Raw genomic sequence first — 121,896 nt, forward strand, 5'->3', positions numbered from 1 at the left:
ACAGACTTACTGGGTTGTCAGGAGGCCTCACAATAGTTATGTTAAGCTCCTAGCTCATAAAGCCAAGCTAAAAATTGCCCTTCAGTAGAGCCTTTGGGGGAAACATGACCTGTGTTTCTGTCCCTTTAAGGTTTCTCCAAACACAAGTCCATCTTTTTCACCTGCCTGAGGGAACAGCTGCACCTAAGGCTGAGATCTAGGCCAGAGGGACACCTTTTCCTGTGACCTCCAACTAATCATTCCCTTTGCCACCACCATCCTACACCCATCCTCACTCAGACCTTATTCACTGGCGGGCCCAGAATTTTCCGTCACCCTGGAGGCCCGAGCCCAAGGCCCCACTCTGTGTGATCCTGGGCCAGCCACTTCATCCCGCAGAGCCTGTGGGGCCTACGTAGAACTGCTTGGAGAGGGCAGTTGCGTGGGCCTTGGCATTGTCATTTGCACTCCATGTTGCCAATGACATATCCTTTCTCGAAAGTAAATTTGGAGAGAAGCTGAAGAACAGCTCTAGGGATCTAGTGTGAGGAAGAGGAGGAAGTTGGGAGACAGCCCTGGAGCACCGCCCCCACCTCCAAGCCTGGCTTCCTGTTCTTTCCCTCGCAGCGCAGGCCAGTGCTACTCTGCGCAGGTGATTCTCCAGGAGACTGTGGGTCCCCTCCCGCCACTCCTGTGGAGGCCCCTAAGGGCGCCCTTTTCAGGCTGGGTTGGTGGGTGTGTTGCAGGAAAAAAGATGTGGGGCATGAGAAAGGCTGTGTACCAGGTCACCCTGGGATGTGCCCCACCAAGTGTGGGTCCTTGGCTTCACGCAGGAAAGAATTCAAGAGCGAGCCACAGTTGAGTAAAGGTAGATTTATTCAGAGAGATACATTGAAAGGCAAGAGAAAGGCCACAAGGTGTGGGGGTTGTGTGCTCAGAGTAAAAGTAGGTACACACTCCATAGACAGAGTGTGGGCCTTCTCCGAAGAGAGAGAGGGCAGCAGCCACAAGGCACCCTGTTGCCAGTTTTAATGGGCTTGGTGGCTTCATATGCTAATAAGTGGAAGGACCAGTCTAACTACCCTGAGGAAGGGGCTGGGATTCCCAAGAAGTTGGCCATTTCCCACTCTTTGACCTTTTATGGCCAGCCTTGGGACTGTCGTGGCACCTGTGGGCATGTTATTCACCATGTTAATATACTACAATGGATGTATAATGAAGCTCAAGGTCTACTAGAAGCCAAATCTCCCACCATCTTGAGCCTCAAGGCCTACTGGGGTTGAATCTTCCACCATTTTGTTGTTAATTTCTGTATCATTCCTTGAATGACTGTGCCCTGCCCCCTTCCTGTTTCACTAGAACAGTGCTGAGATTTATGTCTGATAATGTTTTGCCTATGTTTTCTTCTAAAAGGTTTATAGTGTCTTGTCTAATGCCTTTAAGCCATTTTGAGTTAATTTTTGTATATGGTGTGAGGGAGACTGCTATTTTAGATGGAAGAATAAGGAAGGGTTATCTGATAAGATAGGCTTTGAGGAAGTTAAGGAGTGAGCCTGGCAGTATCTGGGAGACAGCATTCTGTGGAAAGAAAATAAGAGGGACAAAGGTCCTGGCCTTGCTAACCAAGGGAAGGGCTTGAATTTTATGGCCAGGGCTGCCTGTCGCATCTCCAGCCCTTGGGCTAGGGCTGAAGAGAATTTGAAGGAGTATCTCAGCCATGCTTTCCTACAGTGTGCCCCTTGGAATACAATCCCAGAAAATGTTCTGAGAGAAAAGGACCACATCCATACTACTCTGCCCTGGGAAAGATTTACAGTGAACAGCGGCTTAGTCTAGGCGCTGAAAGATCATGCAGTAAAAAGTATTCATCCAACTTCATTGCAGCAATTCCAAACATTTCACCACGAACCTCCTTTTTGCTGTAAAAGCTAGTCACATCTGGCAAAATCCATGTACTTCATGAGATGCCCACCCATATATCCATTCTTGGAAAAAGCAAAATAGAGTCTGGAGACCTAAACTGATTTTGCCAAGTCCCCCTGGGACCCCACTTTAAGCTGGTGGCTGAGAGAGGTCTGGGCCCTGCTGTCTGGACTTGCAGCCAAGCCACATTCCTAGAAGCTTCTTATCTACATTTGGTAGCCTGAGGGGCTAGTTTGGCCTTCTCCAAAGCCAGAAGGAGAGCCCCTGTACACTGTCTGGGGAAGATGGTTACCCTCTCACCATACTGTGTTTTTGTTTAGCCATCTTTAGGTAAAGACTATAATTTAAATAGGAACTTCATCTCCGTGGGTGCTAACAATGTATGTGTCTTTTCTGAGCCTGGTCCCCCAGTGGACCATGCAGGGCTGGTGCATTTCAAACACACTCATGGAAAACCAAATATACTTTAACCAGTCAGTAGCCTCCATCTGAACACCTCACTTCTCATGGAAGGCTGAGAATCCATAGACTGGATATTTTTTTTCTTCCCTGCTGAGGACCAGTGTGGCACTGTGGCCTGGGGGCTCATTTATGAATTGTCAAGCTCCTGAGCTTTTTGTTTTCCAAAAGAGAAGAGGTGTCTTTGGCTCTCAGAGGGCGCCCTGTGTAATGTGGTGATTTGAGGCCGGGCCAGGGTCAGGCAGGCACGAGAACCCAGCACTGCCATTAGTTGGATACATGACTTGGGCAAGGGGCCTCCGCTGAATTTAGAGCCTGTGTTGCTCCATCAGCTGAATGAGGGCAGCCATTCCCATGTATGTTGGTGGGGGGCCCTCCCCCAGCTGTGCAGTGACTACAGAATGGGGGCAGGGGAGAGCACACGGGGGCGTTGAAGCAGAGCTGTCCTCCTTTCCTTGACTCTGGAGCTATTTCTGTCTAAAAAACTAGGACCTGTCACTGTAATCAGGGTACCCCAACCCCCAGCCATGCTGGAGACTGGGTCAAATTTAATTCAGCTTTTTCCCCAAATGCAACTTCAGTTCCATATAACTACCTCCAGGACTTTGTCCCTGTTATTCCCCTGCCTGGAATGCCCTCCTCTATCCTCTGTACCTTTGAGGAACAGTGGGGCCACTGCCCCAGACCTCCATGTATGCCCTCTCCCCAATAGCCCAGTGGTCTCAGTGGCACTGAGTGGCTAGCTGCCTGCTCCACCCGATGCTGGACCCCCTGGGCAGCAAAGGAAGCAATAGCTTAGGATGCCAGTGAAGCAGGAGCACCAACAATAGCAAAAAAATGTTTTAAATGTTTTAACAAGTAGTAACCTGCTGGGCAAGTTTCTTTCCCAGCACAGCTGGGCTCGGCCCCTGCTCATGGATCGCTGGCTGGGATGGACCAGGAACCAACCTACACGTGGCCACAAGGGGGCGTAAGTACACTGTGGGAAGCGACTGAATGACTGGCTTCCTAGAGCTGGTGGAGGGAGAGTGTGTGTGTGTGTGCGCGCTTCTCTCCACAGTGCTTAGCACGAGGAACTGTCAGTGATGGGAAGGCTGAATGCATTTTAAGGGGCCTAGAGAGCAGTGTCTTTGCCTTGGCTGTGGATTTAGGCCAATCCTGGTCCCAGCAACTCCCGCTATGTGACCTGGAGCAAGTATCTTAATCAATTCAGTAACTCAATTGCCAGATGAGAATAAGAATGGTGCTCACCTTAAAAGGTCTTGGGTCTAATTAAATGAGTCAGTCCATGGGTCATGTTCACTGGTGGGTCACACCACAGACATGGAGCACGTTCTCAGTGGCACCAGAGGAAGGTGCTTTAAAATAATTTGTTACTTAATAGTTCATTAAAGTTAAAGCCTAATGAGAGAAATCAGAATTATATTTACCTTCTTTATAGTTACCTGTCAGTTTAGTGTTGTTTTTATATCTAATTACACATGTGAGGGCCCTATAATACTTTCAGTGTGTGGCTTAGATAGGTTTTTGGCCCATGGAGTTTCCTGTAGGGGCTGCAGCTGAAGGGACCCCTTATGTCTGTTGGGGGGTGAAGTTCCTGAGAGGCCTAGAGCAACTGAGCAGATGTACATGCAGGGCCCAGGAAAATGTAGGTCCTGGTGGTGTCCTCTGAGGGAGGAGTTTTGGGGTGGTCCACATAAGGTCCCCCAACCTCCGTCCCCAGAGACCAGCCTGCTACCTCAGGAGCTGGTGGGAGACCCCACCTTAGAGTCCTCCACCGATGCTGTCACCCGTGCCCTCACCTCCTTCAGGCCATGTCCAACCCTCTACCCTGTTCCCTCCTCAGATGTGCCTCCCTGTGGTTCTCTGACCCCCAGATGGCCTCACCTCTCATCCCCTAGACTTGTGGTACCACCCTGAGAACATTTGGAGAATCTGGGAGTGGTTGTCACATGGTTAAGGAGACCCCTGGCATTTGGGGTGGTTGGGGTGCTAGGTGCCCTTAGGACAGATTGATACAACAAAGTCCTGCCCCACCTTCACCCTTATGTTTAGACAGGTGAAGAATCTGTTTGTCTTCATTTGAGCCTACAACTTTGTTCCATTTTATTTGGAAACACAATGTAATACTTGCTCAGCTTTAATATGTAGCAAATTATCATAATTTGTGTTGTTTGAAATGTTACCAGGAGTTGTTCACCATCTAGGAAAATCACACCATAAAGGCAACAATACTCAGATCCCTCTGCCTGAAATGCATTCAGAGCTGCCATGTTATGGGGCTTCTGAATGTGGGTACAAACATGCGAAGCCTTCTCACATCCTTATGCCCCAGTATTTACATGCTGACACATTTAATTTTATTAAAAATTATATTATTTGTATATACAATATATCTTAATATGTATTATAAACAAATGTCCTTTTATTACAACTAAAGTGTTACAGTGATTTTTTGAAAGTATGTGTGTAGATAAGATACATTTTCTTCAATTTTCATTGAAGGCTCATAATGGAAAGCTTTGCATTTATTATAATAAAAAGTAGGCTCTGAGGATCTCACAAACACAATATGAACAACAACAACAAAAAAAAACCAGACACCAAGAATGTTTCTGAAATGAATGATTTCATTTTGAAACCAGACAAGTGAAATTTATGTTATTAGAATTCAGGATGGTAGTGACTGTGGGGAGGTAGGAACTTGATGAGGACACGGGGGTTTTGGATGTTGGAAACGTGTTTTTGCTGATCTAGGTGCTGGTTCTATGTGTGTGTTCAGATTGTGAAAGTTTATTGGGTGTATATACTTCTCTGTATGTAAGTTATGCTTCCATTTGAAAACAACAATAAAAACCGAAGTTAACATCACCAGTAATCGGACCACTCAACATCATGTGCTGAAAACAATATGGGATCATTTTTGTGATATTCCCACGAAAAGTGCGTAACCTGAGTCTCTTCATGAGGAAACAACTGACACCCAACTGAGGGACATCCTGCTATGTCACTAGCCTGTGCTCTCCAACCATATCAAGGTCGTGAAGGACAAAGACACACTGAGGGACTGTCCAGAGAAAAGGAGACTCTAGGGACTGGACAACTGAATGCAATGCATTATCTGGGAATTTTGGGGAGGTTACAAAAACATCCTGAGGACAACGAGCAAAGTCGGAATAAGGTACATTGATTAGATAATAGTAAGGTAACAATGTTCATTTCCTGATTTTGATGGTTGTACTGTGGTTACATAAGAGAATGTCCTTGTTTTTAGGAAAAATCACTAAAGTATGTAGGGGTAAAAAGACATGATGGCTGAAACTTATTCTCAAATGGTTAAAAATATTTTTTGAAGAAATAGAATGAGAGAGACCAAATGTGATGAAATGGAGAGTCTGGGTGGCCAGTCTATGGGTATTCATTATAATTTTTTTTCAACTTTTCCATAAGTTTTTAAAAAATGTATTGTAGTATAGTCAGTTTACAATGTTGTGCATAAGTCTTAAATTGTGCTAAAATGAGAAGTTTTGGGGGTTAGGAGCTCTGGATCTGATACTGGAACCCTAAACATTGGCCATTCCTCAGTTCCTACGGCCGCAGCCCCACTTCTCCCTGGTGTCAGTGTGAAGAGGCCCAGGAGGAGAAGGAACTGGAGCCTGACATTTCCAGGCGTGGCGGTCAGATCTTGTGTGCCACAGGTGTTGAGGTCCATCTCTCAGGGCCCCAATTTACGACGAGGGCTTAGTGAAGTTAGCTGAGTTTGGTTAACTGTTTGTTGTTGTTGTTGTTCTTTTATAGTTTGTTTGTTTGTTTGTGAGTCTATTTATTTATTTACTAGTTTCTTTTTTTAATGGTAGTATGAAGGATTGAACCCAGGACTTCGTGCAGGCTAAGCACATGCTCTACCACTGAGCTATACCCTCCCCTTGAATTTGGTCAACTCTTGCCAGATGCCTGACACCTGACTTTCTTTCCTCAGAATGACCTCTGACCTCAGCAATTAAGGCAGGTGCCCCAACGACTGTAGAGCTGGCTGCTGTGCCCAGACCCAGCCCCAGACCCCTGCAGTTGCTGGAGCCCCAACTGGCACTGGCTAAAACAGCCAGGTTGCTGCTCAGCTCCACACCCGGCCCAGGATAGAAGGACCCATGTGAGCAGCTCTGTATCTGACCCTGAGCTGCACAGGAAGAGGGGTGCCCCTCTGGGTTGCCTCTGCTGCTCCCGGAAATCACAGGCTTCAGGATTTAGTGCTGGGGCCAGGGCTTCAAAAGCTTGGCTGCTCCCCAAAATATATTTTCAGCTCACCTGCCCCTGCCTGAAATTACACCATTAGAGCTCTGCTCTCCTAAGAGAGACATCATTTCCAAGCACTGACTTCTCCTACAGTACAGACCTTGTGTTGTAGGGGGTCATAGTTCATGGACTTGGGTAACACATTGAATGCCTTTATTTTCTGTAAATCAGTGAAATCTAGCTCTGATCCCCCATTGCATTGGGCTGGGAGGAAATTCAGCCCAAGTATTCTCCTGTCACATTGATAGGCAAAGGCCTGCGGGTCTTGGGAGGCTCTTCCAGTCATCTGTCCCACTGGTTTTGGCCCAGCACTATGTCCTCTTTCAGTTTAGGGGGCCCATTGGATGACCCATATCCTGAGATCCAGAGCTGTCTGGCCCCCAACTCAGTCACTGCCTGATTCTGCTTCTGGGAAATCTTTCTCTCCTTCATCACGTCCAACCTTAGGCTCCTCGGGCCTCCCACTGACACATTTTACAGATGAGAAGACTGAGACTGAGAGGTCACACAGCAAACCAGAAAGAAGATGATAAAGTCATTCTCCCATAAGGTGTAGGGCACTTGCCTTTCAGCAGAGGATCATGTCTTAACTGTGAACACTGTAGTTCAAATGACAGGATTCCGGGTTCCATGACAGGCAAAAGGGAGTTATTCAGGGTAGGGGTCTTTCTGCTGCATAAGGCTCTCCTGATGGGTGAAGAGCACTGGACAGGGAGTCATAAATCCTTGCTCTCCCACTAACTCAGACGAAACAGACTCTGTTGTCCGTGGGACTCAGTTGTTCTTATCTATAGAGTGGGGTCAGACCAGGAATTCTTTCAGCTTGGATGCTCTGGGATTCCCTGGGTACTTTAATAATCCCTGCCATGGCTTCCCCCCAGACTCTGCTCCTGAACACTCAGGAGCAGCAGCAGCAGCAGCAGCAAGGACCCACCCCACCCACACCAGGTCCCCCAGAGGCTGGGTACCTGGAGAGACAGGGCAGTGAGCCCTCTGGAGACACCCGTACCCAGAGCAACCAATGACGGATTACTCAGAGCAAGAACTGAGAGAGGAGGAGAAGAAAGAGCCCTTTTCTGAAGACCTGAAGGACCCCTGGGAGCCCAGTGGACTCTGGGGCCTTGTGTCCCCATGATTTTCCTGCAATGCCTGTCCCAAGAGGGCAGCTTGATAGGAATAAAGGGCCATCTGCTCACCCTCACATGCCTCTGAAGACAAAAACATTTGGGTTGCAGCTGGAGGGATTTAGATCAGACTTACAGCCTGCAGGCCAGGAACTGCCAGGGCACAGGCTTAAGTCCATCCTGCAGGACCAAGAAGGTGCAGCAGGAGGAACTGATAAATTGTACCTGCCAAAATATGCCCTTGAGCCTGTGTTGGAAGGTGAATTTGGGCCAAGATGCCTGGCACTTTCCAAGCCTCAGAGAGAGTCCTCTTCCTCCAACCTGGAAGGTCTTTAGCCCCTGCTCTAGACCTCCAGTGGCTCCTCTTGGCTCCTGCATGTCAGGGTAAGCTTCTGCCTAGCATTTGAGGCCACCAGAACCTGGGGACCCCTGTCCTGTGTCCCTGTGTCCCCAGTCACACATCTCCTCTTTGTTGATACATGCTGGGTAACAGCCAGGCCTCCCTCTCTGTCTGCTGAATGTTCCCTGCTGCTGAGGCTTCTGTGCCTTCTCTGGGATGCCAATGACTTTGCTCTGGGCCTCTCTTCCAGGAAGCCCTCCCAGACTAATCAAGTCAGGACCCTTCCCAGGGACACTACTACCTTACCACAGTCTCAACAGTCTCTTGTGGTCAGTTTCTTCCTGGGGGTCTTGGCCTTTCTCCCAGTGGAAGAGCAAAGGTCCTGCAAGGTGGCCTGGGACAGGGCCAGCCAGGCTGGAGTGAGGTGGGGAGTTAGGGAGGTTTCCTGGAGGAGGGAGGCCCTGAGAAAGAGAGCCAAGTTGGCATCAAATGTTCTGAGACTGCCCTTGTGGAGGACAGAGGCTTGGAGCAGATCTGACTCATTCCTGCCATTGTCTTGCCTGGCTCCTGGCCCGGCCAGAGGGCCTGCTTGGACACCTTGCTAGCAGATGGTCCTGCAAAGAGTGACATCTGTTTCAGGCTGTGCTATCCAGTGTGATAGCCACCAGCCACATGTGCTCTTGTGTACTTGAAATGTGGCTAGTCTGAGTTGAGATGTGCTATAAGTGAAAAATACACAATGGATTTCAAAAAATTAGCACAAAAAATGTAAAACATTGTGTCAATTTTTTATGTTGATGATATGTTGAAATGGTAAAATATTTTGGTTATAATTGAGCCCAATAAAATATATTATTCAATTTAAATATACTTGCTTCTTTTTCTCTTTTACATAAAAATTTTATTATTTTAAAATTTTATTTTATTTAAGTTTTCCTCCCAGTCTTATTGAAATATAATTGGCATACAGCACAGTATAAGTTTAAGATGTGCAGCATAATGATTTGACTTATATATATCATGAAATGATTATCACAATAATCATTTAGTAAACATCTATCATCTCATATAGATACAAAATTAAAGAAATAGAAAAAATTTTTCCTTGTGATAAGAACTCAGGATTTACTCTCTTAACAACTTTCATGTATAACATACAGCAGTGTTAAACTATAGTTATCATATTGTACATTACATCACTAGTACTGATTTATCTTATAACTGGAAGTGTGTACCTTTTAACTACCTTCATTCAATTACCTGACTCCTCTCTAGTAACCTCAAATCTGATTTCTTTTTCTATGAGTTGGTTGGTTGGTTGGTTGGTTGGTTGGTTGGTTTTTGATTATTATTGACCTACAGTACTGTGTTAGTTCCTGGTACACAATATAGTGATTTGATATTTCTATACATTTCAAAATGATTACCACGATGAGTCTAGTTATGATTGTCACCATACAAAGGTATTACATAATAATTGTCTATGTTCCTCACATTATACATCTCACACCTATGACATTTATTTTGCAACTGGAAGTTTGTAACTCTCAATCTCCCTCCCCTATTACTTTTCTCCCCCAACTCCTTCCCCTGTGTAAACCACCTATTTGTTCCCTGTATCTATAACTATTCTTTGTTTTGTTATGTTTGTTCATTTGTTTTGTTTTTTAGATTCTACATATAAGTGAAATCATACAGTATCTGTCTTTCTCTGTCTGACTTCACTTAGTACAGTGCCCTCTAGATCCATCCATGTTGTCGCAAATGGTAAGATTTCATTCTTTTTTGGCTGAGTAATATTCCAGTGTGTGTGTGTGTGTGTGTGTGTGTGTGTGTGTGTGTGTTACATATTCTTTTTACTAGAACAGTGTTAAAGAGGGTGCTGCCTATGGTTTCTTGTAGAAGTTTTATGGCTTCAGGTCTTACCTTTAAGTCTTTAACCCATTTTGAATTTATTTTTGTGCATGATGTGAGAGAGTTTCCAGTTTGAGTCTTCTGTATGTAACTGTCCAGTTTTACCAACACTATTTATTGAAGAGGCTCTTTTTTTCCCATTGCATATTCTTGCCTCTTTTGTAAAAGATTCATTGCCCAAATAAGTGTGGGTTCATTTCTGGGCGCTTTATTCTGTTCCATTGAACTATGTGTCTGTTTTTGTGCTAGTACCATGCTGTTTTGCTTACTGTAGCTTTGTAGTATAGTTGAAATCAGGGAGCATGATTCCTCCAGCTTGTTCTTTATCAAGATTGTTTTGACTCCTCAAGGTCTTTTGTGTTGCCACACGAATTTTAGAATTATTTGTTCTAGTTCTATGAAAAATGTCAAAGGTATTTTGATAAGGATTGCATTGAATCTGTACATTGTCTTGGGTTGTATGGTCATTTTAACAATTAATTCTTCCAGTCCACGAGCATGGTATATCTTTCCAACTATTTGTGTCTTCTTCAATTTCTTTCATCAGTGTCTTATAATTTTCTGAATATAGATATTTTACCTCCTTAGTTAGATTTATACCTAGGTATTTTATTCTTTTTGATGTGATTGTAAATGGAAATGCTTTCTTAATTTCTCTTTCTGATAAATCATTGTTAGTATATAGAAATGCAACCTATTTCTATATCTTAAATTTGTATACTGCAACTTTACCGAATTCATTGATGATTTCTAGTAGTTTTTTGATGGTGTCTTTAGAATTTTGTATGTAGAATATCATGTCAGCTGCAAACAGTGATAGTTGTACCTCTTCCTTTCCAATTTGGATTCCTTTTACTTCCTTTTTTTGTCTGATTGCTGTGGCTAGGACATTTTACTTTTTAAAATAGAGCTTCTAGAAAATTTTAAATTACATATGTGGCTCACATTAGATAATTTCCATTTTACAAAGGAAGACACAAGCTTCAGAAGGCTTGATTTACATGTGTTGCAAAGCCCAGGTGTGGAGGCCAGGGAATCTGCTCTAGAATTTTTGAGTAGAGAAGACTCCAAAAGGTATGCACTGCCCAGGCCCTTTGGCTGCGGGACAAATACTAGAAACTTCCATGCTCAAAGAGTCACATTCCCCTCTCTCATTGGAGTCTTGATCAACCAGCAGTACATCTTGCCTTTGAGTTGATGCTGTGACCCATGGACATAAGAGGCTCCCCAGAATGTCCAGACTGAACAGATACCACTATCTGATCTCCCCTCAATTCCAGGCCAGCTCCAAAGCAGTCCCCTCCCCTTCACCTCTCTCCTGGGCTCAGGCCCCAACACCCCACCACTTTCTAGCACACACTATGTGTCCACCCTGGTCAGCTCCTCCCTAGGTTTCCCAGTCCACAGGGAAGCCCCTCTCTCCAACCAGGGACACACCTTAGACTCCTCTCACCCTCACAAATTGCCAGATGCTATCTTTGGGCTCCACCTCCTATATCTCTCTCATCCAGCCCCCTCCCCCAACCCCTCCCCCCTGTTCTGTTTCTCCTAGCCACTGGCCACCACCTCCTTCCTGCTGCCACTCCTGCCTGCCCACCTGCACTCCAGGGATCCAACCCCTTTGCACATCTGGCCCTGCCCCTCCTCTCCGCCAGATCCTTTCTGACTATTAGCCTTGGGATTGAGTCCCAGGCCCTCCTCCAGGGCTCCAGCCCCACGGGTCCTTCTTCAGCCCATCAATGCTCTGGGCTCTCTCTCACCTGGGAGCTTGCACGCCTGCCCTTCCCTCAGCTTCAATATGCGGTTCCCTTCTCTCTGTTGTGGAATACTGGTGGGAATTTAATTTTTTACCAGATGAGGACATCACAGTGTGAGCTCGGGGTGGGGGTAGCTTTCCCCTTTTCTCCACCCCTGGGTCCCTGCCTTGCCCTCTGTATAACCCTCACCCATTCCTGCTCATGGCCGTCTCAACATACTGTGTTTGACTCACTGCCGTCGCCTCCCTGATGCCTAGAACAGTACTTGACATCACACAAGCACTCAGTGGGTATTTGTTGCATGAAGGAATGAATTTATTAATCATTGCATGGATGAATTGTCATGTCGGTGGCTTTGGTAGCTGGGTGGGGACAAAGGGAGATACTACATAAGCTGTAGCCAGTGCCTGCCTATGGCAGCAGGTGGCTGGAGGGAGAAGGCCATGTCACCTCCAGCAGGCTGGGTCCTGATTTTAATGGCCTGGCAGTGAGGTGCGTGCATGGCAGAGGCCTGCAGAAGAGGTAATGCTGAGAGGGCAGCTCTGCCCGCTTCTAATTATTGCTTGAGTCTTTTTGGCAATGCCAGCCGCCTGCCCCAGAGAGTTTGGTCTCATCGTCACAGTGTGAGCTCAGGGTGTGGCCGCTGCCACTGCCAATGGGGAAGACAAGAGGAGGTTCCCAGGGGCCTTTGGATCTTGGAGAGCAGAGGCAGCCCCAGGCTCGGACCATGCTCAGCTCCTGTCCTTCCTGTCCCCAGAGCAGCTGAAAAGTGTCCCTTGACTTGAGGGTCCCATCAAGAAGCCTCCAGGGTGGCCAAGGGGCAAGCCAGCTGAGGAGGGGGTGTCCACAGCCTCCTGAGGAGGTAGCCTCTGATGGTTTGGTGTCTGCTGACATGGAAGCCCTTGGGAAGATGATGCCCCGGTGGCTGGCTGAGCAAGTAGGCAGCTTAGGCTCGGAAGGAGGCCTTGACCACACGACCCTTCAGTGGCTGTGGCGGCCGGAAGTTGTTCACCATGTGGATTCTTTCATCATCCTCTGAGGTGAAAAGTAGGCTCCGGAACTTCTCCATCTTGAGAAGGCAGAAAAGATATTCAGGGTGTAATGGGGGTGCCATGGTCCTCTCTGATCCTAGACTCATCATCTGGCATACAGTGTCCAGCCAGCTCTGCCTCTCACTCCTCTTGCCCTTAGGATTTGTCCCCACTTCTCCCCATTCATTTTCTCTTTGGGACCCCAACCTTAGTTACTTACTAAAGAGTAAGTAACTGTTCCACCAAGTTTCAGTTCCAATTCTTTTTAGCTAAGAATTATCAGCAAATGCAGCTTTTAGATTCTAATACAGTAGGGGTGGTCCCAGGATCCAGGGATCTCCTCTTCCAGCCTGTGTTCAGGTCCTAATGAATAACAATCAAGCTGATTCCTACCCAAAACTATAAACATTTATTAGCAAAAGATGGAGCCTTGATGGTGGACACAGGGCTGTGCTGGAGTGCCGCCCTCCCTCCACCTGATGCTCTGGGAGGACTCACCTGCCTCTCAGAGATGCTGATGGGCTCCCGGAGCACAATCCACGTGACACTCTCGCTCAGTGGGGGCGTTGTCAAGGAGCCGGGGTAGGTCCAGTAGTGCCAGCTAGCAGGCAGGAGGCACTTGGGATTGAAGCAGCTGAACTGGGCCTTGGTGCCCTGCGACAGGGTGGGGAACCCAGGAATCAACATAGATCTCCCACCAGGATCAGACCAGCAGCCTCCACACTCATTTCTGTCAACAGGATTTAGGCTTATCCTTGGCCCATTGATGCAAATTGTGGGCAAATGTCTGTGATCCCAGACGACATCTCCCAGCCTGGGCCGGGCCCTCTCTACCCATCCCCTTGTATGTAAAAGCTGTGGCTTCTGAAGCCCTTTGGGCACCATTGTCTCTCCCTTCCTTCAACAGCCCTTAGGGGTGCTGCCTGTTGGGGGACCATTAATGTGACAAGCATCCTATCAATCCTATACCTAGTGCATGCTGGGCACTCAGTGGGGCCACTGACCCTGATGACAAGAACTGAGTTGCAGGGCATTGCAGGTGCTGACCTGCGTCCTTCACCTTTGCTGCCAGAATGGAGGAGTGGATGGGCCCACTCTATGATCTAGCCTCTTCCTCCCCCGCCACCAGGCTGCTCTGGGTCAAGGGCACAGTCCCCTGGTCTCACCTTAAACCGAACCATGTAGAGTGCATCTGTCAGACGGTTCATGCTGGGGTGCTCGTCCCCCGTCTGTCAGGGAGAGGGTAATGTGAGCCCAGCACCCACTGTGTTCTGGAACTAGGGGTGGTTCCAGGCCTCCCGTGCTCCTCTTGACCCCAAGTAAACCAACTCCCTCACCTCTAAGAAGACACCAACCACAGCCAGGCCATCAGGTGCTGAGGCCGCCTCCCCAAAGGTGCTGTATTTCTTGGCGTTCCAATGAACCAGGTGCAGCTATAGGGGCAACAACAGGTGCTTAGTGCCTCCCAGGGGTCATGGGAGCTCAGAGCCAGACTTCCCTCACTCCCACCAGACTCCTGGTTCCTTGGGCTACACATAGCATTTACCCTGTTCTGGGCCTGGAGGTACAAAAAAGAGCCAAGTGTGGGCAAGGGTTCATCACCTGCAGGTCAGCATCGGAAGAGGTCGGGGAAGATATGGCCGGGCGATGGCAGTGCATTCAGGGCCTTCAATGCCAGGCTTCAACCTTGAAGCATTGCCAGCAAGGCCATGGTGGGACTAGATTTGCCCTTCAGAAAATTCCTTCTGGACACACGGCCTGGGACAACAGTGGGTAGGGCTCAGGTGGAAGACCCTGTGCTAGGGGTGGGTGGAGGGTGTCTCTCCCAAAGGCCCCTGGGTGACCTCACTCCATCCAGAGCTCCAGACCAGGCACCTGTCAAGCCTCTGATTTGCCAGGCCCCTACTCCTTCCCCAAGTAGTAAAGGGATTCAGGTAGCGGAGGGTCTTACCTCGCTGGGGAATGACTTGCCATCCACCGTGTGCTCTGAGCCCACGCTGTGCTTCTTGCCCCAGTGGAAGTGGAACTGCTTGAGCCGGTAGGGCCCATCCAGGGGGCCCCCAGTCACCACTGCGGGTAGAAGAGGGCTGTGTAGTGATTGGTGTAGAGAGAGCGGCAGCACCATGTCAAGGTAGTACGCAGGAGGGGGATAAACTTTTTGTCTGGAAAACTCCTTGGGCTAAGTCAACTTGGATCCTCCCCACCCAGTTCCCCATGCCCTTCACTGGGCCAGGGCAGAAATCCTGGAAGCCTGTAGGTGGCAGAGGAGTCTTGTACCCACAGCATATATGTCTCCACCTGACCATCATCCCCACTCCTGCCCAGTTTCACATGGAAGCTGGTACCTTGCCTCACAGGTCCCCATTGTCACTAACAATAGATCTCCCATGTCTGGAGCCCTGACCCAGCCAGGTCAGAAGATTTCTTTTCTGAGTCCTCATAGTAGCTCATAAAGGACAGAACCTATTATTATTCCTATTTTATAAAAGAGGAACCAAGGCACAGAGAGGGCAAGCCATTTGCCCACAGCAAGGCACTGAGCTAGGATATAAGCCCGCATCTACTTGACGAGTCCAGAGCCCAAGGCTCTAACCACCAAACTGTGCTGTCTCCCCAGAACCTTGAGCATTCCTAGGACCTAATGTTGTCCTGAGGCCAGTTCCTGAGGGTCCCCACTCTAATGGTCAGGCCCAGGTACCACCAATGTCTCTCCTGCAAGGCCTCTTTGGCAGGCCCCACTTATGCTGGTTTTGTGACTTTCCCACTCTGATATGCAGTGAGCTGGGGCCATGCACAAGGCCTCCTGGGACTGATTGAATTTCAGCTGAAAGGGATCTGGCAGTGGAGGGAGCCCCAGCCAGGCCTGAATGTGAGCCCCTGGATCAGGTGACGGCCCTGGGCTCAGAGTTCCACTAGACCCCTCCAGGACGGCTGACCTGGGCAGGGCTTTGCCCACTGTGGGCCCCTTGAAGAGTAATACAGCCTAGAGGCCCCTTCTTGCTGCCCTGCCTTATCTGAGAAGCTGAGCTGTCCATGGCAACGCTGGCGGTTGACAAAGGGAGTCTGGGGATGGTGGCTGTGGGCAGGGGCCCAATCAGGCTGCCCCATTCTAGGGAGGCAGCAGCAGCTAGGCCTGATGTGGCCTGTGCGGGCCCACTCTTCTGAGCATGCCCCTGCCCAGGGCTCCGCAGTGCAGAATCTTAGAGTGTGAACTCCCTCTCTAACCCTTGAGCTTAGCTCCCTTAGCCTTCTCCCTCTTTCCTGACCATAGAACACACTGCCGTTCACTGTGTACTTACCATGTGTTCAGCACTTTGCAGACACTAACCCCCACAGTGATCTTGAGGGGGACACATTGTTAACCCTTTGACCGGATGTGGGACTGAGGCTCAGAAAGGTAGGTATCCTGCCCCAGGTCAAAGAGCTACTGAGTGGCAGAGCCCCAACTGTCTCACTCCTAAGCCCACTTTCCTCTCTCTGGTCCCCGGCCCCCTTAGGTCTGGGCATTCTGGTAGGGAAGGAACCCCAGCCAGGCCTAGAAGTGAGCCCCTGATCCAGAGGTGGGCTTTCCCCCACCAAGAGTGAGCTACTCATATCTGAATTGAGTCCTCAGTGCCCTCTGAAAGCTATTTAGAAGATCCAGCCATTTGAAATTACTCCGTCATAAACAGTGATCTAAGGTCATCAAGAGCCCCATGTCCCTCCCCAAAACTCTGGGTGAGAGGCTTTTCTTAAAATTCAGTACCAGGGAATGCTGTGTCTCTCTTCTGAGGCTCTGTTAGGTTTTCTCCCTTTTGGAACAAGAACTAAAACTGATCCTCTTTCCCTTTTTTCCTAGCCTACCAGGGAACTCAGGGCTAAGCAAAATGATCACTCCTATCTGGCTTTCCTCCTCTTCTCTGCCCTTTGATTTTCTATTTGAAACTTAAGTTCTCTTGAGTGCTTTAATTGTGTGTGGAGGAGGTGGGATAAGGGGAAATGGGGGCAGAGTTATCAGTCGCTTCCTTACATAAGAGACTCTAACAGTTTCCCTCCTTGCCCTACTCCACCCTCACAGGCCTGGTCATAAGGACAGAATCCCTTTACTAAGGAGGACTCCTGAGGCCTCTGTCCAGGAATTTCTCATGAAAGAATACAGACTCTAATCCCAGAGCAAAGAGACCTTGGAAAGAGTTGCCACAAGTTCCCACTGGCCTCCCTTTGGCCCAAGATGGTCAGAATCTTGAGGTTGTGGGTGGGTTAGAGAGAAGACCTTTGGAGCTGGACCAGGTTGGTTCTGGCCTTCCCCAGCTCACTATGTCTCTGCTTGCCCATCTTAGAGGCAGGTTCTTGAGGGGAATAAAAGAGCTACCTGTGAACTTAGCAAGGGGCCTAGCACACAGAATGTTTCAGCTCCCTTCTCTCTCTGCTGGACTTGGCCAGATCACACAGAGAGGAGGGTTTGGCCTTAGCCACACAGCAGGTCAGTGATGGGTCAGGGAGTGAAAACAAACCCAACCTAAAGCACTAAATGAAAGAGAAGGAAGAATATTAGCATTTCTTGAGCATCTGCTGTATGCCAGCACCACAAATGTCACTTCAGTTCTTTATTTTTCCTCTCCATGATCCTAGGAAGGAAAATAAGTCATAATGCTCCCATTTTACACACCAGGAGACTGAGGCTCAGCCCAAGGCTTCACAACTGGTAAGAAGTGGAGCCTTCCTTCCCTACCACAGCGTGCTGCCCCTCCTGAGCCTACCCAAAAGAGGGTTAGGACCCCAGGGGGAAGGGTGCCAGGGTCTGGCAGGGGCCACTTACCAGTTCGATCATCGCTGTCATTGAAGTCCACCTGGACAGAGTGGCCATTGTTGGTGATGCTGAGGGACGTGCAGGACTCATAGGAAAGCTCTAGTGGCTTAAGGCTGGGCGAGTACACAGCCTGGCTGGACACGATATTGATTGGTGACTGGCGGTCTCCCTGGGCAATGGGATACAGCTTGTGCCAGTGTGAGGGGCCTGCACGCAGGGAGAAGGCAAGGATTCAGGGAAGCCTGGATCTCTGGGCTCCAGGCTGAGGCCACCTGTAGGGGATAGTCTCTGTGGTGTCCTTTCAGAGCTTAGCCCCTGCTTTGGCGCCACGCAGTCTGGAACTCCAGTCCCACCTCTGCCACTTCCCCTCTCAGCCTCCATTTCCTTGTCAGTGAAATGACCTTACTAAAACTCACCATGCAGAGATGATAAGAGGCCCAGAGTGGTAACTCATGGAAGGGAGCATGATACAGCTACAGGCTGAGGGGCCGTTCTGGGCAGTGGATCCTCCCCAAAACTCAACACATGATCAGAGAAGCCCAGAGGCACCCAATGTCCCTGACCTGACCCTACCAGGTATCTGGCCTCTTCTTGCACCCTGGCCATGTTCCTGTTGGTGTCTGTGATAATAATAACTAAAGCTCACATCAGCCTCACTTTGGCTCTGTGACATGCATTTGCTCCTTGTGAAGCAGAAACAAGCGTGATCCCCATTTCACAGATGAGGAAACTGAGGGCCACTCACGCATGTGCACACGCACACTTGGGCACTGGTATAAACACACTGTGTGTACATACACCACCCCCAACTGCCCTCCCCAGGCACATTGCAGGTCTTTCATGTGTGCACACATATGTGCACAGTGACCTGAGCTCACTGCACCCACAGCAGCCAGACCCAGCAACACACATTTGTACAAACACACATGCAGCCCCACCAACTACATGTGACACACACATACACACCCTCACACACAGATAGCCCCTATTGCAAACCCAGGTCTTCACTAGGATACTACAGCAAAACATGCTCGTGCACACACACACACACCTGTCTGCACACCCACGGGCACCCACCACCTGCCTCCCAGAGGCTCCATCTGCAGCCGAGAGGCTCAGCATCTCCCTGGGGAACATCCTGAGATGCAGCCTATTTTTAGAGCTACTGCCGGCTGGTGCTTCTCTTCATTTTTTGGCTTCTTAAGTTTTCCTGAGAAAACAGCAGCAGGTGCCGACAGAGCTGTGTCCCCAATGGATGACTCAGAATCGTGGCCCAGACCCACTGGTTTATTTTTGAAGTCCTGTGAGCATGTCACATGCTGGCACCTCCATCATCTGTCTTCCCTCCCTCAGTGTCCCTGAGTGGATGACCCAAGTCTGGAAGAGAGGCAGAGGCTTGAGGGTGGCTGGCCATGAGACAGGCCCTATGGGATGCCAATGCTCGGAGCTGGTGGGTAGAACTGGAAAGAAGGCTGGAGTCAGAGGACTGACTCTGAGGGAAGCGCCCAGAACCTGCCTTGTAACAGATGCTGGGGGAAAAATGGTTTTCCATAGATTCTGTCAATCCGTCCCTTCTCTGCCTCTCTCCATCTCTGCTGGTCTCTGTTGTATTTTTCCAAACGTCTCTTTCTAGCTTTTGCATGGTCAGATCTAGTGTTCTCTTGTGTGCTTGTGTTGCCAGAGGGGGACAGAGACACCACAGCACTTCCCTAACTCCTTCTGGCCAGTTGCAACCTCCTGATCTCCAGACTGTAGCCCAGGACCCCTACCCACCCTCACAGAATACCTGCCTCTTCCCAGAGAAGTGGGGATGGGGGTTATTCCTTCCACCAGCACTTTCCCTTCTCCCTGCCACCACTTGCCTTGCCTCTGTTTTCTCCTGGTGGCCAGGAGCTTGGGTCCTCATTGTTTACCTTGATGAAGGCAATAAGGGTATCCCACACCTGCATCCCAGCTTGCTAAGAAATAGCCCAAAAGGAACTGACCTGCCCCAGACCCACATTCAAGCCATCTGGCTCTCACCTCCTGCCTCTTCTCCTTTCCTCTGCATCCTAAGGAAACTGAGGTAGGATCAAGGAGCTATTCTCCTGGTCAGAACAGCAGGCTGGCGTGGCCCACGGGCTCCCATGCCTCACACCAGGATGTGTTCATTCTGACCGATGCAGACACATCCGTGCTCCCCCAAATGCCCCCTTACTTCACTTCACATACCTGCCCACACACGAAAGCTCGGACACTTAGGCGGGGACACTGTGCCGGGGACACAGCGCCCTTGCCCACGCAGAGCCCGGCTCCCTGGAGGTCCCAGCACACACGCGGTGCGCGCTCCCCGCACAGACACCGCTCACAGCGCTCCGCCCAGACCGCCCCCCGCTGCCCCAGGCCACCTCCATCCGCTGCGCACGCCAAGGGGCGGGGGTAGTGTGGGTTGAATGAGTAAGTCTCGGGTTAGGTCCGAGTGCGCGCGGCAGTCAGGGGCTGCGCGGAGGAGGCGGCAGGACGTGCTCAGCCATCGGGTGGCTCGCGGGCGGCGGGGCTGATTGGGGCACAGAGTGGACTTTGCGCCAGATGCAGGGGAGCCAGGGCTCGGGCCCAGGCAGGAGGGCCGGGTTCTGGGGCTGGATGGGAGAGGGTTCCCGGTCCGGCCTGGAGGATGGGGTACTTGCGGGTCCCGCAAACCCATTTGAGCACGAGGGTTGGGGCGAGTCTCAGCGAGTCGAGGCGGGCCAGGGTCTGTGCCTACCGTCGTTCTGGCCGTAGCCCCAGCCGTGGTGGCCGGTCATGCCGCTGCTGTCCACGCAGCCGTGCACCTGCCGGCTCGGCTCAGTTCTGCTCGCCCGGGCTGCGGCTCCGGCCCCGCTCACTGCCGCGGAGCAGCCTCTTAAAGCGGCGGCAGGCGGGAGGAGCAGTTCCCAGGGGATCCGCCCCCCCAGCCCCCAGCTGAGCGAGAGAAGCCGGCCCTGCCCCACCCTCGCCCACCCGCCCGCAGGCCAATGGAGCCCTGAGTTGAGATGCAGGGTCAAGGGGACCTAAACCTCCCTCTCAAACCCCTCACTGCCTCCAGCCCTAGTCGGACCACTCTCCTTCCTTTCCTCCAGCATGTGTACAGTCCCTGGGACAACCATGAAACTGCCTAGGCTGAGGGCCGCACCTGTTTCCCCATATCCCATCCTTTGTCCCTCAGTGGTAAATCCCACCACTGGGGACCTGGGCTCTGGGACCTGAGTCCTCATGGATTGGGGTCTCCTTTAAACTGCAAATTGCACTGACCATCAAGTGTTCAGAAGTGAAGCTTCCCCTGTTTGCCAGACACTGTGGCAGATGCTGGGCCAAGTCATCCAGCCTAGGGTCCTTGCTACCATCTAACCCTCTCAGCCTCCCCCCCAACAACGGGTGGTACTTCCACCAGCCCTGTTTCACTGAGTAGAGGACTGAGGCCTAGAGAGGTGAAGTGACTTGCCTGAGGTCATCTAGCTAGAGAGTCAGGGATTTACTCCCAGTCTGTCTCACTCCTGGGCTCTTGTGCTCTTGATCACTTCTCATTGGTGCTAGGGGCAAAGGGGTCCTGTGGGTGTGGGGATCTGGGAGCCCTGGGGTAGGGGGAGGGCTCAGGCAGGATCAGCGCTTCAAAGGGGGAGTCGGGGGATTTGGCTTTAGCCAGCAGGCATTAAGACGGACAGACCCACAGACACCAGCTGGCTTCCCCATGGAACCAAGTATGAAGCCCTGCCTCCCACCCTCTCATTCTCTCCTTTGCTTCCTCCTTCTGTCCAGGGCTCTTTGCCTATCCCTCTACAGCCCACTATCTGTCCCTCCTTTCCTTGCCTCCACATGACCTTAAGCACACCTGCTGGGAGCTCAGGCCCTCTACCCTGCACTCAATCTCAGTGTCTGCCTAGGCCCAACATTTTCCCACCCACAAGCCCCAGTCCTTGCTGTGCCCTCCACCTGGGACGTCCTCTGTCTTCCACCCACTGGCTCCACAGGCCCAGTCTGATTCATCTTAGGGTGTGGCCTTATGCCAAGGATAGGGCTTGTCTCTGACTAGGCCTCAGCAGGTGGTTTGGGGAAGATAAACAGATGGGTGGGTGGAAGGACAGACAAATGACCCCACCCAGGAGCCTGTACGCAACTGGAGTTGAAGGGCTGTTTGTAGAATGTCTGCTGCTCCGATCTCCACCAGAGGAGACTATTTCAGGCCCTGCTGTTGGCTGACCTTGTGAAGGAATCTGCCATCTTAGCTGCTGGGCTCCCCTATATACATGTGGCTGTCTCGATTTCCCTATCCTAGGCCCTGAACCCCCAGTTCCCCAAGTAAAGATGTGGAGATTAAGTGACAACTGGTTGGCTGGGCCAAGGTCAATCAGTGACTTCCCAGCAATGCCGAGCTGCCCTTCTCTGACACAGGGGCCCTGAATGTAAATCTAACCATAGGGTGAGGTCAAGGGACTCATAATAGACATGTAGGGGGTGGCCACCAAGACCAGCATGTGATAGAGGTTGCAGTCTTGTCAAGGCCCCAGGTTTCCAAACCAGAAATGTTATCTTTAGACCAAGAAGACAAAGGCTTGCTTTGGAATGAGATCTGTGTTCACCTCTTAGAAGAGTCAGCCACCCTTCTCCTGCAGAAACTGCAACATTCTCAGGGCCTGGGGATGGGCCCAAATGTGTCTGCTTCATTGACCTACTTCTCTCTCACGGGGACCCAGATCTTTTCTGTATTTATTTATAGTATTCAAAACATTGGCATTAATTCTATAGTTTTGAATCCAGCTTCATTCGCACAGCAACCCCATTTTAAGGATGAGGAAAGCAAGGCTCAGAGAAGTTGAGCTAGGGTGCACAGTGAGTGACAGAGCGAGGATGAAAACCCCGGGCTGCTGAGTCCTGTTCTCAACATGTCTAAAATCCCCGGGAGGGGAAGGAAGTGGATTTTAAATTTGATTGTCATTTGTGTGTATATATGCAAGACTTTCTCCACAATTAGTTAAGAGAAACTAGGGAGAGTGTCTCCAGGCAGGAGACTGGGAACCCAGAAGGGTGGGGAAGAGTGTGGAGTGGGGGTGGGAGGGGCACTCTTTACTGCCTACTCCTTGTGAAAGAATTAAAGTATTGCCTCTTTAACAACCAAATAAAACTTGATCCAGTTCTTTCCTTCCTGCATCCTGTCTTAAGCAGTTTTCTCTGGGTGCTAGACTGCTGGGAACTCAGATAGGTGAGAAGAGCCAATGGAGTCTGCCTATGTCCAGTGAAGCCCCAGTTGTGCCCGTAGCCCACTCAGGTCAACGTGGGAAAGACTGTGACCCTATTCAGGCACCTCCTGTCTCAATTAATGCTGTCTCTAAAACTGAATTGATTGCACTGCTCTTGAGTTTACTCTTTGGTCTCACTGGCATCAGTGACTCCTGCATTTCCCTGTTTCTGAGGAGGGGGAGCTTAGGGATGACATCTGTGATGAAGGGCTTGGGGAGGAGGGCAGGAGCAGATTGCACAGCCACACCTCATTCATCGTGACCTTGACCAGATCTTACTTCCCTCTCAAATGTACAAGTGTTTTTGCTCTACGGTGAGGTGATGAGGGGATCATCCCTGCCCTGCCCAACTCATGGGGATTCCTGCGAGCATTGGTTGCCAACAGGCAGAATCATGCCAGCTTGTCACTGTGTGTATGCACAGGACCAATAAGCCAGATCAGAAGCTCTGTGAACTAGAGACTCTAAGACCAAAATTACAGTTCCTTGTATTTAAAAAAACAAAACAAAACATTTCCACTCCAAGTATGTGTGTATATGTGTGCACACAGTGGGATGGAATGAGCCTGGGCTGTGAACTCAGACAGACCTCGAATTGGCTCCTAGGATCACTGGTTGTGTGACCTTGGGCAAGTTGCTTCACCTCTCTGAGCCTGTTTTCTGATCTGTCAGATGAGAATAGAGAGTCAAGAGGGCTAAGAGGATGGTCAGGTGAGGTGTTGTCTATGAGTCTCCTAGAACCAAGGACGCACTCCTCAGACCCTGGGAACTCTTTTCTTTTCCCTTTTTCTTAGCTTGTCTGGGCACGTTTAAAACCCCAAACATTTCTTTTCCAATTACAGTTGTGGCACCTATTAATCAAAGAAAATTGGGGAGAATCAGAAAAGCATAATTAAAAAAATTAAAATCACTGGCCATATCACTACCCAAGAATCACTACTGTTAACATTATAGTGACCATCCCCTTTTTTTTTGTATATATATATTTTTATGAAGTATAGTCAGTTTACAATGTTGTGTCAATTTCTGGTGTACAGCATAATGCTTCAGACGTACATGAACATACATATATTTGTTTTCATAATCTTTTTCACCATAAGTTACTACAAAATATTGAATATAGTTCCCCATGTTGTACAGTATGAACTTGTTTATCTGTTTTATATATGTGTTATTTAGTATCCACAAATTTTGAACTCCCAATTTATTCCTTCCCACCCCCTTCCCCCACTGGTAACCACAAGTTTATTTTCTATGTTTGTGAGTCTGTTTCTATTTTATAAATAAGTTCATTTGTCTTTTTTTTTTTTAGATTCCACGTATAAGTTATATCATATGGTATTTTTCTTTCTCTTTCTGACTTACTTCACTTAGAATGACATTCTCCAAGTCCATCCATGTTGCTGCAAATGGCATTATTTTATTCTTTTTTATGGCTAAGTAGTATTCCATTGTATACATATACCACAACTTCTTTATCCAGTGATCTGTCGATGGACATTTAGGTTGTTTCCATGTCTTGGCTATTGTAAATAGTGTTGCTATGAACATTGGGGTGCATGTATCTTTTTGAATTAACAGGCTTTTTCGATATGTATGAGTAGTACTTAAAAAGCAATCAGAATTTTACATAGAGCTTTGTGACCAGTTTTTTTTCACTTAACGCCTTATGGTAAGAATTTCCCTGCTTCATCAGTCTTGGAGAACTTGACACAATAATCACACAATGATCTAGTGTATGGATTATTTTCAGTTTTCACTGTTGTAAAGGCACTCCAGTGGGTATCTTTATACATCTTTGTCTGATGATTTCTCTGGAAAAGTGTAATTAGCAAATCAGATGATACACACATTGCTGGCAAGGCATTTTTAAAATGTAGAAAGTATGGTGGAAGTAGTTTCAGAAATTTATTCTTTTATTCAAAGCATTTATTTTATTTTATTAATTTTAATTTTAATCTAATTTACTTACTTATGTGAAGGTACAAAGGATTGAACCCAGGACCTTGTGCATGCTAACCATGCTTTCTACCTCTGAGCTATCCCCAGCTCCCCCATTCAAAGTATTTACTGAAGACTTATTAGATGCCAGGGACTGAGCTGGGCATGGGTGATATAACTGTGAACGTTACAGACCCACAGTTTCCTCAGGGGAGGGGTAGGGGAGAGAGGCAAGAGATCAGCCAGTGAGCACCAGGATGAGAAGTGCTGGGAAAGGTAAGGTCAGGTAGGGAGCACTAGTGGCTGAGGCCTGGGAGTGTGTCCTAGGTTGTGGTTCATTCTTCCTGGCTGATTTCTCACAGATTATAAGATCTTCTGGGGCAGAGCTAGCTCCAAAATTCCTGGCAGCCCAAGGACCCCGTCTTCTCCAGCTGAGATCAACCAGGATGGGTAGAATAATGAGCTGGAGTCTGGCCAGATCTGTAGGGGTGTTTGTTTCTAATCTCTGTACCACTTTTTTTTTTTTTTCCTGTACCACATTTTAACACCTGTGAGGATTTGGAATTTCACTCGCCTGTCCAAGTATCTGCTCTCTTGTGTATAAAATGAGGTGAACAAAAGTATTCATTGCACTGAGTGAACACAATGAGCACAAAATGGTGATGCATGTCAAGGGCCTGCCTGGTATATGAGTACTAAGTAAATGGGGGTAGTATTGGGGTTATACGGCTCAGTTTTCCCACCTGTTCAGTGGGAGATTAGCCCAGGTCAGTGGTTTTCAAACTTGAGCATGCATCAGAATTCCCAGGAGGGCTTGTTAAAAGTTTCCTAGGCCTCACCCCAGAGTTTCTGGTTCAGCTGGTCTGGAAAGGGGCCTGAGAATTGTGCATTTCTCACAAGTTCCCAGGTGATGTTGATGCTGTTGGTCCAGGACCACAGTTAGAAAACCAATGGTCTAAATGAATGCAGCCATGGTTTCCTTTTTGATACCTTTGATTCCCTGTCCTCTACAATAGGAAAAAGCATCAGGAGCCTTGAGTTCCCAGATGGCAGGGTTTGTGTCTGATTAACCTCCATGGCTTCAGCACAGGCCCCGTTACACACTGTTATGGGTTGAATTAGATTCCCCCCAAAAGTTGTTGAAGTCCTAACCCCCAGGACTTTTGCATGAAATCTTATTTGGAAATACGGTTTTTGCAGATTTAATCAAGTTAAGATGAGGTCATTAGGGTGGGTCCTAATCCAACGCCACTACGAGAAGAAATACAGAGGAGACATGAGGGGAGAATGCCATGTGATGATGCAGGCAGTGATTGAGGTGCTCCAGCTGTAAGCCAAGGACTGCTGGTGAACCATCAGAAGCTAGGAAGGCCAGGAAGGACTCTTTCCTTCAGGCTTCAGAGGGAGCATACTGCACACACTTTCATTTTGGACTTCCAGCTTTCAGAAGCATGAGGCAATAGATCTCTATAGTTTGTACCAGTTTGTGGTACTTTGTTATAGCAGTTCTAGGACACGAATACACCGAAGTATCTTTTTATGGGACACCACCAACACAAACCTTTTTCAAAATCATACATTTATTCGTAGGCAGTATGATTCCCCTTTGCCAAACTCGAGGACGTTTCCATTCACATAGTCTGTGATTGCACTGAGCACAAGAGGCTAAGTGCTGAACTCTCACCTGTCACCTTTGACCTTCCCATATTCTCTGGGTGTATTTTATTATCCCTTATATTTCACCTGTCCAATTGGAGGACATGGGACAGCATAAGCACATGACAAGCTGGGAGAGTCTCATGCCTCTGTTTCCCATCAGTTGCGTTCCATGGCTGGGTAGGGGCCAGGGAAGTCATGAGAGGGTGTGCCCCAACCTGATCCCGGAGACAGCACCTGGGGGAATGACATCCATCATCGCTGCATCATTACTGTCAACTGTGCCCCTTCCCCTGTTCCTATCCCAGGGTGGGTTGGGGTGGAGATCTGTGCTCATTTTCACCTTATTTCAGGTAATAATTAACTTTGAAGATGTTTGTAGAGTCTGGGAGATAGAGAGGAAGGAATCTTCATCTCTCTCCAGCCTCCCCCCTCCTCCCGGGGTAACCACCTGCCTTGGCGCCCAACCCCACAGGGATGGTTTTTTTTTCAGGAAGAGGAGGGCTTTAAATTCCTTGATTTTATGTTCTCTGTCCTCAGAACCTGGCCCTCACTGTCTCTCAAAGCTCCCCTGACTGCTTCCTACCCTTCACCTAACTCCCCACCACACCAAACCTCCTTTAGCACCTCCAGCCTGTCATGACTTCTCTGCCTCCCAGGGAGGGACACCTGCTGTTCCTTCTGCTTAAAACATTCTTCCTTGTGCACACTATAGGAAACATTCCTGGAGAGGGGGAGTGGGTGGGGTTCCTCTGCCCACCTCTCAGCTCCCCAGCTTGTCTCTACCTATAGCAGGGCCACATTGTCTAGGGAGTACCTTTTTTTTTTACTGTCCCTCTTCTGTCTCAGGACTGTGAACGCCTTGAGAACAGAGTCCTGGACTTATTCCCCTTTGCATCAGCAGCCAGGAACAGCTAGCTTTGTGGTTCGAAATAGGCCCTCAGTGTGGGCTTGTTGCTGAGAGGATGGAGACATGGGTGAATAATAATGATCATAATAATGGAAGTTATTATTCAGACAGGATTTTTTTTTATTTGTTGAGTTCTAGTCAGTTTACAATGCCGTGTCAATTGTACTCTGGTGTACAGTACAATTTTTCAGTCGTAGATGAACACACACACATTCGCCCCATACTCATCTTCACCATGAGCCACTACAAGATCTTGACTACATTTCCCTGTGCCATGCATTATAAACGTGTTCATCTATTCTATATATACATGTCAGTATCTTATAAATCTCAAACTCCCAGTCTATCCCTACCCACCCCCCTCCCCCCTGGCAACCACAAGATTGTATTCTATGTCTCTGAGTCTGTTTCTGTTTTATATTTAAGTTCATTTGTCTTCTGTTTTGTTTTTTTTTTTTAGATTCCACTTATGAGTGATATCATATGGTATTTTTCTTTGTCTTTCTGGCTAAATTCACTTAGAACGATAGTCTCCAGGGACATCCATGTTGCTGCAAATGGCATTATGTTGTCATTTTTAAATGGCTGAATAGTATTCCATTGTATAAATATACCACAGCTTCTTTATCCAGTCATCTGTCATTGGACATTTAGGTTGTTTCCATGTTTTGGCTATTGTAAATAGTGCTGCTATGAACACTGGGGTGCAGGTGTCTTTGTGAATTAGGGTTCCTTCTGGATATATGCCCAAGAGTGGAATTGTTGGGTCATATGGTAAGTCTATTTTTAGTCTTTTGAGGAATCTCCATACTGTTTTCCACAATGGCTGCACCAAACTGCATTCCCACCAACAGTGCAGGAGGGTTCCCTTTTCTCCACACCCTTTCCAGCATTTATCACTTGCTGTCTTTTGAATAATGGCCATTCTGACTGGTGTGAGGTGATACCTCGTTGTTTTGATTTGCATTTCTCTGATAATTAGTGATATTGAGCATTCTTTCATATGCCTGTTGATCATTTGTATGTCTTCATTGGAGAATTGCTTGTTTAGGTCTTTTGCCCATTTTTGGATTGGGTTGTTTGTTTTCTTCCTATTAAGTCGCATGAGCCGTTTAGGAGATCAATCCTTTGTCAGTTTCATCCAGACAGGATTTTTTTGTGCCTCTTGTTCTGTGTATTCAAAATTTCATGTAAAGCTAATAGAACCTTGCGCCAGAGACTCATTCATCCCCGTTGCACTGAGGAACAAACTGAGGATTTGAAAGCTAAAGAGTGGATCTCACAACCAGTAAGTGGTTAAAATGTGAATCGGCCTGGTTCTTCAGCCCGAGTTTCCCACAATTACGGTATGCAAAGTCGTGGACTGGCAGATTAGTGGAGCTGGTTTAGTCACGAAGACGGGACCACCAGCCCCGGGTCTAAGCTTCGGCCTCAGACCCCGGGGCGCAGAGGCTACGCGTGCGCAGTGCAGTGGCAGCGCCCCCTGCAGGCGGCGCGCAGGAGGCCGAGGCGGTGAAGGGGCAATCAGTGCGCCTGCGCGCTCGTGGAGGTGGTGGCCGTTCTCCGTAGTGGCTCGGCTGTTCTCGGCGCGGCGGGCGCAGCCATGGCGCAGCCTGGGAAGCTGCTCAAGGAGCAGAAGTACGACCGGCAACTGAGGTGAGCCAGGGCTCACCGAGTCGGGCGGGCCAGCGGGTTTCTCTACTTCTGGGCTAGGCCTAAACGAGCGGGCTGCGCGGTCGGGCCTCCCTCAGGCCTCCCCCCAGGGCTGGGCCGGGCCGTGCAGCGCTCAGGGAGCCGGCGCTCGGGGTTCCGGCCTGGGCGGGGGTGCTTCTCTAGGGCCGGGACTCGCCTTCCCGGAGGGGCGCGCCCGCCAGCCCGCCACGCGATGTGCAAGTCGGAGGTGCGCGGTCCCAGCGTCAGCCAGGTCACCAGGGCGGCTGCCGACTCCGCCTCGCTGTGCTCATGTTATTCGTTTTGCAGAATTAGGGGATCAGGAATACCCCATTCCAGCCGCCGAAAGCGTCACCAAGTGTTAGAATTCCAAGGCGGCGCTGTCCATTAGGAATATAATGCTATTCTCATGTGAGTCACTTATGTAGTTATATATTTTCTAGTGGCCACATTAAAAAAAGAAAGAAGAAAATAATTTTAATAATACAGTTAATTTAACCCAGTATATCCAAAATATTACCATTTCAACCCATAATCAATATAAAAACTGTTACAGATATTTTACATTTTTTTCATTCTGTCCTCGAAGTCCAGCATTTTACCCTTATAGCACATCTCAGTTTGGACTAGCCTTGTTTCTAGTGCTCATTAGCCACATGTGGCTAATGGCTAACTTAATGGACACTGCAGGTTTAAACCTTTGGGCAGGTCCTTGACGACTTCCTATCCCTTATTAGTTTTCTCCTAACACTCCCCATTCCTTATTTATTGAGCATTTTATATATGTTTAAGTAGTGGAATTAGCACAAATATTTGGCCCCCCCTTCCTTTCTGGAGCCCCCACGCCAGAAGTTACAGTATGTCCCTAAGGACTGGAGCCCCATTTGCACCTACAGCTTAGTGCTGTTTTAGGGGCTTTAGGCACTCAATTCTTAGAGCAGCTTGAAGGCAGACATTCTCTCTGCTTTATAGATGGGGAAACTGAGTCTTAGAGAAGTTAGATAACTTGCCCAGAGTCTCCCATGTACTTGAACCAGGATGTAAACTCAGGCCCTTCTTGCTTTTTCAGAGCTGGTACTGTTGGCTCCCAAGCTTCCAGGGAAAGAAGCAAAGTGCAGAGCCTTTGTAACCAACTTGTAAATTCTTGGAGGTCCTTGTGTTTTGAATGCAGGTATAGCCATATAAAACAGAGCTGAGAAGATATTTTAGATAACCAAGTAACTAACAGAAGAGAACTTTTGCTGAGTCCAGTCCATTTAAGGACCAAACTTTACCTTTCATAGTGAGAACTGTTTACTGGTTTTGAAGTATCAGAGGGAAACAGTTACAAGCAAAGTTGTGCATCCAGCCAGGAGTCAACAAGGCCCTGCTTTCCTTAGTCAGGCTAACATGAGAGTAGAGAGGATTGATTTCTTGTTTGGGCTCTTTTTTGAAACATGTTACCTAGAGATATACCAGTATTCTTTTAGGCTTGCTCTCCAACTCCCTGAGTATCCATCAAACAGATATGTCAGGGGTGTTCTGTGTGCCCTACTTCCATAGAAAAAAACAGATATTTCCAGTCTATCTGGTTCTTTTAGGCTATTCCTCCATGCATTTGACAGCTATTCAGTGATCACTTACTCTGAGCAAAGCACAGTACCAGGCATTAGGGCTCCAGTGGTGAACATAAAGAAGTGGTCTGGGCCCTTATGGAGCTTAGAGTGGAATGGAGAGATGGATGTTCAGCAAACAAAAAACCAAATGAGGCAGTTACAGTTGTGATATGCTTTGGAGGACATACAGGCTACATAATAAGAGGGAATCTGCTTTCAATCAGATGACAGGGAAGGCATCTTAAAGTCTATCAGTCCTCTAGGCTATGAAATTTTTCTGATGATTTGGGCTCCCCGTATACTTCCTCAACTAATAAGCGAAGATACATTAGGCTTTCTGGGTGAAGGTAACCAGGTAGGACCAGATGTCATTATGCATGTGTGGTTATGTATGTTGCCCTGTTAATGATATGCTGGTGTGAATCAGGTTGTAACACATATTTCTAATCCTTATTACATCTTTGTACTTGTTAAAGTATGTATTTTTTAATCATTCTATTTTAATGTTCCTTGGGTATTATATTTTAAAGTACTCCTGTAGAAGTCAATGTGAAGACTTTTCAGATGATAATTCAGTTTTCAAGATAAAGCTTTCCTTACTCTTGCAAATATCACGATGGGAAGTCCTCTGTCAAGATCTTAAATATACCAGATCCGTGTAACTTAAGGAGAAATGAAATAGAGCACAAAATAGATTTTACTTCTTAAGGCACTTCTTTAATGTTAATGAATATGAAGACTTTCTGTTCTGTGACTTATCTGACTTGAAAAAGAGTAATAGACTAGGAGCTGGAGAACAAGTTTCTAGTTCTCATTTGACCTCCCTTTAACCAAGCAAGGCATCAAGTCTTGATGTCTGAGTCTCAGGTTACTCAGCTATATGATCTCCATAACACCTCCTTCTGTTCCTCTCTTCCCATGTTTGCCATGGTCATCATATCAGTTATTCTATACAAGAATGCTTTAAAGATCAGAGGTCAGTATATTCAAATAAGAAAGCCATATGTTTATGAAAGGTTTAAAATGTTAAATTTGTGTCTTCTTTTGTAGGTTGTGGGGTGATCATGGGCAAGAGGCTTTAGAATCTGCTCATGTTTGCCTAATAAATGCAACAGCCACAGGAACTGAAATTCTTAAAAACTTGGTACTACCAGGTATTATAGTTTTGTGGTTGTAAATTTACTTCTTTAAGGTTTTGAACTAGAAATATATATTCTTGACTGACTCTGTTTTGTCTCCCAGGCATTGGTTCATTTACAGTTATTGATGGAAATCAGGTCAGCGGAGAAGATGCTGGAAACAAGTATGTCCTATTCTTTTCAAATATGTGCATGTTAGGGAAGACAGTGCACTGTCACGGGAGAGGGAGGCCTAAATCCCAGCGTCACCTCCTCAATCAGGGTGCCTTGACTTTCAGGTGGAAATAATCCCTATACTTAGGCTCATGGTGGGGATGAAGTGAGTTAATGTAAGTAGAGTGCTAGCACAGTGTTTGGAAAATAGGCCATTAGTAAAAGGTACCCATCATTAATTACTATCTTGTTGTTAATATAAAAGGGTAGTCATTATTCCTTTATCTGTGAAAACTGGATATTTCCTATGTATCCAGAAGTCCTTTCATTGATTCCTAGATGTTACTTTATAATTAACAATAATTATATTTTTGGATTATAAGAATAATAAAAACTACCTTGTATTTGTGGTGTTTTCTAAGTTTAGTCTAGGTATATCTCTCTCTAACACTGTCTCTATAATAATGGTGTTTTAAAGATGATCTGTATGTCATTCTTTAAAGCTGATCATGTTTAGACTTTTAGAGCATTCGCAGATTTGGATTTCAGCTTGCCTTTTCAGGGACTTGGAGTCTAGGATCTCTCGTTCTTGTCAGTAAACAAAAACAAGTAAATACAAGGGAAATCAGAACTTAGTTTATATTGAGCTTTGTTATCTTTTCTTTGGGTGGTAGTATAAGTTTTGCTGTCCACAACACAGCCCTTTTATTGGTATCTATAAGTTAAAAAATCCTTTTATCTTTGCTTACCTGGTTGGTTAGAGCAGGATGTAGTAGAATAAAGTTTCTTTTTCTTATGGAGCCACTGAGTTTGTGCTACATAAGGGTTCCCTGACTCTGATCAGCAGCCTCAGATCTGGGCCTTGGGATATGATGAGGGTATGTATGCAAAGAAGCCTGAATAACTCTGCGATAGTTACCTGCAAAAGCAGACTATTCAATACAGCATTTCCCAGGTGTGGTCTGTTTAACTTTAGTTCAAGGGAATGTTAATAGCAGCTAAATGGGCAAATGAGTTTGGGAAATGGGTCAAATGAAATTAAGTATTTCTTTAATATAAGACTTTAACATCATGTGTATTATGTATATTATGAATTTCCAAGAGGGAATATAACATGAGGTGTTTCCCAAACTTTTTAAAGCCAGGGAACCCTTTTCTCTCAGAGCGTCAGAGCATTTTGTGAAATGCATATTCTGTGGTACACACTTGGGAAACATTTGATTTATTAACCTGTCTTTGATTACAGGTTTCATCCAGTTTTCAGTTTTCTTCCTCTAGAAAGGCTGTCACAGTCTGAAATCAAAATATAGTTTGTTTTATACTATGAATGAAATGCACCTGGTATTACAAATAACCTTTCCTTTATGATCAAAAGAGCCATTAAAATTTTTTTATTCTATTTTAGTTTTTTCCTTCAGAGAAGCAGTATCGGCAAGGTAAACAATCAATTTGTTATGGAATATAGTTGTATTTGATGCCACTATGTTTTGATTGTTTCGAAAGCTATACTTTAAAAGAGCTTATTATTTCTCTGAGAAAAAAAGTTACTTATCTTATTTTTTCTGATCTTGTAAATCTTTATATGCTTGGTAGTTTAAGAATATAGAAGTACTGTTTGTGTTTTTTTACTGTATCCTGTATTAAATCTAATCTTGAGTGATGTTAATGTGCAGAGAGTGGAGTATTTTGGTTAAAAAGATTTTTAACCAAGAGTTAGAATGTCTTTTATTTTTGTACTTTGTATTAAAAATCTTAAAAAGCCGTTATTAGTCAACTTAGTATAATCTGAATGGAAATGACTGTTTCTTTAATGATTGACCTCTCTTGTACAGAATTGTAAATGTGGGAGGTTAGAAAACCCAGGGTTTTCTGGTCATTTGCTTAATCAGAAAAGTAGAGTGCAAGTAATGTAGTCATTTAAGAACTCTGAATAATGATGGTTTAGCTGTTTTAAGTAATATTCTGGTTTAGTCTCAGTTTAAACACAGTGAAAAGCAGAATTGTCATATCTATGCATGGAATTTGGATTGTTTCACAGTGTGTTTGCCTGAGCTATAAACTAGGGGGTTACATTTTAACCAAATTATTTTCTAATTCAAGTCAAATGCTTTGTTTTTAAAAAGAACCGAGCTCAAGCTGCCATGGAATTCTTACAAGAATTAAATAATGATGTCTCTGGGAGTTTTGTGGAAGAGGTATATGTGTATATTATTTCTGTACATAAATATACTTTTTTAAATAATTCAAAGCCCTAGGAATTTAGAATTTTGAATCTTTGTATATTTATTTTGAGAGTTGAATTATTTTAACATTAGAGTCTATCATGTTGCCTCACTTATTCTAAAATAGTTTGTTTCTGTCATGTTTAATACGATTGTGAAATTGTTGGATTTTTTTCCCCTGCCCTATTTAGAGTCCAGAAAACCTTCTAGACAATGATCCTTCATTTTTCTGTAGGTTTACCATTGTGGTTGCAACTCAGCTTCCTGAAAGGTAAATTTTTAAGCTAATTTGTTTTTATTTTAATCTATTAGATTTGCATAGTTTTGTTTTTTCTGCAGAGTCTATAGTCTTTAAAATTCTTAAACTCCATAGAAACACTTACAAACCTCCAGCATTAAAGAAATAGAGAAGAGAAAAATATTGAGATGTGAAACTTTTTAAGTATATTTAGAACAGTTAAATTGAACTTTTTTTTTTTAGTAAAAAAATAGAATTAATTATGGGGAGTGTTTGGGGTGAATACAAGGGTTTTAAAAATATTTTCCTCTTTATTATGGAAATGTTTAGGAAATATCTTTCAGTAACATTCTCCCTAATACAAAAGATGAGGCTTTCATATCCCTCTAGTCCAAAATATATACTTTCTTTGAGACTGTGAAATTGCTTGCTTTTTGGCGTATCTTTGACCTGCTTATATAACGTAATAGATATATCTTTGCACTTATTATTTAGTAAGAAAGTTGCTCTATTTTAAGACATTTTTATGTTTGGCAAATATCCATTTGCTTATGTTGTTATCTGTTGTGCCTTCTTTCACAGTACATTACTACGTTTAGCTGATGTCCTCTGGAATTCCCAAGTCCCTCTTTTGATCTGTAGGACATATGGACTAGTTGGTTATATGAGGATCATTATAAAAGAACATCCAGGTAAAATTGTTGCACATATGGGGCTTGCTACTGGTTGCTTTAGCTATAATTTTAGGAACTTGACAATTTAGAAAGTCAATTTTAAATCACAAAGTAAATCTGTAGCAGCACAACTCTGGTTATGAGTTCAAAGTGGCAATCAGAATCAGTAGGATTTAATCTTAATATTTCCTTTACTTATCATTATAGAAGGATACAAAGGAGGAGATATAACAGTTACAGCTTATTCATCTTATTAGGAGGCCCAGCAGCTATGCATGCATCTACCTTTTTTTTTTGTCTCCTAACCCACATAAGGCATGTATGGCTGCCACAGGTGAGAGCCAAGGTATGTGGGTCACATAGACACATAGAGGTCACACCACCTTTTCCCCACTGATTTTTCATTCCATTCCCATACAGGCCTTAGGCTTCCTCAGTTCAGGTATAATTCCATGCAACAAGCAAGGCATTTACCTAACTACTGTTCCAAGGGAACAGTGTTATAGGAGACTGGTCATTCATAGGCAGGCTTGCATCAGCTCAAGGCCCTTTACTTACAAAATTTTAAATCTTAAATCATCATAAAAATTTCATTCAGTACTCATGCATTGCTCTGAGCCAGGTACTCTGCTAGTGCAGTGATAGTCATTGGCATATGTAGCATCACTGAAGAGTGGTATCTGCTTGGACCGCTAGGGAGTGGCTTTTGAGGATAAACTTTTGGCAGTGGTGCTGGGTCATTTAAGAGTGGTGAGTAGGAGAGTGACAGGGTAAACATTTTGTTTTAAATGAGTTACTCTGAAGCCAGGTGGAAAATCAGTGAATATGAAGAGGACAAAGACTGGAGATGAGGGTTGCTTTTAGGAGATTTCCAGAGGTCTAGGTGAGAGAAAGAGACAGAAAGTCCCTGACTGAGGACAGATGTTATAAGGTAGGGAAGTAGGGATAAATAGTAATGAAGGTTAGCATTGCTACCTTTGTGCCTGCCTTTATGTTGGTTATTTCATTTACTCTTTCCAAAATCCTTATAAAGTAGATAAGGATGCTGCTTTTTATAGATGATGATGCTGAGGTACAGAGAGATTAAGTTATTGCTAAGGTAAGACAGCTAGCAAGTGACAGAACTAAGCCTAGCTCTAAACACTCACTGAAATTACATACTTTCCTATACTCCCCTATGTGAAGAGCTGTGTACGAAGTGACATCATGATGTGGGGAGTGACTGATGCTGGGCCAAGAAAGCTAGAAGTCAAGGATGACCATCAGATTTCTAGGGAAGAGGTCTAGATAGGTGGTGATGCTATCTGTTGAAGACCATAGGAGGAGGAAGGGTAGGTTGTTAAGTGCTATCTGAACACACATTTTACTCATTTTGATCTTTTCCAATTATGATAACAAAACTCTGTACTAAAGGAATTTTGGTTTTAGTTTTATTAAATCTATAGTCCACTTAAGATTTGTGCATTTAGTAAAATGTAAATTTAAATATATATGTAAATTTAACTCAATAATGAAGGAAACAGTGAGAAAAACCTGTAGGCCTTATGCCTATTTAAAAATTACAGATTTCTGAATACCCTATAATGTAGTGTATCACCAGCAGTATTGCTAAATAATTAAGTTTATCTTTTGGGATTTTTTGTTTCACAGTAATAGAATCTCATCCAGATAATGCATTAGAGGATCTACGACTGGATAAGCCATTTCCTGAACTGAGAGAACATTTTCAGTCTTATGACTTGGATCATATGGAAAAAAAGGTTGGTAGTGTGTGACCTTCCATTTATAGGTAGGCTTAAAACTTTTTTTTTCACCCTAAGGGTTTGAATTACAAAGTGAGGGGATACTATAAACCTCCATATTCCTGTGACCTACGTTACATAGTAACAACATTGGACCTAATTTATTTTAAATAAGTTATATTTCCCCAAAATTTAAAAACTTTTTTATTGGAGAAAAGTACATTAACTGAACATATCTGTGTAATCAACATCCAGGTCAAGAAACTGAACATTAACATATCCCAGAAACCCTTTTAATGGCCCTTTCCTAAACAAATAGATGTACTTTTTAAAATAGTTTGAATTTGGGGTGGTGCTTGTTGAGATTGACTCTTCTTGAAACTTGTTTTTAGTGTTTGTGAATTACCAAGGCAACTGCATATTTTGTTATAGAAATAATGGTATTTATAACAGAACATTATTTAAGGAGTATATGTATATTTTCCTACCTACATGTTAATTACAATGCAGGTATTTGGTTCATCAGAAAACACAGAAAAGATTCTTTTCCTTTAGTGTAGGATTGGTATCTGAAATCAAGATATTTGAGCCTTATTTTTGGGTAGCAGTCTCAAGAGTTTTCTTAATGGTAAAATGGGGACAATCGTAGTACATACCTGCCATATTAGGATTAAATTGAACACTGCCTCTAAAAAATTTGTAAAGCAGTTTTTATTAACCCAGTTTATTTTCCTCCATTCATTATTCCACATATACTGAGAGATGTAAATATTTTTAAATAAATTGAATAAATATTGTTGAATTTGTTGAAAATGATATGGTATAGTGACGAATAAATGTTAACTAATACTGATACTTTCTTTGATCCTTTTGTTTTTAGGACCATAGCCACACCCCATGGATTGTGATCGTAGCTAAATATTTAGCACAGTGGTATAGTGAAGTATGTCCATTCTTAAAAAAAAGTGATTCCATATGTGACTGTATTTTTTCAGCTTATTATACAGGATTTCATTGGTGGGGGTGGGAGATTAATTTTACTCCTTATGTAGTTATAGGGCAGATGCATGCTTTTCAGTTTAAATTTAGCAGTTTCTCTTTTGATACTGATATTTTTATTAACAAAATGAAATTTGAACAAATGTCATTCTGAAACTGGCAGCAAGGAAAGAAAGTAGAGAAATGTCCCACAGTTTCTGTTTTCTATCAAGTTAGCTGATTTCACTGAGACATGGATTTGCTGATGAAATCTCATGTGGATGGGAGGATGGGGGTAACTTTGGACTCTTGATTTCTATATTTTGAGTTTTTATAACTAGATTTAAAAATTTTTAACCCAATTTAGACAAATGGACGAATACCTAAAACATATAAAGAAAAAGAAGACTTCAGAGATTTGATTAGACAAGGTAATATGGGATGTGATTAAATGTTGTATAAAGTTTGAAAAGCAGATTGCTTGAAGCTGATGTTTATTGGGTTTCTGTCAGCACCTTTGTCAGGTGATGCCTTCATGAGCTTCTATTTTATTTTCCTCAGGGGAGGGTAAGGAGCCACTCCTTTTATAGTTTTAAGAATAATGATTAACCATATTTCTTCTTAAGGTTCGATATCCAATCTTCCTTTCAGATTGTGATAAGGGTTTTTCTATAATTTTGGAGGGAGATAAGGAGTGAAAAGAAAAGGGTTGTTGTTTGGTAACCAATTTCTATTTTAATAGGAATTCTGAAGAATGAAAATGGGGCTCCAGAAGATGAAGAGAATTTTGAAGAAGCTATTAAAAATGTGAACACGGCACTAAATACAACTCAGGTATTAAGAGTTGCTAAGGTAGTCACAAATGCAAAGCGTTTTCTGAAGTCCTCATAGGTGAAATAGTTGATTTTAGATTTAAGGTAGTATTTCTCAAATTGTATAGTTGCTTAGAAATTAATGTCTATAATGCAGCTTGAATCTTGTCTTAATAAGATTCTGTATTGTCCTTGTTAAAATGGATGTCAGTGTTTCAGCATGTATTAATGATACAGAGATTTATATAAATTGACTGAAGTAAATGATTTGTGAATAGTAACAGTTTGGGGATAGAAATTATATAATAAAGGTGATATTTTGCTGGTCCAAAATAGTATTGCCTGAAAAGTTAAATCCTACCCTCCATGTGCTTTTGACAGTAACTATTTGGATATTGGAAGATGTTCTTTTTTTTTTTTTTTTTTTTTTGGATTTTATTTTATTTTTATTTTCTTAAAAATTTTTTATTGATTTATAATCATTTTACAATGTTGTATCAAATTCCAGTGTTCAGCACAATTTTTCAGTTATACATGAACATATATATATTCATTGGAAGATGTTCTTAATGATATTATATACCTTAAAAATTACTTGGAGGTGACTCAGTTTAGATGCCTTTTGCTTTGTTTTGTTGTTGTGTGTTGAAGTCTGGCCAATGAGGTTTTTGGGGAACCTTGGAATAATACAACTGGTAGTTTAAATAAGAATTTTCTTATAATTTAAAACAGCAAAAAATGCTGTCTTTCAAGTTAGAAAAGCACTTAAACTGTTGTTACAAACTGGAGACAACGAGGTAGTGTTGCAGAGTGATTAAAAGTGCGTGCTCTGTGAGTCACCGTTTTCTGGGATGATGAACATTTTCTATGTCTCAATTGGGGTGATGGTTAAAAGTATATGTGTAGTTACCAAAGCACATCAAATTGTACATTTAAGATTTGTGCACTTCACTGAATGTAAAATTTACAAAAAAACAACAAAACAAAACAAGGTTCTCCTGGTTGAGGGACAGCAAACTAAGCAAACAGATAAACGTACCAGGTGCTGTGGAAAAAATTAGTGCAGCAAAGTGATAGAGCAGGATGGGGAGGAGGAGGTCTGGGATTGGGAAGGGCCAGGGATACTCTCAGAGAGATGTGTTTAAGCAGAAGCCTAAGTGAAGTGACATGTAGAGATCTGGTGCAAGAACTTTTCAGGCTGAAGAAGCACATGTGCAAAGGCCCAGAAGTAGGGTGGTCCTTGGCATTTGTTCAAAGATCTGTATGAAAGCTGGTGTGATTGAAGTGAAGTGAACAAGGGGGAAAGTGTTGGGAGTGATTTAAGTTTGGAGAGGTAGAAATGGCCTGATCATAAAGGCCTTGCAGGCCACTGAAGTGTTTTGAGCAGGGGAACGGAGTGACCTGATGTATATTTCTAATGAAATTATCCCAGCTCTTGTGAGGAGAAAAGACAGTAGGGGACTGGGAGTGGAAGCAGAGAGGCCAGTTAGGAGGTTACCAGTAAGAAAGTTCTTTTTTCCACACAACAGTAGAATCAAAGCCTATAATTTCTATGGTTTTTATTAATGTATGATATTCTTGATAGCACTAAAAGTCCTTGATAGAACTATCTGGTTTTTGTCAGAGTGGTTTTCTTAGTAGTTGCTAATTAGGGTGTAAGCGTTTCAAATTTTTGATAAGATGGAAAAACATAAAGGACTACATATCTATCTTGGTATTAATGTCTGTAATCTTTGTTATATCTTAAAATATAACTGTAAAAAGACATATTTAGGTTCCTTGTTTACTCCATTTATGATGTAAGAGACTAGGTCAGTCTTTAATGCTAATAGTAGGGGGCAGGAGAGGACTTTGTTCCATGCTCTCATTCCCCATCAGATCTCCTTTTGGTAGTGATTCTGAATAAAAATCTAAGCAAATCAGAAGTTTATATTTGAACTTGTTTGGAAAATTGCAGTGAAAATAAAGGTGGGCAAATTCTTAGTATAAGTAAATGTTTCATGTTCCTTTGTTAGATCCCAAGCAGTATTGAAGATATATTTAATGATGATCGCTGCATAAATATCACCAAACAGGTAACAACAACAAAAAGTAAAAATAGTACCACCTTAACCTTTGGGTCAAATTCAAATGCCACTTAATATTTTTTTTCCCTTCTTTTAGACTCCAACATTTTGGATTTTAGCTCGTGCCTTAAAGGAATTTGTGGCCAAAGAGGGTCAAGGAAATTTGCCTGTTCGAGGCACAATTCCTGATATGATTGCAGATTCAGGCAAATATATAAAACTACAGAATGTGTAAGTTGCCTATTTTCAAACTACGTAACAGAAAAATTAGCCTGTTTATATTAAAGATTAACATATTTTATCAGTCTACTAGAAATCAGAAACCAAATGGAAGCCTGTTATAATCTCATTGTTTTAAGAATAAGCTAGAGAACTTAAGGGGCAGATATTTTAAAAAATAGATATTATTTTTTAGAGTAGTTTTAGGTTCACAGCAAAATTGGGCAAAGAGTACAGAGTTCCCATATATCCCCTAGAGGTGAGATTTTTTCCTTTCATATTTCATGATAAAGCCTAACGTTTGAGCATTTAACTCTGCACTATGAACTGTTCTATGTATTAACTAATTTAATGTTCACAACAACCCTATGAGAGAGATACTATTATTATCCCAGTTTTGTAGGTGAGAAAACTGAGGCATAGAAGAGGTAATTTTAATTTGTTCAGTGTCAGACAACTGGTAAATGGCAGAACCGAGATTTGAATTCATGAAACCTAGCTCCATACTCTTAACCATGGCCCTATACTGCCTTTTATCTGTAACTTAAAACTTTGAAGGCTTTAGTTTTGATGAATTTTTTATCATTAATGTTTCATAATTTAGAGAGTTCATGACTATCAATAGATACCTGCTATGCAGATTACACTAGCCTGAAGCCAGATAGACTGTTATAAGGATGCATCTCAATGGATATTACCCATGGGTAGTTCAGTCATGATGCTGATGAATCCAGGGCTATTGGCTTGGTGTTTTCAAGGGCCAGATAATGTCATACAGAGAAGATCTCTGTTCCCTAGACAGTTGCACTCTTTATCTCAGTCATTCTCTAACAAATCTTTGTTGCCCTGGCCTAGAAGTTCAACTACTGAAAAAGTCTTACTTGAGAAAAGTCAATTGAGGTTAGAAAGAAGTATCTCATATCACATGATCATCTTTAGAGGGTGAAATTGTAAATGGACTTAAAGAAAAGTTCTACATGAATTTGTAGGTGGGCGGTTTTGAAGTATTTAACTTACTTTGAAGTTGACTTCAAGGAGATTAATCATGTTCTGTCAGAGAAGCATGGATCATGGATCCTTCTAGGAGGACAGCTTTTAGGTTAAGTGCTGTTAATTGTAGAGGGAGTCCAGATGTTAGTGGATACCAGGAATCCATCACTAACCACTAACGGGTGCTGCTGGTAGAATTTCTATGGTATATTCACATTTTGTATGTTGCCAGATCAATATTTCTTCATGAAAAGGAAAGATTTTTTTATCTGCTTCATGGTGATTTAAGTTTGACAATTTAAAAATTTGTTAATAGTAGCTTTTTGTTGTTCTTTTCCAGTTACCGTGAGAAAGCAAAGAAAGATGCTGCTGCTGTGGGTAATCACGTTGCCAAACTGCTGCAATCTATTGGCCAGGTAAGCCGCTGGGCACACTGTGCCTCTGGACAGTATGGCTCCATGTAGGCCTGACTGCGTTGCTAACTCCAGCCAGAAAAGGTTTAGAGAGAGAGTGTGACATTGGCTCAGAGCTTCTTTAGAGGGATCTCTCACTTGCCTGCCTAATGAGAAGGCCTGTCATAGGGAAACAAGGTGTTTTCATAGCACTCTCTCAGCACTAGGAGAAAGCCTCCCCATCTCACAGTGATTGGCTTTGTGCTGCAACTCTGTTTTTATTGCTTTATTTATCTTCTTTTATATTGGAGCAAAACTTGCATTTCTCTCTTTACAGGCACCAGAGTCCATTTCAGAGAAAGAATTAAAATTACTCTGTAAGTCCTCTTGAATTAATTTCCTTATTTTGCTTGATAAAAATGTGGCATGGGAAATGTTCCCAGGAATTTTATTTTTATTTATTTATTTAATTTATTTTTTGAGTGAAGATAGATTTATCCAGATAGATACATTGAAAGGCAAGTGAAAGGCCACAAGGTGTGGGGGTTGGGTGCTCAGATTAAAAGTAGGTACACATTCCATAGACAGAATGCAGGGTCTCCGAAGAGGAAGAGAGAGAGGGGCGGCCACTAGGCATGGTGTTGTCACTTTTTATGGTCTCAGTAGCTTCACACGCCTACAGGTGGGCTCAATCCAACTGCCCTGGGGAAGGGGATGGGATTCCCAGGGATTGGGCCACCACCCATTCTTTGGCCTTTTGCAGTTAGCCTTGGGGCTATCATGATGCCTGCTGGCATGTTATTTGATTATGCTGTTACAATGAGCATATAATGAAGCTCAACATCTACTAGAAGTTAAACCTCTTAATCCTCAAAGCCAACTAGGAGGTGAATATTCCACCATTTTGGTTGCTCCCAGGAATTTTAAATGGTTGAAATTAAAAAAAATTTTTTTTCATGGTCTCAGTGGTATCAATAATAGATAATTACTAGGCAAGGTTTTTTTTTCCCCTCATAGTAGAGCATATCTGTCTATGGCCGTGTTAAAAAGACATGAATATCAATTAATTAAAAATTATCAGTAATACAGAATTATTTTCAGCTTATTAACATTAAAGAGTTTGGGAAAGTTTTATCTGAAGACTTTGGGTGTGAAGTTTTGAGTCACATGCACATTGACAGTATTGGTTTAAATACTCATTTTGATCAGTGTTAAATGACTTAATGGAATTAAGAATTTTGCCATCTAGTTTCCGAGTGGCTAGGCTCCTGGGATAACCCCTGAGTAGGCCCAAAAGCATTTAAGAGTTAATTCAATAGTAATAAAATATGTTTTACATGCCATCTGAAGATTTTTCTCTGAAGCTGTGGCCCCTAGTTTCTGCAAAAGTCTGTGTTTTGTATGTTCCCCAACCTTAAAGTATATTTATCCAAATTATCCATTTCATGACTCTTCAATATTTATTTAGGCTTAGTTTTAATGTTTTGTTTCACTACTAATCTTGCACTTTATTTATGCATTAGTGTTTGTTCCACTAGATTGTATGATACTAGATTAAAAGCTGGATGTTGGGTATTTGAGGGTTTATTATTCTATTCTCTCTACTTTAGGATATGTTTAAAAAAATTTTTTTTATTATGGAAATTTTCTAAGCCTTACACATACCCAGAAGCACAATATATATAACACTCTCCTTCACAGCTACTGATCCATAATAATGATAAAAGCTACGATTCACTGAATCCTGTCAGGCATTTTGCTAGGCGTGTACTTCACACAGTTGCACTTCTGAGCCACAGAACAACTAAAGGTAAACAATATATCTCCATTTTGCAAATGAAAACTGAGGCTCAGAGAAGTACCATCACCTGCTTACTCAGTGCTAAACTGGTTGTAGTGCCAAGGACATGAATTTAAGATGACCTGTGTCCTAGTGCCTTTTCTGCTAACCATTAGAGCCAAATAGAAGACACTTCTTCACATTTCCATGTATGTAAAGAACATACACAAAATTCTCTTATTAAAGTGACCTGTGATTCAGGATATTCATGTGTCTCAACCATTTACTTCCATAATGTCTTTATTGTGTTCAGGCAGCAATTCTGCATTTCTTCGAGTAGTAAGATGTCGATCCTTAGCTGAAGAATATGGCTTGGATACAGTTAACAAGGATGAAATTAGTAAGTAACAACCTTTTGATGCTATGTTATTAATCTAAGGCTATAAATGTTTTGTGTATGATAGTATGTATAGTAGTGTATGGTGATAATATAAAGGATAATGCAAATATTTATACTCTAAATTTTATTCTGTAAACTTATCCCAGTAGTCATAATTTCAAAAGATAAAACTTAATAAATACATAAAATTATATTTAGGTCACTGAGTAAGTTGTGTGATATGTAGATGGGCTAAAGTCAGCATGTTACATCTTTAGTAGAGATTATGTGACCATAGCTAGAAGTCCATAAAACCATTGGGTTTCATCTTAATAGTGTATCTCCCTTTATTTTACTATTATCATTTTCTTTTTTATTGTCACAAAATATTTAAATTTTGGTGATAGAATTTCCTTGTATTCTGAAGCTTGAGTATATAGTAAATTCAGTCATTGTTTTTATGTTATGAATACCCAAATTATATTGAAAATTTTTTTCCTTTTAGTTTCCAGCATGGACAATCCAGATAATGAGATAGTATTATACTTAATGTTACGGGCAGTTGATAGATTTCATAAACAACATGGTAGATATCCAGGTAAGAACAGCAATTCAGTTATCAAATGCAATACAATCTTAAATAAATAGTTAAATTGAATTAAATCTTAAAGGGTTCTTGGTGTGTTTACAGAAGTGGAAATTTCACACTGTAAACAGTTTACAGCTGGTTTATCTTAGTGAGGAAATATCATTTGCTTTTTAAGTGTAACCAATTCCAAATAGTGTTTGATTCTAAACTACTATAGGGGTTTATACTGTACAGCACAGGGAACTATATTCAGTATCTTGTGGTAATTTATGGTGGAAAAGAATATGAAAATGAATATATGTATGTTCCTGTATGACTGAAGCATTGTGCTGTGCACAACATTGTAAACTGATACAACATCTAAACTGACTATACTTCAATTAAAAAAAATTATTACAGGGGAATGTTGGTTGAATACATATAGAATAAAACCTCTTTCCTGTCAGTATCTACAGTTTATGTCTAAGACTCACACTGAGTTTAATTTAGTGGAATGGAAAAGCCAAAAGCATATGCCAATGACTTTTGAACTCAGAACTCTGAAGATGTAGGGATTTCTTTGCTCGGTATCTATTTTTTTGTTATCTGTAAATGTAGTAATTAGGGAATTGACATACTCTCAAAGATCTTCAGTTGCCCAGAATATCTTTATTAAGATGATAATTTTAACTGTGCAGAATTATTGCACAGCAGTACATTCTAGGTGTATCATAAAACCTGTTGCCCCAACTGGTATAGTATATCCACTGACTTATAATCTTAATGAGCAAGTTTACCAGGAAAGGAAAAAGGAATAAACACCAAATATGTACTTCTTTATTTGTTGTTTGTTAGAATGTATTTTTGGTTATCTATTGCATAACAAATCATCCCCAAACTTAGTAGTTTAAAACAATCAATTATTCTCTCTTGTGACTTTGTGGATTGGCTAATCTTAGTTAGGCTGTTCTCATAAGGGAAAGGGGGTCTCATGGAGTTGCATGACACCTGGGGCTGGAGTCATTCTGAAGGCTTGTCTGAGTTAGACATCCAAGAGGACATACTCACTCAACATGTGTGACATTTTAGTTGGGATATCTGGAACTGCTGGGGGCCGGTCAGGCATCTCTCTCCACATGGCTCCCTGGGGCTTCCTTTTAGCATGGCAGTCCTACTAGATTTCTTGCATGGCAACTGCCTTCCCCAGAGATAACATTCCAAAAGACCCAGGTGGAAGGTACAAGGCTTTTTATGACTTGGTCTTGGAAGTCACATAGCATCAGTTATGTCATATTCTGTTGGCTTCACAGGACCAGTTTAGATTAAGAGTAGAAGAGGACTACATGAAGTCATGAAGAGGTGTTCATTGGGGAGCCATCTTGGGAGACTAGCTGTTACATAGAGCACAGGCATGGGAGTTAAACCTAGGTTCAAATCCAAGTTCTATCATTTATTATCTCCTGACCTTGGGTGAGTCACTGTTTCCCTACAAGTCTCAGTTCTCTCAGTATGGAAGGGTGGTAATAGTGTCTACTTTATTAGATTGTAAGGGTTAAATGTGGGATGTATGAAAGTCACTTAACACTGCCTAGCATTTTGTAAGTGCTCAATAAAGGGTAGATACTACTATTCGGAGAAGTAGTAGTGATGGTAGTTTTTAAAGTAGAAGGTTAAAAATATTGATATTTTTAATAATATCTGGGTATTGTGGCAATTATAATTTTTCCTTCCAGTAGTAATAATAATAGCTTACCTTTGGAGACATCATAATTTAATCATAAAGAACTGCCTCATATCCCAGTTTTGCTACTTATGAGCCAAGTAGCTCAGGCAAATAACTTAATCTGCCTGTGCCTCAGTTTTCTCATCTGTAAAATGAAGACAATAATAGTGCCTACTTCAGAGGGTTGTTCTGAGGATTAAATGAATTAATATACATAAAATGTTTAGAACAATGTCCAGCATCTATTAATGCTCAATAAATGTTAACCTATTATTGTAGCTTTCAGCTTCAGTGTCATTTAATCTCCTAGAAATGGGTAATAAACATCATAATTTTTATAAAGGGTATAAGTAGGACATTACTTTCTCATTCATTCCAATCTATCAAATAATTATTGAGTGTCAACTATGTGCCAGATACTCTTCTAGATAGTGGGTGTGGAGCACTGAACAAAGCAGATTTACAAACTCAAATTTTTAATAGGCTTTAGATGGTTTCTTTGATTGCTACAGGTTTGTGATAGTTGCAAATATTGGTCTCCTACTTTATATTATGTTTGTTCTTCTTTCAGTTTTATACCTTACTGTTTTGACTAGAACACCTAAAACTGGATTAAATAAAGGAGGTATCCATTACTTTTGATTCACATATTTTTAATGAAAATTAATTTACATATATATTTTTAGGGATGTCTAACTATCAAGTTGAAGAAGATATAGGGAAGTTGAAATCTTGTCTCACTGGCTTCCTTCAGGAATATGGATTATCTGTAATGGTAAAAGATGACTATGTCCACGAATTGTGAGTATCTTTTAGTGCATATAAGAGATGATACCTGTCCTGTCACAAGGCTGATCTACGACATTCATGTCTCCATTCTTTCCTATAGTTGCCGATACGGAGCTGCTGAACCACACACCATTGCTGCATTCTTAGGGGGTGAGTTACAGAGATGAGAAGACTGTCACCTGTTATATAATACAGTTATGAAGTTGTGCTTTCCTAGCTATTTTTAACTAGGGAGGTCAGTGAAGCACAATGTTATATTGAGTTTATATTATTTCCATAGCCCCCACACTGGTCTCCCTGCTTTCCATCTCTCCGACTGCTGTCCATTTTAAACTCCTGAAGAGTAATTCATCTTTCTAAAGCATAGCTTTGATTGTGTGTCTCAGTTAATTAACCCTCTAACCTGCCAATACACACAGGTACACTACAGTAGTCCTCAGAAAAGAAATCCAGAGTCCTTTGTTTGATATTAAAAACACTGTGTTCTAGTTTCACCCAGCCTTTCTGGCCTTGGTTTTTTTCAAGTTACTTGCTTTTCCCCCAGATATGGCCTTTGATTTCCTGTTTCTCGAATGTTTACCCCTCTGGGCCCATTTGGCTTAAGTTTCCCTATTCTCTGCATGTCTAAAATCTACCTGTTCCTCAAGACCCAACTCAGCAGTGCTGTTTCTTTCATAGAACCCATTGGAGGTTGGAAGTTCAAGATCAGGGCCAGCATCAGTTGGTTTTATAAGGACACTAATCCCATCAAGGACCCCCCACCCCCAACCCACCCCTGCCCATGACCTCAGTTACTTGATTACCTCCCAAAGATTCCAACTCCAAATATGATTACATTGGGGGTTAACACTTTTAACATATGAATTTTGGAGGACACACACACATTTGGCCCATAACATGCATATTCTATAATCATTCTGCACAGATCTTTCGGGGCTTTAAATGTTTTCTTCTCTGTGAGGCCATTCCTGACTCCCTGATTTAAAACAGTCCCTCCTCTTATACTCACATCCCCCTTCCTTGCTTTTCCTCCTTAACCCTTAGTCATTTGACATACATTTTACTTGTAAATTCTCTCTGCCTCACTACTGAAAAGTAAGATCCTTAAGGGCAAGGATTTTTGTCTTTTGTTCCCTGCTGTACCCCTAGTGCCTAGAACAGTATCTGGTACATAGTAGAGTCTCAGATTTTATTGAATCAATTAATGTTTGTGAAAGCTGAAGCTTCAGATTATAAAACATGAAGAATTGTTTTTTTTTTTTTTTCCTATTGTTTTGTTTTCAATAGTTACTTAAAAACTTGTTACTGTTACTATAGACTCAGACTGTTATTGAGTATAGCAGTCTGGCAGTATTTAATATAGATCTTTTCCAAATTACAAATATTTCTTTACCCCTATGTATTATAAACAAGCACAAGGTAAAATTCAAATGCAGTGAAGGGTAACTTTCGAGAGTCTTTTCTGCCTATATGTATCCTTTTAAAAAAAGTGCAATCCATACTACTGTTTTGACTTCTTTTACTTAATATATTTTGCCAATCTTTCTAAACCACCATGATTAAGAATACTTCATTCTTTTAAACTGTGTCATAATATCCCAGGGTATGAATACATAGAACAAAATTTTTATTTCCTTTAATAACATACTTATAGTTATAAATAGTATAGTCCTTTGTTTTGATATGACTCAGTAAACTATGCCTGTTTTGGGTTACTTTCAAACATTTTGCTTTTCGAAAGGAAAGTTTGTTTGTTTTACAGAATTGAATATTTTAATATAACTCTTGAAATTTACCTTTTCCAAACATTTGCTTTTCTCCTTTTTCCTTGCAGGAGCTGCTGCTCAAGAGGTTATCAAAATAATCACGAAACAATTTGTAATTTTTAATAATACTTACATTTATAGTGGCATGTCACAAACTTCAGCAACTTTCCAGTTGTAGAAGAAGCACCCTATGTAGTGTGTTAATGATAGAAACTGTAATTGCCTTCAGGTTGTGCTCTAGTCTGTAAAGTTCTGCTAAGGGAGAACTGTTAAACTGTTTCCTTAATAAACATTTTTCTGGTTTGTAATAATGTAGCCTTGTTCTTTGTGGGGGAGGGGAAAGGAAACAATTTTCTCAGAGAATAAAAGCTAACCATTTCTAATTGCGTTCATTATTTCTGGCTTGCTATTTCAAAGTTACTTATAAAAAATGTCTTGTGTTACATTGGAAATAGCTTAAAATGCTTTTTCCTATAGTCTTAAATAATGAATTTAAGATGTGCAGATTTTGGCTATGGACATCTTAATACCACTATTTGTTAAAATTAATACAATTTTAAAAATACAAATATTTCAGATGTATAGTTTAATCAGTAAAACAAGGACAGAATACAAAGTGGAGGAAAGGTTGGAGAGAAATGAGGGCCGGGCTTGGGGCTCAGATGGCCTCCTTCCCACACCTTCGCACGCTTGCGAGGCCACAGTCCCAGACCCCGCTCTCCTAACTTGTTGGGACGAATCCCCCTCGGAGCAGAGAAAGCCCCATACGCCGGGAGCGAGCGGTGAGATTAGTGGCTTTCCCCTTCAGGTTGTGACTTACCCCTTCAGGTTGTGACTTACCCCGACTTAAAGACGCTGCACCCACACACTTACTACCCTCTGCCTTTTGGTAAGTGGCTGAGCTGAGTAGACAGATGGACTGTGTCGGGCGGGGCCTCCGGAAGCCCCGCCCCACGGAAGTGAGTCCCTCCCGGCGGAAGTGAGCCCCGCCCGCTCGGCGGGAAACTGGGTTGGGCGTCGTGTTAGGCGGACGGCCGGCGAGAAAGGGTGAAGGACAGGGCCCTGTATCCTGAGGGTAAAAGGCGACGTCCTCCACTCCCTACGCGTCCAGGTCCCGTCTTAGCCTCGCGGTGGAACCGGCCCGTTGCCTCCTGGGGAAAGTCTGAGATGCGGGACGCCCTGCTCTTCCCTTCTTAATTGGTCCACATGAGGGTTGGGGGTGCTGGCGGGAAGGGGCCTTCCTGAGGAGGCGGCCATCCCCGGCTGTAGTCTCCAGAGGGAAAAAGAACTGTCACGCACCGCTTGGTGTCTAGAGTCTGGCGGTTTTTTACCCGATTATACTTTAGAATCTCCGGGTGGCTCCTCAGGTGAATCTGATGTCTGAAGCGGGCGGGAGCTGCTGGGGAGATCATTCTCAGATCGTGAGTGGACCGCCTGTCCCGCTCACCTGAGAGGGAGGTCCTGTTAAACGGGCTGATTTTCGGGCCCTCCTGCTAGTGAATCGCCTGTGGTGTGGCCGGCTCGCGTTGCTTCGCCTTGCTCCGCATTGCTCCGCGTTGCTTCGCGTCGGCAACTAGCGTCCCCTTCCCTGCAGGAGTTGGAGAACCTTGGTCTAAGAAGGAAGGGCTCCAAGGGACCACCTATGTTCTTCAGGAGTTCCTCCAGCTGTTAAGGTGAGCCTGGCGTTGGGTTCAGGAGCGTAAATTGATGAAACAGGGTGGAGTTAGCTTCCCCCCAACCCCCTGGGAAAGATGTTTATCAGTTACCTGTGAAAACTGGAATGAGGTGAGGAGGATGAGTGCGAAACGCTGCTCTGGTCTACTTAGTCTGGGAGTGTTAATGTTTTAGTGAACTGTCTACTGGTACCCTCAACCTGCTTCTGGACCTGGTCGACTGTTATTTCTTAATCTAACTTACTGTATTAGAAACTTTACATATACTTGCATGTTGGCCCTTTCTCCCCCCCCCCCCCCCCCCACTTTACAGGAAGATTTTCACTTTGTATGAGTCCAAGCTAGGAATCCATTGTCAACAACTTACTGGTGGCAATTATGATGGTATTTTTCGCTCTGCCAACCTTACACACAGAAAGATGTCACTTATCTTTCTGATATTTTGGGGGGTGCTATTCAGATTTCAAAAAGCTTTTCATGTTAACATTTTCTAGGCCAGGTAAAAGAGCAATGTTCAGCTTGTTTTCTTGCTTAAATTTGAATTTGAGTTAATAGTACTGTTTTTAGCAATTGATTTAGTGAAACCTGTAAGTGGGATAGTTTCTTCCTGTTATCTGGGGGGAAAAAATCCCCTTTTTTCCTTTGTGAGAATACAGTAAATAGTTTTGAAATCTTGTTCATGTCAGTTTGCGTCTATTCACTAAGTTACTGAAAATGCTTAATAATATGCTTTATTGGGCAGATGCTTTTGTTTTTAGGAATGGACTATATTTTGTAATTTTTAATATAATTTTATAATTATCATTCTCTTGAAAGTTGTAATTTGACCTTTGTTGTGGATGTTTTTTTAAGCATGTAGCAAGTAAAGAAATGACTTGTATTAATGCTACTTGGTATTTGGCAAACTTTATCTTATTTTCCTGTGCGAAGTAACCATTTATTAGAAAATAGTGTAAGGAAGACAAAGGAGAATAGAAGGTAGTTTATGTGGTCAGTTTAAAATCTGTATCTGTCCTTAAAAATAAAATTATACTAAAAAGCGGAGTAGATTGACTAATTAAAACTAAGGAAATAGTCCTTAAATTCCCTCACAAAGCAAAAACCTTCATGCATGGTACAAGTCTATTTTTTTTTTGTAATGGTATGTTTCTTAATCTCGTCTTCTTTTTCCATATCTTAACCCATTTGCTCAAAAATAATGCAACCTTTAAAAAAGAGTGTAAGTTTTCATTTATATTTAGTATGTCTGTCTCCAAATTGTATGTATGAGACAGTATATGAGAGGATGAGAGTGTAGGCCCTTGCCTACAAGGTTTTCTCGGTTCCCATTCCAGCTCTGGCACTTAAGTGAGCAAATGAGCTGTTTGAACTTGACCAAACTGTCTCCTTTCTCCTAGTCTATCTTCATCCTTATAGCTCCCTTGCAGGGTTGTTGTAAAGACTAAAAAGATAATATTTGTTTATAGATCCTGGCCTACCATTGGGCTTATTGAACTTTAGAAGCTTCTATTGCTATAAAAACTGTGAAAATGAAAAACAATGAAATAAAACACCATCAGCTAAAGACAAAACTGTTAATATGTTGCTGTTTTCCATCTGGCTTTATTTTATGTTTGTCTCTACATAATTGGGGTCATAATATACATAAAATTTTGAGTCTTGCTCTTTTTTATTACATTGTAACATAAAAGCATTTTTCCATGCTATCAAACATTTCAAGTAAATGTCAATATTCTTGTAATGATATTCTGTCCTGTGGATGTACTAAGATGTACCTACCCATTCCTTTTTTAATGGAATATTTAGGTTAAAAAATGTCAAAACCAGTACATATTTGTATGTTAATTTATAAGAGATTCTCATATTTATCATTTTTTTATTTGAGAATTTTATTTTCATTTTGAAAGAATGAAAAATAGAAAGGATAATTATCTCTCTCTAACCACATAGTATTGGAGTAAATAAGAATTTTAGAGTTTTGTGAGTCCTGATTTATTGCTTTAAGACGTTAATTGGACTCTGGTACATTTTCTAAAAAATAAGTAGCATTTTAAAGAATGTGAGAAGCCATATCAAGGTTACCAGTTATTTTAAAAATTCTAATGAATGATGTATAAACAAAGATTTAAGCTTAATGGTGGAATACTGTGTTGAAAATAATCATGGGTTGCTAGAAAAAATTTTAGTGTTAAGCTAAACTTGTGAAGAGAAATGCACATCTAAAGAGTGTGTGTTTGTATTTTAAACCTCTGATTCGTGGAAGGGTGCCCAATCTGAAATGACGGGATGAAAATTTACAGGAAAGAAAATGAGGAAGGAGTACTAGAAGAGGAGCAGTTAGATTCAGTCAACCAGTCGTTCATGTGTTTAATAAAATGTACTGAATGCCTGTAGTACTTAAGAATGCCAGGTGCATGTTTTCAAATTTAATTTTTGTAACAACTCTTATGAAGTTGGAAATTCCTGTTCTACAAATGAGGAAACCACCTCAGAAAACTGAAGCATACCCAATACCACACACCTAATAAGTTGTAGATTTAATCCTTTCTCTTCTGGGTTGAGGAAAGCTATTCTTTTTCTGCCTCTTTGCATTTATGATTCTGGAATTCTCAAAATTGATTTAAATTTAGAAAATACCTTTATCTTATAGATGAAATATAAGAAAAAAGAATGCAGACAAACATGGAAAGTGAGGACACAAAGAAAATACAAGGTGAGAAATTTATGGATCATATATCTGGAATTTGTTATAGAATATATTTGTGAGATACACTGCAGATTATCTGACAGGATCCAGGACATGGAATAATTATTCAGCAGTTTATATAAATATTTATGAAGCATATACTCTGTGCCTGTAACCCTGACTTTAGGAAACCGACACTCTAATGGGAAATGGCATGCTGATGGAATGCCATATGATAGCTGATTTAATGGAGGTGTATACAAAAACAGTGGGAACCTGAAAGGACCACAGTCAAAGTATGCCTGAAGTACAGATTTCAGAGTGGTCCTCAGAAAGATGAAAATTGAACCCACGGACATGGAGGAAGTTAATCAGAGAGAAAATATTAAAAGAGAAAAGGATGGGGAATTGTATTCTCTAATGGACCCCATCACATCAGGGTTTGGCTGAGGAAGAGGGCCCTCAAAAAAGACTGAGAAAAACATTTCAGGAAGGTTAAGAGTCAGGAATGCGGTATTTTGGAAATCAGCCTTATAAGACTGCCTTGAGAATAATTACCTAAGAACATCAGGGTTAAATGTCACGGATGATGGCTGAATTATCCACTGGATTTTTCATTTAGGAGGTCACTTGTTTTATTAATAGTAAATGTAATAGATTTCAGCCAGATTGCAGGATACTGAGGTCTGGGTGGGAAATAAGAATCTGGAGACAGTATGACTAGCTTGTCTGAAGATATATGGCAGTAACTAGATGGAAGTTGTAATGTTAAGGGAGTCTTATAAGAAATATAGAGACAAGAGAATATAGGGGAATGGGGATTATGGAGAGGAAGAAATTGAAGAAACTGGAGAGAGAGGAAATAATTGTTGGAGATGTCCCTCTCAGACTATTTATCACACTTTGAGGATTACTAACATCCTTTTCTGACTCTATCACCAGTTTGTGAGTTCCTTGGAATCAGAATCCCCATCTGATACAGAGTAGATGCATAGTAGACATTTAATAAAGAATGAATGAATGAATACATTTTAAAGACGGTCATAGGCCTTTTGAGTTGCATGTAAAAGAAATCCAACTCAAACTTGCACTTTTTCAAAAAAAAAATATTTGCACTCACTCAAATCCTTGTTTCATGGTCTACTTTTGGGAAGCCCCAAATTAAAACATAAAGTAGAAGAGAAAGAGATGAGGTTTGAAGAGAGCTGAAGATTTGGAATAGGCATTGAGGAAAATGGAAGAAACAGACAGAGCTGCCCATGGACAGGACTGCTGAGTAGAGTTGAGGGTTGTACCTTGGAATTCATACAAAATATTTGTAGTGGGAATGGCATAATTACTTGATTTTTTTTTTCCTTTTAGCAATGCCCAAATTTGGGCTGAAAGAGCAGAGAAAGGGAAGTGTTTTTGAGTCATGGTTAGGGTCATAGGACATGTTTGGTAGAAGGACAAGGGTTCAAAGGAATCCTAACAAGATAATAGTTGAGGTGATGAATTATGGGATCTGGGATGAATAGGGAAGGAAGTGAAGCTAGGAGTCTTGGAGAATAGGAGTAAAGGAATTAGAGATCATAGGGGTCAAGGAGTAAGTACAAGAATAAGGAAGTAAGACAGTTGAAAGAATTGAGAGTAATATGCAGAAAGTGAAATAATGGAGTTGAAAATACCAGTGGTGGAGCTGTTCTGACTAATGACAAGGGTCCAAGTTTGGCCTTGAAAGTGAATACCCAAATGTACATACTCTTTGAGAAAGGAGAGAGACTGTCTCCTTCCCAGCATCCATATCAGTTACCCAAAAGAACTGTGATTGGGGCTGCTTTGGTCATTTGGTCAGCTGCTAAGCATACCAGTAATTTAAACAAACAAACAAACAAACAAACATAACTTTTTAAAGATGTAATTGGCATACCACATAATTTGCCTATTTATAGTATACAATCCAGTTGTTTTTATATATTCACAGTGTTGTGCAACCATCACCACAGTCAATTTTAGACCATTTTCATCATCCTCAAAGAAACCCTGTACCCTTTCACAGTCACACACCCAATCCCTACTCCTCTGCCAACTTTACACAACCATTAATCTGTTTTTTACCTCTAAATTTGTGTATTCAGGACATTTCATATAAATGAAATCATATAATATTTGGGCCTTTTTGACTAGCTTCTTTCACTTAAAATAGTGTTTTCAAGGATCATCCATGTTTTCTCATTATCTTTCTTTTTGTTGCTGAATCATATTCCATTGGACATAACATATTTTATTTATCCATTCAAGAGTCGATGGACATTAGGATTTCCACAGTTTGGCTACTGGGAATACTGCTGCTATGAGCATTTATGTACAAGTTTGGGGGTGGACATATGTTTTCATTTCTTTTGGGTATATACCTCGGAGTGGAATTGCTGAATCTATGGTAAGTTTATGTTTAACTTTTTGAAGAAATACTAGACTGTTCACCAAAGCAGCTGTACCATTTTCCATTCCCACAGCAATGTATAAGGGCTCCAGTTTCTCCAGATCTTTGGTCAAAATGTTATAATCTGACTTTTTGATTATAGCCATCCACTGGATGTGAAGTGGTATCTAATTGTGGCTTTAGTTTGTATTTCCATAATAACTAATGGTATTTTACATGCTTTCATATACTTATTGACCATTTGTATATCTTCTTTGGAGAAATGTCTGTTCAAATTATTTGAATGCTTTTTAATTGGGTTATCTTTTACTGAGTTTTAAGAGTTCCTTGTATATTCTGAACATAGGCCCCTTATTGGATATATCTGATTTGCAGATATTTTCTTCTAATCTGTGAGTTGTCTTTTCACATTCTTTGTTTTTAATATATTTTTATTGTAATATGGTCAGTTTACAACGTTGTGTCAATTTGTGGTGTGCAGCACAATGCTTCGGTCATATAGGAACATACATATATTTGTTTTCATATTCTTTTTTAATGGAAGTTACTATAAGATACTGAATATAGTTCCCTGTGTTATACAGTATAAACTTGTTTTGTCTTTCCACATTCCTAATGGTATCTTTTGAAACTCAAAAAACTTCAATTTTAAGTTCAATTATTTGAATTTTGTTTCATTGTTTGGGCTTTTGGTATCGTGTACACTTCAGTTTTTGTTTCCTTGTTTGTTTTCTTCTGGAATTGTTGAGGGAACTATAATTGCATAGACTGGAGAAGATAAAAACTGAGTTTTAGATATTAGTGGGTGTTTTGTCTGGGAAATGAGGGATTATTATAGGAAATATCAAAGTATGAAAAGGGAATATAGAAGGAATTGAGAAAAGTACATAAAGAAGTTTCTGGCATTCTGCAGTTGTGCCTAGAATTGAAAATCACTGTGCCCCATCAAAAATCCTCTTTGGCCTGTTACTGTTGACAAGTGGCTTATTGATATCCATACAGTCAAACTAACCTTATGGTTTCTATTAATATAGAACTTGCTGTTGCTCCAAGACAGCTTAGTGATAATCTTTGTACTGTGGTTTTTTACTGACAAAATTGAGTCATACATTGAACCAAATTGACAGTTGAATTTCTTTCATGAGGAAGACCAATTATTGATTGACAGTAGATCTTAAGTTTCTTTAAGTGTGCTTCTCTATATTTTTGTCCTCCCTTCATCCTGTATCTTTGAGAAGTTTAAATGTTAATTCAAGTATTATGTCAAAATCTATGTACAATTTTATTTAAATCCTTTAAACCAAAATAAGAAATTATTTAAAGTCTCTAATAAAGAACTTTATAGGAAAAGTATTATCTATTGTTTCCTTTTTAGTTGCAAATAGATATTTAAAGTTTATATTTTGATAAGTTTTGACATATGTCTATACCCAATATTGTGCAGATATCAGCACAATCAAGATCTTGAACTTAATGGAAACAGCCTAAATGTCCATCAACACATGACTGGATAAAGAAGATGTGGTATATTTATACAATGAAATATTATTCAGCCATAAAACCAACAACATAATGCCATTTGCAGCAACATGGATGTTCTTGGAGAATGTCATTCTCTTTATTTATTTATTTATTTTAACTTTTTTTTTTTTATTGAGTTATAGTAATTTTACCATGTTGTGTCAAATTCCAGTGTAGAGCACAATTTTTCAGTTATACGTGAACATACATATATTCATTGTCACATTTTTTTTTTCGCTGTGAGCTTCCACAAGATCTTGTATATATTTCTTTGTGCTGTACAGTATAATCTCGTTTATCTATTCTGCATATGCCTGTCAGTATGTACAAATTTTGAAATCCCAGTCTGTCCCTTCCCACCTCCCCGCCCCCTTGGCAACCACAGGTTTGTATTCTATGTCTACGAGTCTGTTTCTGTTTTGTATTTATGTTCTTTTTTTTTTTTTTAGATTCCACAAATGAGCAATCTCATATGATATTTTTCTTTCTCTTTCTGGCTTACTTCACTTAGACATTCTGAAAAAAAAATGTGACAATGAATGTATGTATGTTCATGTATAACTAAAAAATTGTGCTGTATACTGGAATTTGATACAACATTGTAAAATGACTATAACTCAATAAAAAATGTTAAAAACAAACAAACAAAGAAAGTGAACTTATCCTCATGCCATGTTGTGATAAATCCCTTCTTTCCCTTCCTGAACCCTCATTCCCCAAACAGTCACTGATCTGCCTTCTGTTACTATAGACTAGTCTGTGTTTTTTCAATATGTGGAATCATACAGTATACTATCATATACTCTTTTGTGTGTAGCTTATTTCACTCAGCATAATTATTTTGAGATTCATCCATGTTGTTGCATGTATGAATAGTTAATTCCTTTTTATTGCTAAGTAGTATTCCATTGTACGGTTATACCACAATTTGTTTATCTGTTCATCTGTTGAAAGACATTTCAGATGTTTACAATTTATGGTTATTCTATATAATGTCACCATGAACATTTGTGTACAAGTCTTTGTATAGACATATATCTCCTTTTATTTTTGGTAAATTCATAGGAGTGGAATGACTGGATCAAATGGCAAGTGTATATTTAACAATTTTTGAAACTGCTTAATTTTCAAAGTGGTTGTACTATTTTATATGTCCACCTTCCATATATGAGAGTTACATTTCCTTCGGATACTTGCCAAAATATGCTGTGGTCAGTCTTTTGAATTTTAGTCATTCTAGTGGTTATGCAGTGATATCTCCTTGTGGTTATACTTTGCATTTTCCTAATGATTAATGATATTGAGCAGCTTTTCATGTGCTTTTTTGCTATCTGTTTATATTTTTTGTCTGTTCAAATATTTGTTCATTGTTTTATTGGGTGGTTTGTTCTCTTATTGTTGAGTTTGAGAGATCTGTATGTCTTCTGGATATATTTTTTATTAGATCTGTGCTTTACAAATATTTTCTCCACTTGTGGCTTGTCTTAGCTACATTTCAGAAAACACTATTAAGAGAGTCAAGTTTTTAATTTTGATAAAGTTCAATTTATTCGTTATTTTTCAACAGATTGTGCTATTAGTATTGTGTCTAAGAAATTTTAATCTAACCCAAGGTCACAAAGATTTTCCCTCCATGTTATCTTTTAAAATTTTTATAGTTTTAGATTTCACATTTAGATCTGCAATCCATTTTGACTTAATTTTTATATTTGTGTGAAGTATGAATTCAAGTTTTGTTTTATTATGTTTTTGAATATGAATATCCAGTTGTTCCAGCATCATTTGTTGAAAAAGCTATCCTTTCTCCTCTGCATTGCCTTTGTACCTTTGTAAAAAAAATCAGCTATTCATATATGTATAGGTTTCTTTTTGGACTATATTCTATTTCATTGATCTATTTGTTTATGTTGATGCCAGTGCTATACTCTTTTGATTACTGTAGCTTTTATATTAAATCTTGAAATTAGATAGTATTAGTCTTCCAACTTTATTCTTCTTTTTCAGAATTGTTTGGCTGTTCTAGGTCCTTTGGATTTCCATATGAATTTTGGAATCAGTTTGTCAGTTTCTACCAAAAAAGCCTGTTAGGGTTGCATTGAATCTGTAGATCAATCTGGAGAGAATTGACATCTTAACAATATTTAATTTTCTGACCCAGGAACAAGGTGTATTACTTCCTTTATTTCAATCTTTAATATCTCTTAGTACTTTTTAGTTTTCATTGTATATATCATTCACATCTTTTGCTAGATTTATCCCTAAGTATTTCATGTTTTCGATGCCATTGTAAATGGCATTGTTTTTGAATTTCAATTTCCAATTGCTGGTATACAGAAATATAATTGATTTCTGTATGTTAAATGGATATGGTGAAACCTTACTACATTCACTTAGTGGTTCTAGTAGCTCTTTTGTAGATTCCATCAAATTACCTACATAGAAGATCCTGTTGTATGTGAATGCAGATAATTTTTAAAATTTCCTTCCCAATTTGGGTGCCTTCTCTTGTTTTCTTACCTGATGGCACTGGCTAGGCTCTCCAGTGCAATGGTAAATGAAATGTTAACTAGAATGACATTGGCCAGACTGTCCAGTGCAGTGTTAATCATTTCTGTCTTATTCCCGACATTAGGGAGAAAGAATTCAGTATTTCTTTCCTAACTATGATATTTACTGTAGAATTTTTTAGTAAATATACTTTGTCAGGTGGAGAAGATTTCCTTCTGTTACGTTTGCTGAATTTTCTAAAAAATCAAATGAATTTTGACTTTATCAAATTCTTTTTCTGCATCTATTGAGGTGATCATATGGTTTTCTCTTTTGTTGTATTACATTGATTGATTTTTCAGATCTTAAATTAATCCTGCATTCCTGGGATAAACCAACTTAGTTATGATGTATTATTGTTATTTTAATTTATTTTTGAATTCAATTTGCTAAAATTGTTTACACTTTTTTACATGTATGTTCACGAGGGATCTTGGTCTGTAGTTTTCTTTTTTCCTTTCTAATGGCCTTAGTTTTAGTATAAGGTTAATGCCAACCTCATAGAATAAGTTGGGAAGTATTCCTTCTCTCCAAACTTTTGCAGAAGTTTGTGTAGAATTAATATTATTTCTTCCTTAAATGCTTGGGAGAATTTACAGATGAAGCCATATAAACCTGGAGTTTTCTTTACAGAAAGGTTTTTAACAATGATTTGTATTTGTTTCATAGATATAAGACTATTTAAGTTATCTGTTTTTTCTTGGGTTGACTTTTGGTAATTTGTATCTTTTAAGCAATTTGTCAGTTTCACCTATGTCATTGAATCTGTAGATATGAAGTTTACACATAACCATTATGAGCTTTTGAATATCTTTAGAATCTATAGTGATGCCATCTCTCTCATTCTGATATTAGTAATTTGTGTCTTTGTGCCTTTTTTCCTGATCAGTTTGAGGTTTCTTGGTTTTATTGGTCTACTCAAAGAGATCTTTATAATTGCCTTCTTTCTGCTTACTTTGGGTTTAACTTACTGTTTTTCTAGTTACTTAACATAGAAGCTGAGGTCATTAATATGAGATTTTTCTTCTTTTTATAATATAGGTATTTAGTGCTATACATTCCTCCTACATATTGATTTAGTAGCATCCTACAAATTCTACTATGTTGTATTTTCATTCATTTCATTCTAATTGGCAGATACTTAAACCAATTTAGCTTTAATTGAAGAAAATAATATTTGGATTTTCTATTCCTATATTTTATGCAAGGGGAAAATCAAATAATTATAAGAAGTTCATTTCAAGTTCTTTTATACAAGGAATATCTTTCTTTTACATCTCTATTGTTTGTTAAATTATAAAGGTGTTACATATTATTTAAAAAATAAATACGAAGATATGTATTTAGAAAGTGAAACTTAAATGGTTAACTTTTGAAAGGAAATATTTGGTTTAAAATAATGAAATTTTTGTTCTTTAGAAATGAAGACTGACTTGAACTTATTATTGGAGTGTCTGAAGTATCAAATGGACAATGCTTTTTCACAAAAGGAAGCTCTGGTCACTATTCATTCAATTTGTCAACAAAACAGTAAGACCTGATAGTGAATTTTTATTTGTGATTCTAGTTTTTTAGTATAGTGTTATATAAAATATGCATAGTTTTTTCTCTTCTACTCACTCTACGTGTTACGTTACTATGTTCATGTGATTTATTGTCCTTAAAAGAATAATTATAATATTCTATTTTGTCTGCACACTCTGTAGGTAACGCAGGTGTTTATTTTCGGGAAATTGGTGGTTTGATGTTTGTAAAAAATCTTGCAAAGTCAAGTGAACATAGCATGGTAAAAGAAGCAGCCTTATATACACTAGGAGCTGTTGCAGAACAAAATGGTAAAATATAAAAACTTTATTTCATTATCCTTTAAGCATTGTGTTATACTTTAACAAGCTACTAAAAATAATTTTAGAATTAAATTCCTTTTTTACATGTCTGGATAGTTTTATGCAGGTATTTAATTAATTTATGTAAATTAATGCATACCAGAGATTTTATTTAACTTACTAATGAGGGAACCAGGAAAATGTTATAGCTGTTTCAAAAGCAATGGCAAAAACAATACTATAGGTATTTGGAAAAGCTGAAATTTATGAATAGGTACGTAACTTGTCAGTGTATGCAGGGCAATAATCAATTGTATTCTACTGATCAAAATGTTATAAAATAGCCTAAAGACGGAAGAGGCAAGCATCGGGAACGGTGTGCTAGACAGGACATTCAGTAATCGTTTTCATCCATTTCAAAATCTTTCACAGTTTTTCTTGCCATTAGTTGGAAACTTTTTCTTTTTACTTTGTCTTTTACTATGCTTATCCTTTTTTTTTTTTTTTTTGGCCAAGCAAAAGTTTTTTTGTTTTATAAAAATAAAATTATCATTCTTTCCGTTTTTTTGCTTCTGAATTTTGAATTACTGGAAAGTTTTCCATACTCCCAGGTTATAGGGGAATCCATCCATGTTTTCTTTTGGTATATGTATGGTTTTGTATTTTTACTTATACATATTTTATTCTTGTTTAATTTTCCTGGGGTATGGTGTAATGAATGACTCCAGCTTTATCTTTTTTTTTAACATGGCAATCCAGCTATCCTAACGTTTCTTATTAAAAGGTAGATCTTTTTCACATTGATTTAAGATGCTGCCATTATCACTTAATGGGTCTATATTGCTTGTTTTTCTATTCTGTTCATTGTATATCCAGGTACTTGAATCAAAATATGAAGATAACCCACAACCATCTTGTATGTGGATAAATATGCTTTGCTTTGGGAATGGAAATTCATGCTGACAAAACATTTTTCTGTAGTATACCTGAAATGAGGTTAAATCTAAACCATCAAGTAGTTTGTCAAATAACTTTATATTCTTACATTTTCATCCATTAAGTATTTCTTCATCACTTGTTAAGAACCAAGCTTGTGCGCTAGGCATTGGGGATAAATAAGACATTATCTTTGTCTTTGAGAGCAAATCTAAAAGCTGTTCTAGACATTTGATATATGTGTTCAAATTATTTTTTTTAAATTCTGTTTATTGCATGATTATCCCACAAAAAACCCTATTGTCAAGTAGGTATCATTTTTGCTTTTTGGAAAGATTTTTTTATTTCTAGAAAAATCTTAAAAAATATAGTAAGTATCATTTGTCCCTCTTTTCTAAAACAGGTTTCTGAATTTTCTAAAAATTCTCCTTGGTTATGTTTTGTTACTTATTCTAATTTTTTTTTATCATTTTACTTTTATTTTTTGTTTAGTTAGGCTTTTCTTGGAAATTCCATGAGATTGAAATACACATTTTAGAACCTAGATCATGTACTTCTTATTAAGATACTGCTTCTTTGGTCTGCTAATTGAGTAAGCACAGAAATTTGTCAGAAATTTGTTGTATGACTAATGTTAGTGAAATGAAATCTGGTTTAGAACCATCTGTATGGCAATGTTATATTTTGTTCAGCATATTTTAAAACTTTTTATGCTAATAAATAGAAATTAAAATTATATTTTCATATTTCAGTTTATTGTCAGCAGACTTTGTGCACTTCAGAATTGTTTGAAGACTTAACTTGGTTCTTATCTGATAATGATTCAAACACAAATTTGAAAAGAATGTCTGTCTATGTTATTTTGGTTCTTGTTTCAAATAATAGTAAGTACATTATTTTATATTGTAGAAATATTGATAAAATAATAGATTGGAACAGTCATTATTAATCCTTTTATTCTAGTCCTTATGTCAGTGCCTTATTTTAATCTTACAAACTTCTGAGAACGACTAGCTTTAAAGAAAAGAGAATTAATAGCATGCATTTAATTTTTTGACACATATTAATTTAAAAAAATAGTAAAGTGATTTGTACTATTTAATTAATATTGAAAAGAAACAGCTTTAAAAGCAAAAAAAGGCAACTAATGAATTAGTTTTGTTGATTTTCCATTGGATTGATCATTTAGTTACAGTATTTACTGTATCAGCCAGCAATGACCTTAAATTTTATGTAGCTCTTGGCTAAAGTTTTATTTATTTTGTTGTTGTTGTTCTAGTTTTTATTTTGGAATAATCTTAGATTTATAGAAAATTTGCAAAACACTGTAAAGAGTGTTCCTTTATGCCTATTGCCCAGGCTAAGGTTATTTTTTTAACATTGCTTTATTTAAATCTTCAAATTGTTACAAATTTTATATGCATTTAAAATGCTTCAATTTTTAGAGGGAATTTAAATGTTGTCATTCTCTAAGCATAAGTAATATTTTCCACAATAATCTTGATTACAGATTTTTACCTACTGTAATTCTGTGTTGTAATTTATAATATTTTAAAGTGACTGAAAGTTATTTATTAAAAATACTACTTAAATGCTTTTCATTTCTGCAAAATTATTTTCTAAACAGAAGTCATATTCATGCAATATATGGCTTTTTTTTAAGGGATTGGACAGACCCTTGTGAGAGAAACAGGATGTATTTCAGTTCTGTCACATTTGTTCAGGTAAATAAATATATATTTCTTGTTATTAATTTTCATTACTTAAGACCATACACATTTGATTAATCTGCTTTCTTTTCTTTTTAACCTAATAGGACAGTTCTTTCAAAATATGAGTTGAATTTGTCAGATAAAAATGTTTTCCAGAATTATCAGTTGTGGTCTTCAGTGTGTAGTACTCTTTGTGTCTGTGTCAACAATCCTCAAAATGGTAATTATCTCAAATATTTAAATATAAAAATAAAGATAAAAACAAATGAAAACTGATATTTTCCAAATACATTAAAATATGATTGCCCTTGTCTCCTTTCAGATGAAAATCAAATGCTTTGCTGTTCACTTTTTCCACATGCTAATGACTGGCTAATAAATTGCATGCAACCTGAGATAATTCGCCCTATTTGCTCATTTATTGGACTCACTCTTGCAAATAACAGTAAGTATTCATTATTCTCTGGGTTATACCTAAAGAAACATATTTCAAAGCATAACAAAAGCCTATTGAATTAACTAATTAATTTCTGTAAGTTGGCTCATTTTGGATGCATTTATACAATTGCAGATAGGAAAATCTGAAAAGTAGATATTGTTACGAAGATATGGGAAAATAGTGGTGGCAGCATAGTTTTGACTCTCCCCAGGTAGCCTCACAAAACAGAATAGCTAGACAGCAAAACTATAAAACCCACAGAAAGTATTCTCTGACCACATAGAATTAAATCAGAACTTAATAAAATAAAATATCTAGAAAAATCCCAAATATCTAGAAAGTAAGCAACTAAAAAAAAAAAAAAACCCACATCAAAACAAAAAAACACAAACCTGTGCGTCAAAGAATAAATCATAAAGGAAATTAGAAATGTTTTTAACTGAATGATAATGAAAACACAGCATTAAACTATGGGATGCTGAAAAATCAGTGTTTAGAGGGAAATTTATATCATTAAGTCTTGCATAGGAAAGAAGTCAAATCAATTATATTAGTTTCCACCTAAGAAACTAGAAAACAAAGCAAGTTAAACACAAAGTAAGCATAACGAAGGAAATAATAAAGAGAAGATCAGAAATGAATGAAATAGATGAAGAACAGGATAGAGAAATCAGTGAAACCAAAAGCTATTTCTTTGAAAAGATCAGTAAAGTGGATCCTTTAGCCAGACTAACCACAACTTAGAAGGCCCAAATAACCAATATCAAGAATGAGAGGTAATGTCACTACAGATCTTTACAGATATTAAAAGAATAATAAAGGAATAGTAGAAACAACTTTATGCCACTAAATTTGACAACTTAAATGAATTGGATAAATTCTTTGAAATACATAAACTACAAAAGCTCACTCAAGATGAATAGATAACCTGAATATTCCTGTATCTAATCAAGAAATTGAATTTGTAGTTTAAAACCTTAACAGAGGAAATTCTAGGCCCTCATGACTTCACTGGTAAATTCTACCAAACATATAAGGAAAATAATTCTACATAAATTATTCCAGGAAATAGAAGAGGAGGAAACACTTCTTAAAACATTTTATAAAGCCAGCATTATTCTTATACTAAAACTTGAGAAAAGCATTATAAGAAAACTGTAGGCCAATATCCTTTATGAACATAGATACAAACATCATTAACAAAACATCATCAAATCAATCTAGCAGTATATAGAAAGGTTAAATATATTATGAGCAAGTGGCATTCATCATAGGAATGCAAAATTGGTTTAACATTAGAAAATTCTCCATATTCACTGAATAGAAAAGAAAAACTATATAATCTCAAAAGATGAAAGAATAGCTTTTCACATAATAACTCAACATAAATTCATGACAAAAGATTTTGGTAAGCTAAGAACAGAAGGGAACTTCCTCCATGTGATCAAAGGCCTCTATAAAATACTACAGCTAACAGACTTAAATGGTGAAAGACTTAATACTTTCCCTCTAAGATTGGAAAAATGACAAGGATAACCAGTCTCATCATTTAACATTTTACTAGATGTCTGAGCCAGTGCAGTAAGGCAAGAAAATGCAACAAAAAGTGTAGAGATTGAAAAGGAAAAAGAAAATATGGTATTTTTTCATAGCTGATGTGATTGTCTGAAGAATCTACAAAAAACTGCTAGAACTAGTGTGATTTTAGCAAGGTTGCTGGATATAAGGTCATATATAGAAATACTAGCAACAATTGGGAATTTAAAGAAACTATCATTCACGATAATATTGAAAAAACAAAATACTTAGGAATACATTTAATGATACATGTGCAGTGTCTATATGCTGAAAACCATAAAAACATTGCTGAAATAAAGAAAACCTTTAATTAATGAGAGAGATATACCCATGGATTGTAAGATTCAGTATTGTTAGAATGTCACTTCTCAAATTCATCCCTTGATTCATGGCATTCCCCATTAAAATCCCTGCAGGCTTTTCTGTAAAAATTGACAAGCTGATTCTAAAATTTACATGGAAGTGCATAGGAGCTAGGATAGTCAAAACTGTTTTAAAAAAAGGACAAAATTGTAGGAGTTACATTACCTGATACTTCCTATACAGTAGTCAAGAGTATATAGCATTTTAGATATATATATATATATTTTTCCCTTGATTTTCTACAAAGGTGCCACAATGATTCCATGTTGGAAAAGATAGTCTTTTCAACAAATGGTGCTGGTAAAAGTAGTGATCTGTCTGGGAAATATAAGTCTCAACCCTTACCTTATACAGTACACAAAAGTTCACTTGAAACGATCCATATAACTAAATGTTAAGAACTAAAACTAAAATTTCTGGACAAAAACATAGGAGCAAATTTTCATAATTTGAGAGTAGACAAAGATTTCTTAGGGCATAAAAACATGAGCCACTAAATTTAAAAAAATGATAAATTGGACTTTACTGGAGGTAGAATCTTTTACGCTTCAAAAGATCCTGTTTAGGTGAAAAGGCAAGCTGTGGACTGGGAGAAAATATTTGTGAAATGCACATCTGATAAAGAACTTGCACCAAGAAGATATAAAGAACTTTTACAAATCAGTAAGACAAAAACCAGCCTAATAATTTAAAAAAATAGGCAAAATTTGGACAGATACTTCACGAGAGAAGATATGAATATTAAATAACACTTGAAAAGATGCTCAGAATCATTAGTCATCAGAGAAATCTAAAACTCCAAGGAGATACTACTAAACACCCACTAGCATGGTTAAAAGTAAAAATAACTAAAACTTTCTCACACGTTGTTGGTCAGATGTTTAAAGCAAATAGTCATGTTTCACATGCAAAGGAATATCTCTATAATTTGAAAAATTACAATCTATTTCCATAGTGCTTTGACATTTCCTCTTTCTCTAAATACCAACATAGATGAGTAATAGTTACAGGACCTTATTACTCTCAGCAAATTGGTATGAAATATATTAGAGATAATTTGAAATATTCAATGTACAAGTGTAGACTAGGATGTTCTGCTTATAAGCTTGAATTTTCAATACATAGGCTATAATTTAAAAGCTTTGTGGTAACATAATGCCCATTTTCATCTAATTAAAATTTTTTCCTTTTTCAAGATTTTTTTAAATGAAAATATCTTGTGGTAAATAGACTGTTTTGGGGTCTGCATAATGTTGAAAATGTTTGCTTATCCTTAAATAACATTTCCTAACAGTTCTGTTTCCAGATGTACACATTTTTAACATGATTTTTTTAGATTAAAATCTTTGTTTTTTTTGAATAGTACAAAAAGTAATTCTTTTGTTCTTATTTTTTATTGAAGTATAGTTAGTTGATTTATGCTAGTTTCAGGTGTACAGCAGTTATTCAGTTATACATATACATGCATACGTATATATACAAAAAGTAATTTTTGTGTTCAAATCATCTTGGCCGAATTTGTGGTACTAGGGTAGACTGGGAAGAAGATTTGTGACAGAATTATAGTCCTAGCCCATACATCCATTTGTTATAAGCTCATTGCTGGAATGGGGCTGTAAAGACTATTGAATGCACAGACCCATGGGATACTTTCCCGTCAGAATCATTTTCAATATGGGAACAAAAGACTTCAGACTTTTAAAAAATGTATCTGTCATCAGATCTTTGCTTGGAATAGTTATTATGACTCTCAATAATATGTTACATTTTTATGCTCCAAGAAGTAAATGAATTAGTCTTAAATAAGGTGGATGAAATGTGTGTTTTTTTTTTTAAGGAGGGAACAGTTAAATTACTTTGCCCTTTGGGTTTTGTTTTTTTTTTTTTGAAACTCCAAAAACTTTAAATATGTAATTATTTTTTAATCGAAGTATAGTTAATTTACAATGTTGTATTAGTTTCAGGTGTACAGCAAAATGATTCAACTTTATGTATATATTTTTTCAGATTACTTTCCCTCCTTTTTTTTTTTTTTTGTTTGTTTTTGTTGTTGTTGTTTGGTGGGGGAAGGTAATTAGGTTTATTTATTTATTCTTAGAGGAGGTACTGGGGATTGAACCCAGGACCTCATGCATGCTAAGCATGTGCTCTACCACTTGAACTATACTCTCCCCCCCAGATTACTTTACATTATAGATTATTATAAGATATTAAATATAGCTCCTTGTGCTATATTGTAAATCCTTGTTGCTTATCTATTTTATGTTTAGTAGTTTGTATCTGTTAATCCCATACTCTAATTTATCCCTTCTCTCCTCCCTTTCCCCTGTGGTAACTGTGTTTGTTTTCTATGTCTGTGAGTCTCTGTTTTGTATATAGATTCATTTTTATTATTTTTTAGATTCCATATGTAAGTGATATCATATAATGTTTGTCTTTCTCTGACTTACTACACTTTATATGATATTCTCTAGATTTGTCGATGTTGCTGCAAATGGCAATGTTTTGTTCTTTTTTATGGCTGAGTAATATTCCATCACACACACACACACACACACACACACACACACACACACACACACACACACACACACACACACACACACACACACACACACACACCCATCTTCTGAAACCAGTCATCTGTTGATGGGCACTTGGGTTTGTTTGCATGTCTTGGCTATTGTAAATAGTGCTGCTGTGAACATTGGGGTGCATGTATCTTTTTAAATTCGTGTTTTTGCTTTTTCCGGATGTATTCCCAGGAGTGGAATTGCTGGGTCATATGGTAATTACATTTCTATGAACAGTGTGTGAGGGTTCCCTTTTTCCCACATCCTCTCTAGCATTTATTATTTGTAGACTTTTTGATACTGTCCATTCTGACTGATATGAGGTGATAACTTATTGTGGGTTTGATTCGCATTTCTCTAATAATTAGCAATGTTGAGCATCTTTTCATGTGGCCTTTTCCTGATGGCCATCTTCTTTGAAGAAATGTCTGTTTAGGTCTTCTGCCCATTTTTTGGTTGGGCGGTTTTTTTTTTTTTTTTTGATATTGAGTTGTATGGCTGTTTGTATATTTTAGATATTAACCCCTTGTCAGTCACATCATTGCAAATATTTTCTCCCATTTTGTAGGTTGTCTTTTGGTTTTGTTGATTGTTCCTTTTGCTGTGCAAAAGTTTTCAAGTTTGATTAGGTCCTGTTTATTTTTGCTTTTACTTCTTTTGCCTTGGGTGACTGATCTGAGAAAATATTGCTACGATTTATGCTTGAGAATATTTTGCCTATGTTTTCTAGGAGTTTTATGATGTCCTGTCTTATATTTAGACATGTCTTTAAATCATTTTGAGTTTATTTTTGTGTATGGTGTGAGGGAGTGTTCTAATTGCATTAATATATTTATAGCTGTCCAGCTTTCCCAGCACCATTTGCTGAAGAGACTGCTCTTTGTTGATTGAAACAATCTGAGGAATGAGTTATGTTGGAACTCAGAAATTAGTTTGCTAATTGTAATACCAAGCTAAATGAATGAATCTATTTGTTACAGTCCTATTAGAGGACTTGAGTTTAATAATAATAATTTGTGCAAAATATACCAGTTCTTGCTAAATAAAATGAGATACCTAACAGACAAGAAAGACATACTGTAATAAATTTTGAGATTGTTAGTATTTTAAAAAGTCAAGTTAATATTTTATTTAGTGCAAATTAATTGAATGAAACCATACACTTGTCTTATTTGAAGTATTAATAGTTCTGCTACTCTATTCCTTAAGCATATATTCAGAAATACTTTATATCTGTGGGTGGACTGGATGTATTATCTCAAGTTCTTGTACAACTGGAATCTGATTCACACGAGACTCTTTCCAGTGCTAAGCTTGCAGTGGTGGTGACAAAGACAGTGGATGCATGTATTGCTGATAATCGTGAGTGAAAATGTTTAGTAATTTTTCTACAATTGCATTTTGTTTGAATTCAGCATGGTGAGTGTTGAAATGGTAGATTGAACACTAACATGGATTGGACTTACAGTTTTCACAAGTGGGAGGGAATCTTAGAAATTATCTAGCCCAGCTCCTTACTTTCCCATGGAGGTTGTGACTTCCTTAAAGGTTCAAATCTAGGACTTCTGACTTCATGTTTAATGATAGACTCAAGTTAAGATTCCATCAGTCTACACCTTTGTTTCACTTAAAATGCAGCATTAAATGAGAAAGTTTAGAAGAGAAATAAAGGGACATTTTGGATACATTGGGAATGGAAAACCCAATTTATAGATTTTTAAAAATTAGGTAAAGAATTAAGATATGCCTCTTTCTGATAAGTATGAGGTTGACTTACCCTACCATAACTAGTGAGTGGCAGAACCAGACTTTAACTCATGGCTGCTTCTCACATGTACAAAAACTGAGGAATGTAAATCCTTGTAATAAGCAACTCTTGACATTCACAAGTGAAAAAAAGTAGATTATTTTTCTAAAATCAGTTATTTAGGGCCTGGTGTATGCTTTTGGTTTGTTCCTTTTGCTAATGGGACATTAGCTGATGTGAACCAAGTGGTGGTTTGACAGGCATTTGCATATTGGGTTTCTCCCTTTGTTATGCTCCTTCTGGAAACCCAGCAGCATTACGACAAATCCTGTTAGTCACATGGGGAGGCACGCAGAAATGGAGAGATGTCCAGCCAGCCCATCTGTTTCTGCCACCCCAACTGAGACTCAGACATGTGATTGAAGAAGACATCTTGGACGTTCTAGTCCCAGCATGATGCAGAGTAGAACTGGCCTGACCAGCCCTGTCCAAACAGCATAATCATGAGCAAATAAGTGCCACTATGTGAGTGCTAGAGATACAAAAATGATTAAGATATAATACGTTGAGAAATTCGCAGCCTTATTGTTCACATGAGTATTGTTAGACTCTGAACTCTTAAAAAACAAAACCATGAGAAGTGTAGCTTAAAATGGTGGACTTCTCGAATTTTGTCACATCTCATCATAGCTTCAGATGTGCTTCTCTGCATCACTAACATCAAGTAGAACCATGGCCAGTAATAGCGTATTTCAGTGACAGGCAGAAATTGATTGCATAGAAAGGTCTTTACTGTCAGTCTAGATAAGAAGAGGTATGTAAGGTAAGAGTAAGTAGCTTTTAGGAATGTTCATATTCATAACATTATGCAGGACAGCTAAGAAGAAAGTATTCTTCAAAAAACTTTAGTGTGGGAAGAAGGGGTTAAGGAGGGCTATATAAGCCATCATCTTATTAAAATACATTTATTTATAGTTGCACACATATATACACATATGTATTAGATATTATATGAGAGATGAATTTTAGATAGTGTGTAGATATATAATATCCTTCTCCTAGCATAAGGTCTGAAAAATAGTATATGTAATACATGGAAAGTACTGTATGTATAATGGTAAGTTTTAACTTTGTACTTACTGTCTTTTTAAAAATTTTTATACTAATAGCTACTTTTGGAGCAGTACTATCCAAGTACCACATTGTTTCAAAACTTCTGGCATTACTGCTTCATGAAAGTCTGGATTCAGGAGAAAAATTTAGCATCATACTTACTCTTGGTCATTGTACAGAGGATTGTGGTAAGTATTGGATTTATTTAGTGTACTTATTAAGACAATGGAGTGGAAATACACTTTTATTTTTCCCCCCAGTCATATGAAAGGTTTAAAAGTACTATTGCCTTTCTCCTAGTCCCCAAACCAGTCGTTTTGCTCCTCATCCTTCTTCATCCATTGTATTCAGTCAGTCACTAAGACCTGTGTTTCTGCTTCTGTTCACTCCTTCTTATTTCTTTCTGCTCATTCCCACTTTAAGCCCTCAGGCCCTCAACATCTTTCACATGTTATTGCAATAGATTCTTCCTTGTGTTCTTTTCCTTCTATCTCCATTTTTTTCAATCCACTCTTCACACGGCTGCACAGAAATTATCCTGTTCTCCCTTGATGAAAACCTTCAAAAGTTCTTTCTTTCTCTACCTATCATTCTCTCCTCTTTCTTTTCTTTTCTTCTTCCATTTTTTCCCCTCTCCACTTTCCTGCCATTCTTCCTCTGTGCACTTTCCTCTTTTCCAATCCTCTTTAATTTCCTCTCTCCTCTCTTTCCTACTGATTTCCTCTCTCCTCTCCCACTTTTCCACTTTCCTCTCTTTGTTCTCTCTTGCTTCCCTCATTTTCCATTCTCTCCATTCGTTTATTTCTCTGTTCTTTCTCTTAACCTCTTTATAATGTAGGATTTACTATACCTTTAAACTTTTAAATTTAATTTTTATTTCTTATTGGGGTTTAATTGACATACCTTTTTTTAAACCAAATGTTTACTCTTATGAGGTATGACACTACTCTGTGATTGTATTTCAGAGATTATCACTTATGAGATTTAGGTAGCTTATATTATTAGGTAATTTCCAAAATTGAAAATACCTTTGAAACTATTTGGTTTTTTGTATTTTAAAATTTGAATTATGTTTATTATTATCAAAAGGAAGAAATAGGACCTCATGCAGATAGTCTGAGATAAAATAACTATCTTCTACCTTAATTTTTGATGTGTTTTCCAGAGGAAAATCAGTATGACCTTTTTAAAAACAATGGGCTTCCACTCATGATACAAGCCTTAACTGAATCTCAGAATGAGGAACTAAACAAAGCTGCCACTTTTGTGCTTCACAACTGCAAAAAAATTAGTAAGTTTACTATTACTTAAAAAAAATACCAACCACAGTTTATGACGGGGACTTTATATTTGCTTTGATGAACCAAGCTCTTTAGCTCTCAGGCTCTTCCTACATTTGAAAAGCAGATAGTATAATTTGGACATGACAACTAGAGTATTTCAGCATATAAAAAACTTATGTGGAAGGCAGCAACAATATAGATAATTCACTTATTTAATGCAATGTGGACAGATTTACTTGTAGGACTTAAATTTGAGGCCTACGGATGACTTTGATTAAATCATAATACAAAGTACGTTCATTTATTTATTTAAAAAGTATTTGGGTATCTCTTATTTGTCAGGCACTGTGCTAGGCATTAGGGATACAGTGACAAGAAACAACAGTGTCTGTGCTCATAGAGCTTAGTTTTACTAGAGAAATAGATAGTAATTGAATAATGTGAAAAATGAATGTTATGAATTAACATAAATTTTAAGAATGGATGGAGCACAGATCTTAACCTATAACAAAGTTTTATGACCTAGACTTGGAGCAGAAAAGGCTTTGGGAGGAAGTGATTCTTCAGCTGAGATCTAAATGCAGAGAATTAATTAGTGAAAAGAGGAATTTATTATCAGCCAGTGTCTCAGGCACAAGCAACAGTGAGACAGACACAAAGGCCCTCTGAAAGGGAGGGAGCCTGGTACATTGAAGAAATTGATGGCTTGGAGCATAGAGGAAGCAGCCAGGAAAAGGATTTTGGTCTCTTGGAAGAAAAATTGCTGCCGTAATATGTGAAAAGAGATTTTAAAAGATTATAGGAAGGAACTACTTTCTGAAAACTGTTTTAAAAAAAACTACTACTTTAAAACCAGTATCCATAAACCCAAGGGTGTTTATATGCCTGGCATAACATATTTTCACTCTATTATTTTTCTTATAACTCTGAAGAGTAAGGTCTAATTTATGAGCCTTTGGGTCCTTGGCCTCTGCCAAGCAGTAGCCTTCCACTTATTTTCAGTACCACTTAGACAGTTAAGATAGTTTGGATGGGCAAAATTTAGAGAAGAGGGTGCGGGGTATGAGTCTGTCTTTATTTAAAGTGTTAAAATAACATCTCTAGTAATGGATAAATGCTCTATTTTTTTCTCATATTACAAAGCTGAGAAATTATCTCTAAGTCTAGGAGAATATTCTTTTGATGAAAATGAAGTAGAGCGATTAAAGGACATAAATATGAAAGAGAAGAATCTTGAAGAGTACTGGAAGAAAGCAAAAGAAATTCTGCACAGAATAGAACAGCTTGAAAGAGAAGGAAATGAGGTTGGCTTGTTTCATAGAATATAGAACTTTTTTCAAGTATTTTTTAACAAAAGAGGTTAAAGGGTAAAATATTTTTCTTGCCAAGTTATTTTTTAAATTTAAAATTCAATAGTAATGCTTGAGGGATCACCTTGAACATAGAAAAAATATTTTTAAAAAGTAGAAATGTTGACTGAAAAAATAAGAGACATGGAGGAGAGAGCCAAGAGATCTAACATTTGTATTATAAGGGTTCCCACTTTTCCACTTTCCTTTCTTTGTTCTCTCTTGCTTCTGCTCCCTTGCTTCCCTCATTTTCTATTCTCTCCATTCATTTATTTCTCTCTCTATCTTTTTACACACACACACACACACACACACACACACACACACACACACACAGTTGATCCTTGAACAACAGGGGTTTGAATTACTCAAATCCACTCATACATGGATTTTTTCCAACGAATATATACTACAATACTATACCATCTTGGGTTGGTTGAGTCAGCGGATGTGGAACTGAGGGTATGGAGGGCCAGTTGTAAAGTTATATGTGGATTTTTGACTGCCCTGAGTTGTTCAAGGGTCAACTGTATATATATGTATATGTATGTATGTATATACATACACACATTTCCATATCTTTACTATGTATGTATGCTTTGAGTCTTTGTGCATGCATTTAAAAAAATATTATCCAATTTAGTATAGTAATTTTATTTTAAATGACTGAGTAGTATTCAATATCATAGATTACCGTAATTGATTTAACTAGTGTTTTATTGATGGTCATTTAGAAAATAGTCAATTTATCACCAGTGTAAACAGCTCTAGAGTGAATATTCTGCTATATATATATTTTTGCAACAGCTTTATTGAGATACAAATCACATTGTGTACAATTGACCCAGTTAAAGTATACATTTCATTGGTTTTTAGTATGCTCACAGAATTGTGTGATCATTACCAGAATCAATTTTTGAACATTTTAATCACCCCCAAAAAGAAACCCCATACCATTTACTATTACCTATTCCCCTTTACATCTTCCCCCCACCCTAGGCAACCACTGATTTATTTTTCTGTCTCTCTATATTTACCTATTCTGGACTTTTTATATAAATTGAATTATATAATATGTGGTCTTATGTAACTTTCATTTAACATGTTTTCAAGAGTCAACCATGTTGTAGTATACTTCAGTACTTCATTCTTTTTTAAAAAATAGCTGTACTGAGATATAATTCATATACCATCTGCCCATTTAAAGTGTAAAATTCAGTAGTTTTTAGTGTATTCACAGATATGTGCAATCATCACTATAGTCAGTTTTAGACTATTTTTACTCCTTCAAAAAGAAACTCTGTACCTTTTAAGTATTTCCCTGAACCCTGCATCCCCAGCCATAAGCAACCACTGGTCTTCTTCTAACTCTATAGATTTGCTGATTCTGGATATTTCATAAGAATGGAAGCATGTAATATGTGGTCTTTTGTGACTGGTTTCTTTCACTTAGCATAATATTTTCAAGGCTCATTCATGTTTTAGCATCTGTGGGTACTTCATTCCTTTTTATGGCCAATTTTCCATTGCATAGATATACTACATTTTGTTTATCCATTTATCAGTTGATGGACATATCCTTTTATTTGTAACCTATGTCTTTACAGAGCGCATGGGTTTTGTGTGGATGGCATGTAGTTTGGTCTTTTTTATCCTCTCTGACAAGTTCTGCTTTTTAATTGATGTGATCACTCCATTTACATTTAATGTAACTATTAATGTTTGGGTTTAAGTCTACCATATTGCTATTTGTTTCCTATTTGTCCCATTTGTTCTTTGTTCCCTTTTTCCTGCTTTCCTGTCTTCTTTTATATTATTTTTAAATATCTCAGATTATTGGCTAAACATTCTTGTTTTTTTAGTGATGGCTTTATGGTTTATAATTTACATATTTAACTTATCATGGTCTGTATCCAAATGATAACATTCATGTATATTGCAAGACTTTTGCAATAGTATGCTTATATTTCCATTTGCTCTTCTTGCTGTTGCTATGCATTTTACTGCTACATTTGTTATAAACTGCCCAGTAATGTTATGTTTTGCTTTAAACAATTATCTTTTTTCCAAAATACTTTATTTTTTACTAAAATAATATTTACCTACAATGATAATCACACATTTTAAACATACAATTTGAGTTACGATAATTTTATACAGTTGTGTAACTATCAAGTCAGTCAAGATACAGAACAGTTCACTCACCCTAAAATGTTTCCTTGTGTCTCTTTGTAGACAATCCCATTCCCCATCCTCAGGCCCAGGCAATCACCGATCTGCTTTCTGTCATTAGTTTGCGTTTCCGTAGTTTCACCTAAATGGAATCATATATTACTTAATCTTTTGTGTTTTACTTATTTCACTTTAATATATAATGTTTTTGAGATTCACCAGTGTTTTATTTTGTTCTTTTTTACTGCTGAGTAATACTCCATAGTATGGACACACCACAACTTGTTTATCCATTCACTAATTTACAGACATTTGGATTGCTTCTAGATCTTGGTTACTATGAATAATGTTATGTGAACATTGGCATACACTTCTTTGCCTGAAGTGTACATTTTCATTTCTTTTGGATAAATAGTTAGGAATGTAATCATGGGGCAATTCTACTTTATGGAAGTTACGAATCTCTTTTAACATTTCTTACATAGTACAAGTCTGCCTTCACTTGTCACCACTCAAAACAACACAACACCAAGGGAAGAAAATATCCCTTCATTCTCTTCCAGCCTTGTATTGTCCCTCTAGCACGTTCTGATGGCAGAGCCTAACATCAGGCTAGCCGTAGAATAGTGGTCCATAGAGTCTAGTTTCAGTTTTACAATGCAGAACAAAGAAAGGTGGGTTTGGAATTGAGGAGCAATAAATTAATAACTGGCACATCTTTTATGCCAGGTACACAGCTGTTACCTTGGGGTACTCCTTTACCATCATCTTATAGATTCTCTTTGTATCTTTCCTAGTTTGATTCTCTGTTTCCTGGATCCTATGCCATCCTCTCTTTTTTGGTGAAAACCCCCCATTTTGGTGGAGTACATTCTTCTGTAGCTTTCTAAGTAAGGGTACATTGGATGTTAATTTTTTGAGACCTTGAAAATATGAAAATAATTTTATTTTACCTTCAGAATTGAAGGACAAAATGTTCTAAGTTAGAAATCACTTTTGCTCAGCATATTGAATGTGTTGCTCCACAGTCTTGTAGCTTTCAGGGTTACTCTTGAGGTCCAAAGTCATTCTGGTGTGACCTGTTTTCTCCCTTTGGAAGCTTATATATTCCTTATCTACAATGTTTTGAAATTTTGAAGTGAGGTGTCTTGGTGTTAATCTCTTTATATTTATTGTGTTGTGCACTTAGTGGGCCCTTTCATTCTGTCAACTGTGTCCTTTAGTTCTGGGAAAGTTTATAACATCATGCTATGATGATTACTCTCCTTATTTTCTTTCCTCCTTTTCTGAAACCTCTATTATTTGTTTGTTGGACTTCTTGAGCTGCTCTTTAATCTATTAAGTTTCTAACTTCTGCTGTTTTAGTTACCAAAGCCTCTTTTTTACTCCTTTTAAATTATCCTCTTCTTATTTCATGGACTTAAGACTTGACTGGCATTCTTAAATATATCAATGACAATTTTCATTTTTAAAGTTTTTTTTCCTACTTTGTCTTTCATCTTTCTCCTCTGAGCTATTTTCTTGTTTGCTTTTCCTTTCTTGGTCTCTAGCTATCTTCACATTTTTGGTGATCTTTGGTTGCTACTAATATGTAAGAGTCATATGCTAAAAACCTTTCTGGAAATTTTTTGACTGTGGATTCTCATAGGATTAATTAGGTAGGTCATTTTTTTGAAGAACCTCCAATTTCTAATTTCCTGCCTAGAGATTGTCAATCAATATTCTGGAATCAAAATGGGGGGAGACAGCTTGGGAGTCTTAGTTTTCAATATGTGAATATTTTCTTAGTGTTTATTTCTTGATAGTAGTCTGCCTTAATCTTTGCTGAAGTCCTCCAGTGATGTCTTCCAGTGTGAAGACTCTGTTTTTATCCCCTCCAGAGTAAACTTCCAACCTTGGGGAGGAAGGGGATCTTCTGATGTCAGTTAGCTGCCTGCTAAGTGTGTGTATGTGAGAATCAGGATCTGGTAATCCAGCAACTTCTTAAACTTTCATCCAGTCTTCCTGTTTTTAACCCCACCTTCACCCACCCTCCAATTCTTAAGTCTTTTGAGAATTTGGTAGCCTATTTTAGGTAGTTTCTTGGCTTTTCCCATTGTCAGCTTTCAAGTCTGCTTTATCACTTTCATTGCAGCTTTCTCAGGTCTGCTAAGTAGGTTATCATTACCCTATCTGCTTTCCAGTTTCCAAAATTTTGTTGCCTTTATATATTCTTGCATTTCTCCTTGTGGAATTTATGCCTGTCCTTGTCAGTTTACGCCTTTTTAAAAACTGTTGTTCTAATTGGTTTTTGGAAGGACCAAAAATAAATATGAACATTAAAGTCATCATCTTTACCTGAAAGCCCTATTAATTAATTAATTAATTCACTTACTTATTTACAATTGTAGAGTATTCCATTGATGGATATGCTAGTTCTCTTTTTGATGAACATTCAGATTATTTCCGACTTTTAGCTATTACAAACTATGCTGCAGTTAATAACATTAACATTTTGTACATGTAAAAGTATACCTATAGGGTTTTTTAAACAAATACACACGGTTTTTATTATGAGAGATACTGTCAAATTGTTTCTCTACAGAGATGTACCAATTTATACTCTTACCCATAATGTATAAGAATGTTTCCCTGTACTCTCTTGATCTTTGCCAATGTTATAGATGAAGAAAGATATCTCAGTGTATCTCTAATATTCATTTTTTTAATTAAGGGGGTTGGAGCATTTTTTCATATGTGTAAGAGCTATTTATATTTCCTTTCCTGTGAATTGTTCATCTCCTTTGCCTATTTCTATACTATTATTGTGCTTTTCATAGTTCATTGTAGTAGCTTTTTATAAATGTTATTAGAAAAATTATACTGTGGCCCAAGATATGACTTATACATATTCTTTCTATCTATTTTAATTATCATTTGGTTTTGCCTCTGGCCTCTTTTTCCTCTGAGTCTCCCCACCCACGTATTAATCTTGGTCTCTAGCAGAACTTAAAAAAATTTTTTTAATGTGATAAAGTATATTTGTTTTTTCTTTTATGATTTATTGATTTTGTATAATACTTGGAAAGGTGTTCCTCCCCTTGAGAATATTAAAATATGGTTTCCTTTAGAACAGATATAATTTCACTTTTTAATGTTTTAATATTTAGTTAATTTTGACTTTATTTTTATGTAAATTGTGATATGGATCCAGTTTATCTTTTTCCTCAGATGACAACCCAGTTGTCCCCAGATCATTAATGGGTATATTCCCTTTTCTTCTTAATGTAAACTACCCCTTTTATTATGTGTATTCTACTGACATAATAAACTTTCTGCATTATTTAAAGGGAGTGTAAATTGGATTACAAAGCAAATGAATTATTTTGGAATTATTTTCTTGTTATTTTTACATTACAGGAAAAAATACAAACAGAAAAATATGAGGATACTTTTTCATCTATGAACATAAATATTCAAAATACATTTAAACACCTCCATGCAGATAGCAGTGGTGGAGTTCCCAAAGCAGAAGATAAGGATAAAAGCCAGTCTAGAAGGCTTCAGAGCCATAAGTCCCATGAAGCTATGTCTAAAGCGTGTACAAATGATGACCAAATGAAGACTCTATTAAAGAGTGCAAATCCAGTTAACTCTTGTTATAGAGAAAGTGGGCAAAATAAGACTGTATGTAAAACCAATTCAAGCAGCAATCAAAACGTATGTGAAGAAACAACTTTTGAAAAAAAGAATTTTGTTTCTCAATCAAGGTATAGTTTAATAATGGTTTCTAACTTTCACTTATTTATTTAGTATATATTTTTTGTGCAGTGCAATGTGCCATAGTGTTAAGCACTGGGATATAGAAATGATCAAGTGTGGTTTTGGGAGGCGCCTAAAGTAGGAAATGTTGAGAAAGGAGTTGAATGGGGAAGTATAGGCCAGTTCATCTACGGCCTTGCATGTAATACTCAGGATTTTCTGTTTTAACTCATAGGATATAAAGAGCCATTAATGATTTTAAATTGTGTGACATGATCAGATTTTTTGCTTTAATTGAGTTACAATGTTTAGTTGATTTACAATGTTACATTTCTAGTATATAGCATAGTGATTCAGTCATACATATGTGTGTATATATACACACACATATACATGTATATACATACATACACATGTATATATACATGTTCTTTTTCATATTCTTTTTCATTATAGGTTATTACAAGATACTAAATATAGTTCCCTGTGCTATACTGTAGAACCTTGTTGTTTATCTATTTTATATATAGTAGTTTGTATCTGCTAATCCCAAACTCCTAATTTGTCCCTCCTTAACTCCCTGCTTTCTCCTTTGGTAATCATGAATTTTTTTTCTGTCTGTGAGTCTGTTTCTGTTTGGTAAATAATTTGTCTCATTTTTTTAGATTCCACATATAAGTGATATTTGTGTTTATCTGACTTACTTCATTTAGTATGAAAATCTCTAGGTCTGTTGCAAATTGCATTTTCATTCTTTTTTATGGCTGAGTAGTATTCCAGTATTCCACACACATACACATATACTACAACTTCTTTATCCAGTCATCTGTCAATGGACATTCAGGTTGTTTCCATGCCTTGGCTATTGTAAATTGTGCTGCTATGAACATTGGGGTGCATTTATCTTTTCTAATTGGAATTTCCTCCAGATATATGCCCAGAAGAGGGATTGCTAGATCATATGGTAACTTTATTTTTAAAGTAATCTCCATATTGTTTTCCATAATGGCTGCACCAAATTACATTCCCACCAACAGTGTAGGAGAGTTCCCTTTTCACCACACCCTCTCTAGCATTTATGGTTTGTGGGCTTTTTAATGATGGCCATTATGACTGGTGTGTGGTGATACTTCATTGTAGTTTTGAATTGTATTTCTCTCATTATTAGCTATGTTGAGCATCTTTTCATGTGCCTGTTGGCCATCTGTATGTCTTCATTGGAGAAATGTCTGTTTAGGTCTTCTGCCCATTTTTGAATTGGGTTGTTTGTTTTTTGTTATTGAGTTGTATTAACTGTATATTCTAGCAGTTAAGCCCTTGTCAGTCACATCATTTGAAAATATTTTCTCCCAGTCTGTAGGTTGTCTTTTCCATTTTGTTTATGGCTTAATTTGTTGTGCAAAAGCTTATAAGTTAAATAAGGACCTATTTGTTTATTTTTGCCTTTATTTCTATTGCCTTGGGAGACTGACCTAGGAAAACATTGCTACGCTTTATGTATTTATGTCATTTATTTATTTATGTTTTGCCTATTTGTCTTCTGGGAGGTTTCTGGTGTCCTGTCTTATGCTTAAGTCTTGAAGCTATTTTGAGTTTATTTTTGTGTATGGTGTGAGGGAGTGTTCTAACTTCATTGGTTTATGTGTGACCGTCCAGCATTTCCAACACCACTTGCCAAGGAGACTATCTTTCCTCTATTGTATATTCTTGCCTCCTTTGTCAAAGATTAATTGACTGTAGGTGTGTGGGTTTATTTCTAGGCTCTTTATTTTGTTCCAGTGATCCATATGTCTGTTTTTGTGCCAGTACCACACTGTTTTAATTACTGTAGCTTCATAGTATTGTCTGAAGTCTGGGAGGGTTATGCCTCCAGCTTCACTCTTTTTCTTCAGTATTGCTTTTGCAATTCTAGGTTTTTTGTGATTCCATGTATATTTTAGGATTATTTGTTCTATTTCTGTGAAAAATGTCCTGGGTAGTTTGATAGGGATTGCATTAAATCTGTTGATTGCTTTGAATAATATGGCCATTTTAACAGTATTAATTCTTCTGATCCAAGAACATGTGGTATCTTTCCATTTCTTAAAATAATCAGTGTTTTGTAGTTCTCAGCATATAAGTCTTTCAATTCCTTGGTCAGGTTTATTCCTAAGTATTTTTTTAAATGTGATTTTAAAAGGGATTTTTTTTTTTTTACTTTTATGGTATTTCATTGTTAGTATAAACAAATGCAACAGACTTCTGTATGTTAATCTTGTAACCTGCTAGCGTATTGAAGTCATTTATCAGCTATAGTAGTCTTTGTATGGAATCTTTAGGGTTTTCTGTATATAGTATCGTGTCATCTGCATATAGTGACAGTCTTACCTCTTCTCTTCCAATTTAGATCCATTTTATTTCTTTTTCTTTTCTATTTGCTATGGCTAGAACTTCCAGAACTATATTGAATGGAAGTGGTGAGAGTGGACATTCTTGTCTTGTTCAGATTATAGTGGGAAGACTTTCAACTTTTCACCATTGAGTATTATGTTGGTTGTGAGCTTGTCATAAATAGCTTTTATTATGTTGAGATATGTTCACTCTATATCCACTTTGGGAAGAGTTTTTATCATGAATGGATGCTGAATTTCATCAAATGCTTTTTCTTCATCTTCTGAGATGATCATGTGGTTTTGAAGTTTCTTTTGTTGATGTGATAATATGCATATGTTGAACCATTCTTGTGACCCTGGGATGAATCCAACTTGACTGTAGTATATTATCTTTTTAATGTGTTGTTGATTTCTTTACTAATATTTTTATTGAGAACTTTTACATCTATATTCATCAGAGATACTGGCCTATAATTTTCTTTTCTGGTAGTGTCTTTGGTTTTGGTATCAGGGTAATGGTGGATTCATAGAATGAGTTTGGGAGTGTTCCTTACTCTTGAATCTTTTGGAAGAGTTTGAGAAGGATCAGTATAAGTTCTTTGTATGTTTGGTAGAATTCCCCAGTAAAGCCATTCAGTCCTGGACTTCTGTTTGCAGGGCAGGTTTGTTTTTGTTTTTTTTTAACTTACAGATTCTATTTCACTTCTAGTAATCCATCTGTTCAGATTATCTATTTCTTCTTGATTCAGTTTTGGTGGACTGTATGTTTCTAGAAACTTGTTCATTTCTTCTAGGTTGTCCTGTTTCTTCTTCTGTGTTGTCCTGTTTGTTGGCAAATAATTGTTCATTGTATTCCCTTACAGTTTTTTGTATTTCTGTGGTAACAGTTGTAATTTCTCTTCTTTTATTTTTCATTTTGTTTATTTGGGTCCTCTCTTTTCTTGGTGAGCCTAGCCAGAGGTTTGTCGGTTTTTTTACTCTTTCAAAAAACTAGCTCTTGGCTTTATTGATTTTTTCTATTGTTTTTTTAAAGATTTGAATTTTAGAAGGGTTACTCAGAAAACTTAAATGCAACCCCATATACCTGAAATAACAATGCACAATAGTCAGTCAGCAATGTAGCAAAAGCTAGTTTGTAAATTTACTTTGATGAAAAGGAGTATGGTGTGATGAAAATCTGGTTTAGGCTTGCCTTTTTACTTGTTCCCTGCACTTCAGCTCCAGTACATGTCCTTTCTCTCTCACAGGTAGCCTGTGGGGCTGGACATGGGATAGCTTTTCTTTTTAAACCCTTTCTTGTATTCTGCTCTTTTTATGGTTACTGGGCGAGCTAGGTGGGAAACTGAAGAGGATGCTGCTATGTTCTGGGAAGGTTGCAGGGTATACTAAGTATTAGAAAGATGGATTACATCATCACCACCCCTTTTTTCCTTTTCAAAACCATTCTTGATGTTAATTTTAACTCGATTTCCCAGGGATGTGGAATTTGGAAGTAGTGAGATGTGCTCTTGGACCAGACTTCTTACCCTCTGGCCTACTGAATTTTGTTCTTTCCTCCTTTTTTGCTCTCATTCCTTCCTGTTTTCTTCTTTTATAATTTTTTCTTCTATGTTTCTGCTGGTATCAGTATCATTTGCCCTCTGGAGTCTTGTTTAACTCCATTTTTAGGAACAAGGCTATATCATTGCATACTCTACTCTGACAGAATTTGGTAGATTTTGGTAGGTCCTGACTCCAGCTCATTCTGCCTGCCAAACACCAGAATCACATCACTGCTTACAGAAACATTTAATTACTTCTAGTAATCTGGTATCTTACTTTCTTTTAGTGACCATGTTTTTAAACATCCAACTCCTACTGCCAAAAACACAAAGCAGCAGTTACCGGTAACAGGTATGATTTAAAATGTTTCTTTTTTTGATTATTCAAGAAAACATATTTAGGTAATTAATATAGCTAACAATATACATCGGCATACCTGCCGTCTAACACATAAGCCACGCCTTTGACTCTCTGGTATAAATGCCTCAGTCATCTTTTATTGATAGCCAGAACCTTTCTGTTTATCTACTGGGATGACTGGTTGTGTATTACTGGGCTGAAGTTTATGGAATTCTTTTTTTTTTTTTTTTTGAAATTCTTGAGGATTAATAAATCTTGTAAATGTCAGGTCCTTTTCACTAATCAAAAATATCTTGCATTTTGTGATTTATTTCCCAGATCCATTTACATTATGTTCAGATATAATAAATAAAGAAGTCATCAATTTTCTAGCAACTGACAACTGTTCCAAAATGTTGAAATATAGATGCTCAGGTAAATATTTTTCTGTTGCAGTTGTTTCATAATTAAAACTTTATATGATGTTGGTTAACTAGAATTTGTAATAGTTCTACTGGTGTGATTTAAACATCATTTCCTTTGGAGAAATAACAGTCTAGGGTATCATAAAACATTCAGATTAATAACTTCTATCTGCATTAGCCTGTGCTCCCAGTATTTGTTCATACGAATCAATACAGCTAATACTTTTTAAAAATTATTATTCCCTTTTTGTCACAGTACATCTATAAGTTTAACTTTACTAAGTAGGTAAACATGTTTTATATTTTCAGAGAGTCACTAAATAGGTATGTATTCTGGATTATGCTCTAAACATTATAGGCATTAACTATTAAACAGTATTTGTATGTTTCTAGTAAAGATATGAATGTTTCTAGTGTTTCATGTCCTATTGTTCGTTTTTTTTTCTGCAGGGCCCACAGTACTTATTCCATCCCTTCTTCTCCTTCATATCCCAATATTTCTTCTTTGTTTACTCTCACTGTCCCACTCCATTCTTTGGAGAAAATTGAGGCTATTCCATGTTAGACTCAAATAATAATATTCTTTTGTTTTGGATGAAGGGTTTATCTCTATCACTCTAAAATTGATATTGAGCTATAATCTGAATCCCATCACTTTTTTTCTCCCCATTTTAATACTTGTGTACACTTTCTCTTTAGTCTTTTTCTATTCATGAATCCTTTTGTCCCACCTTAAACTATGTTCATTTCTCTTCATCTTAAAAAAAACCCCAAATACTTTGTGTGATTTGCTGTCCCTTTAAGTATTCATCTACTCCTTCTTCCATCATTTATTACCAGATTCCTGCTTTTGCTCCCTTGTCTTTTAACATATTCATTCCCTTCTTAACTTCCTGCAGTCTGGCTTCTTTTATTGCCATTCTACTAAACTTTAGTGTTAAAGGTTACCTGAAATCTCTTTTTTATTAACCCCAAACAGTAACTTTTAGAAAAATTCTTAATCCTCTTTAGTATCTCTGCAGTATTGACTATGATTTCTTGAAATCCTCTCCTTTCAGTAGTTTAAAGCCGCAGTTCCCAAACTGTCCACAGAGCTCCCTGGGCCTCTGCAGTGAACTCATGAGGGCACTACACAATATTTTAAATTTTATAAGTGAAACACAAAATAGTCAACATCTTTTGGACACCACATGAACTATTAGCTCAAAGTAGTTCATGGTTTCAACATTGATTGTACTACATTCATTTTGATAATGACATGTCTTTGTGAAGCTGGATTTTCAAAGATTGTTGTGATTTTTAAAAAGCAAACACCACCTGAAAACCAATGGGGAACAGGAAATGAGGGTGGCAGTGTCTAGTCTGACTCCCAAGTTTTGAGAAGTTTTGCTGTACCCAATAGGTGCACACATCCCATTAGGAAGTAATTGTAATTAGTAAGATGAAACACACACACACACATATTTCAAATGTAGGTGTATTTTTTTCAAATGGCTACAAAAAGTTGTTAGAACATAAATACTTAGTAAGTTGTTTTGGGCCTAAGAGAATGTTTAGTATTTCTTTTGGTCTAAGGGTGCTATAAAAAAAAAATCACCAAGATCTTAGAGTGATAAAGTTTGAGAACCCCTGGTGAAAAATATTCCAGTTGGCAGAGTGGATGCCCTATAACTGTTAACTCTCTTTCATCCCTTAGTTTGTTTGAAATGGTTCTTTTCCAGTTCCTTTGCTTCCTCGGTGACCATTCATTTCACAGACATTTATGGAGTGCTTATTCTGTGTCAGGTACTGGGATCAAAGATGAAAAGCACTCAGTCCTTATTTCAAGAAGTTTACAGTCTAGAAGCCACTCCATTTTACCATCTTTATTGTTTTACCTTTCTCTTTCAGCCAAATTTCTACAGGCACTCCCCCCAGTACATAGTCTTTAACACTTACTTGACTCTGCTGCAACATTTATTTTTGTGGCATCAACTATCATGTTTACCAATGATTTTCAAATCTGTATCTCTACACTTGGCTTCTACCTCGTGTTATAGCCTCTTTCTTCCATTGCCAGCTGTACCCAGGACATACTCACTTTAATGTCTTATTATTTAAAGCTTAATGCATTCAAAACACAACATCTTTCTCCCTCTTAAACTGCCCTTCCTCCAGCCACTCCATTTTTTATTAGTGTTGCCACTATTCTTCTGGCCTCCCAGATCTCAAACCTTGAGTCATCTGTAGCTATCTTTTCTTTTTACATCTCTATTTCTAATCTATCAAATTTGATTCTTTCTTTCCCACAGAGTCCCTTTTTCCTTTATGCCTAAATTACTCCAGGAACTTTCTAGCAGTCTTTCAGTCTCAAGTCTCACCAACCCCCAGTTATAATGTATATTGCTGTTAACTTATTTTCTTTATATGTGCTTTTTATCATGTCACCATACTACAGAACCCTCAGTGCTTCTCTGTAACTCACTTAATCAGACTCTCTGACTGGCTTTCAGAATTATGTGGAATTTTGTCTTACTTCCACTTGTTGAATTTCACTGCGCACTTGCTATTTTTTAAGTCTGCCAGAAATATGCCATACTTATTCCAAACTTGGCCACTCAATTACCAAATCACTTGAGAATTTTCCTAAACATCTCCCATACACCAACAGCTCATTATTCACCAGTTTTACCTCATAAATGTCTGCATTCTCCCTGCAAATGCTGTGTTTCAGAATCCCCTCATTTTCTAGACTGTTTAACCCCTCAACTGATCCTCTTACCTTCACCTACACTTCCTATAAGACAAAATCATATTATTTCTCTGCTTAATAAATATCCTTCAATTCCTCCCTGTTGAGTGGAAGATAGTTAAAAATCCATAGCATGGCTTTCAGGACCCCTCTTGATTGCCCCTGGCAACCCTTACCAGACTCAGGCAGATGGAGAACTTTATAATGGATGGATGTGGCTAATAATACCTAAAGCTACTGATCAATCTTAACGTTAAAAAAAGAGAGAGATAGTCAGACTTTATGTGCCTCATTAATATGATGCAGTAAGAAATACACAATACTTACCTGTGAGGACTTCTACTAAAAACAACTGAGCCTGAATCTGATCAATCATCTAGATCTAATTACTAGTTTCTTGGGCACACAGGAACGTTTTAAGGAATGCAACTAGGATGTAATCAGCAAAACCCAGCCTTTGGGAAACTGCATAGTACAAATGACCCAGTGTCTCCAATAGTAAATGACAAAGAGGAAGAGAGGGGAATTGGTAGATTAAAAGAAACACAAGAGACACATCATCTGAATGTAATGGTGGACCTTGTTTGGCTCATGATTCAAATAAACCAACTGTAAAAAGAAAGTTTTGAAATGATGGGGAAATTTGAACACTGACTAGATACTAGATTATATTAAGCATAGTTTTCTTACATGTGATAATGGTTTTAAAAAAAAAACAATGAGACAAAACAAGTGTTTTTTACAAAGAGTTCTTATCTGTTAGGAATGCATGTATTTATAGATGAAATGATGCTTTAGTGTAAATTCCAGGCTTCATAATTCAGTGTGTACATGGGAAGCAGAGCTGAGTAGGTAAAGTGTATTTGAAATATGACTGGCCATGAGTTAATAATTACTGAAGGTGGATGATGGATACACAGAGGTTCATTATATTTTCCCCTTTATTCTCGTGTGTTGGGAATGTTCCATAATAAAACATTTAAAAAAAGAAAAGGACGACTGGGCATAAGGGTCACTTTTTTTGGATATCTTCCCTGACAGTGACTCCTGCGCAAAATCAGTCATGCTAGATATGCTTCTTTTCTATATTGCTATAACTCTGTTCACACCTCTGTGGCAACACTTACTTCACTACATTGTATTTGTTGGTTTTACTCTCTCACATGACATGACTTTGACTTTCTTGATGTATTTATAATTAAGTTTCAGACTTCACTTCAGTTACCATCCTTAAAGATATTTGCTTTCATAGATTTGTTATTATATATTTTGTAACATCTATACATCACTGTATTTGTTTTCTTTTAGGTTGCATAGCAGTAGGAAAATCCTTGAATAGCCGAAATTTTAGCAAGCTCTTGCACTCTTGTCCATACCAGTGTGATCGTCACAAAGTCATTGTGGAAGCTGAAGACACATATAAAAGTGAACTAAGGAAATCACTTATCTGTAACAAAAGTAATTAATTCAGCAGTTTTAAAACTGTAACTATGGCCATACCTTCTAAACTGTGATCTAGAACATTAAGTATTTTAAAAGCTAAAGGGTAAAATAATGTCGAAAAGAAAATCTGTCTCGGAGCAACCAGTGATTTAAGATGGACCCAAGGAGTAGATTTAGTCTCTGGTGGTCTAAAAATTCTTCCTAATCCACCTAAGGATTCCCATTAGAAATGAGGGGAAAAGGAAATATCATACTAATGTGCTGCTACTCAGATTGATACTCTAAGTAAGCTGAATGTTTTCCATATTTTTCAGAAATACTGCTGACTCCACGTAGAAGACAACAGCTCAGTAATGAATCTACTGCCCCTGGAGGAATAAGTGAATACATTTAATTTTCAAATAAACCTAAATTTCATATGTTCCTGAAAAAGAGGAGAACAGCTGAATGATTGTTTTCAGTCTCATCATTAATGGCTTTCAAATGATAATCCTTGGCTCAGATGAGGGTCATACTTCCTGAGAAAAGAGGCTTCTCTCTTCCTTTCCTTATGTTGCTTTATCACTTATTGCTTAATAGCTGGGGAAGGAGCAGGAGGAAACTAACAATTATTAAGAAACTACTCTCTGTTAGTGTTTTGTGGATATTTCTTTTAATAAATATAATAACATTATATGGTAAGGTATTATTTTATTCCCACTTTAAGGCACAATGAGTTGGCAAATGGCAGAGCTTAGATTCAAATGCAAGCCTGTCTGTCTCCAAAAGCCCTTGTTCTATCCTCTGGATCACATTTCTATTTTAAGAACAAAATTATTCTCCTATGCACAAGTGCTTTGAAAAGATTTTGCACATTTTGGTTCATATCTATAGCACTTTAAACAATCAAAATTGAAGAGACAAATAGTATAAACCTTACAGCCCTGCTTAAAAATCAAAATACTTCTTAAACTATGAGTTAATTTACAGGAACTTTTATTTAACTACAGGTTATCATTTCAGGTTTGTCACCATCTCAAATTGATCACAGAGACTTAAAGAACATTATCATTTTCTTCTGTTCATATGGAATTTGTACCTACAGAGTAAAAATAAGCAGTTGGGTACATTACTTGTCAAAGTAACCTAGAAATTAGTAACACCTACAGAGCCATCCTGTTATTTATTGCGAAGGCATGTGGTCTTGAACCAGCCCAGAAACATTTTAACTACATACTTTTATTTGGCCATTTTCACTGCCAAAACCTTGAAAGAAATTTCAGATTTACTTTTTATAACTGGCTCTTTTTCTAGATTAAAAGTTCTGCATACAAATTAAAATTAAGTATGGTACCACTACAGGGTAACTTACTTTTTGAAGTAGTATTTTATGTAGAAACTGTTAGAAAATGGGTATTTTTTTCATTGAAATATTACAGTTGGAAATCTTGTTTTTGACAAGGAGTTGGCATCAAATTAGTAACAATTGCTTCAGCAGCATGTCTTAAAAGCAAATATGTAACAACTAAAAATATTCTATAATTTTTCATAGTAAAATCGTTTGTAGAGTCTCATGAAATATACATAATTATGGTTACACATGGATTATACAGAGTGATCCTAAATACTGCTAAGTCACATTCAGCTCATAAATAACTACCTTTTTGTATAGGTTAGACTTGCTTTAGCTAAAGTCAGATAGTTAATAAGTTGGCCTGCTTTTTTCAAATTTAGAAAGGCATCTTGAGGTAGTGATTATATGGTCTTACATCTCTTTTACAGGCAGGCCAGGACTATTTGATATATTGCCATTCCCTCTGGATAAATTTCCCTTTCATAATAGAGACATTCTTCACCTTTCATTTGGTTATAGGTTACACTCAAAGTTGAGCCTATTCTGAGAAGAATACCATCTAAGTATTTAAAGAGCCTTGAGGACAAGCCTCTCTTTTAGGGTGGATTGATATCTTGAGAGGGTTTGAAAAATAAGAGTCACTAGAACTGAGGCTTCTTGCCTATTTTTTCCCTGCTTTTTTCTAATGCCCAATCAGTATTAAGAGAAGCACTAAATAAGCCATGGAAGGGAGCCTTGTGGTATACAGAGCTGTTTCCTCCTTCTAGGCTGCCCATTACTCTTGGTAGCCTTTAAGGAATTGGGCACAGATGTTAATTTAAGCGTATAAGTCAGTGAGATGGCAATGGCAAAGGAAAAGTGGCTATCGGCTCTACACGAACCACCCAGGACCCTAATATCCTGAATGTTATAATAACCCACTTCATCCTGATTATGAGTTCAAATCATCTAGCAAGTCAAGTTGAAATCATCTGTTTCTCAGATGACCACAGTTTTCTAGTAGATCTAATAGTTAGGAGTAACTTTATTGATAAGTTTTTAACAGTTTTTACCAGTAGTAAAAAATTTCTTTCAACAAATATTTATTGATCACCTACTATTTCCTACTAAAGTAAACGGAAGCCTTAATTGGAAATTGGAAATATAAAAACTCTTCCTCATCAGCATCTAGCTACAATAATTACATGCATTAACAATTAATTTAAAGGCTTAAAAGAAAATTATTTCCTGGTAATCATCACTAGAAAATATTTACATTTACAGATACCAACTGTGCATTCTTCCTGTTGTAGAAAGTATCCCTAAAAACCACATAATTAAAAACTTCCTTCCTCATTGTGCAACCTATTTTTTGAGTTTTAATCAAGCTGAGCATCCATATAGGTAGTGAACATGTTCTTTATAGCAAATTTTGAAAAAGACCCTTATTCTTTAAAAATATTAATCAAGCCTGATAATTAAAGTAACAAGTGTTGATATTCTCTTCTATTCTATGAAGTTACGGAGCCCTTTGGGAAGACTGTATCTATAAGATAGGTAAGCTGTTTGTTAACTGTCCTTACAGGAATGTTGAGAGAATTAACAATTGAATGTTTATAAAATTTTGTGTTTCTTGATTAAAGGATTTTGCAAACATTATTACAGTAGAATTGTTACCGTTTTTGAAGAAATTAGTGATAACGTCTAGCTTAATAGTAGGCACTCAATTTTTTTTTTAATTGAGATTGATTTCTACAGGATGAGTAGCCCGGGCATGAAGTTTTCTCACTATTTAATCCATATCCTTAGAATAAGTTAAGCACTTATTTGGGTCTCAAGAAGATTCCTTTGTTCAGCAAGTACTAATATATTCTACAATTTTCATTAATTACAGAAAAAAGAAGAATTCGTAAAAACTTTACTGAAGAAGAAGTAAATTACCTTTTCAATGGAGTTAAGAAAATGGGAAATCACTGGAACTTAATTTTGTGGTCTTTCCCCTTTCAGCAAGGACGGAAGGCTGTGGACCTTGCTCACAAATACCACAAGCTGATCAAACGCCCCAAGTGTGCGGCAACTTGATTGGAAGAAGGCTTGTCAGTTTTTAGTTTGATCTCTTAAAATACAGTGTCTTGAAAATACAAAATTTAAAATATTCTAAACTCTCATGAGACAGGAAATGTGGCAATGGTGATACCGTTATAAGTAAATACTTTTTTGTGATGCTGTAGCTCATCAAACTATTAATTTATAAAACAAATACATTTTCAATGTGTATATTAGTAAGACAAAATTCCTTTATAAGATCAAACATTTGTTTAGGAATATGCTTTTTTTTTCCCTTCAGCTCAAAGAACATAGGAGAGAGAAAAAAATTATGAGGTTTTAACATTATTTGACATTACAGTGCAATGAATACTATGTGAGACATTGAGGTTTTAATATTCTTACCCAGTGAAAATCTCTCCCTGGAACTTAGAAAAGATACAGTAGTTTCCCAAGCTGTTCAAGAGAGGTTCCCACACACTAAATCAATGTTTGACGTTTTATTAATTAAAATGTTTCTTCTTCTAAAGGCTAAATGTGCAGTGGCTTTGAATACTTTCAAATTCTTTAGTCAGGTTCACTTCTTTTGGATTCATGTTTATTTGCTTCTGCTTTTCAAAAGTTTAAAACAATTTTTTAATTGTTTGCTTTTAAGTTGGCTCTCTTCTAGTTGGAAACCAAACTATTAGATGTCAAATTTCTATTTTTCTTACTCTGTTTATATTCCATTATGATCCCCAAAGTATGCTGATGCATCCTCCATTATACTTAAAAAGCTGTTGCTGTAGCAAAGTGATCAAGTATCAGGGCCTGAAAGCTCCTTTGTCCTTAGGGACCCATTGGCTCATTGCTTCATGTCATTCTTCCATCCCAAAGGGTACTTCCCTATAAGTATATATTCTTTGACCTTTTCAGATCATGACTGAGTCTACTTAGATAAAGCAGAATTTTTATTAAATCTTTTTTCTGATTCACAGTGAAAATTCCAGAGGGTCAGTAAAGTAGAAATTAAATCCAAATTTTCCTTTAGGCAAAAGAATAATTTACGGTTAGGAAAATTCTTTGTAGCATTTAAAGTGTGAATGAATCTGTTCATTATATGTCAGTATTTATTTCCTAAGCACTGTGGGGATGATTTAAATTATCTGCTGGGTTATTTTGATCGGTATTTCCCATGATGTATGAAAGTCATTTTAGGTCAAAGAGGGACACATTTTGTGTGTTGCCTCAGCCCTTACTGGCTTAATCAGAAGTTGTTTCTTATGATTGTTCAGACATGATTTTAAAATATTTTTCTACTTTAAGTGGGCCTTAGGCAATGGTTATTTCACTGAGTGGAAATTATCTATGTAACAGAAAATCAAATACTACCTACAGAAGCATCCCCAAGAGTATACTATGGCTTAGACACTGTTTCATGTAAGACACTGACACTGTATTTAAAATAACCTATACTGCCTTCTGAAACATTCCTAAAATTTTATCCTAACCCTTGGATAACTTTTGGTAAAAAGGAACTGCTTTTTCCCTGGAATTTGGAATTTGGTAATGAAATTAATGAATACACATCAAAAGGAAAGGCAAAGAATGATCACACATTAGAGGACAGTCTGACTTTAGTAACTCAGGCCTAGCTAAATCAACAGTGGGTGAAAAGTGATTTTTAATAATGTCAGACCCTTGGAGTTGGAGCTGACCTCAGTTATAGTTCCCTGCTAGAGTCATGAACTGCTGTACAACAATCTGGACATTGGTAGCCATCTTCAGTTTTATATGTATCTTCAGAAACCTGGAATTTACTACTTCACAGGATGATAATTGATCAGTTCTTCCTTATGCTAAAATGAAATGTACCTTTCTGGAAGAACTACAAAAGTTGAATCCCTTTTCTACATGCCAGCCCTTAAGAGAGTTAAAGATGGGTGTCTGTCACTTTCCCCTCTTTTCCCTCTACATCCTCTATCCTTCATGCTGATGAGCCCCAACTCCTTCCTGCTTTAGCAGAACAGTGTCTTGTCCCTATAGAAGCTTAGTTATTGACTACTGGACACCTTTTTGTTTATAAACTGTGTCTAGAAAGAAATGTAGCCTGACAGGCAGAGTAGTGGAATCAGCTTCTTTGCTAGGCTCAGTGAGGTTTTATGGATCTTACCTAAGATGCTTCTTGGCATTCTATATGACCAACAACTCTCCAACTATAGTTAGTATAGTTAAGACATAATTTTTATTAATTCATGTTTTGTTCTTACACATTTATTTTTAACTCCACTACAGGACTTTAGTGGTTCCTGTTAAATTTCATTGTGTTAGATTTAGATTTAGTCTATACTTGGTTTGTCATCAAGTATGTTAGGCAACCCTGCTTCGGTTCATCCACAGCTTCTATGACTGTGCTGCTGCGTTCTCATCCAAGGTTCTAATGGCATCCTGAATTGGCCAGGGCAGGAGATTGGGGCAGGCCCCCAGCATCCTCCTCTGCTCATCAGCCCCCACTGGGCCTGATCTTTAACAAGCCCCAATACTATCATCCAGCCTACATTTATTTCACTTTTGTGTCTGTGATATGCATTGGCAAATGCCGTGTTGAAATGTGTATTTGCTATGTCTGCAACATCCTCCTACGTGGTATTCCTGCAAAGAAGAATCTAAATCTGGTGCTGTCTTTTCCGACTGGCCACATTAGAGAATTTCACCTATGGCTGATGAAGTTCACTGTCCTATGGTTTTCAGCTTCATCTCCTGTCATATGAAAATTCAGACACTGCCTTTTTATGACTTACAACATTTTGCCTGCCCTTCCTAGACTTCCAGGGGTGTAATTCTTAATAGGTTTTCACTCCTGTTTTGTTTGAACCCTTACATTGAGGTTGGCAGATGATACGCCCATTTGTTGAATCCTGTAATTCATACTGCCAAAATTTTGGCAGACCCAGGATCAGAATCCTCATCTGGAACCCATGTAGGCGGTTGCTTTTCTGCTGTATTCCACTTCCTTGTGATATTTAGAAATGCCTTATAAAATGCCTTTGCTTCCACAGAGGATAGCAAGAGCCCTCAGGAAGAGGCCACACCTAAAAGTTAAACTTGATAAGTGAAATGTATTTTCTTTCATTTTCTTCCATTATCCTCTTTCTTCCCCTTCTCTCCCTGTCCCTTCCCCCTTCACATCTCTTCATTTTTCTTCTTCAGCGCTTCCTATCTTTCTTTTCCTGAAGAAAGGAAATTAAAGCCGCCTATTTCTAGTGTCAAATGCTGGCTCACAGAACGTACTTTTAAAAAATTTTAAGGTATACTTAAAATAAGGTATACTCAAGTGTATTATTCACTACGGTAAAGATCACTACCTCATGGTCTTAATAGGGTCAAGGAAGAACGAAGTTAAAGGTATATTTGTGAGGATTTGGGGGTCTAGTTTACGGCCAGTCTTTCAATTCAGGGCTTGATTAGGATTAGGCAAAGTTCGTAACAGGTTAAGATCGGTGAGTAAGATTGGAAATACCTGGATACCATCAGAAGATAGCGAGAAAGCACTGGGTTCTTGGTCAGGTTTCTTAACATTTCTAAGCTTCAGGTTCCTCACCTGTAAAATAGATAATGTGTGACATCAGTGTGTGATATCAATGAGATAATGCATGATTCTGGCTCACGGTAACCGCTCGATAAACGGCGCTATCGCGTATTAGTCTCATTCCAAAGCCTGAGCTTTTTGAGTCAGTCCATCCGGTGCCTCGACCCCCGACGGCGCAGTTGGAGGCACCTGCGGGAGGACCCGGAGCTGGGTGCCGCTGGGCCCCTCGGCCAGCAGAGGCCGCTAGAGCCCCCTTTGCCCGGGCGGCTCCCGCTCGCGCCGCCGCCTCCCTGAGCAGGGCTGCCCCGGCGGCCGCCTGATTGCCGCCCACCTCTTGCCACCGCGGTGGTCTCACGACCCTGCGGGAGCCCGCGAACATCGCAGGCCAGGCAGAGCGCGGCCGGTGGCGCAGACCCGGCGGGCAGGTGGCGCGAGGCGTGGCAGGCGCGGGCGGCTCTGCCGGGGTCCTCGCGGGTCCTCGGGGGGCCCGGGGGAGGGCCCTCTTTGTGGCTGCAGTTGGCAAGATGGCGCCGGTGGGGGTGGAGAAGAAGCTGCTGCTGGGCCCCAACGGGCCCGCGGTGGCGGCCGCCGGCGACCTGGCCAGCGAGGAGGAGGAGGGCCAGAGCCTATGGTGAGACCTCGAGGCGGCCGGGCCGGGCCTGCGGGGCCGGGGAGGGCGCGGCCGGGCTGGGCCGGACCATCGTACCGACTGACGGGCCGTCGCGGACCGGTCAGGCTCAGGCTGGCTCCGGGCCAACCAATTTGCCGTTGTCCCCACAGGTCCTCGATCCTGAGCGAGGTGTCCACGCGCGCCAGGTCCAAGCTGCCGTCCGGCAAGAACATCCTGGTCTTCGGTGAGTGCCGGCTGCGGGGCGTTGCCCCGGGAGCTGGGGTGGGCGAGGCGGGCGCCCCTCTCTCTGGTCCCAGCCTTCCTCTCCCCTGCCGCCTGCTCGCAGCCCGCCGCGCCCAGAAGGGCCTGGAGACCCTGGCTGGACAGCCAGAGAGTGGCCAAGTCCACTGCGCCCGAGGTTGGGACGTTCCCCCTTTTGGAGAGCCTAGGGATGCTGGCATGGGGTTGTCGTCACGTTTCTTAGTCGTTTGGCCGCAGCATCAGCTTTGCTTTAAATGTCCCTGACTTCCTGCGCTCATAGCCTCGAAGTTCACCACATTGTGGGCGTAGAGAGGAGAATGAGTAGATGAGAAGGGTGGGGAAGAAGGTGACTGGGGGTCGGGCTGTGGGGAGATGCCACAGGAGCCGTGTTTCTGGATCTTGATGAGAAGTACACAAAGGGAGGGACTCTGCAAAGGACAGCAGGCGTTGGCATCCTCACAAGGGACTTTTCCCGCATTATTTCAGTCTTCACTGCTGAGTTACCTGGGTTGGGGCCCTAAACGTCTCTGGTCTCGTTTCCATTTACAAGTGAGGTAATTTGGCTGGGCTCATTCATACAGCAAACCCATTTGTTGAGTGGGACCTGTAGGTTGGGCACTGGGATAGCACAGACATCCCTTGGACACTATGCAAGAATCTCAGTCTAGTGAGACAGAGGTAGACGTGTTGGTGATTGCAATACCCCGTGCTGGGCATGGGCAGGTGATTCTGGGAGCATAATGCTACTTGGTGCTGTTTTGAAAGAGGGTACTTTGGGGGTCAGGTGCTTTGAAGGATAAGTGTCAACATGCAGGGCACAGAGGGTTAGGGTCTGCAGGAACACAGAAGTGACAAGAGAGTGTGTGGGCTTGGAATGTACCACAGGCTTCTTGTGGAAGGTGATTCTGATGAGGTAAGTTGGAGCAGATTGTGGAAGGCTGAAGAGTTGATGCTTTTCCCTAAAGACCCCTGCTTCTCAAGGGCTTTTTATTTCAACTCCATTTCCTAATTCTCATGGGGATCACTGTGAGGGTGGTTTTTCCCACTGTTTTTGAGGGGAGTGTATGGTTGGTTTTAGTTGGTGACTATCGCAGAAGACCCTTAGAGATCTTCAAGAATTGGAGGATCAAGGACACCAGATCTGTGTTTTAGAAAGGATTCTGGCAGCCAAGTGTCAGGAGGATCAAAATGATGAGGTACTGAAGTCAGGCTAAGTGCTCATCATGTCCAGGTGGTATGTGGAGGGCCTGAATGAGGTAGTGGCATTGAGGATGGAGAGGAGGACTTTGATCTCTGGAATGTTTTTCAGTCCTCAAGTTCTGTAATTCCATATTATTAAATCCCGGGGGTGCCTAGCAGCATTTCTTGGTGGTGGTTCTTCCTGGTGTTTAAAGTTTCATATGTGTGTTTGAGGGTGTGGGGTGCAGATAGGTGGAGGGGAATGAGGAGGTGCTTAACAATTACTGAGATTGTGCTTAAGAGTTTTGCTTAGGTCTGTAATTATTTTTATCAGTTTCCTAGCCTTCAGATGTTTATGAAAGAAATGTACTAAAATCAAAAGTGAGTAACAGCTTACATTCGATTATGAGGCAGGATCAGACTTTTTAAGTTCAGAGTTCCTGGGATTTAAGGTTGAAGATTTCTTGCTTTCTTGTGGTAAAAGTTTATTTTGTGAGAAACTAGCCCCACCTTTTACTTTCACTTCTCCAGACGCATGTCTTGTAAATTGTAGGTCGGGTGTGTGGGGACCTGCCTTACTCCTTTCCTTGTGAGGTAAAGATGACTGCAGTAGATTGTCGTTTTAGATCTTGGAATTTGCCACCTTTATCACCTCTCCCCATTCCAACCACTCTTACAGCAGATCCTGCTTTGTTTATGAATTTAGATGAGACCTCAACAGCAGGCTCTGCATGAAGGTCTTAGTTGTTTCTTGTGTGAACATCCAGACTCCCCATCCTTGCCTAGAATAAATGGTACTGTTTGTCTTCTTACATGCATCACTTATAGGTGAAGATGGTTCTGGTAAAACAACTCTCATGACTAAACTTCAAGGAGCTGAGCATGGCAAAAAAGGAAGAGGCCTAGAGTACCTCTACCTCAGCGTGCACGATGAGGACCGAGATGGTGAGTGAAGCATTGATCCATGCAGGTCTCTGACACTGTCTGGGGCTCGTGCAACATGGCCAGGCATTCTCAGTTTTCTTCTTAGTTCTAAGAGAATTAGTCCCAGGGGAATAGATGAAGTGTATGTCTTTGTAGGACTTTACCTACTTTCCTTTATAGAATATGTTAGCAAAAATGGGGAATGGGCCTGTTAGGTGCTGCTCTGGGTAACCCCTACTTAAAAGGAGATACTGAAGGTAAAGTTTCAGATGCACATGAAAGTAGTAAGAAAGATATTTTTAAGGTCTTTGGACTTTTCTATGAGAGATACACTTGCAGACTGATCTGGGCACCATTGTTATTCTGCCTGGTTATAGTGGAGAATCTGAACTTGGTATGGTTCAGAATATAATAGGTTAACAGATATTCACAAGAGTTTTCTGAGTCTCTTTGTGACAGTGCAGAAATGCTAATTTCCTGTGTCTCCTCCCCCCCACCCAGTAGAGGGGAAGAAGCTCAGAGGTAATAATGTTCTGTTTTAATTCTCACCTCTAGAATGTGGATGGTTTTCTAAATACCAAGTAGTTGGGATGATTAAAAGTACATGGTAAACACTTTTTTAAGGATTAGATAATATTAAATTTTTTTTCTTATAAGTATGATTACGAGTTGGAATGGAATAATGGTTTTTGATTACCACTAGTTGGTAATGCTGCCTTTATAAACTTTTAAGCTTTATATTAGACCTTGAGTAGCTCTAAAATAAATAACTGTTAGTGCCTAGGTCTTTTCATTTTTAGGAAAGTTATCTGTGTAGCCTAAGGATAAAATAACTTCATTGAATTACTTTCTTTGTAATTGCCTTTACCCATTTAAATTAAAGATCATGATGTAAGGGTGTTTATATAAGGGGGCAAATCCCACCACCTCTGGTCCCCCATTTCCTTATTGCTAAAATGAAGAAGCTGAACCCAGGTCCTTTCTTGCACCGTAATTCTTCTAGCTCCAAGATTCATTTACTAGAGGGCACAGGTAAAGCTTGTTAAAGCTTGGAGACCTGCATTGTATTCATCTTAACTTAGTGATCATCTTAGAAACTCAAGGACTTTATTCTTGCTCCTCCTTCCCTGGCTTCCTTTACCATGCTGAATGTTCCCTGAAGGATGCAAAAGAAAGGTAGGAGGTAGATGTGGTGCTGAGGGTTCATCTAGTATAAGGTGGGCAGAGGCTTTCGGGTGCCCATCTAGACCCACTGAAGTTTGTATAGGTAGGGCTAGGACTCAGGGACCACTGAGGTGGGCCTAGGTGGCCTCATACGTCTGAGTCTTTTGCTTCCTGGCTTTAATGGTTATTGTGGAAAGAACTTGGTCTTCGGAGCTAAAAAGAACTGGTTCAGAATCCCACTCCTAAAAAGAACTGGTTCAGAATCCCACTCCTGTGGTCATTAGTTCTTCAGAGTATAACAGCTTCGCAGATATTTACAAGAGTGTTCTGAGTCTATGTGACAGTGTAGAAATGCTTATTTCTAACTTAACTGACTTAACCAGTCAGAGGAAACTGACTTAACCAGTCAGCCTATGCCTCAGTTTCCTCATTTGTACAATTAGCTAATGGTACCAATTTGTAGGTTGACAGAGTGAGAGGTGGCCCAGTGTTTGGGACACGGTGTAGCTCTAGTACTCAAAGATGGTGTAGATGCTCTGTAAATCTCTATAGCCGCTTGTTTCAAAATGGCATGAACATATTTCATGCCAGCCATCATAGTGACCAGATTCATTTGCCTTTGAGTTAAAGTGCATGTTAACTATTGTTTCAGATTCCCTAAGGTTGCCTTAAAACTTCTTGGTCTCTGCATTCATGGAATTTGTTTTAGGCTGCCTACTTGCAAGTTGCTCTTTGAGGAAAGAATTGCCCTCACCTGTGGTTAATTATACACCTTTCAGCCCCAGTTTTTTTTTTATTGTGTGGTGTGACTGGGTTATAAATATGCATTTTGCAGGTAATCACCCAGGTAGAGAAAATAGTCTCTGGCTTGTCCTTGGTTTGTGGTAAGACATGAGCTGTCAAAGGACCTCTGCCTTCCGGGTTCGGGGCATCCGTTCAATGCCACATATGAATTATATGTAGTGGGCATTGGGAAGAAAGGCTAAAAAAGGAACCATGTCTGGTGAGTGGCAGGCATTAAAATCTGTAGGCCTCAGGTACAGTGCCATATTTTTGAAGGCATTTATAGAATCCAAATTAAAACTGCTATCTAAATGTATTACAGTTTTGAAAGAATAGCTCAATGTAGACACCTTATTGCACTGTTGAAATAAAGTCATGAATATAACATTTTTATAGCATGTTAATGAATGTATTACACAAAAAAGATAGCTGACAGACAGGTTTTTAAAGTGTAGGTTGGAATTTATTGGGGAAGGAGTTAAAGAAGTGATTTTTTTATAGTAGGATTTCTCTCTTAAAGTATTGTAAAAAAAATTCTCAAAAAAGATGTCTAAAATTAAAAATATATATATTATTATTTTGGAGAATTACCTTCTGCAGTTTGGTCATCCAGGTATAATTGTAGAACCACATGCTTCATTAAATGTCAGCACTTGTACCTTTGTGTGTATATGTTTTTAACTTTACTATGGAAGACCAAAATACATGAAACATAGGCTAGTTTGATGAACCCCAAGGTATCGCTTGCCTTCAGGTTACCAGTTCTTGGTCAATTTTATTTCAGCTGTACTCTCACCCTTTTCTCCTTTCATTCCACATTGGATTATTTTGAAGCAAATTTCAGACATTACATCATTCCATCTCTGAATATTTCCATATGTATATCTAAAAGATGAGTACTTTTAAAAACATTATCATACCAAAAATAAGTATAATTCCTTAATAGTATCAGGCATCCAGTAATTCATATCTCAGTTTATTTAAGTAATGAGTTTATCTTGTCATTTAAATACAAAGGTTCTGTCTCTTTGGCACCCTCAGTGGTATGTGAACACACTGTTTAGTGTGACTGACACAAGAAGAGCTTGTTTAACCACAAGCTCTTTGACACAGCTTGCTGCCTCGCAGAGTGCTGGTATCTTAGGAGAATGGATTATTTAAACTATGGCACAGTTGAGCATTGGTAGCTTTTATTAGTATCTTATGATTCTTATTGAAAGCTTAAATGTCCTTCACTCTTTTCTTCTCAGTCATTGCTGGAATCTTTTTAGATGTGGACATGACATATTGTAGTTAATTTTATGGTTTAGACGGTTCACCAGGCACCTTGACAAAGGGTTGCCGTCCACTGAGCACTTGGGCCCTTTTCGGGTTAGGATTTCTGTTTGTGTTCTGTGTGGAATTCTTTGGCTGTCACCTCAAGTTCTTCCTGCTGTGGCTTTTCTGTTAGGCTGTGCTGACGGTCATTGTCAGGTTGTAACTTGCTTTCTTTTCTTAGATCACACGCGCTGCAATGTGTGGATTCTGGATGGAGACCTGTACCACAAAGGCCTGCTGAAGTTTGCAGTTTCTGCTGAATCCTTGCCGGAGACCCTGGTCATTTTTGTTGCAGACATGTCTAGGCCTTGGACTGTGATGGAGTCTCTACAGAAATGGGCTAGTGTTTTACGTGAACACATTGATAAAATGAAAATTCCGCCAGAAGAAATGAGGGAGCTGGAACGGAAGTGTAAGTAAAATATGATTTTCTCAATTGGAAAATTCACTAGTCTCTTTTGATGGTTCCAGACACTTTCCTTTTCACAATGTCAAGAGGCTGCGAATCTTCCCTTACAGACTGTATTTTGTTTGCACCATTTATTTCAGAGTTGCTTTTGTAAATTTAGTGATCAAAAAGTTATCAAAGTAGTCTTTATCTCAGCTATCACAGTTGGAGAAAATAAACGAATCAATATTCCTTTTTATCTTCATTCCCTTTTAAAGTAAGGGTTCTTCCCTCACTCCTTAAAATGTAATCAGTTCTGTGAGTCTTTTTGCTTTTCTGTTAACTCTTTGCCTGCTGAGTTAGCATCATTGGGTGTGGAGACTCAGTGTGATCTCTGCAACTTAAGTCCATTGCCCTGGGATTCCATTGAGGTCCTGTGGACTCTTGTTGGCAGATTTAAAGGAAGCCCCACACAAGAGAAATCTATCAGCTCCTACCTTAGTTCATTTTGGGACCTAGCAACTATGATTTTAGTTAGAAATAGGAAGTTCTCTTTTTGTCATTAAAATGAAAGTCCATTTTAAGACTAAGGCCTTTTGAGAACAAAGAACTTTCAAATTAAAGGAAGTTTGGTTTTTTTCTTTTTTCCTTAATGTGGTTCAGAAGCTTGTTTTTCTTTTCCCTTGCTTCTGTGCAGTTACATCAGCTTCTGTCCACTTGCCAGGGAAATGGGAGGGGCAAGGGGTGGAGCGGTGGCAGCAGCAGCAGCGGCAGTCTCGGCCAGGGCAGTCTTGGCTCAGCCTGGCTTATTTCCACAGGATGACATCATTCCCTCTGGGGAATTAATGAGGGCTTCTGGCACGTGGATGTTCACACTTATTGGCAGAAGGGTTCTGAAATTTTGATTAGCTTTTCAAATCAGATTTCTTGCTGTGTGTTTTCCTGTCATAACTTCACCTTGTTCCTGTCCCACACTAGCTAAAACAGGGAGTTTAACATGTAATTCTTTAGTTTGCTGCGTGCTTGTATGTTTCCTAGGACACCTGCATGTGTGCTGCAGTGATTGTTATGCAGCTCAGTGCCTCTGTCTTCAAACACCGACCTTTCTAGATAAAGCCTCTTTTTCCTTTGAAATAGAGACCCTGAAGACAACTTCTCAGAATAGTTCCAAGGCTGAAGAACTGCTTTCCTTTCACTGCACGTTTAGCATCGTACCCAGATTAGTAGGTTAATGCACTGGAGATTTCAGTTTCTGAACCTGTTTTCTTAGAGTGATAACCTTGTAAATATTTGTTAAAACAGAAAAAAAGAGATTGAGCCAAGGATATTTTTCTTTCTCAGAGAAAGTGTCTGCCTGGTGCCAGGTCTGTTCTAGGCATTGGGGATACATACAGCAGATTACAGGGCGCCTGCTCCTAGGAGCTTGTGTTCCCATGACACACTGAATTTATTTTGTGGTCTTAGTCATTGGTGTCTGTGCCACTTAGAGTTAGATTGAGCTGCATGTGACACAAAACCCAAAATAACAGTGGCCTAAACAAGACTGGATTTTGTTTCTCTCTCCTATAAATGAAATCCAGAGATAGGCAATTCAGGCATGGAAAGCAGCTCTGGGAAGACAGGTCAAGGACCCTGGTTCCTTTCTGCTTACTGCGTTGTCATCTCTAGGGTGTGGTTCTCTTCCTCTTGGTAACTAGAGCTCTAGCCTTCACACCCGTGTTCCAGGCAGCAGGATGGAGGAAGAGCAAAAGAGGGCTGAAGGGTGCGTCCTGCTATTTTCCTAAGGAGGCATTTCCTAAGGAAATGTAGTCTGGCCATGTGTTCTAAGTGTCAGGGTTCCTTTTGGTTTTAAGGAGGAAGAGGAGAGAGGACACTGGAGGGCAGCTAGCGATAGCTGGAATCGCATCTATGCCTCATGACCGAGTAACCTTCTGAGGGCCTCTCTTGTTTTCACCGCCCTCCTCTGAGATGTTTGGAATGGTAGTCAAGCCTTTTACACTTTGAAGGAGTGCCTTTGTTAGTGCTGGGTTTATGTTACATTTTAATAAAGCAGTTAGCTGTCCTCTGGCTCAGAGGACTCCCACTTTCTAGATTAATTGGACTCTAGGTATTGTATCAAATGAGCAAAGGGCTGTACCCATCCTGCTTTCTGATCCAGCACCAGTTTCCAGTCTGCTGAGTTTGGAAAGCTGCTCCGTGGCCAGCCGCTCTCTTTCAGGATTAGGTTCCCCAGTGGTCCTGAATCTGTGGCAGCTGTTTGGCTGCTGGATTTGTCCAGTGAGGGGGAGGGCAGAGCAACCCCTAGAGCTGCCAGAAGGTGGTGCTTGTGTCTAGGTTAGTCTTTCCTGCTTGATGTCTGAGGCTTCCCTTGCTTATCATGTAGAGGAGAAAGATAAGGTGCTGTCTGTGGAGCTCTTCTTAGAACTGTAGGACCAGTGGGTAATCAGTGAAGTAGGAGGGAGAAGAGAAAGAGGCGGTGGCAGTTAGGGCAGAGCACTCTGTAATCTCCTCCCAGCCCACTCCCATATGACACTAAAGGGGAGCCCCAGGTGGGCTGCTGGCCCCTTCTATGAGATACTGGTCATCCCACTAGCTAGAGAGAAGTTGTTATTAATGTGGTATTGTGTACCCTAAGGGACATGCACATGTTACTGTCCGAATTACACAGTCTTCACTATGTTTCTATCATTCCTTTTCACCACTTCTGTTATGAATATTTGCTCTACCTTCCAACTTATCTAAAATGCTACGTTATTAAAAACACACGTGCATTTCCTACTGTTGTTGGACAAGTCATTCCTTCAAAGAGTGAGTAGTCTAACCCAGGGTTTCCCAACCATTTTATATCATGGTATGTGTAGAATACAGCAGAGTTTATACAACACACTGGGTGATGGAGGCTTGGTGGAGCAGACTGCCGGAGCTACCCCAGCCTGCCTTACTTCCCACAGTCGCTTAGCTTACCTGTATCCTTTTCCAGGCTTTGCCATGCTCATTGTCCTGGAAGCCCTGGTTGAGTGCCTCACATGACCTTGGGCAGTTAGGCATGTTACCCAGACAGTTAAGCCATTGTATTTTTCATTGATTTGAAGATTTGTTAAAATGTTTTAAAAGAGAAAATGTGGGAATCTTTGATCCCTTGAACAACCATCTTAAATTAATTTAAAAAATCCTCTGTTTTTGTCCAAAATTCAATGCAGTAAAGATCTCTTAAGTAGATTGTTTATATCGACAATGAAATTATACGAATGAGCTTAATTAAAGAGAAGTTGTAGAGATGAAATGTTATCATATCTGCACTTTACGGATTAGTCAGTGGTTTTCAATTTCCCAGTATTAAATGAAAGACATTGTGCTCCCAGATAATTCCAGAAGCTAATATAGTGATAACCTGAAGCCTTTGTAGATTAGAACTCATTGTTTTAAAATATTTGAAACCTGTTCTGTGGGTGAAGAAAAGTATATGCACCTTTCTCTAGGTTTTCTTTAGTTAATTGTACTTTCCCAATGAGCATGTTGTGGCTGAGAGTAAAAGGCCTTCTGTTCCTTTAGTCTTGTTGTGCATAGAAGAATGGAGTTGCCTGTTTGCTCCTATGACTCAAAATAGCTTTGATCGTCATGTTCTTGTTCTCTGGCCTAACCTATGAGCCTTGAAGCACCTACGAAAGTGTGCGGGTCTGTGAGCTCTGTGTTCAGTTTCCTTAACTGAGGCCATGGACCACTCTCAGCTTGAAGGCCCTCCTGTGAGGTTGCAACCTTGGCCAAAGTAGTGACCAGATGTGCCAAGAAGTGGATTTTGTCCCACTGACCCCTCCTTGTGTTAAGCAGGAGCAGGTCTCTGACCACTGCCCATGTGACACAGGATCTCCTAAAGATGAAACCAAGTCCACAAGAGTGACAACAATGCGGAGATCAGATGGTGCTGGGCAAGTCCAGCCTTGCTTTTCAGTTTGGACATAGCTCAGCTGTATGGAAGCAGCGTGTTCTTGTGGATTTCATGTGGTTTTACTATTTCTAATGAGGACTCTGAGGAGTTTTATAAGCTATTTGTAGCGGTCACCTCTGTTGAAGTAACACAGTTTAACTATCCTAATATTTTGAAAATGTAAGATAGACAAGAAAAGTGTAGTTTTTTTCATAATAGGAAATACTGAAGCATTAGGAGTTTTTTTTAAAAACCTGTTTTAACTGTTAAGACTTGGATATAAAGATGTCCAGGACAATGTCTTTGCTGCCCTGAATTTATAATGCTTATTCTGAATGTATCAGAATTTGAATTTTGCATCACCATCTCTAAATCCCTAATATTGTAGGATGCAATTAGGAAGTTTGTAAACTCTTTGTGTTTTGTGCTTATTACTACCTTTCTCAGTTTTCTAAAGCTGGCATATGCATTTTTATTTGTGTGTGTATAATTTTCTTTTCCTTTTCACCTGTAGTTGTGAAAGATTTTCAAGACTATATCGAGCCTGAGGAAGGTTGTCAAGGTTCCCCACAGAGAAGAGGGCCTCTGACCTCAGGTCCTGATGAAGAAAATGTTGCCCTGCCTCTCGGTGACAACGTACTGACTCATAACCTGGGGATCCCAGTGTTGGTAGTGTGCACAAAGGTGTGTGCCAGGGAATTGTAAGCTTGGCTGTGTTTGGCCAGTGAACAGTTACTATCTGAAAGAAACTTTGAGAAGCTTTAACTAGGTGTCTTCCCAAGGGAATGTTGGGCTAATTTGGGATTCATTAAAGTGCACTGAATATGTCAAGATAGAAAATAATTGTCATTTAACATTGCTGCTGGAAACATGACCTTTGCTTACAACCTGGGTTAACTTCTTCATGAGGTACTATCAACTTTACTGAGTGATTCAAACTCAGAACTAAAAATGATTTTCTTAAAGCTGTGTAAACCAGTTCATTCAGCTCAAACTGATGATGGAAAAGTAATATAGAAAAGCAAAAGTGATATAGAAGAGCCCAACTTTTGGGCTTTGGTCTCTAAGGTCTATTGGACTTGAGGTGATTTTCAGGAAGGAACATCATAACCCTAGAAAAAGAAGGAAGGGGACTCAAGGCTTGTAAAACAATGAGGTGGGAATAGGAATTAAGGGTAGTCATAGAGAAATAAAGTTGTGTCTCTTACAGAAGAAAAATAACTTTTAAAACATTTTGGGTTTCAAAAGTTCTTTAATCCTAGTCATAGACCCTACGTGGGCTATGTGGTTGTCCAACTACAGCACATGCCATTCACATCATATTCTGTGGAAATGGAGCCCTGTGGAGTGTGCAGTGCACAGCATGTCCAGTGGGCCTGTTTCCTGATGTGACCTTGTTTGAGTCTTAGAACAACTGTGAGGTGATCAGGGCTATTATATCCACACTTTACAGATTTGGAAACCGAGGCCCGGGATGAAAGAAACATCACCAGTTGCTTTTCACTCTTGTCTGTGTAATTAATGCTTGGATTTTTGGCTATGGCTCTTTTCTTTGGAGCTATGATACTTTATTTCTGAAGAAATGTTCCCATCCTTAGCAGGCAGAAAGGCAAAAAGATGACTCCTTTCTCTTTCTATCGTCCCTGCAGTGTGATGCGGTGAGTGTCCTGGAGAAGGAGCATGATTACAGGGATGAGCACTTTGACTTCATCCAGTCACACCTACGGAGATTCTGCCTCCAGTGTATCCTTGGGGCTCTGTCAGGGCCCAGGAGCACAGGCTTCCCTCTGTGTGTGCTAATCCAGGCTTCCTTTCGAATGGGGCATCTTCAAAGAGATAAAGTACTGAATCCAGAATAGACTTCTGCCAGGGAGAAATTGTATATGTCTTTTTACTAGTTTTGTATTTGTATTTTACTGCTTTGAAATTTGAGACAATAATTTGTGCCTATTTTGATTACTTTTTGTTTTTAATGCTGTACATTTGATAGGCTTTCATATTAAGAAGAAAGCTGATATGTGATAATTTCATTACCAGATTACTTTTATCATATCTTGAAAATGTTTTTAAACTTTGATTTTTTGTAGAAAAGGTTAATTACACAACAGTACTGTTTTAGATGCTACAGGATTTCCCATATGTTTATGTTTTGTGCTGTCAGCAGTCTTTTAAATCTTATTTCTGTGAAAATCTAATAGCAGTTGGTGCCATAGTTCCACACCCTGGGCGGGGGGAGGGTCAGGGTGGGTTCCACTACTTCCTTTGGGCCATTTATTTTATCCAGCGTAGTGGAGGGTGCCGATACATGTGGGTACCCATCTCTTATAAAAGATACGCTTAATGACAAACCTGATCACCTGTGAGCATCTGTCTGGGAAAGAATCTGTGTACCTTGGACATGCTGAGGGTGTTTTCCCGGACTAGCCTCTGAACCATTAACTTGACTGCTTGGGAAGCAACCTGATGGGTCAGAAGACAACAGTTTACATGTTAAAAAATGAACTACATGGCCTGCTGGCATTAACATGCGTTATGCTTTTGACCTGGTTCATCTGTTACCTTTTCGTTGTAACACTTTGTATTTATCACGTATTAATCAAAAACTGAGTAACTGTGACTAGTACTTTGAGGATTGTGCTTGTAGGTGTTTGCTTTTATCTTCTTCTGCCTTGAATTGGTTTTCCTTAAGCAGATTGATTAGATGGAGCAGCCTTGATTTACACATCAGTGAAGGAAGAGAAAAACCTCGATTTGTTGTATAAGTACATCGTTCATAAAACATACGGTTTCCACTTTACCACGCCTGCCTTAGTTGTGGAAAAGGAAGCAGTTTTTATGTGAGTTCTTTATAAGTGACGCTTTCAGACACTTTTCTTTATGGTATATTTGCTCTTTACATTTTATTCTTCCGAGTAAGGTACTTCTGTCTCTGCTTCTACAGCCAGCTTTCTGCTGCTTTGGGGCAGAGTGCTTAGGCTGGACCTCCTGTGGGGTAGATACACCCAGCTTTCCCTCTCTGCTCCTTTCCGGATTACTTGCATTCTGCCTCCAGTCTGAGGGGAGTGGGTGGAGTGAGGTCAGAGGTGCTGCCTTTCTTTATTGAGAGTAAGTGCCAAAACTTCAGCCAACCATTTTTGCCACTTATTGTCAACTCTGCTAAAATACTGGCTGGGGGAGGGAGTTAAAATTGAGGGAGTTGGTGCCCTGGGGATCCCGAATGTTGTTTTTGTTGAAGCATCTGGTTTATCTGCCCGTTGGCAGGAATGACTGCGAGCACCCTGTCTGGCACCCCTGTTAGCACATACCAGCTTTGGCCGTCTGTACTCAATGCTTACTGTGTTTCTGGCATATCACATTTGGGGAGCCACTGGGGCTGATTGTCCTGGACAGAGGCTTGAATACCTGTTTGCCTGAATTTGTGTCATTCTCACTGGAAAACAATGAGTGTTGTGGATGCATAAATAAACGTTGAAGCTGTGGTCTCTGAGAGGACCTGTGCTGGCAGATCAGTGTTTTTAGGCTTAGATATATTCCTGACTTAAAAAGGAACTGCAGTCACTCAACAAATACCGAGCACCTCCTAAGTGACCAGGTTCTATGCTGAGAACACAGAAATGAATGCAGTGTGCTCCCTGCACGTGGCACTGTAAGGGACACACGCAGAGCTGAGGAGGGTAGGACAGTAGCTGGGTAGTGGAGGCAGTGTGGCAGGGAAAGCAGGGGTGATGCTGAGGGTGAGTGGTGTGAGCCAGCCAGGCCATACCAGTGGAAGGGCCAGTGGGACGGTCTGTGAGGAGACTGAAGGTGTGGAAGCCAGGGACTCTCAAGGGACTGAATAGGTTCCTCAGCATTTAGGAAGAGCCTCTCTTGGGCTGCTCCCAGACAGCAAACTTAGAGGCTTAGACTGATTTTAGAGAATTGTTGTCCAGAGTAGTCAGGCTGACACTGAGGACATAAGCTCAGTGAGTAGCATGCTTTTGGAGCCACTCTGTGCCCAAGTCACAGGTTATCCTGAGGAGGAGGAGGAGCAGGGAGGCTGGTTGGGTTTGGGGCTGGTCTGGAGTCGAGAATCTCACAGCTTCTGGAAGCGACATGGGTCATGGCAGCGTCTTAATCATACTCTGTCCCTTTGAACCGTTGGTCCTGTTGGTAGTTGCCCATTTGGGAGCTGGTGGAGTCAGCACAGCCATTTGAATGGAGTGCCCTGGTTAAGCACCTTGGTTATAAGGCTATGGAGCTGGACTTGGATGGAGAATGAAAGGCCTGTGAGAACAATCATTTGCCGTCTTCTAGAGCTCCTAGGGTTCAAAAGTATGTCAGTAGGGCATTTTACAATTGCTCCTTACTGTAGGCTGTGGCTTAACTTAATGGAATCTGGGTGTCATCCTGCTGTGTGCTGTCAAGCTGGGCAGCACCCACGTAGGAGCCTCAAGGACTCCTTATGTCCCTCTGGTTTGGGGCCCAGGATAGTATGGGCCTTGATGCCCTCCTTGGCTCCAGGGTACATATTCCCACATCACTAAAATTAAACAGTCAATAAGAAAACTGTTGTCAGGAGTTCCCAGAGAAACAGCTCTCAGTGGGGTGCCTCCATGCCAAAGCCCAACAGAAACAGTCCCATCCTGAGCTCTGTCCTCTCTGCTGCTGTCTATTCTCCACTCTGGCAGAACAGGGGCCCATTGTGTCCTTGTCCTTTTGGGTGGAGTTGTGGGAAAGCTCGGAACACTTCCTGTGGATCAGCATGTATAGTCAATAAGATCCCATTTTGGCTCCTTAGGCCTTGGGCCCCATGAGCTCAGTAGGGAACAGGACCTCTGAGGTTGAGCTGATGGACTGTACCTGTAGTAAATTTTGGCTTGTCTGCCAAAAGACATGAGCCAGCCTCAGCAACTACCGACCAGATCTTGTGGGAAAGGATCTCAGCTAAGAGTCCTCTCTAACCCAGAATGTGCTGAGTATTCTGTGAGGCAGTCCCAGGAAAAGCAAGTCAGTCCCTGTCTCTCTGCTTTTAGACCTGCAGGCTGGGACAATGAGAAGAAAATAGCTATTTTACATGAAAATTTCACAACTGTGAAGCCAGAAGATGCATATGAAGATTTTATTGTGAAACCTCCTGTGAGAAAGGTACCCACATCAATCATTTTAAGAGTTGTAGGTGTGTTTTGTTGGGAAAAGAAACCTTTAAAGTAACAAGTCTTACACATTGAACCATTTGGGGGAAAAAATAATCCTAGGGCCTTTAAAAAAAAAAGGTTTTCAAGTGAAGTCTGTTGTTATGTAAGTGGCTCTGAGTGGTGGGGCATGAGTGATGGAGTGCCACCACTGCCTCTGGATTACTATTAGTGGATCTCCCTCCTCCTGTGATCTCCAGACCCTGTGGGAGGTGTTGTTTAGAACCTGCCAGACTTAAAAATGTCAGTTGGCCACATGCCAAGGCTGGTCTTAGAACAGGATCTTTGCCAGGGTAGGAAAACTCAAACCTGCAGTCTCTGCAGGGACTCCCTAAACTCACGTTGATACATGAGCCCAAGATTCTCCTTTCATTGTGAATTTTGATGAGTAGTTGGGGTGTTCTTGGCCTGTGACCACAAACAAGTGTGTCTCTTCACTTCACAGCTGGTCCATGACAAAGAGTTGGCAGCAGAGGATGAGCAGGTGTTCCTGATGAAACAACAGGTGAGATGACCAGTGAGGCCGGAGCAGGGGCCTTGTTGAGAATGAAACGCCAGTTCCCTAGGAGTGGGGTTATCACAGAGTTTGGGGCAAAGAAGGGGTTGTTACCAGATCTCCTTGTTCCTCCCACTTCTAGAATGGGTACAGAGTAGGGGTTAGACCCCCTGCCTCAGCGATCCCCTGCTTGCCTTGCAGATTCTCCTCAGTGATAGGCTTAGTATCTTGTTAAGTACCCGTTCTCTGGAAATGTAGGTTTTCTGGCATATTAGTTCCTGTGTTGACCATTTACCAAATGCCCTGACCTCACTTCCATTATTTCACATCACTTCATGCAGCCCTAGCGTAAAGGCAGGTGAACTGATATACACGTTTTATAGGTGAGGAGAGTAACTTCCCCAGGCTGACAGTTTAGAACGCAGACCCAGTCCCACCTCTCTGTTTCACTGAGACTATTGTTAGACACATCATGGGTCTGCCTGATGGTGCATCCAGGTCAGCAGGGGGTGTCGATGGTTCTTTTGCCAACTGTTCCTCCTTTCTGTCCTTTCCTTTTTTTTTTAGCTTCAAAACTTTTTTTTTCCCTCACCATATACCAAACTGCTCAATTTAAATTTTCTGCATTTATAGTGTAAAACCTATGACTTGGTTGTTGTTAATGGTGCCCTCTAGTGGAATACTTGGAAGTAAGTGTTTCTCCAGACCTTCAGTGCACTCTGCAGGCCTTGGTTAATGGCCAGTGTGTCCCTCTCTTTGCAGTCACTCCTTGCCAAGCAGCCAGCCACGCCCACGAGAGCTTCTGTGAGTACCTTAAACTAAACAGAGGGTCAAGGCCCGATGTTGTGATTGTCTTCGAACTTTATACAATTATTTTTGAGAGCTTATGTTTGTGTGGGCTTTTGTATTTTCAGAGGGAATTTGGTCCCCCTAAAAGCCCAGGGCCAGAAATGCAGTAGCAACTCAGAAGATGTCTGATGAAGGAATACAGTTCTGGGAATTAGAGTGTACAGGTTTTGCTATCTTGATATCTCTTCTCTCAGGAGAAACTGGGATCTTAAAAGGGACTGAGCTAGGAGCAAACTCCCATTCTTGCCACCCTGCTCCCTAGACTATGAAAAATAACCTGCAGAAGCATATCTTCACTTTCGGAATATGTGTTTCCTATTACTTTTATGCGTGTGTGTGACTTGGGCTGGTTTTGGACTTAGGAATCCCCTGCAAGAGGACCCTCTGGCTCTCCAAGAACCCAGGGCCGGGGAGGGCCAGCCAGTGTGCCTAGCGCCTCCCCAGGCACGTCAGTCAAGAAGCCGGACCCAAACATCAAAAGTATGTATCCTGTCTCTTTAGGGAGTGGGTTAATCCTAGGCCACAGCCCTTTAGGGGCTGCATGACTGGGTTTGGAAGGTGGAGACTCATGGCAGCTGAGCTGTTTTCTTTCTCAAGAAGAAGCTTTTCAATTCCTTTCTCTCAGAGAGAGAGGGAGCTCTTAGTTGGCAGAGACCAAGGCCAGTTCCTTTGTTGTAATTGGTGGCCCTTGCACCTGGCTTTGTATAAGGCCTTGGTTAGGCCCCTCTGTCTTCAGTGAGGAATGCAGCATAAGAAGTCACTTCTAAAGTGTGTATTTTGAGTCTTTGGTTTTGCTTCTCATTGGGTTTATATTACTACCATTTATGAATTGTGGGGTTCCCCACCACACACACGCACACACTCTCTCTCTCTCTTTCTCTCTCTCGTCAAGCTCAGTTACTCACTAGTTTAAGTAGCCCTTATCCCAGTGACTTAAAGAACCCAAAAATGTTGGCTACAGTAAAACTCTAAAAACAAAATCTAATTTCTTTTTTTTTACATTTTTGATTGATTTATAATCATTTTACAATGTTGTGTCAAATTCCAGTGTAGAGCACAATTTTTCAATCATTCATGAACATATATATATTCATTGTCACATTCCTTTCTCTGTGAGCTACCATAAGATCTTGTATATATTTCCCTGTTAATTCTTGCATGTTCTGTGACTTCTATTCTGAATAAAAACAGCAGCTTTGGAATGTTATGGTCTTGTGAAACTTTGAAAAATGCTGCCTCGTGGATAGTGAGATGATGGGGAACACAGGTTATCCTGCCTCTGAACAGGTTTCCACTTGCTAATCGTGCTAACACAGAGTTAACGTCAGCGATGGCAATGTGTAAGGCATCGTAGTGAGTGAATGTGCGCAGTGTCCTAGGGAGCACATAGCCACAAATGGGTAATTCCAAGCTGAAAAACAGTTCGTTGTTGTTTCATTGAGTCATCCAGTTTGTGTGATGCTTTTTTTTTTCCCCTTAATGTTTCCTTAGATAATGCAGCAAGTGAAGGAGTATTGGCCAGCTTCTTCAACAGTTTGTTGAGTAAAAAAACAGGCTCTCCTGGAAGTCCTGGTGCTGGTGGAGTGCAGAGCACAGCCAAGAAGTCAGGTATTGAAGGGCCCCTGGAGACTTACAGGGTTTGAGGGGTGCTGGAAGGTGAGGCTGCAGTCAGGAGAGTGCTTTCACCTGAGATGCAGACCCTCAATGTTCTGAACAGGCTTCCGCTTTATACTGAGCAGTATACTTTACAGTAGGATTACCTTATTACCATGCAGGTTTCCTGGATGTATTTAAGGTGGGATTCATATACATTTAGGTTCTCAGGACCTGACTGTTTTGTGAGTTGAGGTAGATCCTCAACTATACACATGTCCCTGGTGTAGAAGCTCTATCCATTGGAAGTCATGGTCTACAGTATACCATTGACATTTTATTTATTCTTTTTCATTTTCTGTGATGCCTTACAAGGAATTTGTTCACTCTGCTGCCCTTAGTTCTGCCATGAGCTGCCTGTGAACCCCACTGTCTCACTGTAGGGTTGTCATGTCCTCCTCTATGAAGCTCCCCCTACCCCCATCACACATACACCTCTCTGTGGCCACCTGCCCATCTGTCTTTCTGTGTGGGCAGGTAGGGCAGGTCTGTGTCTTGGAGGTCTCTGAAACAAAAGGACCAAATTTCCTTGGGAATTATACATTTTCCTAGGAAGCTTGAGGTGACTTCAAAAGGGTTTTAATTTCCCTTTGGCTGTAAGGAATGTTAATACAATGTTTTCCCTATATTGGTGTTTTCTGATCAAAGGAGGCCCTCAGGAAATCGCTCCATCCTGAGGTCAGCCTGGACCTTTAGGGACTCTTGAGTTCTTGGAGACTCAGAGTCTGGCCTAGTCTGGTGGCCTAGGCTGTGAGCTAGTATTCCCTGGCAGGAATTAGGGGTCATTTCTAGGCCCCAGTCAGTGTTTGACAACAAAAAAAATACATGCACCAGCTTTGTGTGGGATGGAAGTAGTTGGCCTTAGTATTATATTCTTATTGAAATGGTGTTTCTGGGATAGCAGTATGAGTTGATTGTAATTAGAAACAAAACACAAACACTTATTCTGTCTGAGGCACAGAAAGGAGTTTGCTGCCTGCCAGAAACTGATATACCACTTCTAGGAAGATAGTGATGAGAGTGCATAGGGGTTGGGGTTGAGTGGTGAGAGGGTTTTCAGAAAGGCCTTTGTGTTTGGCACAAAGGCATCCCCAGGCAGGGGGTAGTAATGTAGGCGGGGAGCACAGACCTGTGGCATTTGGAATTAAGAAGGGCTGAATTAAGAGTCTGTCTCCTTATAATCATTGCAATGAAAAAAGGCTTTCCTCATTGTTACTGAGATTATCACCACCACAAATGATTCTGGAGGTCTGTATAATTTTAAATGTACCTTTTTAAAAATTCTTTTCTGAGCTCTCATCACTGCTGCTTTTTTTTTCTTTTTTCTTTTTTAAAAAAGGACAAAAGACTGTGTTGACAAATGTTCAGGAAGAACTGGATAGAATGACTCGAAAACCAGACTCCATGGTAGCAAACTCTTCAACAGAAAATGAAGCCTGATCCTCCTTAAAAAGTGCATACGTAAAATGACCAAATAACTATGTATATTGATCTGCTCTAAGACCAGGATTTTTCTGATATGGCACATGCTATCAGTTTTTGGGGGCAGGGGAGATGAACTTAAAAAAAAAAAAACTTCATTGGCTTGTCCGAGTGTGAAATGCACATTTAGGAAGGTTATGTGTCAGACCCCTTTGTGAAGGATAACCCTTGGACTCTCAGGCATGTGGCTCTCTGGTGGGAAGTGCGCAGCTGGGCTTCTTGTGGAGGGGAAGGTAGAGGGAGAGAAAAAGGGCCCACTTTCTTTCAGGGTGGAGCAAACGAGACCAGGAAGTTGCTGATCAGATGGTGGCTAGTCTGCATGTTCCCTGCGCAGACCAGCTGCATGTTAACAGATTCACTTGTTCTTGGGAAGCAGATTAAGTAGTGGAAAGTCCAAGAAAGAGAAAGACTGAAAGGAGGAATGAGAGGAGTGTTGGTAGGGAAGCTGAATGTTGAAGGAGGTGGAGGAAGAGGAGATGAGCAGTGTGAGGAGGTACTGTGTGTTCAGTAGAAGTCGAATAATCATTTTTAAGACTTAAAATTAGAAGCATTTCCAAACTAAACACTAAGCAAAATGGGAATTGGACTTGTCCTGAATCGCCTTTAACTTATGAAAGATGTAAGTTGGGGGTGGTGCCTGAGTTGAGTGGAGCTGGTAGGGGGGTGAGGAAGATGGCAGCTGCCCAGGGCTCATGTGCTTGGCCCAGCCACGTCCTTCGGGGAGGTATTGGGCTCCACGCATGTGCGTTGTGGGGCAGTCACTGTGGGGTGTGTTTAAAGTCAGCAGTTACAAAGTTAGTTTACTTTGAATTGTGTTTTCTAAATAGCTCCTGTTTTGTTTTTTAATTTTTTTTTTTAACTACCACAGGCTGGCCTACTAGTAGAGAGTGGGTGACCACCCTCTCATTTTACCATAATGCAGTGTGCTACAGAAAGTTTGAGGGAGGTTTTTAATGTAATTGCACTCTGATTAATTGGCTTACACCAGTCCCTGCCTTACGGTTGGTGGAAGCCTTCATGGAGTTCCACTGATGCAAAAGGGTCTTGTCCTAGCTCCCTGGTCTGATCTGTGCTATCAGATGGACAAATAAGTGTGAATGTTTTATATTGAAAATGAAAATGAAAATGATACATTTCTCTTGTTTTGTGTTTTTCATAAAATGTAGCATTTTTTTTCTTATTGAAATAAGAGTTTCAGGTATCTCCATTTAGGGCAAATTCATGCACATTGTCATGTCACACCACCATCCTGGAAATGACTTCTGTGGATTTGAAGTGGCACTTTTAATTTTATACATGACACGGAACATTGTAATGCAAACACTACCATTAATTTAATGTATAAAACATTTGTTGTCAAACCAAGGGAAAAACCACAGTTCACTTACGTGGAGTTTACTTTTTTTATATGAATGTTTGTTGTACTGTGTCTGAGCATAACTTCCCTAATGTCATTACTTTTACATACCAGATTTGACTGACCACTAACAGTACTGGGCGTAACTTAATATCCTGTGTTACATAGCAAGACTCTAAGACTGTCTTGAATTGCTTTTTTGTAAAGGTCTGAACACTGTTAAGGAGAAGGCTGAGTATTTACTTGCCTTTCTGACAAACATAAAAATGTGTTTCTTATGCCAGTTTTACTGTTGAAAATAGACTTTTTCCCCCCTTTTTAAATTCAGGTTTTTTTTTTTTTTTTATTGTGTTGTGGCTTCCAGTTACCAGATTGTCCAGGTAATGCCAGTAAACTGACTTGGAATGATAGTTGTGGTGTAATGACCAATAGATGCCAAACAGCTTGTGGCCACACTAATGATGGTCACTTAATCCCTCTGTAGCATCTGGCAGGGGCAGGGGGCACAAAGTGAGTGACCTCAGAAATAAGAATTTTTGCAAAGGCCCATGCCTAAGAGGGATACAGTGTGATTTTAAATTTTAATGCAGAACTTTACTTTTTGTTTATTTTTTATCATTTAAACTGATAAGCACTTTTTGTGTCAATATAAAATGTACTAAAACCAGAGAAATGCTAAGACACCTGTCTTATGAAGGGAAGTTTCTTGGAGATTACTTTTAGTTTCTCATGACAAGTGAATACTCCTAGTATCAGAAGAAACTGATGCATAGTGTCATGTGCTCAGTGGTTGCCAAAGTCTACCAACTTTGGGGCGCTGCAGGGTTCTTTATAGGGGGGTGGGAGAAGGGGACATAACTTTTGTTATTTTGGAGTTTTCAAGCATTGGAACCAAAGGCCAAACATTAAACAGCCTTTACTTTTTAAAGTAAAATTCATTTCATTTGCAGAATACACTTGTATGGTAGACTGTTAAAAGATAACTTTGTGACTATTTATATACATTATAGTGGTTACACCTGCTGTTTGTCTATAAAATGGAAAAATCAAAGAAATAAGCCCAACTTTGAAGATGTGGCCATGATAAAGGCCACAGATTGGTCTTTCCTAAAAATGCAACGGGTATGCTGCTAGAATTATTTAATTTTGTTTGCACTTTTTTTTTTTTGATTGGCATTTTTAAACCAGTATTTAAACTGAAGATGTCATGTTTTATTAGTTTAACAAAGTTGAAAGTGACTGCTCTGTACATCATGACCTTAATAATGTTGATGCTGTAAGTGAAAGTTCACTGTTGTCTCTATACTAAGTTTATTGATGTTTTTAACTTAAAATTAGGACTGCAGATTACTCCCCCACCAGCCTTAGTCCAGGGGTGTGGCTCTATCCGGGTGCAGTATGCAGTCATGTGGAACCTTGCTTTCTAGTGCTGGAAAAGATGTCTCTAATTACTGGCTTCAATAAACACGAATCCAGACTGCTTACAATTTTGGGTGACTTTCTTTATGATAAATCATCCCACTGGAGATACATTGAATTGTCTGCTAATCATGTAGGGTTATCTACCATATAGCTAAAAAATGTCTATCTCTGTCACTTGAAATTATCAGAAATTCTGTTAAAGAAAAAAACATTTTGAAGTCATATTTTGAGGTATGTGGCGTTCCAGACTGTAGGTAAAGTGTAAGGGGTTGTAAGTTGTCCAACATATTTTCTTGCCTCTTGGCTAAATTTTCGATTGTCTGAATTAGGCTAAGAAATTTTCACTTTCTAATTTAGAAGCCTTAAGGATACATAGAAGAATTTCAGAGCAACTGTACCATAATGCTTCTTACCTACTGAAATGCGCAACAGTAAAATATGTTTAAGAAAACTGAATACTTCATAGTAGAGATGAATTGTGTCTGACTGTTACACTTTAAGCATGTTGAATTTTCTGTTCTTTAAAGCTGATTTACCATACAAATTCCTTTTTATGGTTGAATAATGTTCCATTACATGGAAACCATATTTCGTTTACCCACTCATCAGTTGATGCACACATTTGGGTTATTTCCCATTGTTCTTTATTATAAATAAGACTGCTATGAACACTCATATATAAGTTTTTGTGTAAACATACGTTCTTTTGGGCAGATACCTAGAAGAAGAAGTGCTAGGTCATACGGTAATTCTATTTTAGCCAGAGAATCACTGAACTTCCTTCAGCCACTGAACCGCAGTCCCACTAGCTATATATAATGTTCTTCCTCCATATCTTGGCCAGTGCTTGTTTTCTGGGAGTTTTTTGTTTGCTGTAACTGTAGCTGTCCTAGTAAGTCTGAAATGGTATCTCAAGGACTAATCTTTTTATGTGCTTATTGGCCATTTGCATATCTTAGGAGAGATGTCTATTCAGATCCTTTGCCCACTGTAAAATTGTTTTATCACTGAGTTGTTAGAGTTCTTTAATATATTCTGGATATTAGACTCTTACCAGATACAGTTATGTTCTTTTGACTTGCTCCCATAGTTCTTTGAGCATTTCCCTACTTTCTGGCACAAAAAGATGTTCTTTGTATTTCCCATCTCTGACCTGGAATCAGCCATTTTCCCAAGGAGTCCTGGTTCCTTTTAGTGGGGATTGGTACTTAGAAACCAAGATCTGGACTGTGGGCATGTTTAATGTTTCTTGGTGCTGTTGCCTTTAGGTCCTTTCAGTGGATAGACAATATGTACTTTTTCACTTAATATTGCCTAAAAGTTGTTTTATATCAGTTTAGTCTTTATTCTTGTTTATGGCTTCATAGTACTTGGTTATGTGGATATGCCATAGTTTATTCATCCAGCCTCCTATAGATACACATTTAGGACATTTCCAGTCCTTTGTTTTTACATAATGCTGCAGTGAATAACCTTGTGCATGTGTTGCTTTTACTTGTGGAAATGCATCTTTAGCGTAAAATACTAGCAGTGGGTCTATCTAGTCAAAAGGTAAATGTACATCTGTAGTTTTTGTTAAATATTGTCAAAATCCCTTCCATAAAGGTCACATCATTCTGTACATCTATCAGCAGTTGTAGAAATTGTTAACTCATCATATTTTGCCTAAAAATTGAGTTTAGGAAGTTTGGTGAATAATACTTTGGGGCTTATTTTATTTGATGATACTAGCAATAACATTGTAATGGTAAGTATTTACGTTAGAGATTGCTAAATACCAATGACTCTTTTAGATGTGTATAAATGGATTTAATCTTCACAACGACTCTAAGGCAGGTATTGCCATCACCTCCATTTTAGTCTCCAGATGAGGAAGCTAAGGATGGGTAGACTAAGAAGCTACTAGGATCAGAGCCAGAACTTGAACCCAAGCAGTATAGCTTCTGAGTTCGGGCTAATTGTGGTGCTGTGCTGGTATTCATTGTATCATTTTTTGAACAAATGGGGAAAGTGAAAACAATTGAAAGTATTCTCATCCGTTGTCCTAGGCACATGTGATTCTCCTGTTCAACCTTTTCCCCACTCTGTCATGGATGGAGGAGTCATCCTTGTTAGGTGGGGACAAAGTGGCAGAGAATGTACCCAACGAGAAAGTGTACAATATATCTGTGCAAAGGGGGAATGTCTGGACT

General features: G+C 39.6%; 4 protein-coding genes across 6 annotated transcripts; 3 read left to right on the forward strand and 1 right to left on the reverse strand.

Annotated features, from left to right (window-relative positions):
* Positions 1-12,084: 12,084 nt before the first annotated feature.
* Positions 12,085-20,498, reverse strand: CA7 (carbonic anhydrase 7). The gene is made up of 7 exons (XM_074371229.1): positions 20,353-20,498; positions 17,619-17,816; positions 14,772-14,890; positions 14,158-14,253; positions 13,987-14,049; positions 13,319-13,474; positions 12,085-12,858 (listed from the first exon to the last, which is right to left on the reverse strand). The coding sequence occupies exons 1-7, from the start codon at positions 20,390-20,392 to the stop codon at positions 12,736-12,738; spliced, it is 795 nt and encodes a 264-aa protein (XP_074227330.1). The 5' UTR covers positions 20,393-20,498; the 3' UTR covers positions 12,085-12,735.
* An 8,370-nt stretch (positions 20,499-28,868) lies between these two features.
* Positions 28,869-49,575, forward strand: NAE1 (NEDD8 activating enzyme E1 subunit 1). Of its 3 annotated transcripts, XM_074370625.1 has the most exons (20): positions 28,869-29,024; positions 31,685-31,788; positions 31,877-31,937; positions 33,332-33,362; positions 34,050-34,121; positions 34,340-34,419; positions 34,969-35,078; positions 36,711-36,820; positions 37,683-37,745; positions 38,148-38,211; positions 38,523-38,614; positions 40,608-40,667; positions 40,756-40,889; positions 42,208-42,283; positions 42,597-42,636; positions 44,353-44,439; positions 44,924-45,016; positions 47,396-47,510; positions 47,599-47,648; positions 49,333-49,575. In XM_074370625.1, the coding sequence occupies exons 1-20, from the start codon at positions 28,972-28,974 to the stop codon at positions 49,440-49,442; spliced, it is 1,605 nt and encodes a 534-aa protein (XP_074226726.1). In that variant the 5' UTR covers positions 28,869-28,971; the 3' UTR covers positions 49,443-49,575. The 3 variants fall into 3 exon arrangements, with proteins under 3 accessions (XP_074226726.1, XP_074226727.1, XP_074226728.1); XM_074370626.1 differs by lacking the exon at positions 37,683-37,745; XM_074370627.1 differs by lacking the exon at positions 34,050-34,121.
* An 809-nt stretch (positions 49,576-50,384) lies between these two features.
* On the forward strand, positions 50,385-93,970 carry TERB1 (telomere repeat binding bouquet formation protein 1). Its single transcript, XM_010962430.3, has 18 exons — positions 50,385-50,937; positions 53,588-53,650; positions 61,533-61,643; positions 61,820-61,948; positions 63,628-63,759; positions 64,539-64,599; positions 64,692-64,807; positions 64,910-65,032; positions 70,750-70,902; positions 72,457-72,588; positions 73,566-73,691; positions 74,827-74,987; positions 80,604-80,953; positions 85,146-85,210; positions 85,538-85,633; positions 89,663-89,812; positions 90,112-90,177; positions 93,004-93,970. Exons 2-18 carry the CDS (start codon positions 53,608-53,610, stop codon positions 93,189-93,191), a joined length of 2,202 nt encoding a protein of 733 aa, XP_010960732.1. The 5' UTR covers positions 50,385-50,937; positions 53,588-53,607; the 3' UTR covers positions 93,192-93,970.
* A 3,225-nt stretch (positions 93,971-97,195) lies between these two features.
* Positions 97,196-119,769, forward strand: DYNC1LI2 (dynein cytoplasmic 1 light intermediate chain 2). Its single transcript, XM_074370628.1, has 13 exons — positions 97,196-97,354; positions 97,504-97,577; positions 99,602-99,718; positions 103,143-103,373; positions 107,789-107,958; positions 108,924-109,017; positions 109,976-110,111; positions 112,287-112,398; positions 112,891-112,950; positions 113,704-113,745; positions 114,153-114,270; positions 115,282-115,398; positions 116,783-119,769. The coding sequence occupies exons 1-13, from the start codon at positions 97,248-97,250 to the stop codon at positions 116,881-116,883; spliced, it is 1,479 nt and encodes a 492-aa protein (XP_074226729.1). The 5' UTR covers positions 97,196-97,247; the 3' UTR covers positions 116,884-119,769.
* Positions 119,770-121,896: the final 2,127 nt, after the last annotated feature.

This window comes from Camelus bactrianus, chromosome 9, assembly GCF_048773025.1.
Source record: "Camelus bactrianus isolate YW-2024 breed Bactrian camel chromosome 9, ASM4877302v1, whole genome shotgun sequence".
Classification (NCBI taxonomy): Eukaryota; Metazoa; Chordata; class Mammalia; order Artiodactyla; family Camelidae; genus Camelus; species Camelus bactrianus.

Coding starts and splice junctions, on each gene's coding strand:
- DYNC1LI2 (XM_074370628.1), top strand. CDS start 97,248: ATGGCGCCGGTGGGGGTGGAGAAGAAGCTGCTGCTGGGCCCCAACGGG. Junction 109,018..109,975: donor ACGGAGATTCTGCCTCCAGT/GTATCCTTGGGG, acceptor CAGATTGATTAG/ATGGAGCAGCCTTGATTTAC. Junction 115,399..116,782: donor GAGCACAGCCAAGAAGTCAG/GTATTGAAGGGC, acceptor TTTTTAAAAAAG/GACAAAAGACTGTGTTGACA.
- CA7 (XM_074371229.1), bottom strand. CDS start 20,392: ATGACCGGCCACCACGGCTGGGGCTACGGCCAGAACGACG. Junction 17,817..20,352: donor GGGCTACGGCCAGAACGACG/GTAGGCACAGAC, acceptor CCCTGCGTGCAG/GCCCCTCACACTGGCACAAG. Junction 13,475..13,986: donor TCTACATGGTTCGGTTTAAG/GTGAGACCAGGG, acceptor ACCCTGTCGCAG/GGCACCAAGGCCCAGTTCAG.
- NAE1 (XM_074370625.1), top strand. CDS start 28,972: ATGGCGCAGCCTGGGAAGCTGCTCAAGGAGCAGAAGTACGACCGGCAA. Junction 31,789..31,876: donor TAAAAACTTGGTACTACCAG/GTATTATAGTTT, acceptor TTTGTCTCCCAG/GCATTGGTTCATTTACAGTT. Junction 36,821..37,682: donor TGGATCATATGGAAAAAAAG/GTTGGTAGTGTG, acceptor TTTTGTTTTTAG/GACCATAGCCACACCCCATG.
- TERB1 (XM_010962430.3), top strand. CDS start 53,608: ATGCAGACAAACATGGAAAGTGAGGACACAAAGAAAATACAAG. Junction 53,651..61,532: donor GGACACAAAGAAAATACAAG/GTGAGAAATTTA, acceptor TTTGTTCTTTAG/AAATGAAGACTGACTTGAAC. Junction 89,813..90,111: donor ATCACTTATCTGTAACAAAA/GTAATTAATTCA, acceptor CATATTTTTCAG/AAATACTGCTGACTCCACGT.